At 41.2% G+C, this 120,336-nt stretch overlaps 3 protein-coding genes across 10 annotated transcripts in view; 1 reads left to right on the top strand and 2 right to left on the bottom strand.

The window, feature by feature from the left end:
- Positions 1-1,983: 1,983 nt before the first annotated feature.
- Positions 1,984-11,799, bottom strand: ZPBP2 (zona pellucida binding protein 2). 3 transcript variants are annotated; one of them, XM_061391664.1, is made up of 8 exons: positions 11,505-11,799; positions 11,290-11,355; positions 10,017-10,142; positions 9,207-9,368; positions 7,206-7,424; positions 6,309-6,391; positions 3,860-4,040; positions 1,984-3,145 (listed from the first exon to the last, which is right to left on the bottom strand). In XM_061391664.1, the coding sequence occupies exons 1-8, from the start codon at positions 11,551-11,553 to the stop codon at positions 3,051-3,053; spliced, it is 981 nt and encodes a 326-aa protein (XP_061247648.1). In that variant the 5' UTR covers positions 11,554-11,799; the 3' UTR covers positions 1,984-3,050. The 3 variants fall into 3 exon arrangements, with proteins under 3 accessions (XP_061247648.1, XP_061247649.1, XP_061247650.1); XM_061391665.1 differs by having other exon boundaries at positions 3,933-4,040; positions 11,505-11,779; XM_061391666.1 differs by having other exon boundaries at positions 11,614-11,772.
- A 3,249-nt stretch (positions 11,800-15,048) lies between these two features.
- On the top strand, positions 15,049-105,908 carry IKZF3 (IKAROS family zinc finger 3). 5 transcript variants are annotated; one of them, XM_061391647.1, is made up of 8 exons: positions 15,051-15,588; positions 37,620-37,673; positions 39,660-39,761; positions 76,360-76,620; positions 77,661-77,828; positions 79,853-79,969; positions 90,142-90,258; positions 99,642-105,908. In XM_061391647.1, exons 1-8 carry the CDS (start codon positions 15,582-15,584, stop codon positions 100,343-100,345), a joined length of 1,530 nt encoding a protein of 509 aa, XP_061247631.1. In that variant the 5' UTR covers positions 15,051-15,581; the 3' UTR covers positions 100,346-105,908. The 5 variants fall into 5 exon arrangements, with proteins under 5 accessions (XP_061247632.1, XP_061247631.1, XP_061247633.1 ...); XM_061391648.1 differs by lacking the exon at positions 79,853-79,969 and having other exon boundaries at positions 15,049-15,588; XM_061391649.1 differs by lacking the exon at positions 76,360-76,620 and having other exon boundaries at positions 15,057-15,588.
- Positions 105,909-116,584: 10,676 nt separating this feature from the next.
- The window catches only part of GRB7 (growth factor receptor bound protein 7), a 4,214-nt gene continuing 462 nt past the window's right edge, over positions 116,585-120,336 (bottom strand). The window contains exons 3-14 of one of the 2 annotated variants that reach the window (XM_061391645.1): positions 120,045-120,201; positions 119,829-119,950; positions 119,660-119,737; positions 119,260-119,397; positions 118,809-118,919; positions 118,567-118,665; positions 118,193-118,273; positions 117,969-118,085; positions 117,727-117,787; positions 117,512-117,599; positions 117,315-117,408; positions 116,585-117,122 (exon numbers count right to left, since the gene is read on the bottom strand). In XM_061391645.1, coding sequence (XP_061247629.1) covers positions 116,976-117,122; positions 117,315-117,408; positions 117,512-117,599; positions 117,727-117,787; positions 117,969-118,085; positions 118,193-118,273; positions 118,567-118,665; positions 118,809-118,919; positions 119,260-119,397; positions 119,660-119,737; positions 119,829-119,950; positions 120,045-120,201 — 1,293 coding nt within the window. In that variant the 3' untranslated portion in view covers positions 116,585-116,975. The remainder of the gene's footprint in view (positions 117,123-117,314; positions 117,409-117,511; positions 117,600-117,726; positions 117,788-117,968; positions 118,086-118,192; positions 118,274-118,566; positions 118,666-118,808; positions 118,920-119,259; positions 119,398-119,659; positions 119,738-119,828; positions 119,951-120,044; positions 120,202-120,336) is intronic. The other variant, XM_061391646.1, reaches the window with a different exon arrangement.

Here is a 120,336-nt window from a genome sequence, read left to right as displayed (position 1 = left end):
AAAGATCATAGGATGTAAGGTTAATATACAAAAGTTAATTGTCTTCCTAAATACCAGCAATAAACACTTGGAATTTGAAATTAAAAATACAAGACCATAGACTTCCCTGGTGGTCCAGTGGTTATGAATCCACCTGCCCAGGCAGGGGACATGGGTTCAATCCCTGGTCCAAGAAGATCCCACAAGCCACAGAGCAACTATGCCAGTGTGCCACAACTACTGAAGCCTGAGTGCCTGGAGCCTATGCTTTGCAACAAGAGAAGCCACTGCAGTGAGAAGCCCAAGCATCACAACTGGTGAGTAGCCCCCACTTGCTGCAACTAGAGAAAACCTGTGTGAAGCAATGAAGATCCAGCAGAGCCAAATAATGAATAAAAATTTTTAAAAAGTTTATATAAAAAGGCAAAAGACGATAACTAACCACCATACTGAGGAAGAACTAAGTCAGGGGACTGATACCAACCAAATGTAAGCCTTACTATACAGTAATCAAGGTAGATCAGTCCTGGGTGTTCTTTGGAAGGAATGATGCTGAAGCTGAAACTCCAGTACTTTGGCCACCTCATGTGAAGAGTTGACTCATCAGAAAAGACTCTGTTGCTGGGAGGGATTGGGGGCAGGAGGAGAAGGGGACAACAGAGGATGAGATGGCTGGATGGCATCACCGACTTGATGGACATGAGTTTGAGTGAACTCCGGGAGTTGGTGATGGACAGTGAGGCCTGGTGTGCTGCAATTCATGGGGTCGCAAAGAGTCGGACACAACTGAGCGACTGAACTGAACTGAACCATACTGAGGAAAGATTACATGAATAAATAGGGAACCCAGACATAGACCCACACAAATGTAGTCAACTGACCTTTGGCAAAGGAGCAAGGGCAATTCAATGGAGGAAGGACAGTCTTTTCAACAAATGGTGCTGGAACCATCCATAGGCAAAAAAAAAAATCTAAACATACAACTTACATTTTTCTCAAAAACTAATTCATCTTAGACTAAATGTAAGTCATGAAACTAAATAACTTCTTAAATACAACAGGAGCAAACTACATGACTTTGGGCTTGGTGATGAGTTTGTAGATATAACATAAAAAGCATGATCTATGGAAAAATATTGGTAAACTATACTTTTATTTATTTTTGGCTACACTGGGTCTTCCTGTTGCCCAGGCTTTTCTCTAGCTGGGGCGAGCGGGGGCTGCTCTCCAGTTGCAGTGTGTAGGCTTCTCGTTGCAGTGGCCTCTCCTGTTGCTGAACGTGGGCTCCAGGGCACACAGGCTTCCGTAGGTGCAGCGTGAGGGCTCGGCAGTTGTGGGTCCCTGGGCTCTAGAGCACAGGCTCAATAGTTGGGGTGCGTGGGCTTAGTTGCTCCACAGCATGTAGGATCTTCCCAGACCAGGGACTGAACCAGTGTCTCCTGCTTTGGCAGGGGGATTCTTTACCAGTGAGCTACCAGGGAAGCCCAAAATTGGTAAACTGGATTTTATTAAAATTAAAAACTTCTGCTCAGTAAAAGTCATTGTGAGAAGAAGAGACAAACCACAAAATTGGAGAAACACATATCTGATAAGAATCTGTATCTAAAATATACAAAGAACTCTTGGAACTCAACAATGTGAATGAAGAATTCAATAAAAACAAGGAGAAAGATTTAAATGATAGATACACAGATGACAAATAAACACATGAAATAATGCAGAGACCAGATGTCATTAGGGGATTTAAAATTAAAACAATAATGAACTATCACTAATACCTAATAGAATAGCCAAAATAAAAAAAACTTAAAATACCAAAAGCTGGTGAAGACAAGGAACAACAAGAAACACATCCATTGCGGTGGAAATGTAAAATGGTAAACCCATTTGGGACACAGTTTGGAAATTTCTTATAAAACTAGACATTATCTTCCCATACAACCCAGCAATCACGCTCCTAGGCATTTACGAATTGATTTGAAAACTCATGTCCATACAAACACCTGTACACAAAGATTTATAGCAATTTTATTCATAATCATCAAAAACGTGAAGCAATCAAGATGTCCTTTATACACCCATGATATGGAATATTAGTCAGCAATAAAAAATGATCTATCAAAGCCATACAGTGACATGGAGGAATCTTAAATGAATATTGGTAAGTGAGAGAAGCCAGTCTGGAAAGTTTACACACTGCATGGCCCTAAGTTTAATCTACTTTGGGAAAGGCAGAACTGTAGAGACAGGAACAAGACTGGTGGTTGGCAAGGGCTGTGGGGTAAGAGAGAGAGAAGAGTAGATAAAACAGGGGGCATTTTAAGGGTGGTGGAACTGTTCTGTGTGAAACTGTAGGGGTGGACACATGTCAGTATATACTTGTCAAAACCCACAGGACTGTACAACACGTAGAATAAACCTTAATATAAACTACTAACTATAGTTGATAATAATGTATTGACATTGGTTCATTAATCGTAACAAATGTATCACGCTAATGTGAGATGCTACTAATAGGGGAAACTGGGAGGGGTGAGGATGTGGGCTGAAGCGGGCATATGGAACTCTGTGTAATATCTGCTCAATTTTTCTGTAACCCTAACTCTATACTAAAAAATAAAATCTATTATTCTAAAATAAATAGACTAAAAGCAAAGGGAGTAGAAGAAATAACTTTTTTGGTTCTAATTATAAAGGTAATACATATGACTTTATATCATATGAGTGATATCAAACAAAATAATATATGGAAAGTACAAAATTTTATTATATTATACTCGCCTACTCTTCTTGACCTTAACATAGTTTTAGGTACAAAGAAACAAGATTGTTTGTAAGCAACAAAACATATTTCATTAAAAATCATCCACTGAGATTAAATGCCTTCTTAGAAATACCATGTTGACTATCTTTTTACGGTTTTTACAATGTACGTTTTCCAATGTTTTGGTCTTACTGCTCTTCCTTAATGAAAATACCTATGACACTTTGGGATGTGAACAAATCATCTTATGTCTTCCACCTCCACAAGCAAGTAATGATGCTTTCACCCCTAGTCTTCATGTTGAAATTTACTGGCATGATTTAGCTCCGTAGATTTGGACGGAAATGCAGGTCTGACATGTAACATCAACATCAGGACTAAAAGTCCCAGGACTACAAACCACTGCAGAGGAAAATACAATGGAGCAGATATTATAATTTCAGTTAAAGGTATTTTATACCAATAATACAAATTGCCATCAATGTCACACCACTGACATTCTATATCTATGTTCTACTACCAGTAATGTTCAACCAATTAAACTGTGGAAGATTATTTATGAGTTGTTTTTTTTTCTTGGCTCTGCTGAGCAGGTTGTAGGATCTTAGTTCCCCAACCACGGATTAAACTCGGAGCCATGGCAGTGAAAGTGGAGTCCTAACCACTGGACTGTCAGGGAACTCCCTGTTTATGAGTTTTAAATATTGTTATCTGGTGATCTTAGGTAACACTGTAAAAGAAAGTTAGAATCTTAGCTACTTTTTCCTTTAGTAGCATCTTCCAATAACTTGTGCATTGCTCCATTTATGAGTTCCTATTTCTTGTTTTCTAGTTCCTATTTCTAATTTCCCAGCAGGGCCATTTTGTTTCCTTTCATAGTACAGTACCTCAAGTCAGAATGCTATAGAGATATTTTGTAATACAAAAGATTATACTAGGCAGAATTAATATCCGTGAAGATAACTATGTTTAGAAATTTGGGCTTCGAATTTTTACTTCCCTTTAACTAAATACCTTTCTTTGGTAAGAAAATCACTATAAATATTCAATTCAATTATGCTAAGAGAATTCTGACTATATAACTTAAATAACTAGATATGTATATTTTATAATTACCACAACAGGTAGCGCAATTGCTGTGTAGACCTTCATTTTTTCCAAAGCCTGGACGACAGCTATCCATACGTACTATCTGAAAACTGTGATCCACAAAATGCATGGCTGGTAGAGTTTTATTTAGATCATGGTTGAAAATATATGCTTGGCTCCGGAAAAATTCTTCTATTCGATTTCTTGCCTAAGATTAACACCAGAGAGAAGTACAATTACTAAACTGTGAACCAAATTTCTTCTCCTATATCAGAGGCAATGAAACGTAATACAAGCATGGCACTGCTTTACACAACAGATGAATTCCTGAAAAGTTGCATGTTAATACCAAAATTAGTTTAGCCTGAACTTATCAATTATTGTCAGTTTTTATGTACAACAGTTAAGAAGAATTAAAATGAGGTTAAAAAGCACTTGTTTTGAATTATTTGCAGCATGTCTATCCCATATGTAGATAACTGGGAGTTGATTGTTTCTGACTCCAAAGAGCCAAACAAGATGGAAACCAAAACTTTAATTAGCATTACAGACTAATGGTGTAAATTTTATTTTTTGAGCACAGGGCTTAAATAGTAACTAATAATAACCCATAAACCATGCACAATGTTAAGGGTATGGGCTTAAGGACTAGAGGAGGAGAATGAAGGTATTTTTTTAGACTATGTCCTGAGCCTCAAATAAGGCAGAGGAGAGAGCAACTATCATGATCAATAAAGACACAGTTTTGGAAAAACCAATTGTTTTAACCTAGAATGACATGATTATAAGGCTGTTCACTATTTATTTATTTTTATAAGGCTGTTCATTTTTTTGAAATGATTTATTTTTGGCTGTGCTGGGTCCTCATTGCTGGGCAGTCTTTTCTCCAGCTGCAGAGAGTGGGGGCCACTCTCTAGTTGCAGTGCATGGGTTTCTCATTGTGGTGGCTTGTCTTGTTGCGGTGCTTGGGCTCAAGGGCGCAGGGCCTTCAGTAGTTGCAGCACGTGAGCTAAATAGTTGCGGCTCCTAAGCTCTAGAGCACAGGCTCAGTAATTGTGGTGCAGAGGCCTCAGTTCAGTTCAGTTCAGTTTGTCACTCAGTCATGTCCGACTCTTTGCGACCCCATGAATCGCAGCACGCCAGGCCTCCCTGTCCATCACCAACTCCCGGAGTTCACTCAAACTCACGTCCATCGAGTTGCTGATGCCATCCAGCCATCTCATCCTCTGTCGTCCCCTTCTCCTCCTGCCCTCAATCACTCCTAGCATCAGAGTCTTTTCCAATGAGTTAACTCTTCGCATGAGGTGGCCAAAGTACTGGAGTTTCAGCTTTAGCATCATTCCTTCCAAAGAACACCCAGGACTGATCTCCTTTAGAATGGACTGGTTGGATCTCCTTGAAGTCCATGGGACTCTCAAGAGTCTTCTCCAACACCACAGTTCAAAAGCATCAATTCTCCAGCGCTCAGCTTTCTTCACAGTCCAACTCTCACATCCATACATGACCACAGGAAAAACCATAGCCTTGACTAGATGAACCTTTGTTGGCAAAGTAATGTCTCTGCTTTTCAATATGCTATTTAGGTTGGTCACAACTTTCCTTCCAAGGAGTAAGCGTCTTTTAATTTCATGGCTGCAGTCACTATCTGCAGTGATTTTGGAGCCCCAAAAAATAAAGTCTCTGTTTCAATTGTTTGCCATTTACTTGCTATGAAGTGATGGGACCAGATGCCATGATCTTAGTTTTCTGAATGTTGAGTTTTAAGCCAACTTTTTCACTCTTCTCTTTCACTTTCATTAAGAGGCTCTTTAGTTCTTCTTTGCTTTCTGCCGTAAGGCTGGTGTCATCTGCATATCTGAGGTTATTGATATTTTTCCTGCAATCTTGATTCCAGCTTGTGCTTCTTCCAGCCCAGCGTTTCTCATGATGTACTCTGCATATAAGTTAAATAAGCAGCGTGACAATACACAGCCTTGACGTACTCCTTTTCCTATTTGGAACCAGTCTGTTGTTCCATGTCCAGTTCTAACTGTTGCTTCCTGACCTGCATACAGGTTTCTCAAGAGACAGGTCAGGTGGTCTGGTATGCCCATCTCTTTCAGAATCCATAGCATGTGGAGTCTTCCTGGATCAGGGATCAAACCTGTGTCTCCTGTATTGGCAGGTGAATTCTTTACCATTGAGCCACCAAGGAAGCCCTGTAAAGCTGTTTTTCAAGCTGCTGCTTGGTTACATTTGGAGAACAAAGACCAGTGATCCATCCTTCTTCTATCATAAGAAAAATACATTATATTAACCTGGGGAGTTATGTAATATTCCAAACATACTATTCCAAGACAAAACATTTTAAAATAGCTAAGACTCTCACAATCTCAGTTTATAAAACTGAAACTAATATCAGTAATATTTCATGCTTAAGTTTTTAAACAGCTTTGTTTACTATTCAGATACTTTCCCCCTACACTGAAATTCTCACCTGGAGGATATTATGATTAGTGGTATCTTCACAGTCAGTAGACTCATTGCATGTACCTTTCCACCCTGGTGCAAAAGGATTAACTGGAGGGGGGAAAAATGACATCTTCACAAAACAATTCCAAAAAGTTCCAAACATTCCAAGAACGTTCCAAATGCTGAATTCAGTATACATGTGTGCATGTGTTTAATCTATGTAATCCTAGAAAGGTGCACAATTTGAATACTTTATACATTATGATTTCACTCCATCTGGGGGCTAATGGAGGTAACTACAAGGCTTTAAAATGAATAGAAATAAATTTGGTTTGGTTTCCCCCTTTTGTCAAGTTCTCAATTTAAAATTCTATAAGAAGTTATAACTTAAATATTAGCTGCATAGTTAAAGGCCATATTTATAAAATGCTATTGACTTCTCAAAAATAGGCAACAATATATATCATGCTGCTAAGTCACTGCAGTCGTGACCGACTCTGCGAGACCCCATAGACGGCAGCCCACCAGGCTCCCCGTCGCTGGGATTCTCCAGGCAAGAACAGTGGAGTGGTCGCTATTTCCTTCTCCAATGCAGGAAAGTGAAAAGTGAAAGTGAAGTCACTCAGTTGTGTCCGACTCTTAGCGACTCAATGGACTACAGCCTACCAGGCTCCTCTGTCCATGGGATTTTTCCAGGCAAGAGTACTGGAGTGGGGTGCCATTGGCTTTTCCTAATATATCATAGTTGAAGGCAAATAATTAATGTGTTAATTTTTAAAACCACAATCAGGCTAAGGACAACAGTAGAATTTAGTGCTTAACAAGCATTTAAAGCCTACTACTTATTTCTCATACTAATATGGTAATTAATTCTGTAATAAGATTAAACTCATGAATTTAAAGAAATATTAAAATTTTTTACCTTGAAAGGCTATAAATAGCTCATGAATGAGGCCATGTTTTGGAACTTTAACAAAATGGCATTTATATGATGGTTCTATGATATGGCATGACAAATCAAAGATTAAATTATCCAAGATTTTCTTCAGGACTCGAAAAAGCAGATCATTATATTTTCCTACACAAGATTTTGTGGTAAAACGTACAGCCATCTGATATGAATAGTCAGGTTCCCGATAGGCTTTAAAAAAAAAAAAGATGAGAATAAAACAATTGTGCCTAGCATCAATTTCCAAATAACATGTAATATTAAATACCATCAATCTTACAAACCACCAAAGAAGCTTAATTTATCTAATCAAATGTTTTAAGGGCTTCTCAGGAGGCACAGCGCAGGAGTGGCCAATGTGGGAGACGCAAGTAGATGCAGGTTCGATCCCTGGGTAAGGAAGATTCCCCTGAAGAAGGAAATGGCAACCCACTCCAGTATTCTTGCCTGGAGAATCCCATGGACAGAGGAGCCTGGCAGGCTACAGTCGATGGGATCTCCAAGAGTCAGACATGACTGAGCAACTGAGCACAAAATGTTTTAACAATTTGTCCTCATGAAGAGATGTAAAACTAATGACTTTAATGAAAAAAGTTATTTTGTCTGATACATTATATACTCGGTACAAGAGAAGATATAGCTTCTGTGGGTGCCCTATATATGTAAGTTAAAAGTATCAAGAAAAAAATAAGATTTTGGTGGGGAGAGTCTTAGTTTACAGAAGTATCATTGGTGTCAGCAGTATCCAGGGAAAAGGATCATTAATTTGCTTTTATGGAATTAAACATCAATTTTTAAATTACCTAGCAAAACTGTGATAATGCTGATTGTGCCTGCATACCTAGACAGTGAGAAGTGGGAGGCTGAAAGAGGATTATTTAGGACACACTATTTTGATGTCAATTTGAGGTTCCTTGGTCAGACACATTTCAGTTCAGTTCAGTCACTCAGTTGTGTCCGACTCTTTGTGACCCTATGAATCGCAGCACACCAGGCCTCTTTGTCCATCACCAACTCCTGGAGTCTACCCAAACCCATGTCCATTGAGTCGGTGATACCATCCAAACATCTCATCCTCTGTTGTCCCCTTCTCCTTCTGCCCTCAATCTTTCCCAGCATCAGGGTCTTTTCAAATGAGTCAGCTCTTCACATCAGGTGGCCAAAGTATTGGAGTTTCAGCTTCAACATCAGTCCTTCCAATGAACACCCAGGACTGATCTGCTTTAGGATGGACTGGTTGGATCTCCTTGCAGTCCAAGGGACTCTCAAGAGTCTTCTCCAACACCACAGTTCAAAAGCATCAATTCTTCAGTGCTTAGCCTTCTTTATAGTGCAACTTTCATATCCATACATGACCAATGGGAAAACCATAGCCTTGACTAGACGGACCTTTGTTGACAAAGTAATGTCTCTGCTTTATAATATGTTGTCTAAGTTGGTCATAACTTTCCTTCCAAGGAGTAAGTGTCTTTTAATTTCATGGCTGCAATCACCAACTGCAGTGACTTTGGAGCCCTCAAAAATAAAGTCAGCCACTGTTTCCCCATCTATTTGCCATGAAGTGATGGGACTGGATGCCATGATCTTAGTTTTCTGAATGTTTGGCTTTAGCCAACTTTTTCACTCTCCTCTTTCATCAAGAGGCTCTTCAGTTCTTCTTCACTTTCTGCCATAAGGGTGGTGTCATCTGCATATGTGAGGTTATTGATATTTCTCCCGGCAACCTTGATTCCATCTTGTGCTTCCTCCAGCCCAGCGTTTCTCATGATGTACTCTGCATATAAGTTAAATAAGCAGGGTGACAATATACAGCCTTAACATACTCCTTTTCCTATTTGGAACCAGCCACATTTAAAATACTCTATAAGCCATACCGATTATATATAACAGACTCATTTACACTAAATGAAGAAACCATATACTTAATTCTGATCCAAACTAAATGTATAAGTTAAAATGTGCTTATATTCTTACCAAAGATCATAAAGTCATATCTCTGCTTTACTATCTTTTCTTCTTGAGTTTCTGCTTTGATAGTCTTATAAGAAAAACTGCATGTATAAAGTCCAGACAAAGGCTCCAGAAAGTCTTTCACCGTCAGCTTTCCTGTATTAGTTATATTTATTCTATTACTTCCTAAACAGAAAGAGTAAATGAGTTTGTTATCTAACATGTAACAATTCAAACACTATTTAGTAAACTTGGGGTTACTAATACATATGAAGACTTATAAATTAACGGACAATTTTAACTTCAAGAATTCAACAAAGTCTTAATTCTGCTGTATTACTCCATGGAAAACCACATGATAAGTACACTTTTGAAATATATTTTGGTTTTCTTTAATTCAATTCTTGGCATCTAATTTCAATTGATTTATACCAGTAATTCAGTAAATGAGATTATAGTACCTTATAGTATGATGCAATTTCACATAAGATAGAAATTAATAATCCTTACATTCTAAGACACCCTTCTAACATCATGAAAAATTACAAATTAGTTACCTCATTTCCTATCACAGATGCTGCAAAGATAAATTTTAGGTTCTATAAAAACTTCTGAACTAATAAGGCTTTGGGAGGAAAGGTACAAAAATTATTGCTTCAGTTTTATGAATAAGGAGAAAATAAGGCACAGACCAGGTTATGACTGTCTAAATACTGAGTAAGTGAAACGTCAGTATTTTAAGTTACAACTTTTTCATTCTCATAAATAATAGTGCTTTTCTAAAAAAAGGTTTGCATCATTAAAAAAAGAAGATATTAAAATCAAATAACTTACCTGATAATTGCTTTTCATTAGGCCCAACCCATAAATATGTGGGGTCCACTGTTTCTTTTTCGGCACGTTTAAAGTCCATACAGACAAGGACTGGGCTGTTGTGATGTAATTTTACATATACTTTCACTATGACAAATAAAACAGTATATAACTACATTATATAGCAAAATTTAAATTAATAAACACACTTCCTACCATTTTGTCCCAAAGTTACTTTGATTAGTTCTCTTTGGATTTCACGGTTTTAAAAATCAGCATATCATTATAACATGTGGAAAACTAAAGTCCTTTTTACTTCTCATAGACTTTTAAAACTCTAGACTGCCAGAGAGTCATTATTTTTTTTTCTGTGATAATATAGTGTTTATAAAAGTGTACATAATACATTTTAATGTACAGATTCAGAAGAACGAGAATCAAAAAATTTTGAAGCGTTGGTAGAATCAACTTAAAGATGAGAAAAGAATCTTTTTGCTTGTAAAACTATTTTAAAGATGATCATTATCATCCCCAAGGCAAATGTGATATTTAGCTCCTAACAAGGAACAATAATTCAGTCTATGTGGGACACATAAGGAAGATTTTCTGCAATTCCTACTCTATCTCGGATTTGATGGAAGCAGCAACAATGTGCTTTGAACAATACTGCCCCACAAGATACTAATTATAAAGCCTGCTGAACACCGGGCTCTGAACCTATAAAGAAGATACTGTACCACAATTCGGCGGTGGCACGGAGCGGGAGGGGCTCCAAAAACGGAGCGATTCCAAATCTAACCAATGCTACGAACCGGCCCAAAGTCATCTAAAGTTAGCTGTGTGACTAATTTTCCTTGGGGAGAGTGTGAAAGTTTTATCACAGTGACAAATGACATTTAAGCTGAGCCGGAAATGATGTGTAGGAGTTCTAGTTAATGAAGGGATAAGGACATTCCAAACAGAGGGACTTCCAGCCCTGGAAATCACTCCTCTGAGCTGGTCTCGCAGGTTGCAAAGCAGCAGGGACATTCTGAAGAGAGGTGGTATCAGAGAAAGAGCTATAAATTGAATCTTAGCTCCTCACGAGCCGTGCTTCTTTAGGCGAGATTCTTCTTTACGCAACTGAGGCGCAGTGGCGTTGCTGTAAGGATGAAACAACCTCCAGGAAGTGCAGAGCACACAGTAGACGTTCTATACATTTTTGCTCCATTTCCTTGCTCGGGAAAAACCTCAGCAGAGCCACGGGGCCCCCGGCTCTTCGGATGGACTCTGCGAGTGAAGAGGTCCTCATTACCTGGGTGTCCCGGCTTGCCATAAATGAAGCCTTTCTCAGTGCGTTCGGAATTACGCTGCCATCCAACTGCGGAGGAAAAAAAAAAAAAAAACAACCCACTGACCAAGTGGAAGCGGAGCCGGAGCTCAGACTGGGGCGGGGCGGGGCGGGGCGAAGCTGGGAGGCTGGACCGGGAAGCTGCGGGAAGCCTGGGGGCCGGGCGGGAGGAGCCCCACCTCCTGTGAGGTACCAGAGCACCGCGGAGAGTAGGACCCACGCTCGCATCACGACTCAGGGGCTAGCGTCGCGGGAGGGTTAGGCGTCGAGGGGCGGGCTCCTTCCTACCTCAGCCCCAGCGCCACGCCTCCCCATCTCTCCTCCACCGAGCGGAGCAAACCGCCAGGGTCCGCTCCCTCTACCGTGCGTAGCTACAAAGGGAGCGGACGCGGAGGAGAGCGCGAGAGTGCTCCGCGGCCTGTCGCGCGCGGATGGGGCTGGGGGCGGGGCGTGTGTAGAGGGCAGGGCCTTGGCAGGTGCACAGGAGACGAGCGCCCCGCCCCTCGCGCGCACGCGGTCGCTGTCATGCGGATGCTTCCGGTGCTTCGCGCCTCCAACCTGGCGCCATTTTCCCGCGCTCTTGTTCGCTTCGTTCTCTGGGCAATCGGTGAGAGAAGAAAAGCCTTGGCGTTTTAGTCATTTCCTTAGTCTAGAAGCTGAAGAAATCGATGAGAGGAACACGGTGGGCGCCATGGGATAGGGCGGATAGGGGATGAGATTACATTAGGATCTGAGGAAGGAGAAGCTTCCACTTCACAGGAAGCAGAGAGCCCCGCGTGCGAATTCCCTGTGCCTTTCTTATGAATTGTCTGGAACTGTGTGCACAATCCTTTTCAAATTCCTAACTCCCAGTTTTCACCCACCTGTGTTCTAACCCACAGAATGAAGAACCTGAAGAAGTAGTGCACCAACAAGGCGTCTCCAGGGCTTTGCACTCTAGAGGAACGTTTAACCTTCATTGTCAACTTCCAGCATCATACGATGTTGAGAGACTCCACTTGCAAATGTATCCGGGGTTGTGAAGTAAGCTTGCTTTAACAAAAACAAAAACACAAGCCCAGTTGAAAGGCAAGATCTCCAGATGCTTTTTTTGCAGGGTGGATGCTCAGTCAAGATCAGCGAGCTCCAAAAGAGACCAGGCCAGTGTCTTTCATGGTTCCTTCTTGGCTACTCATTTAGTGGCCTGGAAAGCCCTGTGTATTGTCTGTTTCTTAGCAGCGGGACACCCTCATTCGTGGTTTTGAGTAGGCTGGTGGGTAGAGAGCCCAAGGTTCAGACAGGGTGCAGAATGATTATTTGGGGTGAGATCAAGAGTTTTCAGTTTTATTTCCTTTGAGCCGAGTCAGTACTTGGACTATCTCAGATGGTCCAGGAGCAGCCTTTGTCAGTGATTTCAGTTTTAGTCACTGTTAATTTTACTACATAGCATAAGCCATGAAATGTGATTCGGTGAGTCAGATCCACCCTTGTCAGTTATCGTGTCTAGATTCATGGTTTAGTTTCAACTGTTCCCTTATTAAAGTAATGATAATGAAGACAAATTTAGGCATTATCTCTGATTCCCTGGAAGTTTATCATTAAACCCACAGCATTTTATTAGCTTCCCAATTATAGGTAATTGATCCTTGTAAACCCTTGGGTGATCAACTTTGAATACTGTAAGAAGAGACTTAACCAAATGAGTAGTGATTTGTTCAAAGAATCCGTCTACTGTTTTAAAACAAACTTTTAATTTTAGAATAGTTTTACATTTACAGAAAAATCGCGAAGATAGTACCGAGTTCTCATGTATGCCCACCTATTTCCTTATAATTAACATCTTACATTTGTTTTCTCACAAGTAATGACCAATATTGATACCTTATTAAATAGAGTCCATACTTGATTCAGATTTCCTTGGTTTTTACCTAATGGCCTTTTTCTGCTCCAGGATCCCAGTCAGGATCCCTTGTTACATTTAGTCATCAAGTCTCCTTAGCGGTGACAGTTTCTCAGACATTTCTTGGTTTTGATGACCTTGACAGTTAATGGGTTTTGAGATGACATTGACTTGATCTGAACTGGTCAGGCTCTTTGCAGAATGCCTCTAGGTTAGACTGGAGCTTAACCAGTCTAGGTTAACCCTCTAGGTTAGGGTTAATGGATGGAAGGCTATGGAGGTGAAGTACCATATTCAAATATATATCGAGGGCACATACTGTCACATGCCTTATATCACTGTTGTTGTTAACTTGATCACCTGCCTGAGGTAGTGTTTGTCTGGTTTCTGTCATATAAAGTTACTCTCTTTCCTGTACCTTTTCATACTGTAATCTTTGGAAGGATGTCACTATGTGAATACCATTCTTTAAAAAAAAAAACAACACCTTTTTTGGGGGGTGGGGTGCTTTGTGTGGCTTGTGGGATCTCAGTTCCCTGACCAGGGATCGAACCCAGGCCATGGCAGTGAAAGCTTGGAATCCTAATCACTAGGCCACTAGAAACACCCATAAGTGAATCTCACACTTAAGGAGTGGGGATTTATGCTCTACCTTCTTGAGGGTGAAATAGCTGCATGAATTATTTTACCCACTTACTTTTTATCTATCCCCTTAAGTATCACATTTTTGAGTCTGAAATACTCAATACTGAGCTAATTATTCACAGAGTAGTAACACATTCCATTGATAAGTATAAAGAACATTGTAATGGAAGCTAAACACCTTCTAAAACTTTTAATAACCAAATAACTATTCATCCTTACACCATCCCTGTGAAATTTTACAGTTCCTCTTCTGCTACTTTTGATGTGCTATTTTTGCCTTTAGAAACTAACAAACAACAAATTTCCCCTTTCGATACTAAAATTAGACCTAGTGTTTAGAGTATTTCTCTGAAATTGTTATTATCCTGTAGAACTCCATCCCATACAAGTTATAGAGATGCTGTCATGGTGCCATAATCGTAAAACAAAGCCATTACAAGTTATTAACTCATTTAAAAATTATATACTATATCTATATATATGTCTCCTATACCAAGGCGTATTTAAAATAAACTAAAATTCATAAAATTACAATATGTATTCTTTAACTGGATAAGAATGGGTTTACTCTGGTATGGCCTTCTGATGCATGAACGCCCAACCTTAAGTCTCAAATATACTTGTATATACCAACCACATACGTTTCTAACAAAGGCAAAATGGTCTTTTTGAGAATCATTTACATGTTTAACATACTGGGTAACTTTAAGAGGACTCACCTGAACAATGTCCCTTCAACCTTAGTGTGAAGAAAAATTCTGTTTTTTAAAAATTATGTGTTCACCTCCCCTTCCCTCTCCCTATAGTCAAATGTGTGCTTGATCTCTATAATGTGGGAAGGATGTTGGGAAAAGATGTTCACTCTGTGTACAACTAACATCTTTGAGTCAATTTTACTGTCTTTAGTGTATCTTCCCCTTACCACCGTAATCTCTTAGCACTGATACATTATATATGTATTTTTGTAAGCTGTCTCAGATCCTATTTGGAAGAAGGTAAGGTAGTAGAAAATAAACACACATAAATACAATGTGTAGTGTTTTGTGAGTGGTGGGAAATAAACCAAGCAGTTTCCAAAAGGGAAAATAAAGTGAGAATATTGCTTCCAAAATTGAAAAAGTTGAGTTGATGAAAGTGCCAACACTCTTTGGAACTGTCTTAGCACTTCCTGAAAACTTGAACCAAGAACTTTTATTATGTGAGATGAAAAGTTGAGGAAGAAAAACATATTACATTTAATAGAGTGCTCATTGATGGCATTCATGGCTATCATCCCTGAATCTAGACCAAAAGTTCCAGATTTTGCTCAAGACAAACCTCTTTGAACTTAGATTTGCAAGAAAGCAATCCAGATCCTCCCTCCCTCCATGTGATATTACTCTCTTATCCATTATCCTTCTAAAATAGACATTTGGAGACAATTTACTGCCTTGCCATTTCCTTCCTATTGGGGTTCTCGGCTTTGACATTCAAAAGGCGGCTGGAGGCGCGGTAGATACCTCGGCGGGGAACGTCCTTTAAAGCCGCCGCCAGCCAGCGCCGCTGTAACCCCGCGCACAGTCCGATCGCCGGCTCCTGCCCCTTTCAATCTGCGCCGACTCAGCGGCCGGATCCCGGGGACTCCCCGCGCTGGGAATCTCCCGCCAGCTGCGCGCTGAGTCCCGGCGACGGCAGGAGCACGTGGAGCGGCTGGGTAGCCAGAGCGGCAGCTCCAGCCCAGCCCGGCGGCGAGATGGAAGGTGAGCCTCCAGCCTGCTTCTTTTCTAAGGGGTCTTTGAAATGCTCAACCGGTGCACGCAGCAGAGAGAGTTCCTTCTGAATCTCGGTTTTGCTTCTATTTATTTCTTTTGTCAAAAGTAAATTTGAAAAAAGTAAATTTCAGAGGGCAAAGCGTGTCGGTTTTCATACATCTCTCATTTGCTACCTGCCCCCCAACCCCCAACCTAACTTTGGACAGTGATAATTTCTCCGCAGTTTTACCTCTTAGGGTTTGTCAGGGGTCAACTCTGATTCTGCAGAGGAGGAGTACTTATGGGGTGTCCCTGAAATGGCAGCAAACCTAAGGTGGAATAACTAATCCTTTTGCATGATTTTTTCGTCCATGGCTTCAATGTCCATTGGAATTGGGCTAACCTGAGTGACTTCTTTAGGATGAAAAGTGACTTTTTTTTACCCTCTAAGGGTAAATGCTGTCATATGGGAAGGTAAATTTTTAAGTAATGGCATTTGTGCTTCCCTTGGTACTCAATCTTCTAATGATAACTTATTTACTCAAAGCAAAAAATCAAGCTCACATGAAAAGTTTCATTTGAATTAGTTTTTAAAGTCATTAACCTATCCTCACTTCCCCTCAAATTTTCAGTGTTATTGGGATATATATACTTCCTTGGGATAACTAAAGTTTCACAGTATTATTTTAAACTTTTCAACAGTCTTCTCAACAAGTGTTTCTAAAACCTTGAAAATGGCAGGTGCATCTCAAGTTGGAGAAAATCAGAAAATAGAAAATCAGAATTTGTGAGAAATGTATTCATTCTATTAGTAAATGAGATACTGACACCTAATTAAAATGTTAACTTGATAAATAATTATCAATAGCCTGGATATTTTCTTCATAATGATTGAAGGCTCTCTTATTACCAGTATACCTTGATCTTTGGCCGCTTTAGGTCTAGGGTCTATGAAGTTATTAAAACTTGATTGAATATGTCAGGACACAAAATAAATTTTGTTTCATGTATAATTGAGCACAGTACTGTGATTGTAAATCTTTAATTTACACATGGGTATGTTTATAATTTTAAACTGACTTGGCACTTATACGTGTTTTTTTCCCTCTAAGTAGAGCGCCAAATGATGCACAGTACATATTTAGTATTCTGTAAAAAAAAATTTAATGATCATTATTGAAAAATATTTTAAGGGTTTTCTCTTATGAAAAACTTTTTGCTTTAAATCAAGGTTTAAAAGTAAATCTAAAAATTTACACTTTGAATATTTTTAAAATGGTTTATGATGTGTAATTTTTATCATGTAAAGATTTCATTGGCCAACAACAGAAAAAAATTAGGTTGTTGTACACTAGAAAAAATAATTTAAAAAACACTCAGGCTTTAATTATTTCATATGAATTCCTGAGTTTATTTTTGTGAAGTGATAGATCAATACTCCAACACTGTTTTTTCCTAGTCTTAATCATTATCATTTCATTCTCAAGAATAACATATGAATGAGTGTAAGACAGTGGAAACTGGGATGTTTCTCTATAAATGTTAATACTCCTGAATTCATTTATTTAATGTGAAATAAAGAAATTATTAACTAAATAGCATAATTCAGGATATTAAAGCCCTAACAGTGACTTTTTGATAAGCTGAATAAAAAGGGAATGAAAACTTGTGTAGAATTTTATTTGGAATGTACAGGCTATAAATGGAAAGAGAATACAGAATTGAATCACTAGGTGAGTTTAGATGAGTAGATTATATTCATAATCCGTGGAGATGGATGTTATATGGTATGCTTGATGCAAATATTTCACACTTAAATAAAAAACTAAGATTAACAGAAAGGTTAGTGATGTGAATTTGGCTATTCTAACATCACATCCTTGAAGATCAGAGTATTTGGTGTAATAAAATATCTGGTTTATTATAGCCACTCAAGATTGGCTAATCTGGCCCATGTGTTTGATATTTAAATAAAGTACTTTTATACTATTTTGATATTTTGGTCCCAGTTTAGAATTTGACCTATAGTGTATACCTGTCATGTCTTGGCACTGTAAGCATACTTGATGAAGTACTTTTATTTTCTGCCTAATTTGGGGGCCAGATTAATATGCTATGGTTTATTGTGAAATGTGAAACTATATAGTCGATATTTCTTCAAAATATAAAATCTTTTTAAAAAGTTATTCATTTTTCATTCATCACCAGACATTTATTGAGAATTTCTGTGTGTGAAGATGTCAGATGAAATAAGCTTTTGAAATAGAAAGTTTGTCATATAAAGATGAAGAGTTAATGCATGTAATAAATTGAGAACTAGAATTGTTTTCTTTTCTCCCAATTTGTGATCCTGAATATTTTCTACACAGAGATTCTTTATGTTACTGAATTTTGTTATTTGTGCTGTAATAATATCCCTTCTGTCTGATGGTTGAGAAATGGGTAGTTCACAAATTTTACAGGTATTGGCATATTTCTTATTTAATATAAAACCTTTGGGATTTCTCTGGTGGTCTGATGGTTAAGAATCCCACTTCCAATGCAGGTGATGCAGGTTCGATCCCAGGTCTGGGAATGAAGATCCCACATGCCATGAGAAAAGCTCATGTGCCACAACTGAGACCCAGTACAGCTAAATAAATAAATATTTTAAAAAACCTTTTTTATTTCAACATTATTGGGAAGAAATCTTTCTAAGAGTATTTGTTACACAGACCCCTTATAAGTGAGGTCCACAAGAGAAAACTTTATCTTAGGGACCCAGATTCAGTATTCAGACTATCAGGTAATATATTGTTCTGTAGTATATTCTCATGGGGTTTTTGAACTGTGCAAAGCTGAATGCCCCTACACTAAATATTCCTAGGTTATTGTGTAGTTTTTGTCTCCTTCTTGATGTCAGCTTCCCACCACATGGCTTTTGTGGTAGCCATTTTTTTTCATTTCTAGCTTCCTTTCTCTGTTCTGGATGGATGGTATTTACATAGATACAGCCTCCAGATGGTGGTTTACTAGCCCTCCGTTATGAACATGTGAAGGTTGAACTGATAAAATTCAAAGGAACAAAAGCCACAGAAAGGTCACGGGGTCCTGGTAGAACATAATTTTAGAAAATTTCTGGTTGTGTTTCCTGCAATCTAATATGCTGTTTCATACTTCCATGTCTTTGCTAAAATTTTCATCCCATTCTTTACCTTGTTATGCCTACTCATCTTTTCATGCATTATCACCATGAAGGACCTCCTTCTCATGACTTTTCCTGGTGCTTTCTGGTGGTCATTCTATTCAGTCCCTCACCTCCATCCACCTGGGCTAAGGGCCTTTCCTTACTATGCATACTTCTCCCAATTATATTGAAATTATTTACCGATTTAAGTGTTTATTCCCCCACTGGTCTTTAAGCTTCTGAAGGCAGAAACTATGTCTTATTTTTGTATACTCAGTGCAAAGAGCAGTTCCTGGTTCATAAAAGATCCTCAGAGTTTGTTGCATTAAAGTTTCAAAATGGTGCCCAAAAAGGACTTCCCTGGTGATGGTCCAGTGGTTAAGACTTTGCCTTTCAGTACAGGGGTGCAGGTTCGATCCCTGGTCAGGGAGCTAACATCCCATATGCCTCACAGTCAAAAAACCAAAACATGAATCAGAAGCATTATTGTAACAAATCTAATAAAGAATTTAAGAAAATGGTCCACATAAAAAAACTTTGAAAAAATGGTGCTAAAAGTCATTTTCAATATCTTTATTATGATGCCTTTTATTATTCTTTGTGAATAAGGGATTGGTGCTAGCAATTCCTTGTTAGAACTCAGAAAAATTTTTAAATATTTAAAATGGTATAACAGAAAGGAAAACTTAGAAAACAAAAATGTTATTGATTTTTTGACTAGCATATTACTTAATGCTAAACCTTACCTTTTTAACTTTACATGAGCAGATTTCAGGATGACATATTAGTCCATTAAAACATGGATCAAATATGAGGGGAAATTTACTTTCTCAGTCAGTAAGATGCATGAATGGTATCATAAAATTATCATACATTTTCCTGGTGATACCTTTTTAATACGTTGTTAAAAGTTTGTCATCAGTGTATGTATTTACACTTATGACTAAAAGATTATCGGTAGGTCTTTTATCAGATAACCAGTATGAATTGGCTCCTAACTCAAGCTGTGGTTCTAGACCATGTGTGAAAAAGGAGTGATTAACACAGAAGCTGCCTGTAGTAAATACCCAATAAATGCTTTTTGAATGTGTTAAACATACATTAGTTATTGCAGAAAAAGATTCTAAACATCACAAGAACATGGAGTAGGCTGCTATTAAGCCTTTTGAAAATACAACTCTCCCATTAACTGGCACATTCATAATAATTAGAAATCATAAGGATGACTCTAAGGCCTTTGAATTACTTTTTTAAAAAAGACGAAATGAAACAATGATTATATTTCTATTATAGGGGTATTATTTGAAAAGTGGTATATATATATATAAAACTATTAATTATTATTGCTGTAAAATCTGTCAAAATAATCCCTAATGATCCTGAATGAGATAATTTTTTCAGCCTTAATTGAAATCTACTTTTGCATCCAGAATTAAAGTTCTTAGAGTACAAAGTGATGTAGAGTAAATCAATATAATTTGGAGTCAATACCATATTATATTGGACATGTAGCCCATCTAGAAGACAGAAAAAACTAAATGTTTAATAATAGATATGAAACAGAATAAAAGCATTTATTAAGCAGTGCTTTTTATGCATCAAAAATTCAAAAGCGGCTTACCTCCTGACTTATTATATCAATGGAATTGGCAACATATCACAAATTGTATTTATTAGCAACTGTTCTTAGAGATAACATTTTTGGCACATCAGGTTATTTGTGGGTTTATAAAGAAAACTTTTTAAAATAAGAGAAATGGAAAACATTTCAATAGCATCACTGATTAAGCAGTGCAAAACTGTATTTTTTACTCTTAACTCTTAATTATTTAAAGATTATTTAACTAGATTTCTTGCATATTTTGGTCACTAGTACACCTGTTGCCCCGTCTAAACTGTCAGATTCCAAAGTGTAGGGATCTTTTTATCACCAGTGATAACGAGTACCCAGCCTAGTCCCTAGCACATAGTAGGACTGCAGTCATTTATTGAATAAAACAACTAATAAATTGCCTGTGTTTGGTCATTTGACTATTTGTTCAACTTTTATGGTAAAGATAGTAAAGAAAATAGTGACATGAAAGCTAGTTAATTTTGCTGGTTAATTTGTCAGAGGTGCTATTAAAAGTTTGATAGAAGAGCTTTGAATGTTGGCTGAATTCAACAGGATGAATACTGTTATTTTTTTCTGATCCAATACTGGCTTAACTTTGGGCAAAATAACATAGTGAAATCTAATCCTTGGCTTTGCTACATTTTTTTGCACTGTTTCAGAAAGCCACAATAAACTATTTCTTCACAACAAATGTTTTGCTTTTTAAAGTTGAGAATACCATATTTTACTTCATTTGATTTCTCTATCACACCACAATCAATTTTTTGCAAAGTATTATCTGTTTTAGAGACTGTTAACATAGCAGAATACTTAGAACATCAGAGCAATTTTATATGAGCAAATATGCACAGGAAAAAAATTCCAGTGTACAACCACGATCTTATGTCACATTTATAAATTTTTAATATTTTCAAAGAGCTGGTTAAAAAGTTTTATTTTGAGGTCCAAATATAAATTTTATAGGGATAATCTTCAATACATTAATATTTGGTAAATGATACACATGAAAGTCAAATCGAGCCTCTGATATACATTTGTGCTACTGTCTACACTATGCACAAGTGTATAACAAATGATCTTCAATTGCAGAGATAAAGGCAGATGATGGCAAAAATGATTAGTTGTTAAATATTACAAAAACCGTTTTTTCAGAGTGGAGCTATTATATTTTACATCAGCTATGATATAACTCCACATTCATAAAAAGTTGATTATTGAGCATGCTCATTTTTTATCCACAGAATATTTTTTCCTATGCATATGTGCTCATGTAGAGTTATTTAGGTGAGGACATCACTATAGGGACCACTGCTGGATCTACTTAGCTATTGACCCTTTGCCTCTACCACAGATCAGCAACTGGCAGTCTTTTAGGAAGCTGTTTCCTATTCTAGGTTGGAATCTCTTGCTTTTCTGAAACTTAGTAATATTTTATGTCCTCTAATGACTGCTAGAACCTAACTGTATTTTATGCATAAAGTATTCTTGCATGGTTTTAATGCAATCTAAATTGTTTAAGAATAAAACTGCTGTCTACTGGATTGGCCAAAAAGTTTGTCTGGGTTCCTTTTGACCAACCCAATAAATCAAAGGAAGATGATTTTTTCTTTAGTTTGGAGCCAAGACTTTTGCCATTATTGATGCAAGTTATATCTTGCGTATTTTGTCTCTTGCATTCATGATGATTCTATAAACACATCTGACTACCTTCTTACTATAATTTACTAGTATATTTACATATTAAAACATTTTTTTAATTTATTTCACATTTATGTTACAGTTAGGTTTTTATTTTTAGAAAACTTCAATGTGTGGATAGGTTATATTTAATTTATGATGGTGTGTGTGTATGTTAGTCATTCAGTTGCGTCCGACTCTTTGTTACCCTATGGACTGTAGCCTGCCAGGCTGCTGTGTCCATGGAATTCTCTAGGCAAGAATACTGGAGTGGGTTGTCGTTCCCTTCTTCAGGGGATCTTCTCAACTCAGGGGTCAACCTGGGGTAAAGAGGTATTATAAAATACTTTTTCTAAAAGAGGGGGGCACTTAGTCTTGATAAGGTTGAGAACTCCTCTAAGTTTATAATACTGCAAGAGACCAGCAAATCTGAATAAGATGGTGTGTACAAAAATCACCTTGCATTCTACTAGAAGTAAAGTTAGGATCCAGCACATGTTCAGTTTAATTCATAATTCATTTACAAAGATCCTTTAGACACCTGTTAATCTAAGTATGGTGTGTGGACCAGTACCACTAGCAACATCTGGGACATGTTACAGATGCAGAATCTCAGGCCAGACATGCTGAATCAAAATCTGCATTTTAATGAGATTTCTAGGGCATTCTTGTGCACACTAAAATGTGATAAACATGGCCCACAGTTTGAAAAGTATTAGTGAAACATCACTTTCATAGCATATACTGGGTTAGTGGTAGATCATCTTTATATCTTTCAGTTCAGTTCAGTTCAGTCGCTCAGTCGTGTCCGACTCTGCAACCCCATGAACCGCAGCACCCCAGGCCTCCCTGTCCATCGCCAACTCCCGGAGTTTACCCGAACTCATGTCCATTGAGTCGGTGATACCATCTCATCCTGAGCGACTGAACCATCTCATCCTCTGTCATCCACTTTTCCTCCTGCCCTCAATCTTTCCCAACATCAGGGCCTTTTCAAATGAGTCAGCTCTTCACATCAGGTGGCCAAAGTATTGGAGTTTCAGCTTCAACATCAGTCCTTCGAATGAATACCCAGGACTGATCTGCTTTAGGATGGACTGGTTGGATCTCCTTGCAGTCCAAGGGACTCTCAGGAATCTTCTCCAATAGCACAGTTCAAAAGCATCAATTCCTTCAGCTTTCTTTATAGTCCAACTCTCATATCCATACATGACCACTGGAAAAACCATAGCCTTTACTAGACAGACCTTTGTTGACAAAGTAATGTCTCTGCTTTTTAATATGCTGTCTAGGTTGGTCATAATTTTTGTTCCAAGGAGTAAGTGTCTTAATTTCATGACTGCAGACACCATCTTCAGTGACTTTGGAGCCCCCCTAAATAAAGTCAGCCACTGTTTCCCCATCTATTTCCCATGAAGTGATGGGACCAGATGCCATGTTCTTAGTTTTCTGAATGTTGAGCTTTAAGCCAACTTTTTCACTCTCCTCTTTCACTTTCATCAAGAGACTCTTTAGTTTTTCTTCACTTTCTGCCATAAGGGTGGTGTCATCTGCGTATCTGAGGTCATTGATATTTCTCCTGGCAATCTTGATTCCAGCTTGTGCTTCCTCCAGCCCAGTGTTTCTCATGATGTACTCTGCATATAAGTTAAATAAGCAGGGTAACAATATATAGCCCTGACGTACTCCTTTTCCTATTTGGAACCAGTCTGTTGTTCCATGTCCAGTTCTAACTGTTGCTTCCTGACCTGCATATAGGTTTCTCAAGAGGCAGGTCAGGCGGTCTGGTATTCCCATTGTTTTAGAATATATTTTTATTGTTTATATGCTGGTTTTAAAAGAGAGCTGAGCAATGAAAGTTTTTATAACATTTGATTTTGACTTACCTTGTAATATAACATTTATATTAATAGCAAGGTAATTCAAAAGTCAGAAATCTTGATTCATTCATTCTTCATTCAAAAACTGTTCACTGACTGTTATGTGTCTTGTATGCAAAATATTGGCAATACAATGGTGAAGAAGACAACAGTGCTTTTGCCCGCTTGGAATTTACAGTCCTGGGTGTTCTTTGGAAGGACTGATGCTAAAGCTGAAACGCGAATACTTTGGCCACCTCACGCGTTGACTCATTGGAAAAGACTCTGATGCTGGGAGGGATTGGGGGCAGGAGGAGAAAGGGACGACAGAGGATGAGATGTCTGGATGGCATCACCGACTCGATGGACGTGAGTTTGAGTGAACTCCAGGAGTTGGTGATGGACAGGGAGGCCTGGCGTGCTGCGATTTATGGGGCCACAAAGAGTCAGACACGACTGAGCGACTGAACTGATCTGAGGAAGGTAGGCTCCCAAACAATAAATCCCCATTGAAAAGATTTGAGTTATTTGAAGGGTTATAAAAGAACAGTGCTAAAAGGAAGAATAATGGTCAGGGCAGGGTTGGTGCACCTCTCCTCTGAATAAAAAGTCTGGCTAGAGATAGAAATTTGGTCATCCTCAGCACATAGATGATCTTTAGCGCCATGAGAATGATTGGGGCCACCTATTGTGAGAAGAGGGCTCGGGATCAAGCCCTGAGAAGCATTCTACTTAGGTGGTCATGTAGAGGGGGAGGGGCTCACATAAGAGAAACAGCATGGCGAGACAAGTAAAAAAACCAACAGAGTGTGGTGTAACGGAATTCAGGGGAGAGAGTGAACAGCTATGTTTACTGTTGCTGGAAAGTCAAGTAAAGTGAGGACAAATAGTGTGGGCTGGTTTTGGGCAACGTAAAACTTGCTAGTGACCTTAACAAAAGTGGTTTTTGTAGAGTGGGGATGGAAACCAGACCGAAATGATTAAAGCAGGAACGGGAATAGAAGTAGAATCACTGGGTACAGGTCATATTCTCCAGAAGTTTAGCTAGCAGAGAAATAAGTGGAGCTATTGCTGGAGAGAAGCATAGATGTGGATCAAGAGATTTTGTTTGTTTGTTTTTGTTTTCCAAAGATGAATGACACAAATTATCTGTAGCCTAAGCTTAGTGCAAAAAGAAAAAAAATCAAAGATCAAAATTGAAACAAATCTTGAAATCTCAATCCTCAGGAAAATTTGATTGGAGAATTAGCTATCACTGAAAATATCTCCATATTTAGGTGGTACATAACATGTAAATAAATTTCCTCACCATAAGAATTTTTACATGGTGCCCATTCAGAGGATGCTTGGCATGGATATAGTCCATAAAGACTATAGAAAACTTACGAAAATCCCCCCAAATTCAAATTTTTTTTAAAAGAGAGAAGATACTGCTATAATTGCGTTTTTAAGGTTTGGGCTTTTTTTTTTTTTTTGGCTGAACTGTGTGGCTTGCAAGATCTTAGTTCTCTGACCAGGGATTGAACCCAGAACCTCAACAGTGACAGTGCCAAGCCCTAACCACTGGACCTCCAGGAACTCCTTTGGTGTTTTAGATATTAATGGCACCCCACTCCAGTATTCTTGCCTAGAAAATCCCATGGACGGAGGAGCCTGGTAGGCTGCAGTCCATGGGGCCGCTAAGAATCGGGCACGACTGAGCGACTTCACTTTCACTTTTCACTTTCATGCATTGGAGAAGGAAATGGCAACCCACTCCAGTATTCTTGCCTGGAAAATCCCTTGGACGGAGGCGCCTGGTGGGCTGCCATCTATGGGGTCGTGCAGAGTCAGACACGACTGAAGCGACTTAGCAGCAGCAGCAGCAGCAGTGTTCAATAGATTTATTTTTAATTAAGGAATAGTTTATACAATGAGGTATATGTTTCTTACATATACAGGTTGATTAATTTTTATCTATATGCATTCCTTCAGAGTCAAGATAGGAAACATTTTATACCAGAAACGTAGCATTTAAATCAATTATACTTCAGTAAAATAAAATTTAGAAAAAGATACGGGACATTTGCATCACTCCAGAAGATTCCCTTTGTGCCCATTTACAAAACCTCCCTTTACACCAGGTAAAAAGGTGGCACTAGTGGTAAAGAACCCTCCCGCCAATGCGGGAGACATAAGTGAGATGGGTTTAATCTCTGGGTCAGAAAGATCCCCGGAAGGAGGGCATGGCAACCCAGTTCAGTATTCTTGCCTGGAGAATCCCCATGGATAGAGGAGCCTCATGGGCTACAGTCCGTAGGATTGCAAAAAATCAGACATGACTGAAGTGATGGAGCATGCACACCAAGTAAAGCACTATTCAGACTTCTGTAACCATAGGTCAGTTTTCTTGTTCTTGAATTCTGCATAAATCATACAGTAGGTACTTTTTAGGCATCTGGTTTCTTTTACTCAACATACCTTTGAGATTCATCCACATTGTTATATTTATTAATAGTTCATTCTTTTTTATTACTGAGTAGTATGAATATACAACTTGTTTATTCATTGTACTGTTGATGGACATTTGATTTGTTTCCATTGTTTATCTATATGATGAATATTCTTGTACATGTCTTTTGATGGACATATACATTAATTTCTCTTGGATATATATCCAGGACTAGTGTTTCTAGGTCATAGTGTGGGTGTGTTCTTAGGTCTGATGCATACTGCCAAACAGTTTCTGAAGTGGTTGGACTTTCACCCTCTCACTGGTGATCCCCAGTTGTTCCACATCTTGTCAACACTTACTGTTGTCAGTCTTTTAAATTTTAGCTATTCTGGTGGGTGTGTAGTGGTATTTCATTGTGGTTTTAATTTGTATTTTCCTGATGAATAATGATGTTGAGTACCTTTTTGTATGTTTATTGGCTATTTACATATTCTTCTTCTTGAAGTGCCATAAGTCTTCTGTACATTTTTAAAAAATTGGATTGTTTATATGTTTCTTATTGATTTTATAGGCATTTAAAATTTAGAAGCATGAACTTCATCAGATGTGTATTGCAAATATTTTCTCTGGATCTGTAACTTGCTTATTTATTTTCTTAATCTATTTGATAAACAGAATTCTTAATTTTAATGAAGACAAAGTTATCTTTTTTTTTTTCCTTTTGGGATTAAGTCTTTGCCTATCCAAGGCCATGAAAATACTCTCCTATAATTTCTTCTAGAAATTTGGTTGTTTTAGCTTCACATTTAAGTCTGTCACCCATCTTCAATTGATATTTTGTGTTTAACTTCAGTTATTTTATAACCAACTAGGCATTTTACAGGTACAAAATGAAAATCTTACTTGTAATATGTTGGATTCAGTCATTTTAGCACAGACAATTTTTAAAAGTATCAGTGGCATGAAATGCTCATTCTTCCTTTTCTCTCTGCATGTTTGTTGGCACGTGATACCCATGGTAAAATATAAGTATATTTTTCTACAACTTTATAGTAACTGACCTTTCAGGGAAAAAAACACTAGATATTGAATTTGCTGTTTAAGATCTGTGCCCTGCAGTCTATAATTTCTTCACATTTAATCCAGGGAAAATGGAATATTTTGTTTAAAAAAAAGAGGGTAACGTGGGCTGTATTGATCTGATGTTCTTGGAGAAGTATTCTTGATGTCTCTTAACCTTTACTTTGGTCCAAAGAGGAAGGAAAGGAAGGATTTCATGGTTGGAGAGACTATTCTCATTTTAAGGCATGCCCCCTCCTTTTTAATATCTTCCTTTCCTCTCACTTGAGGTATTTGAAATTAATTGGGTCTAAAATGTCTTCTAGTTCTGACCTTCTTCCAAGATTTATAATCTATGTAGGAAAACACCTTAAAACATTATTTAAATTCTTTGAGACAAAGGTTGAAACTCAAGAGAGGAATCCTGCTTCTCTTCATAATGTGCCACTGACATTGTACCTTTGAACAATTACATGACTTTATATTTTTTGTCATTCTTTTGTCTTAAATTTTTTTGTAAAATGAGAAGAATAATAAATGCCATTGTACCTGTTTATTTTCCAGAGATGCTATGAGATAATATGAAGTCTCATTTGCACTCATGGGCTAAGTGCTTGATGCCACATTTTTGGAGGACCATAGGCAAACAAAACCAGGTTCAGAAGAAAGCTCTCACCATGGTTAGGGAACTGAGTGGTAGCATTTGTGTAATAATTTATTCTGGATGTTCCCAGAAGGCTGAACTAGGACCTGAAATGGACAGTTCAGGAAATTTTGAGTTCCACTGTATTTAAGGAGGAACTTTTTAAACCATTAGAATTTTTCTGAAAAGGAAAAGTATAACTTCTGTATTCTTGGAAGTGTCTAAGCAGAGACTTCATAATCCAAATAGTTGGATATTGGAGAAAATTCAAATATCAAGTGGCAGGGAAAGAAGAGATAAGGTAGGTAAGATATCTACTTCAATTCCAACGTTTCTAATTTCATTGATTATAAGGATCGTTTTGTAGTCAGTGACTCAGTTTCCAAAGCTTTTTGTTAAAAAGTAAAAATGGACATTTTAAATTTAAGAAAGAGGTATGGGGATAGAGAAATCAGTTTATTGTTATGAAGGTAAAGGGAAATGCTGACGTTCAAAGACAACTCTCTGGCTGCTGTCAGGCACCAGTGCTGAGGACAGCTGCAAAGTCAGTGCAGGGCTCTTCTGAGATTGACATTTTGCTCTCCTTTAGCTTCTACGCTATGCTGGAAAGACAGACCAGCAAGTGGAAATCTCATCTCTGAAATGAAGAACAGAATTATATTAGCTGGTATTCTTTTTTTTTAACTTCTGTTTTGTAATGGAGCATAGCCAATTAACAGTGTTGTGATAGTTTCAAGTGAACATTGGAGGGACTCAGCCGTACATATACTTGTATCCATTCTCCCGCAAAGTCCCACCCCACCAGGTTGCCATGTAACATTGAGCAGAGTTCCATGTTTATTAGCGGATATCCTTTACTGAATGATAATTACTTAAAGTAACAAAATGAAAACGAGTTTGTAATCATTCGAATTAAAAATATGGTTGCATGTTTTGTTGCTAATGTAAATATTTGATTTTGTTCATAGATAGTATATTATTCACGTGTGATTTTTTATGAAATGTCAATTAACCAGATCCTTAACATTTTCAGCTTTAAATTTTATTTGTAATCTATCCCTTTTCATTTTGTAGCACATAAAATGCTAGAATCTCAGAGAAAAATCTTGGTATATTTAACAAAAATTCTAACTCATGAAATTTTTTAAACAGCATCTTTGTCAAAGAGAGAATCTGAAGGAGTAAAAACAAATTTGAAATTGTCATCTCTCAGCAAGCATATGATGAGACTTGTTTTCACTTCTGGTAGCAACCCACGCCAGTGTTCTTGCCTGGAGGATCCCAGGGATGGCGGAGCCTGGTGGGCTGCTATCTGTGGGGTCGCACAGAGTCGGACACGACTGAAGCGACTTAGCAGCAGCAGCAGCAGCAGAAAACAATTTGAGATTGCTAATAAAGCTTTGAATATGTAGAGTGCTTGGAAAACTACAAAAGAAATAACCTTTAACTTTAACAGTCCAATATATTTGTGAACTGTATCAGTTACAGAAGCTATGTATTTTTTATAAGATTTATTGTTTATGTTGTCTTTGTCTGGTTTTGGTATCAGGGTGATGGTGGCCTTGTACAATGAGTTTGGAAGTGTTCCTTTCTCTGCAATTTTTTAAAAGAGTTTTAGAAGGATAGGCATTAGCTCTTCTCTAAATGTTTGATAGAATTCTGCTATGAAGCCATCTGGTCCTGGGCTTTTGCTTTTGGGGAGATTTTTTATCACAGCTTCAATTTCAGTGCTTGCAATTGGGTTGTTCATAATTTCTATTTATTCTTCACCCAGTCTTGGAAGATTGAACTTTTCTAAGACTCTGTCCATAAGATTTATTGTTTAAGAGGTAAAATGTCATTGGAAAACATAGTACAACACCAGTGTCAATGGAAAACAGTAATTATTTAATTTAAAAATATATCAGGAGATTATTTAGTTATGGCAAGAGCAGGAGGGAAATTGATATACATAAGAGTGTTAAGTAAGGATTGTAATTTTGGCTTTTAAACGAGGTAAGAAAAATGATTTTATCTAATGATACAAAAATTCTAATGTACATGCTGAGTTTATTTTGTATACACATATATAAGTATTTTAATTTTGGTTGCACTGGGTCTCCATTGCTTTTGCTCAGCTATCTCTGCTATGGTGAGTGGGGGACTACTCTTGGTTGTGGTGCGTGGGCTTCTCATTGTGGTGGCTTCTCTTGTTGCGGAGCACAAGCTCAGTAGTTGTGGCTCATGGGCCCTAGAGTGTGGGTTCAGTAGTTGTGCCACATGGACTTAGTTGCTCCACACGACGTGGAATCTTCCCAGACCAGGGATTTAACCCATGTCCTCTGAATTGACAGGCAGATTGTTTTTCCAGTGTGCCACCCGGGAAGCCCCATATAGGTACATTTAGAAATATTTTATCTGGATGTTTGGCATCATGTGGGTTTTCTTTTTTAACCCTTCAAAGAGTCACGTTTATTTTTTAATCCGTGAAATTTATAAAGTTCTTTATATGAAGATGCTGTCTATATCCTTTACCTTTTTGATGACTGCATTAATAGAAAGTGCTTTCCCCTGAAATTCCAGTTGCAGGAGTTTAGAAAACACTGATAGAAGATGATCATTGTTAAGCTGTTTCCTAGTATAATTTCCTTAGAATTTTCACTGATTTAACTTTTATACGTGGTTTCTTTCCTGACCCAAAGTTTTAATGTTTGCTTTAAATAACTTTGCAGTTAGCAGTATCCCAAGCGGCAACAAGACATTCTAAAATCTAGAGCTGTGCTCTTCAGTAGAACTTTCTATGGGAATGGAAATATTCTTTATCTATGTTCTCCAATATGAAAGACCCTTAGCTACATGTTCTGTTGAATACTGGAAATGTGGTTGGGTAACTGAGAAACTAAATTTTTAACTTTAATTAAATTTAAACTCAAATTGGCACATGTGGCTAGTGGCTATTGTATTGGACAGTGCAGTATTAGTGTTAGTATTAATAATAGATTTGACCAGGTCTTGACAAACTTTTTCTAAAAGGTCACCAGATAGTGAATGTTTTTTGGCTTTGCAAGTCATATAGTCTCTTGCAAGTACTCAACTCTGCTCTTGGAATACAGAAGCAGCTGTAGACAACATGGATTTAGCTGTGCTCCATTAAAACTTTATTTATGAACACTGATGTTAGAATTCCACACAATTTTCAAGTTGCATGAAATGAATCTTTCTGATTTTTTTCAACCATTAAAAAATGTAAACTCATTCTTAGTTCACAAGTCATACAAGAACAGGTGAAAGCTGTAGTTTGTAGAACCTTGACTTAGAGTATTTATAAGTAGCAAAGATAGAGATGTAAAAGTTCATGTATTAATTCAACAAATACTTATTGAGTGGCTGTCACAATGGGTACTATTTTGAGAGCTGAAAATATAGCAAAAAGCAATAAAAATTACAGCCAACATCCATGTTTTCATTAAGTTTACATTCTGGTGGGGTGGGGAGGAGACATTTTAAAAGTGAACAAATAGGGACTTCCCTGGTGGTCCAGTGGCTAAGACTCTGTGCTCCCAATGCAAGGGGCCTGGGTTCCATCCCTGGTCAGGGAACGAGATCCCACCTGCCACAACTGTGAGTTCACATGTCATAACTAAAGAGCCTGCATGCTGCAATGAAGATCAAAGGTTCTGCATGTCACAGCTAAGAGCTGGCGCAGCCAAATCAATAAATACTTTTTAAAAAATGAATAAATATACGTCAGGTGGTGAAAATGAAGAAATTGTATGAAGAAAATTTTATAAAGTAAGAGAAAAAAGTGACAATGAAGGATGATATCTTATTATAGAGTAGTTAGGTAAAGCTGGTTTTATAAGGTTACTTTTGAGCACACACCTGAATGAAGAAAGGAGGTAGGGCAGGTGGCTATCTGAGGGAAGAGCATTTTGGTCAGAGGGACGAGTAAAAGCAAAAGTCCTGAGGCAGGAACATGCTTTACCCAGTTCAAGTAATAGGAGAGGTAGAAAACTGACAGGAATGCTATCTCAACAGAATTAATCCACTTTGGAATTTTCCATCATTTGCACCATATGTATTAATATCAGTAAAGGGAATTAATATTTTTGTCAAAAGAAGCATAGGGACCTTTCCTTCTTAGCTTCCTTTTTTTTTTTTTTTGGAAAATAGTTTAAAACTATGTTGACTGCCAACACATTAAAAATACCCAAATGGACCCCACCATGGAAATTTTTGAGTCTTTTTTGAACTGAAGTATGAAGGAATGACAAAATTATCCATTAAAAACTGTAAAACTTTTGCTGCACTTATAAATATTTAATAGGTTTCTGGTCTTCAGGTGGGAATTCCTTTATCATCTATTCACTACTAGACTTCACATTTTTATAAAGATGTTTACATTCAAGAGGGGAAAATACACTTCAGTCTCCTTTGTTCCTGTATTTTAAGTATTTTTTAGCACCTAAGAAGAGCATCCATATAGCCTGATTATAGATGGTTTTCTTTTCTTTTTGGCTGTGCCACAGCAGATGGGATCTTAGTTCCCTGATCAGGGATTGAACCTGTGTCCCCTGCAGTGGAAACGTGAGTCTTAACCACTGGACTTCCAGGGAAGTCATAGATGGTTTAAATGTCTCCTTCAAACTTTGAATACTCGGATAGTCAGATCTCCTTTTTTTCTTGGAAACTATACTCAGTTCCTTCTGGTGTTATACGCCGCCCAAAGGCTGCTTGAAAAAACATTGAGAGCTATTTAAATGTCATTGTCAGAGAGTTTAAGAGGCTCAGGGGACTAGGACCTTTTTTCTTTAGGTCACCAAATCAAAAGCCATCTTGCTCTGTAATAACTAAAATGTGTTTTCACATGAAGATTGTTCGTGTGAAACTTTTGAGCTACTTTTCTTTCTTTTTGTTTTTTGTTCAGAATCCCTTTAGTGTGCAGTTAAAAGTTTCACAGTTAGCTGAAAAAAAAAAAAAAAAAAGCTTTTAAAAAACTCCCACTATCAAACTTACAGAAAAGTTGCAATACAGTACAAAAAAACTTTTTTTTTTCCGGAAATTTTGAGAGTAAGTTGCTGACATAAAGCCCTATCCACCCTTGACTACTTTAGTGTGTGTTCTACCTTCTCCTACATAACCAGGAAACAACTATCAAAACCAGGAAATTAACACTGGGACATTACTACAATTTAATCCTCAGACCCCACTCAGATTTCTCCAGTAGCTTCTTTAATGCCCTTTACCTCAGGAGAATTCAGCTCAGAATCACGTATGCATTTAGTTGTCACGTCTCTTCCCTGTCCTTCAGTCTGGAATAGTTCTTCAGTTGGTCATGACTGTGACACTTTTGAGAATTACAAGCCAGTTATTTTGTAAATTATCCCTCAATTAGAGTTAGTTTTCTCATGGTTAGATTTAGATTGTGCATGTCTGGCAGGTATATTACAGAAGTGAAGCTGTGTTCTTTTCATTATCAGTGGACACATAATTTTCATTTGTCCCATTACTGATAATGATCACTTTACTCAGTACAGTGGTGTCTACAAGGTTCTTCACTATGTAGTTTCTCTTTTTATCTTTGTAATAATATTTTGAGAAGAAGCATTTTGCAACTATGTAAATTTTCCATTTGTTACTGGACTTTACATTTATCAACTACTTATTAATGTCAATATGGACTCATGAATTTATGCTTTTTAATAGGTTGTAATCCAATACTATCATTATAACTTTTATGCTCCCTTGTCTCAGATTTGGCCAGTGGGAACCCCTTCAAAATAATTTCCATATCCTTTTAATATATGCTCTTGTTTCTGTGAGCACTTCCTTGCTTTCTGGCACAACAAAATGTTCCAGACTCATCTGTACTTTCCCTCCCCCAGTGCTGGAGTCAGCCATTTCTCCAAGGAATATGGTTTCTATAAGTTGAGAATGATACTTAGAAGTTAATATCCGTATCCTGAAAGCTGTTGTGATGTCACTGCTCCCAGGGGCTCTCAGTGGACAGAGCTAGAGACCAGGTGTGTTATACCATACATATACACACATTTCCATCTATATTTTGTATCAGTTTATGTATAGTCAAAGCCATGTGTTCCTGCCAGTACTTCCATTTCCAATATAGGACCACAGGTTTCCATATTTATAACTCCCTTCTCTGACAGAGAAAAACCTGGGTCTCATTATCCTTATTATGTTTTTCTTACTTAATCAATCCTCCTTTGTATAAACAGTCATCCACTGCCACTGCCATTTCCTCTTCAGTGAAGATTCTTACCTTGCCTCATTTGGTTTCTGACATCCTGTACTGCAGGCACTCACCTACGTGGATACCCTTTTCTATTGGGGTCTGATGGGCTTCCCAGATAGCTCAACTGGTAAAAATATCTACCTGCAGTGCAGGAAACCTGGTTCAAATCCTGGGTCGGGAAGATCCCCTGATGAAGGGATAGGCTAACCGTTCCAGTATTCTTGGGCTTCTCTGGTGGCTCAGACGGTAAAGAATCCACCTACAATGCAGGAGACCTGGGTTGGAAAGATCCACTAGAGGAGGGCATGGCAATCCACTCCAGTATTCTTGCCTGGAGAATTCCCATGGACAGAAGAGCCTGGTGGGCTACAGTCCATGGGGTCGCAAAGAGTCAATTGAGCAACTAAGCACAGCACAGATCCCAGTGCAAAGCTGCCCTTAATATGTGGATGCCCTCTTCAACCCAATCAAGTTCTGACACTTTGCCTTGGATACTCCCAAACATAGAAACTCTCCTCACTCCATTTGGGCTCTTTGGTGCCCCCACTGTCCCTATGTGGGTGCCTTGCTAACCCTGTCTACTCCCTGAAATGAGAGCACCCCCAGGCATAAATGGCCTCTTCTCTATGCTCAGGCTCTGACTCCTCATGCTAGGCCATCTCTTACTTGGATACGTTCTTCATCACTCCAGCCCAGGTGATTCTCCTGCCCTTCTCATCCTGCTTAGGCTCTGACTTGCCAATCTGTCTGCCCTTCATGTAGAATCCCTCCTCATCTCATGCTAAATGTGCATCCCACACAGGCACACTTTTCATATTGGTTGGTCTCCAACAGCCTACCCTGGCCTGTCCCTATTCCTTGTATGGACGTTTCTTTCACCCATCTTGGGTTTTAACACTGCATATTAGGCTGCCCCTTTGCTTATTTTACAAAAGGCTTCCCTGGTGGCTCAGATGGTAAAGAATCTGTCTTCAGTGCAAGAAACCTGGGTTCAATCCCTGGCTAGAAAGATCCCCTGGAGTAGGAAATGGCAACCCAGTCCAGTATTCTTGCTTGAAGAATCCCATAGACACAGGAGCCTAGTGAGCTATAGTCCATGGGGTCGTAAAGAGTCGGCCATGACTGACTGACTGACTAATGCTTGTTTATTTTAAAAATATTTGTATTTTTCCTGCACTTAAGCTTTGTTGCTAACATCTAATGGGTGGTGTGTTAAACTTTTAATATTAGGATAGAATGTAAATGCAGTGACTGTATTTTTCAAAACAAAAATTAAAATATGTCTGAAATACAGATTATTTGAAATTAGTGGTATCTAGAGCAGTTATGGGTATATGATCACCATTGAAATAAAGAACAAATGGAGAGTTTCAATTTCTAGTAGTAGAGGAGGTTGGTCCCATTGAACCAACCTTCCAGCAGATAATAATTATAATTCTGGACAAAATATGAAAAATCTTTTACCTGCAGGCATTGGAAAATAACCAAAACCAACCTGTTTTTAAGGCTGTTTTGCTCAAAGGCAGGTCCCAGTTTTAGCATCTGGGTGACCAAAACTTGAATAGATAATCCACAGTTTTACTGGCTTAAAAAACCATAGCAATCACAAGCAATCATAGGAAGCAAAGGGGGAAATCCTAGAGTGGAGAGGGTAGAGAGGGCCTTCTGTGTATAAATGCTCTAGCTGGACCAAATCTTTAGCTACTCCTTGAACTATACTTGTATGAGTCACACCCTGAGCAGTCCATCTGAGGTGAAAGTAACTGAACAGAGATTTACGCTTCTGCAAGAGTACCAGTTTGTGCCAGTTTTCCTAAGGCTGTGAAAGTGCTGTAGTCTTGGAAAACCTTCAATCCCAGGTATACTGGGACAATTGATTACCCTAGATGCTTCCCACCACAAATGAAACAGAATATGAGTTTAACTACATGCTTTAAAAAGTAAAATAAACAAAGAAAATCTCCTATATCCTTCAAAGGAACATAACAAACTCCAGAAATTGTGTAACGTATCTTTATAATTTTCAGGGTACAATCCAGAATTATTAGGTTATTTGAATAAGCAGGAAAATGTGACCCATACTCAAGAGAAAAGGAAATCATAGGTGACTAACCCCAAAATGATATAGATATTAGAATTGGAGGACAAGCCTCTTAAACAAGTATAATAATTATACTCAGATGCAAAGGAAAATGTGCTTGTAATGAATTAACAAATAGGAAATCTAGCAGAGAGACTGTGTAGTGCACTCAGTCACGCAATCATGTCCGACTTTTTGTGACCCCACGGACTGTAGCCCACCAGGCTTCTCTGTCCATGGGATTCTCCAGGCAAGAATAATGGAGTGGGTTGCCATTTCCTACCCCAGAGAGAGACTATAAAAAAGATGAAAATAGAATTCTAGAACTAAAAATTACAGTATCTGAAATAGAAAACTCACTGAATAGGCTTGATAGTACATTAAGATGACAGAAGAAAGGATAATGAACTTGAAGATTGATTAATGAAAGTATTCAATCTGAGCAACAGAGAAAAGAACTTTAAGGGGAAAAGAACAGGACCTCAGGAAAATGTAGGAATATGAAAAATCTAATGTAGATGACGTCCTTGAAGAAAAAGGGCAAAAGAATGGAGGAGAAAAAGAATTTGAAGAAATAATAGCTGAAAAATTACCAGGTTTAGTGAAAAACACAATTTTACAGGTAAGGAGTTTGGTGGACCCATGTGAGATAAATGCAGATAAAATCACACCTAGGCATATAGTAGTTAAACTGCTAAAAACTAAGGAGAAAATCTTGAAAGCATTCAGAGAAAAAGAATATATAAAGGAAAACAGTGATAGAAAATATTCTTCTCATCAGAAACAATAGAGGATAAGGAGATAGTGGAATGCCATCTTTAAAGTGACAGAAGAAAACTGTCAGCCCATAATTCTATGTCAAGTAAAAATATCCTTTAAATTTTAAGGCAAAATAAAGATATTTCCAAATAAATGGAAAGTTGAGAAAAGCTGTCATTCATACAGTTGCACTAGTAGATATGCTGAAGAAAGATCTGTAGACTGAAACAAGACAATACCAGATAGGAACTCGGGTCTTTATGAAAAAATAAAAATACCAGAATAAATGCAGAATAGTAATTTTTTCCTCTTAATCACTTTAAAATATAATTTTTGCATGGATTCTTTTTATTCTCCTTGAGACACTTTTTAGGAAGGATGTAGAGAATAGTCCTGCTCTGGAGAGGAAATCGGCAACTAAATCTTCCAAAGTGGTATCCTTATTAAATTTAGAATGCTCAAATCTGAAAAAAATTTACTCTAAAAAGCTAATATTTATAATCCTTTTCGTTTCAGATATAAAACCAAATGTGGAACTGAAAAGCACTCAAGAGCAGTCTGTGCCCACAGGTAACAACATCATATCTTTCCTCTCTAAAAATATACCTTTACTGAATAGTTCAAATGAAGGGGAATATTCTGATTGCAATATACATGCTATGGAAATGGGTTGTGGAAAAAATGAAGTCGTGTCTTCCTGATACAAAAATAATGCATCCGTTTAGATCATATAAGTTATCTGACATCACAGAGCCAAACCACCCCACCCAATGTTTTTTTATTTTTTCACTGTTGTTTCTTTTTTTTTTTTCTTAAAAAAAAATTTTCAGCTGACTCATTTGAATTAAGACAGCTTTTGTTGAACAATATCATAGCTTATAAAACTTGTGCTTTTCACTCAGGAACAGTGGTCAGTAAACTTTATTTGTAAAGGGCCAGAGAGTAAATATTTTAGACTTTGTGGGCCGTATATGGTCTCTGTTGTATATTCTTCTTTATATTTTTTACAATCTTTAAAACTGTAAAACCATTCCTACTTCCTGGGTCTATATATTAATAAAAATAGGCCATGGCTAAATTTGGCCCTAGGCCATGGTTTGCTGACCCTTGCTCCAGAATAAACTATATACACTTAAAATAATCTATTTCCTAAAAATAAATTCTGTGTTTCTCTATTGATATACTCACTTTGTTTGAATCAAAGCTTTTGCTATATTACAAAATTTACCACACAGGTGTCTTTATTTTACTCTGAGTTGTAACCTTATGTTTTAATTGAACATGTACCTCATATCAGTTGTTCATATACAGGGCTCTGTGAATCTATCATTTCAGGCTTGAGAAAAGAAAACTATTGTTTAGAGCAGTGTCTTAGTGTCTAAGAGTATATGATATGCAGAAATGAGAAACTTCACCTGAATCCATGACGACTGCATTTTCAGGACCTCTTCGTCATGTATCTTGTGTGATACGTTTCCATTTTACTCCTATATTCCAGTAAAATGTCCTGTTCTCCGTGTTCAGTCATGCTTGCGGCAGAAAGGAAGCCACTGCAGTTTCCGTCACCTCTCCTGTTTCAGCTCCTTAGTGCTGCAGGGTTCAGTGTTTTTGACTATTTGTTGCATGTAATAGGTTCTCAGCAAATATTTTATTGACTCTTGGAAAGGAGTTTGATGGCAAGTGGGTCTTTTCTGTTCATATCTTTTGTTATCATTTTTTTTTATTAAGCTACCATGCTTATATGTGAAAAAATTCTAGCTATGTCATGCCTTCTTCCTTACTTCTAGTATTTTCGATATTTATTGTAAAAAATTGTGTCTTTGTTAAACTTAATTATTAGCAAGTTTGTTGTTTATTTAACCATGCTTTTTATCATATCTACTGCCTTTTACTTAGAAACTCCCATAGCACTTTGTATTTCCCTTAATCTCTTGTCCGAGTCTACATTTTAGACTTATCTCTTGTCTGAATCTTGCATTGTATTTGTGGGTTTGTTTTATCTACATCTGTAAATTATCAGCTCTTTGAATACAGAAATTATGACCTATTCATATCTGTAGCCTTGTCAACATTTAGTAAATGTTTGAAGAAATAAAAGAATTTGGGGGCTAGTATGCTTTCCACAAAATCATATTTATAATGTGAACAGAAAGGGAAAATAGAATTTGGTGTTCAGAAGCTTATAGGCTTCCTCTCGGGAAAGCATCTTTCCTAAACTGAATTTTGCCAGTAGTCTGAGGCTCAATATTTCTCATCACTATATGTTAATATTCTTGGTCTTAACATCTTACTGAATATCCTGAAATACACCAAAGGAGAGAGAATTTCTATCCAGAAGGAACTTGAGTGGAATTTAAGGTGAAAGAACTATTCAAGAAAATGATGTCTAATTGAAAGGCAAATAAACCTTGGACATATTTCTAAAATTTCACATATATCTTGCTTGGGTATATGTGAAAGGATATTGTCTATCACTTAGGGATTGGATAAAGCTGAAACAGGTTTATAAAAATCCTTTCAAATTACTTCATAGTTAAAATTCTTTTTATCTCCTAGAAGGTTCAGAGCTTTTGAATGACTACGATTTAACCAAAGCTCATGAAACAGAAAATGTGGATGGTACAGAAGGCCCAGCCAATGAGGATGAAGACATAGGAGGTGAGCCATAGTATACAGACCAGAACTAAAGAGACAGTTGGGGCTCAGTATGGAGAAGAAATCAGGAAAACTTATATATGTGGATTGAGTTGGGAGGAATTCAGTTTTATTCACTTTACAAATATTTGCATTTAATAATTTGCTGTAGGATATCAGCAGATTTTGAGAATTTAAGTGTTCAAGCTATAATAACTTCATAAAAATTTTTTTAAATTACTTTTATTGGGGTATAACAGCAAAAGAGACACAGATGTAAAAAACAGGCTTTTAGACTCTGTGGGAGAGGCGAAGGTGGGATGATTTGAGAGAATAGCATTGAAACATGTATATTATCATATGTGAAATAGATTGCCAGTCTAGGTTTGATGAATGAGACAGGGTGCTCAGGGCTGGTGCACTGGGATGACCTTGGGGGATGGGATGGGGAGGGAGGTGGGAGGGAGGGTCAGGATGGGGAACACATATACACCCATGGCTGACTCATGTGAATGTATGGCAAAAACCACCACAATATTGTAAAGTATTAGCCTCCAATTAAAATAAATTAAAAAAAAAAGAAAAAAAACCTTTTATTGGGGTATAGTTAATTTACAATGCTGTGTTAGTTTCTGCTGCTACTGCTGCTAAGTCGCTGCAGTCGTGTCCGACTCTGTGCTACCCCACAGACAGCAGCCCACCAGGCTCTCCCGTCCCTGGGATTCTCCAGGCAAGAACACTGGAGTGGGTTGCCATTTCCTTCTCCAGTGCATGAAAGTGAAAAGTGAAAATGAAGTCGCTCAGTCATGTCCGACTCTTAGTGACCCCATAGACTGCAGCCTACCAGGCTCCTCCGTCCAGGGGATTTTCCAGGCAAGAGTACAGGAGTGGGGTGCCAAGTGTTAGTTTCTACTGTACAGAAAAGTGAATCAGTTAAATATAAATATATATCTACTCTTTTAGATTCTTTTCCCATATAAGTCATTACAGAGTATTTAGTAGAGTTCCGTGTGCTAACAGTAGGTTCTTATTAGTCATCTATTTTATATATATAGTAGTATGCATATGTAAATCTCAATCTCCCGGTTTATCCCTCCCCTCCTTCCCCCTCAGTAACCATAAGTTTGTTTTCTATGTTTGTGACTCTATTTCTGATTTGTAAATAAATTCACTTGTAACATTTTTAAAGATTCTACAATACGTGATATCATATGGTATTTGTCTTTGTATCTGACTTATTTCACTCAGTATGACAATCTCTAGGTCCATCCATGTTGTTGCAAATGGCATTATTTCATTCCTTTTTATGGCTGAGTAATATTCCATTGTATATATGCACCATATCTTCTTTATTCATTCATCTGTGATGGTCATTTAGCTTGCTTCCATGTCCTGACTATTGTAAATAGTGCTGCAATGAACATTGGGTTTCGTGTATCTTTACAATTTATGGTTTTCTCTGAGTATATGCCCAGGAATGAGATTGCTATATCATATGGTAACTATATTTTTTGTTTTTTTGAGGAACTTTCATACTCTTTTCCGTAGTGACTGTACCAATTTATATTCCCACCAATAGCGTAAGAGGTATTCCTTTTTTCCACACTCTCTATAGCATTTATTGTTTGTAAGGTTTTTGATGATGGCCATTCTGACCAGTGTGAGGTGGTACCTTATTGTAGTTTTGATTTGTGTTTCTCTAATAATCAGTGATGTTGAGCATCTCTTCATGTGCTTTTTTGGTCATCTGTATGTCTTCTTTGGAGAAATGTCTGTTTAGATCTTTAGCTCTTATTTTGATTCAATTGATTGCTTTTTTGATATTGAGCTGCATGAGCTATTTGTATATTTTGGAGATTAATCTCTTGTTGGTCACTTTGCAAATATTTTTTCCCATTCTGTTGGTTGTCTTTTCATATTTCATTTTTTAAAATAACATGTTTATTTTACTCTTTTCTGTTATTAAAGTAATACATATTCATGATAGAAAGTTTGTTTAGGATGTTTTCCACCAGTTCTCTAGATACCAACTGAGCATCCAACAATTCAATTCAATTCTTATGCTAATTTCTAGAATTATTACAAAACTCATAGAACTCAGCCACAAGACTGCCCTCACTCAGACTTCAGTTGAAAGTTCCAGGTCCCCAGGTTACCTGCCCTTCTGTCCAACTTGACTACAGATTTAGGATTTCCCACACCACCTTCCCTTCAGGTTTGATCGTTTGCTAGAATGACTCACAGAACTTAGGAAAACCCTTTACATACTATTACTGGTTTATCATAAAGAACGCAACTCAGGAATAGCCAAATGGAAGAGGTACATAGGGCAAGCTGTGGGGTGGGGAGTGCAAAACTTCCATGACCTTTCTGGGCCAACCACACTCTCAGCAGCTTGATGTCATCACCAGACACTCTTTGAATCTTACGGTTCAAAAGTATTATAGAGCTCAATCTCCAGTTCCCCTCCTGGAGGTTGGTGCATGACGCTGAAAGTTCCAATCCTCTAATCACTTGGTATTTCAGGTGACCTAGGCTATTTAGGGGCTGCAACCTAAGTTACTTCAGTAGCATAAACTCAGGTATTATTGAAAGGGGCCTGTTATGAATAACAAAAGACATTCTTATCACTCAGGGAATTCCAAGGGTTTTAGGAACTTCAAATAGATGGGGAAACAATGGAAACAGTGAGAGAGAATTTATTTTCGGGGGCTCCAAAATCACTACAGATGGTGATTGCAGCCATGAAATTAAAAGACGCTTGCTCCTTGAAAGAAAAGTTATGACCAACCTAGACTGCCTATTAAAAAGCAGAGACGTTACTTTGCCAACAAAGGTCCATCTAGTCAAAGCTATGGTTTTCCAGTAGTCATGTACAGATGTGAGAGTTGGACTATAAAGAAAGTTGAGCACCGAAGAACTGATGCTTTTGAACTGTGGTGCTGGAGAAGACTCTTGAGAGTCCCTTGGACAGCTAGGAGATCCAACCAACCCATCCTAAAGGAAATCAGTCCTGAATATTTATTAGAAGGACTGATGCTGAAGCTGAAATTCCAATACTTAGGCCACCTGATGGGAAGAACTGACTCATTTGAAAAGACCCTGATGCTGGGAAAGATTGAAGCTGGGAGGAGAAGGGGATGACAGAGGATGAGATGGTTGGATGGCATCACCGACTCAATGGACATGAGTTTGAGTAAACTCTGGGAGTTGGTGATGGACAGGGAGGCCCGGTGTGCTGCAGTCCAGGGGTCGCAAAGAGACAGACACGACTGAGTGACTTACTGAACTAGGAACTTCATACCAGGAACCTGGGACAGAGACCAAATGTATATTTTGTCTCTGACCACTAATCTCTTATAGCAAAAGCATCATATAAGTCAAAAGATACTGGTACATCACTAGAGTCACATTCAGTCATTAATTACTCTAGTCCATCATCATATCATATGAAAATGTCTTCAAGGGTGAGACCACTCAGATTTGTGTGCTTCCGTTTGATCTTGTCAAGTTCCAAAGCCACAAGTAGTCTCAGCAATACATGGTTTCATCTTTTCAAGCATCTGGTGTAATTGAGCTAAAGTGAAAGTTGCTTAGTTGCGTCCGACTGTTTATGACCCCATGGTCTGTAGCCTGCCAGGCTCCTCTGTCCATGGAATTCTCCAGGCTAGAATACTGGAGTTACCTTCTCCAGGGGATCTTCCCAAACCAGGAGCTGAACCCTGCTGTCCCGCATTGCAGGTGGATTCTTTACTTTCTGAGCCACCAGGGAAGCCCATAATTGAGCTAAAAGATGGTATTATTCCCTTGCTCTGAGCCTCTGTTGAGATTGTAATATGATATTAGATTTCCTTCATTTGCATAGCCCATTGATTCATTCCTTTACCCTGAACTACTGTTCCTCCTTCTCTCCATTTATTTATACCTAAACTTTTCCACATTTGGAAGGAACTTTAGATTTAGCAACTGTGCTGTTCTAGATTTCAGGCAACATACTAGTGTAGTAAGTGCTTCCCCTTCAGTTCCTTTCTAGTCATATAGGGTAGAATTACTTAGCTACATAACCACTGGGCTATTTATTTTTACCACGGGGCAATAGCTACTTTCAAGTGTTAACCTTGATTTTGCCAAATAGAATGAAGGCACTACCTGCCCTGCCAGGCCTTTAGGAATCCTGACATAAAGGTGTAAAACTATAGTTACAATTTCTTGCCTGTTTCTGGCACTTGTAGTTGCATCCCTGGTCCTGTGACCACAGGGCATCAGATTGGAAAGGGAAAGTTGAGGTATATGGAGAAGAAAACAAAAAGTACGTTTATCATACCAGTGTCCTCTCTCCTTGGAAAGAATCATGTAGTCAGACCATTATTTTCCTCTCATGAAAAAAACTGCATAATCATACCAGCAGCCTCTCACCACCCTCTCTTCCCCAGAAAAACAGAGGAATCCATTTGTGGGAACAACGCTGCCTTAGCTCCTATTATGTTGTGTCTTTTTTTTTAATGTTTTAATTTATTAAAATTTTTTTGTTGTGGTAAAAGTCACATAATATAAAACATACTGTTTTAACCATATTTAATTATACAGTTGAGTGGCACCAAGTGCATTCACATTGTTGTGCAACTCTCACCATCATCCATCTCCTGAATTTTTTACCTTCCTAAATTGAGACTCTGTCCCCATTAAATACTAACTCCCCGTTCCCCATCCCCACTCTCTACCCCCAGCCTCTGACTCCATGAATTTGACTGTTCTAGGTGTCTTGTGTAGATGGAGTCAAACAGTATTTGTCTGCACCTGATATATATTGGAATGCATTTTAAGGTCAACTTAAAATTTAATATATATCCTACAAACAGATTGTATCTTTTTTTTTTTTTTTACTGTTGAAAACACGTTAACCAAACCCTCATGCCTCCATCTCCCCCTGTTTTAAACAAGGAGTATTTCAAATGCTTGTTCCAGTTTTCTATGAAACTTATTCCGAGAAGAATCTCTCTGACTATTCATTATTTGGCATTATGAGCTGTAAAGTGTGTTCCTTTCTCTGATAAAATGTGATTTGATGATCCAAATGTGTTCAATATCTTCTATTGCGATTCTTTTATAGTACTTGGACTCTGCTTCTATCACCAGGTAAGCAAAACTCAGTAGAGAGTCAATGTCTAGTCTGTCAAAACCCATTTGTAGCCCTGCTGGGGCTACTGACATTGGTTCAGTGTAATCCACCTACCAGCTATGTGTGGGGTCTTCCCCCTGAGGAATCCCCCCATAGCCATCTGCAGCCTCTGTTTCTCTTGTTGGCATACTGAACAGTTCTTGTTGGCATTTTGAGCCTCAAAGAGTGCAAAAGGAATATGTCCAAATTCAGCCCTCTGCACTACTTTGGTCCCCAAATGTCTACTCATTTCATGGACCCAGGTTGCCATCTCAAGCTAATATACCAGTATATAAACTGGATGACTGATCATCATCTAGTCTGGAAGGAGATTCTTCTGTTGAACGTCAACCTGTCCTGCTTTAATGTACTCTCCAGTTTCCATAGTGATTTCTGCAGGGTTCTACTCCATGTGGGCATCCCTTTAATAGGCCAGATTTCTATTGCCTTCTGCCTATCAATATGGCCAGGTCATTGACCATCACACATTAGTCAGGTAAAAACCAAAACATAGAGGCTTTCATTATTGTTCAATTCTTCCATCACTGCTAGGAAAGCAGCATGTAATTCATCCCACCAAACTGATTTGTTTTTACCTTCTTCAATCAGAAGATTGAAGAAGGTCTTTCAAATAGGATATTGGCCATTTACCTTAGACTGCCATCCATACATCAAGCAGACCTTTGTTGGTCAGTTAAGAGCTGTTTGGGCTTCCCAGGTGGTACCAGTGGTAAAGAATCTTATGATACAGGAGACATAAGAGACTTGGGTTCAGTCCCTGGGTCTGGAACATCTCCTGGAGTAGATATTGGCAACCCACTCCAGTATTCTTGCCTGGAAAATTCCTTGAACAGAAGAGCCTGGCGGGGGCCGCAAAGAGTCAGACACAACTGAGTGACTGAACACAAGAACTGTTTATAGGGGAAAGAGACTCACAGACATAGAGAATAAATTAATGGTTGCTGGGGTTGGGGCAGGGAGAGGATGCTGGGAAGGGATAGTTTGGGATGGACATGTATACTCTGCTATATTTAAAATGGATAACCAACAGGGACCTACTGTATAGCACATGGAACTCTGCTCAATGTTATGGGGCAGGTTGGATGGAAGGGGAGTTTGGGGGAGAATGGATACATGTATATGTATGACTGAGTCCCTTCACTGTCCACCTATCACAACATTGTTAATTGGCTATACTCCAATAAAAAATAAAAAGCTTTAAAAAAAAGAGAGAGCAGTTTATAGGGCACTGTCCAAGTGATGATAGAATCTGGCAGCTCCTTACACAGTTCCAAAGTCAGTCCTAATAGAAAAGAGGCTCCCTGCTTATATCTGCAGCTTGCATTCTCTTGTAGCATAATCCTTTGTAAGCCATTTCCATTTTCTTGTGGCACTCTTCTGGGCATTGCCCTCCTCATTAGAACATTTTTCTGATACCATCTAAGATACCATGGGTATTTCAGATACTGAGATTATTGTTTGTCCTGCAATCATTGGGGAAGTTTCAATTAATGTCTGATATAAGCCCACTACTTTCCCCTCAAGTAGAAATTCTCTATTCTGTCATCGCCATAGCTGTCACTAGGAAGCACTCCCAGGTTTTTGCCATAAGCCCCAGTCTGTGCTCCACATAGAACTATTGCATAGAGTTTGTCCACGCCAGTGCTCCAGCTTCTCTTCTACCCTGTGTGGACTTGGGCAATCTTATTCATCCTCATTTAGCATGTCCAATTAATATTACTTGAAGGATAGATTTTCATGCCTCCTGTTCTACAAAAGAGTTCCCTGGTCAGACACAGCAACCATTCCCATAATACATCCAGGTAAAAGAGTTGCAATCACTTAGGACATACCAGTTTTCCTCCAAACTTTCACCTTAATCCATTAACCCTTATATTCATTTTGTTTTTTTTTTTTAATTGAAGTATAGTTGATTTACAATGTTCTGTTAGTTGCTGGTATACAGCAGAGTGATTCAGGTGTACATGTTGTTCAGTCGCCCAGTCATGTCCGACTCTTTGCAACTCCATGGACTGCAGCACGTTAGGCCTCTCTGTCCCTCACCACCTCCTGCCTAAGTTCATGTGCATTGCATTGGTGATGCCATACAGCCATCTCATCCTCTGACGCCCTCTCCTCCTGCCCTGAATCTTTCCCAGCATCAGGGACTTTCCCAATGAGTCCGCTGTAAATCGCATCAGATGACCAAAATACTGCAGTTTCAGCTTCAGCATCAGTCCTTCCAATAAGTATTCAGGGTTGATTTCCCTTAAGCTTAACTGGTTTGATCTTGCTGTCCATGGGACTCTCAGGAGTCTTCTCTAGCACCACGGTTTGAAGGCATCAATTCTCTGGTACTCCACCTTCTTTATGGTCCAGCTCTTACAACCGTACATGACCACTGGGAAGACCATAGCCTTGACAATATGGACCTTAGTCAACAGAGTAATGACTGTCTAGGTTTGTCATAGCTTTTTGTCAAGAAGCTAATGTCTTCTGATTTCATGGCTGCAGTCACCATCCTCAGTGATTTTAGAGCCTAAGAAGAGGACATTTGTCACTACTTCCATCTTTTCCCCCTCTATTTGCATGAAGTAATGGGGCTGGATACCATGATTTTAGTTTTCTTAATATTTAGTTTTAAGCTGGCTCTTTCATACTCCTCCTTCACCCTCATCAAGAGGCTCTTTAGTTCCTCTTCACTTTCTGCCATTAGAGTGGTATCATCTGCATATCTGAGGTTGTTGATGTTGCTCCCACCCATCTTGATTCCAGCTTTTAACTCATCTAGCTTGGCATTTCTCATGATGTGCTCAGCGTATAGATTAAACAAATGGGTGACAGCAGACAGCCCTGTTGAACTCCTTTCTCAATCTTGAACCAATCAGTTATTCCATACAGGGTTCTAACTGTTGCTTCTTGACCCACATACAGGTTTCTCAGGAGACAGATAAGATGGACTGGTATTCAGTTTTGCATGTTTATCTATTTGATATATAGTAGTTTGTATCTGCTAATCCCAAATTCCTAATTTATTTCTCCCTCAGCTCCTTTCCCCTTTGGTAACCTATAAGTTTGTTTTCTAAGTCTATGAGTCTGTTTCCATTTCATAAATAAGTTCATTGTGTCATATGTTAGATTCCACATATAAGTGATATCATATGATATTTGTCTTTTCCTGTCTGACTTACTTCACTTAGTATGACAGTCTCTAGGTCTATCCATGTTACCTCAAATGGCATTATTTCATTCTGTTTTTTGTCTGAGGCTGGTGACTCAGTGGTAAAGAGTCTGCCTGTCCTTCGATTCCTGGGTGGGGAGGATTCCCTGGAGAAGGATATTTAGGTTGCTTCAGTATCTTGGGTGTTGTAGATAGTGCTGCAGTGAACACTGGGCCACACGTATCTTTTTGAACTATAGTTTTGTCTGGATATATGCCCAGGAGTGGGATTGCTGGATTATATGACAACTCTATTTTTAGTTTTTTGAGGAACCTCCTTACTGTTTTCCATAGTAACTGCACCAATTTACGTTCCCACCAACAGTGTTGGAGGGTTCTCTTTTCTCCACACCCTCCCCAGCATTTATTATTTATAGACTTTTTCATTAAGGCCATTCTGATCAGTGTGAAGTGGAACCTCATTGTAATTTTGATATGCATTTCTCTAATAATTAGTGGATCTTTGTCAGCAAAGAGATGTCTCTACTTTCTAGTATGCTGTCTAGGTTTGTCATAGCTTTCCTTTCAAGGAGCAAGTGTCTTTTAATTTCATGGCTGCAATCACCATCTACAATGATTTTGGAGCCCAAGAAAATAAAATCTGCCACTGCTTCCACTTTTTCCCCTTCTATTTGCCATGAAGTGATGGGACAAGATGCCTTCATCCTAGTTTTTTGAATGTTGAGTTTTAAGCCAACTTTTTCTGCTCTCCTCTTTCACCCTCATTGAGAGGCTCTCTAGTTCCTCTTCACTTTTGGCCATTGGAGTGCTATCATCTACATATCTGAGGTTGTTGATAGTTCTCTCAGCAATCTTGATTCCAACTTGTGCTTCATCCAGCCTGGCATTTCACATTATGTACTCTGCATATAAGTTAAATAAGCAAGGTGACAATATACAGCCTTGTCATACTCCTTTCCCAGTTTTGAACCAGTCAGTTCTCCCATATCTGATTCTGACTATTGCTTCATGACTCGCATACAGGTTTCTCAGGAGCCAGGTGAGGTGGTCTGGTATTCCCATCTCTTTAAGAATTTTCCACAGTTTTTTGTGATCCACACTGTCAGGGGCTTTAGTGTAGTCAATGAAGCAGAAGTAGATGTTTTTCTGTAATTCTTTTGCTTTTTCTATGATCCAACAGACGTTGGCAATTTAATCTCTGGTTCCTCTGCCTTTTCTAAATCCAGCTTGTACATTTGGAATTTCTTGGTTCATGAAGCCTAGCTTGAAGGATTTTGAGAATAACCTTGCTAGCATATGAAATGAGTGCAACTGTATGGTAGTTTGAACACTTTTTAGCATTGTTCTTCTTTGGGACTGGAATGAAAATTGACCTTTCCCAGTCCTGTGGCCACTGCTGAGTTTTCCAAATTTGCTGACATATTGAGTGTAGCACTTTAAGAGCATCATCTTTTAGGATTTGAAATAGCTCAGCTGGAGTTCCTAAGGCCCACTTGACTTCACACTCCACAATGTCTGGGTCTAGATGAGTGATCACACCATTGTAGTTATCCAAGTTATTAAGACACTTTCTGTATAACTTTTCTGTGTATTCTTGCCACCTCTTCTTAATCTCTTCTGTTTCTGTTAGAGATAGCAAAGGACTTGGCCAGGAGCATGTTTTTCATATACAAACCAACCAAATCCTGAGTCTGTACCCCCCAACTACTATCTCCTTATCTAAATCTCATGAACTCAACTAATATTTCCCTTGCCTGAAATCAATCCAAGGCCAAGTACCAGACAACTAGAGACCACTTGTCACAAAGCCTGCTGTAATTATTCAAACCAACCAGTCCTTAACTGTTTATCCTGCCTGCCTTGCCTTTTCTCTGAAAGTCCAATGAAGGCTCTTAGCCTAGGATTTTCCTTGCTCTTTTCTGTATTCTGACTGGCACCGGCGCTTTCCCCTGTGGCCCTGTTTGTTATGTGGTGACCCCTTCTATGGATCATATGAATGTAATAAACTTCTTCCTTTCAGGCCTCATTCTCATCTCCTTCTGTGGCTGCAGTAACTTTACCATGCTATATACAACATGTGCATGCTTATGAGTTAGGAGATACATGGGCTCCAGGTTAGACATTTACAACTGGCGTCCTGTTTGCATTTCATGGGGCAGGAAGAAGTGGGCTTCAGGCTGGATACTTACAATTAGCCTCCTGTTTGCATTTCCTGAGACAAGAGATAGGTGGGCATTTAAATTGTTAAGGCATTTACAATCAGCCTCCTGTTTGCCCTCCAAAATGCAAGTAACAGAAGAAACAGGGTAAATAGCCAGTCTTCGTCTCTTGTAAAAACCTTAAAATAATAGTCATGGCAAGGACAAAGAGGGGCAAAACCCTGTTTGGGTGAAAGAGTAAAGGATCTCAGACCCCCCTGCCGCCCCCACACTTTGGGACAACGAAGACACTATACATGCGCAGAAAGGCTCCTTGGGGTCAAAAATCAGGGGTTAATGCCAAGCCATAATCAGTCTTGCTTTTCCAAGAAGCCTTCACTTCAAGATTCTTCTTGGCTAAGGGTGTTTGCACACCTCAGGGGAGAGTCCTGAGACAAATTAACTGGTGGGCTGGTGGGAGGGGACAAAAAAAGATGATTGGCCTAAGGGAAGACAAAGACCTGAAAAACTGCCCCCTTATAAAGAATTTAAACTTCCCAAAGGTGTGATTCTCTCTCTGAGTTCACCTGTGTGCCTTTCTGCATATACTTTCCTTTTTAATAAACTTATTGCTTTACTCTTCACCTTCTACCTCCTCACCTGAATTTGTTCTTGACTAGGCAGACAAAGACTAGGGACTCAGACCCTAACTGCTGACCCCTGTGGTCCAGTGGTTAGGACTCCCAGTCTGGGAAACTAAGACCTTGCTTCTAGCTGCTGCTTACTGCTACTTGCTGCAAGCTGCCACTTACTGCTGTATATGTTTGAAATCAATCAGAACACCCCCTTAACCAATAGCATTTACTATGACCTCGGTAATAGGCATATTCAGTGAGTGACTATCTTGGTTGTCATAAAGTCAGTGTCATCTGGCTTACATATGAAACATATCAGCTGCTTCATCTGGGTTGTTCTACTTGGCACTTACAGAGGGAGTTGGATGGTCCTCTTTCTCAGCGTAAGCAGACCTTATGGTGGCTTTTATCCAGTCCATCAAGCTGACCATTTCCTCATGGAAAACATGCTGTGTGTCTGGCTGGGTCTTAACCATCTGCAGTTGTTTCATAGTGAGCAGTGGGTCCTTTATCAACCCAGACATGCTCTTCCACTCTATAGCATTCAAAACTAAAGACAGTGCCCCTAAATTAGTCACTCTCACAATCTGTTTTACTAAAAGTTCTCCAGGAAACTGATGGTACTGATTCACAAAATAAGACAACTCTTTCACATTCTACCCCCTGGTTTCAGTAGTTTCTTGGTTTTGCCTTCCTACCACATGAAGTACCTTCTTAGAGGTACTCTCTGCCATTTCTGCATAGTTTTTCTTTTTAGGGGAAACTTTGAGCCTTGTATCTGAAGCAGAATCCAACTGAAATCTGAGCTTGATCAGTCCTCAAGGTCTGATCCAGAACTCTCTTCCTTTCAGCTCTTGCCAATAACAGTGACCAAGGGATTATGCGTTTCACTTTTTTCTTATCAGTTTGCATTTCTGCACATATCCAGTGAATCAGCTTCCCAAGAGTTGGACCCATCTCTGAATACTCTGGGTAATTTTACTTCTCCATTGCCATTGGAGAAGGCAATGGCACCCCACTCCAGTACTTTTGCCTAGAAAATCCCATGGACAGAGGGGCCTTGTAGGCTGCAGTCCATGGGGTTGCTAGAGTCGGACACGACTGAGCGACTTCACTTTCGCTTTTCACTTTCATGCATTGGAGAAGGAAATGGCAACCCCCTCCAGTGTTCTTGCCTGGAGAATCCCAGGGATAGGGGAGCCTGGTGGGCTGCCATCTCTGGGGTCGCACAGCGTCAGACATGACTGAAGCAACTTAGCAGTAGCAGCAATTGTACTTTATAGTAACTGATCCTAGCATAACTGCTGCTCTGTAACATGGGTGACCATGTGGCCAAGAATCAGAGGTTCTTCATTCCCCTCTTTTTCTTCCCAAACTATATGTTCTATGAACAAGGACTGTTCTAGCAAATCCCACTCCTGACACCTATTCTAGGATGTTTTCCAACACCAACAACTGATTCTCCAGACATCAATTCAATTCTGATACTAACTTCTGGAGTTAGCACAGAACCCACAGGTTAAGGGCTCAGTCCCACAAGACTACCCTCACTTCAAACAGCAGTTGAAAGTACCAGGTCCCCAGGTTACCTGCACTTTTGTCCAGTTTGACTACAGATTTAGGATTTCCCACAACTCCGCCCCCCCCCCCACTCCCAGGTTTGATAATTTGCTAGAATGACTCAGAATTTAGGAAAGCACTTTACATATTATTACTGGTTTATCATAAAGGACACAACTCAGGAACAGCAAATGGAAGAGGTGCATAGGACAAGCTATGGGATGGGGGGTGGGGTGGGGTGCAAAGCTTCCATGCCCTCCCTGGGCATACCACCTTCTCAGCAGTTTGGTGTCCTCACCAGATGCTCTCTGAATCTTACCGTTCAAAAGTATTTATAGAGCTCAATCTCCAGTTCCCTTTCTGGAGGTTGGTTGGTGGCACTGAAAATTCCAGTCCTCTAATCACTTGGTGTTTCTGGTGACCAACCCATCCTGAGGCTATCTGGGGGCTGCACCCCAAGTTACCTCAGTAGCACAAGTTCAGGTATGATTGAAAGGAGCTTGTTATGAATAGCAAAAGATGCTCCTATCACTCAGGAAATTTCAAGGGTTTTAGGAACTCTGAGTAAGGAATTGGGGACAAAGACTAAATGTATTTTTGTGTTTTACCACAGTTCAGAAAGTTCATAGAAATAGAAAAAAGAAAAATCGACTTCTGATCTACCACTCAAATATAGTCTGTATTAGCATATGAAATACTTCCAGACTGTTTTTGTGACTTTTGAGCACTATATTTATGTTAGCATTGTAAGCATTTTGTATTAATATTTATGTTGATAAATATTATCAGTACTGCTTTGTGAATATCACTCAGATCTCATCTTAATGACATTTCTTCAGAGAGACTTTCCTTGACAACCCAGTTATTTTAACACAGTAGCCTATTTTAATTCTCTGCGTGGCACTTTGCAATGGATAGTTTTGGAGTTTTATTTGTTTATTGTGTCTCTTTTTCCACCCTTCATGAGCTAGGATCTTGAGTTTTCTTTTTTGCTCTAGGTATTTGCAGTACCTAGAATAGTACTTGGGAGTAGATGTGCAGTAAACACTTGTTCGGTTAAAAATACACACACACATACACACACACTTTTTCCTTAAAGGAAGAAAAGAAAAAGACAAAAATTGTTTCTCTGAATCATCTTCTTTTGTCTTAGCTTCTTAAGGCCCCAGAAATGAAGGTCTATATCTAAAACTTCTGAGACTCAAATCACAGCTTCAACTAACATTCCAGCTCTGCCTAACTATACATTAATTTGTACCAGTTCTTAACCACAGAGACTGAAAATTGCTGCCTGGCACAGGATGTGGTCATTTGTGCTGAGGAAAGGCATATGGTGTTCTACCAACTTTGTGCAACTTTCTGAAGGTGACAACCATGGAGTCACATTCAGAATAAGGCAAATGATAACCATGTCATTGGCTTGCATTTTTCCAAGTTAGGGTTTCTGAGGTCTGGTGGATAACACCATGAAGTCTAGGGTTGAAATGGCTATCCCTATACTACTTTCAGTCTGGGAATTTACAATTTATGTTAGAATATGCTCTGGGTTCAGAAGTAGCCTTTGAGTTTTATGTTTTCAGATAGTTGAGGGGAAAAGATTAAATATTGAAATGTAAAGAAGAAACCAAATAACTCTGTTCAACTACAGGAATTTAAAACAAATATTATTAAAAGCCATGTGGTGTAGCACTTCTCGAGGAGTCCATGCAACACTATTATGACCCTGATCAAGAAGTGCTTCTAAGGGTCATCTCCAACTGCTGTCATCTCCAGCTACATGTCAGTGGATTACTGGAATATCTGTCTATTTTTCTCACTTGTTAGGGGCCTGGGAGTGTCATGTGGTTCTTGGTAAAGACTAGAAGATATTATCAATCATTCTGAATAATTCGAGAAAGAGAAGAAACAGTTAAGTCCAATTTAGAAGTAAATAGGCTACCTTTAGCATTGAAAGATTAATTCATCATTTCATGATTAAGCAGACTACTGTACTGTAATGTAACATAATGCTGGCACTTGATCGGGGTCATATACCCTGGGAAAGATTGTTACCAGGTGTCTGCTTTTTGAAAAGATACCATATGATCAGTATATACAAATTATACATGCTAAAATATGAAATAACAGAATTGAAAAGTAACATTGCCTGAGAAAAGATATATAGTAATGAATCTTAATATATCGGTATATTAAGGCACTTCTGCCATATTCACCATGGGTTGAATACGCCCTCCTCCAGGGGATCTTCCTGACCCAGGGATTGAACCCAGGTGTCCCATATCACGGGCAAATTCTTTACTGTCTGAGCAACCAGGGAAGCCCCATATTTAGCGTCGAGAAACATTAAGACTAGAGTTAGGATTATATTTTTAAAGGGAATTAGGAGTACCTCCCTGATGGCCCAGTAGTTAAGACTCCAGACTTCCATTGCAGGAAGCATGGGTTCAATCAAGGAACTAAGATCCCGCATGGTAATAATGATTATTTTAAAAGTATGCTTTAGAGGATCTTAATTTATTTAAGTTTGTGGAAGTGTATTTTAATGTCCTCCGGAAAGTTTTAGACACTGAGACCAGACCAATCTTGGAATGTTTTAAATTCAGAATAATTGTAATCATGTTTAATGTACATATTTAAATGTGTCATGTGCCTCTTTCTAATTTTCCAACTCTTAGAAAATTATTTTATAGAAAAATTAGAAACACTTACTTTATTTTTCTCTTGTGGAAAGACCGACTAAATTTTTAGAGGGAAAAGGCTTTACCCAACTAGTATTGTTGTTTGAGAAACAAAATAAAATATTTGGGAAAAAAAACTTTTAAAAGGTGTAAACATTTAACTTATGTTTACTTGTTTCCCATACTTGTTTCCCTAGGCAATTTTTTTTTTCTGTAAAGGGCCAGGTAGTAAATATCTCAGACTTTGTGGGCAACACAGTTTTGCAGCTTCTCAACTCTGCTGTTGTAATGTAAAGCAACTGTAGCAGGTGCAGAATTGAATGTGCATGGCCTTCAAGAACTTTACTTATAAAGTCAGGCACTGAGTGGGTCAGATTTGGCCTGCAGGCCATAGTTTCTTGACTCTTGGCCTAGAGTATGCATGTATTGTGTGATAGCTTAAGAAAGCTATTGTTCTTGAAAGGAACAGGGTTCATGTAACCATACCAAAAAGGCATCAGTTGGGGTCTAATGGGATTATTTTTTGAATTTGAAAAATATACATCACTAACAGCTCTGTTTATCACACACATGTACTGTGGGTATAGCTTTATGCCACTACAGTTTATATAAGCCAGTTGGTCACAAATAAAACCATTTGTGGATTCAGTGTTGTGTCTACCACTCAGTTGGTTCCTCCTTTCTTCCTGAAAATGTAAATCTAGTAGACTGAAGCACTAGAGATATTTAAATCAATTCAAGTTTATTTCCTCCATGAGGCCTTCTTGTACTGTGCCAAGCCCCGCCTCCTCAAGTATGGTCTTAGAGTTGACGTTTGGGTGTGTGTTTAATTACTATTTATTTAAGCCTTATTGTACTCTATCTGGATTTGTTCGTGCATGACAAATTTTCACCCCATTACATTATAAACTTTTTGAGAAAAAAAAACAACCCTCGTGGCCCACATTTACATCTTTTCAAAAATACTCATCTAGGAAGTGATATCGGAGAAGGCAATGGCACCCCACTCCAGTACTCTTGCCTGGAAAATCCCATGGACCGAGGAGCCTGGAAGGCTGCAGTCCATGGGGTCACTGAGAGTTGGACGCGATTGAGCAACTTCACTTTCACATTTCACTTTGATGCATTGGAGAAGGAAATGGCAACCTACTCCAGTGTTCTTGCCTGGAGAATCCCAGGGATGAGGGAGCCTGGTGGGCTGCTGTCTATGCAGTCGCACAGAGTCGGACACGACTGAAGCGACTTAGCAGCAGCAGCAACAGCAGGAAGTAACATAATCCACCTGGATTTTTGAAAAGATTGAGAGTTTTCCAGCCTAGTCATTGACTCCTGTGAACAATTTTTTCTCTTCTTAGTGGTGACCAACTCCAACTGTTGTCAGACTGATTTTTTTTTTTTTTACTTTGGGGTATAGCTGATTAACAAATAATGGTTGTGATAGTTTCAGGTGAACAGTGAGGGGACTCAGCTATACATATACATGTATCCATTCTCCCCTGAACTCCCCTAAGTCAAACTGATCTTGAGCAGTAAGAAATAACCAAGGGTTCCCCAGGTCTTTATTTTTGTTTAGCACCGGATGATTGCTGGGAGTATCATAGGAACTTCACTGAATACAGAGGATATTGGGACTTTCCTATTGGATTGAAAATGTCATTGAGATATTATAATGTCAAAAGTAGAAATTAAAGCAATCATAATATATCACAAGAGAAAATATTCTTATTGTTTGTATCTGGCCTGTGATCACAGAAGAATAAAATAAAGCCTCTGGAGATCAGGGTTAGAGGTAAAATGTGTTTTAATGGTGGTGTACCTAGGATATAACTAGGTAGAGACGACACATCAAATGGTGGGATGTCATCCCAGCAGGGCCCTGTGAAAAAGAAATACAGTTAAAGGAAGAATGTCTGACATAGAACCTCATAGCTTTTTGTTTCAGTCCTTCTTCCTCTGAAATTGAATCCCTATCCCTTGCCATTTCCCACTTAGAATAGTGAAGGGAAAATTCCATCATCTGTATGTTTTGAGTTTTTGAATATGTGGATGGCATTGCTTTTCTTCTTTGAATAATTAGGGAATATAAATTTGGCTACCAGTACCCTGCATTTAATATACTACTGGCCTCCATTTTTCAGCATTCCCCTAACAACCACCATCTCTTTCTACTTAGGCTAGCAGTTTGTTCTTGAGCTGCTATTGGGCAAAAAGTACACAGTGTATCTCAATATCCATCAGCTTCGGCTGTTTACTCTGCTTAAGTGGCACATTTACCCTTCGTATTAGTTTCCTAGGGCTTCTATAACAAATTACCACAAACCGGGTGGCTTAAACAGCAGAAATTTACTCTCTAATAGTTCTGGAAGCTAGACGTTCCAAATGAAAGTGTTAGCACCACCATGGTCCCTCTAAAAGGCTCTAGAAAAGAATCCTTCCTTGCCTCTTTCTAGCTTCTGGTGACTCCCAGCAATCCTGGGTGTTGCTTGGCTTGTACCAGCACAACTCCAATTTAATCATCGCAGGGCCGTCTCTGAGTGTATTGGTGTGTGTCTTCCCTTCTACTTACAAGAACACTAGTCATTGGGTTAAAGGCCCATCCAGTGTGACCTCCTCTTAACTAATTACACCTATAATGACCCAGTTTCTAATAAAGTCACGTTCTGAAATTTCTGACAGACATGAACTTTGGGGGTACACTCTTCATCTTCAGAGTCTTTAGGACCAAATATTGGGTATACCTGGTTCTCGTTGTGAAATAGATTTCTTTTTAAATAATTATACAGTAATGATATGGCAGTCCACTCCAGTGTTCTTGCCTGGAGAATCCCAGAGACTGGGGAGCCTGTGGGCTGCCGTCTCTGGGCTCGCACAGAGTCGGACACGACTGATGCGACTTAGCAGCAGCAGCAATGATCAAGTAGTGTATTTATTTAATTATTCCTTTATGTAAGAGTTAGGATCGTGACTGATTCCATGAGAAAACTTGAATCTGATCATTTTTTGAAAGGCCTTAAATTTTCTCTGTGGTGATGCTATGCTTAGGTCAAAGATAAGAACTTAAGTTAGAAAGTTTGCTGAAAACAAATCATTCTCCTCCCCTTAGGAGCTAGAGCTCCCGTCCTCAGTAGTTTTCCATGTCAGAGTCTCAATATCTTTTGAGATGTACAACTTTTTCGCACTCATGAGAAATACAAACTATTTTGATGCTTCTGAAAGAGGGAAAAAAAAAGACAAGCCACATTTGTGGCCTATGGATGCTAATTACTGCTACATTTAGATGTGTGAAGGAGGGGTCTATGGCTGGAGGGAGCTGGGAGAGACCGAGTCAGTCTCGCCTAGGCGCTCACTGAGGTTCCAGCGGTACTGCTCAGCACACGCAAGTACATGCTTCAAAAGGAAGTGCCGTTTTTTATCAAAATATTACATCTCTCAAGCCCAGATCAAGACCTGCTGCTCATGGGATGCAGGGGTTATCTTACAAAATCAGCAGTGCTTTGCTGCAGAAGTTCACTCACAGGGGATTTCTGTAAGTGCTCACAATGGGCAGAGAGGCTTCACGGCTCGTACTGTGTCAAACGGGTAAGTTCTGTTGGTGATAAAACCCAGACACCCCTCCCTGACTTTTTTTAAAACAAAAAACACCCCAGGATTCTTTTTTTTTTTTTTTCTCACCAACCTCTGTGGCACAGTGAACCAAAAGGAAATTATAGGAAGATATTTGTCATTCACAGAAATGTACAGTTGTAATAATGGACAGAAAAATAGTCTGCCCACTGTCTTTAGTGGATTCTCCAAGACTCTTCCCCCTCCTTTGACTTCCCTTTAACTGTGGAACAATAATACTGGCGCCTCCTTGGAGTGGAGGCAAGAGGAGTGAAATGAAATGTAGATTCCAGTTCAGTTGGTTAGCAGTATGCATGAAACACCCATTTGTGCCCAGTAACTCGCCCAGCATCTGCTCTTGCCAAGGGAGTTCAGCTGCTCAGACTGAGTTTGGCACCAGGCGTGGTGACTGGGCCATTCTGTGCCCTGGTACATTGTGGTAACCACATGAATGCACCCTGCTGAGGGGTAAGAGGAGTCCCAGTGATGTGCCAGAGGCAGCTCATAACCGCTTGTTAAGTTTTTCAGTGAGCCGCTGACTTCATGTTGATGGCTTGAAATAGGCTATGATATTTATACCACTGACATCAGCAAATGCTATGAAGAAGCTCTGGCCCGCCCTGAGTGGGTTTTTAAGCATTTCCCAGCACACCACTGGACTAAGGACCGCATGAAACCCTGTGCTGGCTCACTAGGTCATCACTTTTCATAACTTGTCAAAGGGGCTTTTTTTTTTTTTTGTAATTTGCACAAAGGCGAATAGTGTTGGAGAAGAGTATGTGAAATATCTCCACAGCATAGTAGGCAGGATCCAGAAATTTTGTCTTTAAGATATGGGGGTCACATTTTTACAGAGTTAATGAAATAATAGATTTTTTGGTAGATAGTATTAATATTACAAAAAGCACAAAGCAACAACAGTGAAGTTTAGACTAGACACTACTGGCCATATATTAAACTTTAAAAGTCTCAAGTAATCATGAAGCAGTTGCTTCCCTACCTAATCTCATAACATAAGAATTTTAGCTTGCTCCTGTCAGAAAAAGGAAGAGTGGACAGCTGCAGGCAATCACTAGTCCTGTAATATTCAAATTGATGCATTGTGGCGGGATCTTACTGTACTTCATTGACCTCAAAGGGTTGATGACATGTCAAGGACAGTCTTTTTAGTCTCTTTCTCCTTTTATGCCAAGTGATCAATATTTATTGACAGTAAATGGTCAATATTTATCCATTTTTCTTTTTGCCTTTCCATCCAACTATTCATTTATCCATTCATCATCTGCACTGTCCCCTGCTGCTGCTGCTAAGTCGCTTTAGTCGTGTCCGATTCTGTGCGACCCCAGAGACGGCAGCCCACCAGGCTCCCCTGTCCCTGGGATTCTCCAGGCAAGAACACTGGAGTGGGTTGCCATTTCCTTCTCCAATGCGTGAAAGTGATGTCGCTTAGTCGTGTCCGACTCCCAGCGACCCCATGGACTGCAGCCCACCAGGCTCCTCCATCCATGGGATTTTCCAGGCAAGAGTACTGGAGTGGGGTGCCATTGCCTTGCCAGTGCTCACTAAATAATTGTCAGTTGATTAAGTGAAGAAGAGCATGTGAGTACATTTTGGCCTTGAGGTCTTTTTCAGCAGTGTTCCCCAAACCAGGATATAGGGAGACATTCCAAGGGTTACATGGATGTGGATAATTTTAAGAGAATCAGTTTCTATGTCTTCATCTTCATCATGTTCTCTTTCCTGGAACTGATCTCCCCTACTAGGCTGCTGTCATTGAGGTTCTTCTTTCCCACCTCCCCTTTCACAGTGATCCTTCCTCACTTTATAGAAGAAAGGCACATCTCTCACCCATCCCAAATCTTAATTCTTTGCCCTAAAGTGTAAATACTTCCAAGAAGTGGGGAGGATGTGGTGGGATGGATTGGGAGATTGGGATTGACATATTTACATTACTATGTATAAAATAGATAACTAATGAAAACAGACTGTATAGCTGAGGGAACTATACTCAGTGACCTAAACGGGAAGAAAATCCAAGGAAGAGGGGATATATGTATACATGTGATCGATTCACTTTGCTGTACAGCAGAAACTAACACAACATTGTAAAGCAACTATACTCCAATAAAATATATATATATATATATGTATGTGTATACATATATTTCCAAGATATCAAACAAAGGGTCAAGAGATAATTCCTCTACTCAAACTTTCATAAATGCATGCCCCCTTCATTTCATTTAGAGATGCATCCCCAACATTTTACTTTTTATGTTTAATAATTATTGATCAAGATTTTTAACATACCTATATTATTTTCATCAATTTTATGCTAATAACTTTAATGATAACTCAGTCTCAAAGAAATTTTATTAACACATAACACTTCATGGTAATAAAAATATTTTATTTTTGTATATAGTTGTTTTTTCTTTTCTTTTTATAGTTGTTTTTGTTATAGAGACATATGATAGAATGAGCAATAGAAGACTCAAGCATAAACGAATAGCATAAAGATAAAACTCTATGGAAAAGGAAAATGGAAATAGAAGTTCAAGGAGAAATTTTCTGATTTTTTAAAGATTATTTATGTATTTTTAAGTTTATAAGGGAGTAAATCAAATCACTAATATTTATATTCCATTACGCCCATTTGAAAGGGTGCAGTGAGTTTTAACCATCATTATTTACAATAAACAAACTGTGTTTTTGTTCTAAAAACTTTTAAATTATGATAAGTTATAGATGTCAACTTAATATCCACTTAATGTCCACTATATATCAAGGGTAAATATAATTTTTCAAAATTCTTTGAGACTATGCAAGCAAAAAATTGAAGACCAACTGCTATCATGTAAAACATATACAATGTAATATAAGGAGCCATCAATTTAAGACTGGACCTGATTAAAAGCCTAATATAGACTTGACACCTCAAGGTTTGAAAACCTCTTCAAAACTATATGAAATTTTGTTTATTGGTATGTGTGTATTTTTCTATGTACAATATAGTTCTCACAGGTAGATCCACAACCTAGAAAAGATGAAAAATCCCTGACCAACATGTGTAAGGTCTTAAGGCTTCTTAACTTTGCTATTTTTTAATAGTTTATATAATGGTCTCTATGCTTTCAACATAAACAATTTTGGTTTATTCCTGTGTGTATAAAATAATACTGATATATACTAATTATGAAAATCATGAAATAGGCACAGTCCTCTTTCTTTCTTCATCACCAGTTTGAACCCTGCCCTAGGGCAACCTTTTGATTATATTCCTTGCTGTTTCAAAAGCCTTTCCTTTTTTTTTTTTTTAAGTTTTGATAGAGAATGTTGGAAATGCTTCATCCACAAAAAATGCCGAGTGGCAACTTGGAAAACAGGTTTTTAGAAGAATAGACATCATCTGCCCCTGACAATTCTGTTATGTGGTTTCTCCTAGCACTTAATATTCAGCAGTCTGGCAGTAGGTTGACATAGTATTCAGGCTTAGAGTTAGGAAAATTACTTTTGGAAGTGACTGACAACAAAGTAGTTTTAAAGCTTTGAATTTTCAAGTGTCACACACAGAGCAGATGAATGAAGATGTCAGAGCCAGGCCTAAAGGAGGACCTTGGTAATCCAGCCCTTGGTGTATAACCTTCAAACACCAATAAACAAGATTATCTGGATTTAACATGCGACCTTTCTCATTCTGACTGGTAGGTCCAGATGTTTTCTCATTCAGCTGCCTGGTTGAAATCTGCTTTTTAACCGACTGCAGTTGGATCTAGATCTGAGGCTGCAGAAATGACAGTCTTGAAAACTGTATTCTGCAGTGAATGATGCTGTCGAAACATTACATGTGGAACTCCACGGTTTAATAATTAAAAATAATTTGTGGCCTTACCCTTAGTAGATTTGTTAATTATGTCAACTGAATAAGTAAAAACAGGATGGAGGTAGATGTTTCACTATATTAGTCAGTCTGGTGGCATTAAAAACGTTGAGAAGATTTGTTAGGACCAGGCTTTTCTGCACCTGCGTCTGCAGAAGCAGAAATCCCAGTCGTGCCTTTGTTACTCCTCAAGGAAGTTCATAGCAGCCCTGGAAAATATAGAAAGGGCTCTTTATTAACGTCTCTTAAGTCAGCCTAGGCTTCTGGCCATAACGCTCATCCACTTTAATGTACCTTTATTATCTTTCTTCGTTACTTGCAGTCCAGAACTGTTTCTGGCATTTTTATATGAACTCTTAACCCACCATGAACTTGATTTTCCGGTTCTTGTCCTTCAGGTTGTACTAGTTCTCTCTCTTAAGACTATATAGAAAAGATAGTTCTTTATTTTCTTCTTTTCTAATGGGAGAACTCAACTCTCACATTCCTGAGTGAATCCTCAAAGAGCTTCCCCATTTGCTTTATACCACTGCTAACTTGTAGGTCAGAGATAGCACTCATTAATCAAGTAATAGTCATAGCCTAGTAAAGCATACTCAACCATTAACAGAATAGAAAGTGAGACATAAAACCACATAAAAAGACATAAAAACACAAAATGTGACAAAGAACTAATATAGTTAGAAAGTCTGGATTTTTATGGATTTTAGTACAATTTAGAAAGCAAAAATCAATAGTTACTTAGGTATTATCTGAAGTAGTAGATAATAAAATAATTAAGTACTGTAGAAATGTCCTATGAGGCCAACTCTTACAGTTGCTTGTTTTAGCTTCTTTCCTACTACCAATTAGCAGATACGTCTTGTGTTTTTATACACAAGAATAAATACAGAATTTATTAAATTCTTTGAAAAGGGCATGAAATTAGTTGCACAAGAATAAAAGGAGTTAATGATAGTCTTATGAGGACTTCTCATGTTAGCTTAATCATTGCTCAAAAGCTACACTTGTCACGATGTTTCTTATAATAATTGGTGAATGAGCTGCTAAACTCTTCCCTCTTGAGAGAGTATTTATCAGTGTTGTTAGCTATTAGTTGTTGATTTTGTAAAAAATTCTTATAATTTTCTTTTAAAAAAAAAAAAACAGCTATAGTGTGGTTATAATTTCCATACCTTTAACTGTCCAATTCAGTGATTTTTAGTAAATTTACAGAGTTGGGCAACCATGTTTTAGAACATTTCTGTCACCCTAAGAAAATTCCTTGTACCTGTTGGCAGTCAATTCCCATTCTTACTCCCAGCCCTAGGCAACAGCTAATTTGATTTTTGTCTCTATAGACTTAGCATTTCTAGACCTCTCATATAAAAGGAATAATACAATATGTACTCTTCTGCTCTGCTGCTTTTACTTAACATAATGTTTTTAAGTGTATGTATGTTGTTGCATGTACCATTACTTTGTTTCTGTTTATTTCTGAATAGTATTCTATTGTATTGATAAAGTACATTTTGTTTATTAGTTCACCATTTGATGGATACTCTGTTTCCATTTTTGTTTTGGCTTTTATGAGTAATCTTGCTATGAACATTTGTGTGCAAGTCTTTGTGTAGACATAGGTTTTCATTTCTTTTGGGTAGATACCTAAGAGTGGGGTCGCTGGATTATATGGTAAATCTATGTTTAATTTTGTAAGAAAGTCTATATTAGTTATTGGTTGCAATATAACAAATTATCCCAAACCTTGGAAGCTTAACAGTACAGATTTATTATCTCAGGAACAGAGGCACAGCTTATCTTGTTCCTCTGCTTCATAATCTCAGATGCAGCAATTAAAGTGTTGACCTGGACTGCAGTCTCATCTGAAGGCTTGAGTAAGGAAGGATCAACTTCCAGATTCACTCGTGTGCTTGTCAGAATTCAGTTCCTTGAAGGTTTTTGGACTGAGGGCCTCCTTTTCCTCACTGTCGTTTGGCCAGAAACTACCCTCAGTTCCTTGCCATGTGAGATGTCTGGCTTACTTCATTAGAGAAGCTCGTGAGAAGCACCAGAGAGAGAAAGAGAGAGTAAGAGAATGAGAACAAGATGGAAGTCATATTCTTTTACAGTATAATAAAGGGAGTGGGGGCTTCCTTGGTGGCCCACTAGTTGGACTGCCTTCCAGTGCAGAGGGTGCAGGTTCGATCCCTGGTCAGGAAGCTAAGATCTCACCTGCCTTGCAGCCAAAAAACTAAAACATAAAACAGAAGGCATGTTGTAAATTCAATAAAGACTTTAAAAAATGGTCCACATCAAAAAAATCTAAAATAAACAGAAGTGATTTCCCATCACTTTTGCTGTGTTTTATTAATTAGAAGCACGTCACCTACATCCAACCCACGTGCAAGGCGAGATTACACAAGATATGCCTACTAGCAGTCAGGGATTATTGGGAACAGTTCCAGAAGGTTGCCTATTATACTGACAAACTTTTTTTTTCCCCAAATGACTGTACCATTTTTCATTTCCACCAACAGTGTACTAGGTAGGGTTCCATTTTCTCCATGCGTTTGCCAGCACTCACTATTATCTGTCTTTTTGATGCTAGCCATTCTTGTGAGTGTGAAGAGGTATCTTATTGTGGTTTTCATTTACATTTCCCTAATAACTAATGATGTTGAACATCTTTTCGTTTGCCTATTGTTCATTTGTGTAATTTCTTTGGTGAAATGTCAATTCAGATCTTTTCTACATTTTCAAATTGCGTTATTTGTCTCATTATTGAGTTGTAAGATATTTCCATTTATGAATCATGCTTTTGGTATCGAATGTAAGAAATCGATTCCAAGGTCACAAAGATATTATATGTCATCTAATATGCTTGGCCTTTATATACATTATTTTGCCTAATTTAATTACCGTAACTATCTTGTTAGGTGTAGATGTTATCTTCATTGCACAAATAAGAAAATTCACAGAAGTCAAGTGACTTGCTGAGATCACATGGCTACTTAGTACAACTTGAACCTAGATTCTGTGTTACTCTGAAGTTCATGCTCTTTCATCAGAACTTTGAAAAAAAAAAGACATTCAAATCTATTTTCAGTGGGCAGAATGAGAGTGAAATATGATATTGTCCTTTCTTTATGATTATTAGTACCCATTCTGGTGCTATTTGAATACTTTTATTAGAAACCTCTATTTGTGATCGTTGGAAGTTGCCTTTTGAAATAGAAAGGGGCTTGTACTCCAGTTTGTTGGCTGGATTCCGTCCTGGTTTTATTCTGCCAGGCAATATTCCGTCCACAGTTTGTGGTGGAGCTAGGATGCATTTCTTGCTTGCAGTCTTGAAGTGTGTCACTGGGCAGCTGTTAAGCAGTTATACTTTACCCTCAGGGACTAACATGTTCCAGTGACAAAATAGCTCATTCCCTTATGTGCTTGTAATGTACATTTACCTAGGACAAATCAGTACTGAGTTCCTTCCAATGTTTCTTAGTGCTTTAATTTCATCATTTGGAAAACAGAGAGAGGGGAATGGATGAAGCAGAGAGGAAGAAAAGTCCAAATAATGTGTAGCGGGTGGTAAATTTTATATTAATTTGTATATATTTTGTTTTAATTTAATGTTTAAAAAAGCAAGAATCTTCTCATTCTTAATCGTTATATTCATTTTTCTCTCTTTCAAGAATCCTCTATAACCTTTGTGTCTGGTTGGTATACCTTAAGTTAGAAATACAATTTATTGTTTTCCTCTGCCATGGCCTAAGATACTAGCCTTAAGCAAAATTACAATCTGTGCAGTATTTTGGAAACATCTCCAGCCTTAATTTTGTACTCTAAGCAAATGACAAATAATTTTTGCTCCTTCCTTCCTTCTTGCCTTCTTTCTTTCCTTCCTTCTGTTCGTTTGGTAAATGGTTGCTAAACTTTGTACCCAGCAGAGTGCTAAATGTTGAGGGTGTAGACATTGACATCAAGGAGCTGCTACACAGAGAAGAAAATGGGAACTAACATAGGGGAGCAGATGTGGAAAGAAAGTACAGAAGAAAGGAACAGTGCATTAGACTGAATATGAAACAAACATAAAAAATCCAAGAGGTGGTTGGCAGTGTCTGTTGGTTTCAGCAGGCAGGATTGGCTGAAAATATAGATTTGGGAGTCATTAGCAAAAAAAGTTGGGTCAGGAGAATATGTAAAGTGAAAAAACCAAAAAGTTCAAGAAACAGACCCCTGGAGATCGTTCACACCTAGGAGACAGAGAAAGACAAGTAAACATGGAAAATAAATGAGGTAGAAAGAGAAGAAGGAATGAATAGAGTTCAGGGAAGAGGTTCAAGGAGCTGGGGCTGGTCAGTGGCAGCCTGCTCCAAAGAAGCGAAATAGGAGTGCCTGAAGCCAGACCACACTTGGCAAAGAACTCAGCTAGAAAACCTATTATCACTGTGGGGCTTGGGGTTTTTCCTAATGTATCATGAGGAGAAACTTCATAGCACAGCTCATTTGCAGACTGTTGTAGACAAGCTAGGGGTGGTACAGCAAATGGACTGACTCCTTCCTTTCCATGTTGTGTGTAGTCGTTCAGTGGTGTCCAGCTCTTAGCGACACTGTGGACCATAGCCCGCCAGGCTCCTCTGTCTGTGGGATTCTCCAGGCAAGAATACCGGAGCGAGTTGCCATTTCCTTCTCCAGGGGATCTTCCTGACCCAGGGATAGAACCCTCTTCTCTTATGACTTCTTCCTTGGCTGGCCTTTTTATTATCATTAAATTGGTTCCGGCTGCCCAAGGAGTTCGTTCATTCATTCATTTTTTCATTCAATAAGTGAGTCCTCTGAAAGGTTCTAGGGACACGAATATTACTGAAACCTGGCTTCTGCCTTGATGATACTTCTAATCTGTATGGGAAATAAATAATAAATAAACATGTTAATGTTGTTCAGTTAACATAACACACATATGTACTATGTATAACAAGAACTGCTTATGCTCTGAATATATTTAGAAGACATTTTCATTCCTTCCGTCACCCATGATCCTGAGTTTGGTGTTATGACAGAATATTTTTAACCAATTTAATTGTATTTGGACAACAATTTTTTAATTTTTCTAAGAATTATGTTTCTTTTTAATATTTATTTATTTATTTGGCTCAGTAGTTGCAGCACACAGGCTTAGTAGCCCTGAGGCATATCCTTAGTTCCCCAACCAGGGATCAAACCTGTGTCCCTTACATTGGAAGGCAGATTCTTAACCACTGGACCACCAGGGAAGTCCCTAAGAATTATGTTTTAATATACTTTAAATTTTTAGGATTAAGCTCTGTTCAGTTTTTAAAAAGGTAGAAAGATAAAAAGTGAATATTCTATACACAAGAAAATTGTGAATGAAAAGAAAGCTTTTTCTTCTGGATTTATAAATGAAATATCTACCAGATCCATACTTTAGTCTATCTCTAGTATGTTTAGGCAACATCTAAAACCTTAACCTCTTTAAATATATTTTTTTTCAATCATTATTTTTCAGTGGATGGCAGTTCTTTCTCAGAAATATAAATATAAAATAATAAACGCACAGTAGAGAAAGTTCATAGCTATAATGGACAGACATGAAAAAATGTATACTTTTTTTATAGTTTAGAAGGAACTCCCACACATCATGTTTTTCAGCCCTCACAACAATTCAAGATAAAAAATTCACCTGGCTTGATGGTAGCTGAAGAACTTAGCCCAGCTGATCGGCTGTAAAACACCTATTTTAAAATTAGGAAAAAATTGGAGAATGTGAATCAGGCTAATAAGATAAAATACTGATATCAATAGTGTTGAGATAAGAGGTAGCAGTTTGGATGATATCTACTGCTGATATGTAGTGTGTTCTTGTTAAAAGTAATAAATCTCCTCTTGTTCTAATGGAGAAGCAAGAGTCGCACTGAAATTATTAAGCAAAATTATTTTTACTATTATGGCAATGAATGAGCTATTTGATAGTCAGATAATTAGACAAAGATTAATGTCTCTAGTAAAATCAAGGGTGGTTCCTTGCAACTGAAACTTTCTTCATGTTTTCATGCTAATGCTCTTGAATTTGAAGTGACATGATTTACTAATTACCAGTTTAGATTCTTTAAGGGCAAATTTAAAGTCTGATAAGAATATGTTTTAATGAGAACTTAAATCAAATATTATCCAAACTGCTACCTCTTATCTCATCACTATTGATATCAATATTTTATCTCTTCTTAGTCTGATTCATATTTACCAATTTTTTCCTAATTTTAAAATAGGTGTTTTAAAGTCATAAGATGCCTATCATTTTAAATTTTAAAGGAAGAGAAGGATAAAAACATAATGGATACTATATATCAATGACCAAAAGTTTTATTTTCATTGAAATTTTATTTTACTGGTTAGAAAATTCTCATATTCTCTACTTCTCAAAATATCATTGGTTTTTCTCCCTCCTCACTTTTCACATAAAAATGTAAATTAGAAAATGAAAATGACCCATAATTTCAGTGTTCTTGTTTGTACTACAAAGAAGCCATTGTGGGAAAGGAGTACAGACATTAATTTTATAAGGAAAACTGTTCTAGTTAATCTATTTTTGCTATATTGGGTGATAGCAACAAACTCTATAGACTAAATACCTACAGTACATGTATTTCCCATTTTGCTCTTTAGTGCTTCAAGCTTCTAAATCCTATTAACAGCTGTCAAAACCTGGTAAACTATTTAGATGCTTTCACAATTTGTTTAATTGGATAGTTAGAAAATGGCATGCTAGAAAAGCCCACCCCCCTTTTCTTTTAGCCTGGCTGAACATCTGTAGCATTAGGGCCTCATTATCTCTGAATTGGCATAGCAAATCAGTGGCATCATTAAAATGCCACATTAAGATGATTAAGCTTCTTTGTTATCCAGTTGACTTTTGCATGTGCCGAGGATTTCATGGTTATGACCCCCAATCCTTGTAAAACACTTAAACAACATCCCCTTTTGTGTCTTCCCTGTCTAAAGCTGCTATCTGGTTTTGTCCCTTCTCACAACATCTCTGGCAAACTAGAGGCTATTACTCCAAACTTTGTTGAGTTGGATTCTGAGATCTCGTAGTTCAGAGTGGAAATTCAGAACCCGCTTTTTACACTGGGAAGTTCATACTAAAAACATACTATCCAAGACATCCAAGTTGCCTCCTCTGTTTGCCATCTTTGATAGGTTCTTCTCTCCAACTGAGCATTTTACGTGCCTGTAAAAACAAACTGAGGCACAGTTGGCTGAGACTGCTATTGCCCCTGAAGGATTGAGATGTTGGATCCTTTCCAAGACCCATTGTTTTTGCAGTGTCTCAGGTGAAACCAAAAATGTCTGCTCTGGAGTGCAAGCCTTTCATGTGATAACCATCACCCCAGGAAATGAAACCATGTGCATCAGCCCCAGTGAGCCAAGCCTTTGTTCTCCTCAGCCTACAAAATTCTCTCTGGGGTGTGTGTGTGTGTGTGTGTGTGAGTGTGTGTCATCTTCCTAAGTGGCCTCCAGAACATAGACAAAGATGGGAGCAATTGCACCCCAGAGTAGCTCCTTTAGAAAGAAGTGCAACCTAATCTAATTTTCTATGGGTTAGATTCAATTTAGACATCTTTTTTCCCCCCTCTGGGAATGTTTAGCAATTACCTTTATCAGCAATTTGTGGTTTGGTGTGTTCTTTTCTCCACAAGCTCGATTATAAAAAATTTACTGAGGAGCCTTTAACATTTTTTATTGTGAAGTATATGATACATACAAAAAGGCAAATATATTTACATGTATAAAGAATAACAACAAGCATCCATGGACCCACCACCTGGCTTAAGAAATAAAATATTGCTAGTGCCTAAGAAGATTCTTGATAGTCTTTTAAGTGGCAATCGAAGTCATGTGTCTAAGAAACCTGATACATATAATAAGAGACTAGAATTTACAAAATTGAAATGGCAGATTATTCATATTACAAAAGGTCTGTTCACTGTACAAAAGACTTTGGGTTACTGTGGGGCTATTCCTCAAGTATATTCAAGTATTTCTTGCCAGATCTTTAAGATTTTCGGCCTTTATTAACAGTTCAGGTGTTGCTAGTCACTCTGACAATTGAAAAATCAAGGAAAAATGAAGATAAACATCTCTGAATGTATAATATAAATCTGTGGAACAGTATTATTCATTTTATGTGTAGTGCTGTATGAAAACAGAAACAGGAGGATTTTTTGCTAGTTTAAAGTATCAAGGAAAACTTCACAGAAGAAATGGCATTTAAACAGCATCTGCAAGTTTGAATAGAATATTGATGTGGGGAAGGGCATTTTAGGTAAAGAAAAGACTGGAGAAGAGGCTTGGAAAGCTGCATTTAGTAAGATGACTACTGTGCTTCTCAAACTTTGATGTGTATAAGAATCCTTGAGGATTTGTTGAAATGCACAATTGGATCCAATAGGTCTGGGGTGAAGCCTAAGAGTCTGCATTCCTAATAAGCTCCTGGGAGGCATGCTGGAACTGTGGATCCAAGGACCTCACTTTGAATAGGCAAGATTCTAGTCTAGAGAGAAGGGTGATTCAGGGAATCTAGTGAGATATGAGATGGTCAGATCAGCTCAGGGCAGGTTCTAGACAGGCCCCTGAATGTCTCACTAAGGAGTTTGGATCCTGTAAACAAAATGAAATCCTTGAAAGTTTCTGAACAAGGGTTTTAGTATACTACAGGCTGATTAATTCGATAATAGGATATAGTCTAAAAGAGAGGTCGTATCCGCTGTAGACCAGTTAGGAGGCTAACATAGTAGTAGATCCATGTTCTAAGTATTTACTTTGTATGTACTTTACACAGAGCGCTCTGTCATATTCTAGAGCAGCGGTTCTCAAACTCCATTGTGCGTAAGATTTGCCTGGAAAGCATATTTTTAATGCATGTTTCCAGTCCTCACACCCTGAAGTTTTGGGACCCCTAAAATTTGTATTTTAAAACCCCACAACCTTCAAGCAGTGTCATAGGGAATACTGAGTTTAAAAAAAAAAAAAAACCTGTGTAACTTCTGACCTCAGATAGCTTATATGTCCATATGGGAGGTGAAGTGACTTTATAAGTAACTCAGAAAAAGAAGAAACGGATTATTTTGCAGCTGGGGGAACAGGGAAGGCATAATAGAGGAAAATGGCAAATTAATTTAGCCTTAAAAGATGTGTTGGATTTGGACCTTTGGCAGTTTTGGAGAAAGATCTTTTTGGCAGTGCAAATAATAAAAGGAAGAATATTCATAAGTTGTTTAGTTTCATTAAAGATACCTGAGTATTCCAAATCAACATTACAAAGATAGCTGGGGCCACATATTGAAAGGTCTTTTAAATTCTTTGTTTCTGAGTTTGCATTTCATGTTGTTGGCAGCAGAGACTATTGGAGAATTTGGACAGGCTCATGATGTGACCAGAGCTATCGTTTACATAAACCATCTGGTGGCAGAGCATAGGATGTGCTGGAAAGGAGAGAGAAAGAAGGCAGAGAGCACCATGTGGAGGCTACCACAATAGATCGTAAGGAGAGCAATCAGCGTTTGAGATTTGGGATAATGAGCATGCAAAATAGTGGGGAGGAGAAGCAGATTGGAGAGAGGGTGCAGAAATAGAACCAATGAGTGATTAAATGTGGGGACGCAGAAGAACGGGAGGAAAGATGGCTGTAAAGATTCTGACCTGAGTAACTGTGGAGATATGGAGGAGGCCTTTGGGAAAGGGACAGAAGGAGGGGAGAGAAACTGTACCTCAAGATATATATTCGGGGTGCTAGTTGAAGTCTTAAATGTGGAGAAAATTGCCATAGGGAAGGAGGTCTAGCCGGGAAGAAGAAAGAAGGATAGAGACAGCATTTAGGAGGCAAAACGGGGAAAGGAGCTAAAAGGAAGTAATCAGAAGGTAGGCTTCCCTGATAGCTCAGTTGGTAAAGAATCCACCTGCAATGCAGGAGACCCCAGTTCAGTTCCTGGATTGGGAAGATCAGCTGGAGAAGGGATAGGCTACCCACTCCAGTGTTCTTGTCTTCCTTTGTGGCTCAGCTGGTAAAGAATCTGCCTGCAATACGGGAGACCTGGGTTCGATCCCTGGGTTGGGAAGATCCCCTGGAGAAGGGAAAGGCCACCCACTCCAGTATTCTGGCCTGGAGTATTCTGGCCATACAGAATCTGGACTGTATGGTCCATGGGATTGCAAAGAGTCAGATCCGACTAAGCGACTTTCACACTCACTCACAGAAGGGGAGGAAAGAAGTTTCACTGAAGAAGTAGGAATACAGAAGAAGAAGGAGTAGTGGTCAACAGTATCAAGGGCTGCAGAGAAGTTGGGGAGAATGGCACACAAAAAAACCACTGGATTTAAGAATCATGAGTTTATTGAAGATCTTTAGGGGAGCAGATTCAGTGAATTAAGAAGACAGAATCCAGATTACAGGCAATTTTATATCAGTTTTGAGATTGTAGAGACAGTAAGCACAGGTTACTTTTGTATTAAATCTATCTAGAAAGGGAATGTTGAGAGAGTTTGGGTGTGATGGGATGAGAGGCTAAACTAAATTTCAAAGAGAATAGAAAAGAGGTGTTGGCATCTAGAGATCTTGAGAACATAGAATCTATAGGTCTTGGAGCCTGACTTGATGTGGAGATTGGATGGAAAAGTCGTCCAGTTTCAAGATTTGGAGAATGGAAAAAGGAAGATGCCATGTGTGACTCTAAAGACGTCATAGGGACTACACTGGTGGTCCAGTGGTTAGGACTCCAAGCTCCCAATAAATGCAGGATGCCCAGGTTCGATCCCTGGTCGGGGAACTAAGATCCTGAATGCTGCAGGTACAGATGGGAAAAAAAAGACATCAAGCATTAGAAGCAGTTTGGGGTTCAAAATGGTAAGTTTGATTTTAGTGTGTGCATGTGTTAAGTCGCTTCAGTTGTGTTTGACTCCTTGCAACCCTATGGACTGGGGCCTACCAGGCTCCTCTGTCCATGGGATTCTCCAGGCAAGAATACTGGAGTGGGTTGCCATGCTATCCTCCAGGGCATCTTCCCAATCCAGGGATTGAACCTGCATCTCTTATGTCTCCTGCATTGGCAGGTGGGTTATTTACCACTAGATATATTTATTAATGTTTTCAAGGGACACTAAGTAGAATGTCCCTCCCACTCCCTTTCCTCTGCTCCTACAAATTTTCCTCCCAAGGGTTGGAATGAATCTCTTAGTCCTTAGAGCAGACTAGTTTCTTTTCTGGTAGTTTTGGTGGACTATATTTGGAGACTAGGTGCTAAGCCTAATAATCTCTCAGTAATCCATTTTGTGTCTTATATACTAATGTGAATTAGTATTCAGCTTTGTTTATCTTCACATGGTGAAAAATAATGAATTGTTGATCCTCAGTAACCATGCAGAGAGGCCATCCAGATCTTTTATCTAAAACTGATAAGACCCCAAGAGCAAATCAGGAACTCTCTTGGTCCAGTAAGTCCAAGGGACTGCCTCAATTTCCTGTTCATGTGCTTGGATTTGTTCCCTTAGAGTCCTGAGTCTCAAATACTGTCTTCCTTTTTCTACAGCTGAGTCCTCAAGAACAAAAGCCAAGGACTTGTTGTGAGCTAGGTCGGTGTAGTACTGAGTTCTAGGTCAAGCCCATTAAAACCAAAATCCTGAGAGAAGGAGCAACCTTCTTATGTCTTGTGTTTTCAGAAAGACTCAAAACATTGATCTTACCAGATTTTAATTATCATGGACCACAGAACAGCCTGAGTCTGTTCATATTAACATTTTATAACCCAAATGAAAAGGATCCATTTCTGCTGGCCTTTTCTATATGCTGTTTTTGGTTTTCAGTAGCTGAAGTTTTCCGTTGAGGTTGTTTTAAACGCCTACATGCAAACTGAAGAGCACTCAAGCTTTGGTGGGATATCACCCGCAGCTGGAGTGATGGAGGAGGAGGAGGGTACAAGCTTCAGGTGCATCCTTCTCTTTAAAAAAAATTTAAAAAGCAAAAACCACTTAAGGAAACTCATTCCATCTAAAAGCAGGCAAGATGTGTCCAAGGAAGAGGATGACTCGCTCTCCATGTAGGAAATAGATATCAATTCATATACAACCCAGATGCATAGGATGGGCCACTTTGAAACACACTGGATGTTTCCTGCAGCCCTCCATCTCTTCTAATCAAAGAGTAAAAGGTTATGAACCATGAACCGTGGTGAGAAGCAGTGGAACAGTGCCGCAGCAATGGCTCCTCTGTTGGTGGTTAGGCCCTGTCTTGCTCTGTTAAGCAAACACAGTTAATATAGATGAAAGGTAACCTTGATAGAAGTGAAAATTGAAACTTGAGTAGAAGGTAGCAAGCCAGGCACAGCTGCAGTTATACTTCCTCCTGTGTGGCAACAGGAGCAGCACTTACTGGTGTTGTTTGGAAGGGATGTCATTTTTTTAAATATCTTTTCTTCAGAGTGTTTTGGTCTTTAACATCTACACCACTAAAGAGGGAGTGTGCAATATGATATAAAGAGCAAATTAGACTCTATGTGTCAGAGTGCAAGGGCACATCCAAGTTCAGTGTTCTAATTCCAGTTCATCAGCTATTAACTGGCTGTGTAACTGTGGGCTAGTCCCCAAAACATCTCTGTTCCCGGATTTCCTCATCTGAAAAACAAGGGTTGGATCAGATGATCTGTAAATTCTCTTCCAGCCCTGAAATCCCATTGACCTGTGATTCCCATGGAGCATTACAATTTCCAGTTTTTAAGAATGAATTTTTGTAAAAGTGAGCATTTATGCAGCATGTTTTATATATGAAAAATCCCTTATAAGTACTTATTATATTAGGCAAATATTTTAGGTTTTCTTAGTATCAGTAGATAAATTTGCCTTCTTCATTTCTTATGTTCTTCAGCTTAAGAGTGTTGCAGCTCTTATTGAAATAGTACCTGATCAGCCAACTCACTTGGGCCAGCCACACCTCTCCTATCCAGCACTTTATTCTAGGGCTTTGAGTTTAGCCCTCCCTAACTTCGGTATTGGTTATTGGTGCTGTTCCCCTTGCTTAGGTTGAGCTTCATTTACCTGCGTCAATGAAAGTGACTCCTTAGAAGCTTATGTTAAAGGATAACTTCTCCTTTTATCTTTCTCAACAGTATTTCACTAGTACTGCCAGCTTCCTCTATGTTCAGCGTTGTCTCTTTATCAGTTCCAAGAGAGAGAGAGATAAGACTCATTTTAGCAGTTTGTATACATGGAAGGGGAAGAGGCAAGGCATGGCTTAAAATCAGGAAAAAAAAAACAGCTTGTTAATTCTCAGTCTTAGTGGCTTAAATTGAGTGCAGTTGAAGAATTAAAATAGTATTTTCTTCTTGAAACCAAAGAGCACATCACCTTGCCTTGCAACTGCAGCCACCAAAAAAGGTACTAAATCTGAGAACCTTTCTTCTCCCCCAGTACTGGAGAAAAAGTGCTCAAAATGTTTTTTTCATAGTTGCTCTGAGCAGTCATAGCTAAAATCTGTTATCTCTAATTTTCTGAATGGCCTAAAATGCTGTCATCTATTTTGTGTGTGTTTGTGTGTGTGTGCACGTGTGTCTGTGTTTTCCCCTGACTATGGCTCTGAATTCAAATAATCAGTGATCATCCTAATGGTGTTTTCTTGTTTTGTAGATGTACAATATTTTTAGCTTCATTTGGTATTTAATTATCAGTTGTGGGTCTCTGTTCTTTGAGCTGCTTTGATAGCTGCAAAAACAATCATTGTTCATTTCTTGCATTTTCCTCCCTGCAGATGATTCAATGAAAGTGAAAGATGAATACAGTGAAAGGGATGAGAATGTTTTAAAGCCAGAGCCCATGGGAAATGCAGAAGAGCCTGAAATTCCTTACAGCTATTCAAGAGAATATAATGAATATGAAAACATTAAGTTGGAGAGACACGTTGTCTCATATGATAGTAGCAGGCCAACCAGTGGCAAGATGAACTGTGATGTGTGTGGATTATCCTGCATTAGCTTCAATGTCTTAATGGTTCATAAGCGGAGCCATACTGGTAAATAGTCTATCCATTGTTCTGAAAACTGTCCTAATTCAACCACATAAGAAAAGGAGTGGTGTAATTTAGAACTTACTTTTGATTACTTTTCATTGATTTTTTATATGATTCTGATATCTCTCTCCCTCTCCGCATTTCCATTTACCTAGTGATTTTTATTCCTGCTTCACCATGCATTTGTCAAGCATATCACAAATGCTATGAATAAGACTGTAGAGATCACAGTGTTCTAGGTCAGCCAAATATTTTTCTTCAGTAACAAGTGGGAGTTAAATTGTGTGATATGCTTTTTGAGCATCTTGCATATATTTTGTGTAACTTTTAAAACAGCTGCTGCTAAGCTGCTAAGTCACTTCAGTTGTGTCCAACTCTGTGCGACCCCATAGACGGCAGCCCCCCAGGCTCCTCCGTCCCTCAGATTCTCCAGGCAAGAATTCTGGAGAAGGAAATGGCAACCCATTTAAAACAGCAGATCTCCTTATTGTATTGGGTTCAAATTTGGTAGATCAAAGGATTCAATTTTTATTAACAGTTTAAAAAATTTATTTTCAGACAACAAAAGGCACTCTATAGAGATGCATGCAAACTTAACACTCCCACCAAGCCCTATAGATTTCATCTAACATAGGATATGGAAACTTTAAAAAGCATTTCTTCAATTAAAAAAAAAGCATTTCTGGCTCTCTATACCTTATTAGGACTTCAGTCTGTGACTCTTTTTATAGATTGAGATTATTTAAAAGGAATGCTAAGTAATGCAAAAACTTAAGTCTAGAAAGCACTTCTAAAGCTACTCATTTTTTTTGCTCTGATCCAAGGCAAGGTGATACCTAGCCTTGCCAGATGAATGTTTTTTCTCTTCTAGAAGGAAGATTCCTTAAGTCAGTCCTAGGCTTCCCTTGAAATACAGCTCCCATCTGATCCCAGTATGAACAGAAACTATCTAAAAAATGAGCTTTTGCCATAGGCATCGAATCTGTGCATATGCTTCGCCAATTGCCGGGTGATCAGAAATCTCCTTTTTGTCCTTTTTAAAGGTGAACGCCCATTCCAGTGTAATCAGTGTGGGGCATCTTTTACTCAGAAAGGTAACCTCCTCCGCCACATTAAACTGCACACAGGGGAAAAACCTTTTAAGTGTCACCTCTGCAACTACGCATGCCAGAGAAGAGATGCACTCACAGGTCATCTTAGGACACATTCTGGTAAGTGAGAGCAATGAGCATTCCATATCTAGTAAATATGTCTTTCTCCGTGCCCATTGAGGAAACTAGAAAGAGTTAAGTATGGAGGTTTTAATCTGTCACTCCGGTTCTGAAGGGTTACAACAGCAGAGACCTCTAGGGCTAATTACACTTCCATTAAGACATTAATTGCTCTCCGTCTGGCTCAATGGGGATGAACATCTCCTTACCATCTTTGCACCCCTAGAGAACAAGACAGTCAGACAGGAGAAGCCTACACTGTAAAAATGCTTTTTTAATTTTTGCAAAAACATTATAGCCATCAGTATTTTTATGGCAAACTTTATTAAAAGATTATTTTCCTAAAAATATACACACATACTATTCATTCAAAAGTCTGGATAAAGTAAATGATGTACAGTTTGTAAGTTGTATAAAACTGTAAACTGGGTATGAATGTCTGTTGAGGGTAAATTTTGGCTAATTTGGGCTAATTTGGGGAGTTTGGGCCATTCTGGTCTAGATTTTCTTTTTTTTAATAGATATAATTAAAAATACAACATTATATTCGTTTTAGGTGTATATGAGCTAAATTTCTTAAACCTAACTTTCTTCTTGATCACCCAATTTATTTTTAATCTCTAAAAGATGAGCAGCAATAAGAATTCATAAAAAGCTATGTTCTCTCTTGATGTTTTCACTCCTTATTTTAACCACATTAAACTAACATTTAGAATTTCCCTCCTAGAAAAATAAAACTGGGTTTATTTTCAAATTTGGGACCTCATGTTCTTGATGTTATCTGACAAAATTTTAATTGAAGGGGGAAAAAAGGGCTTGTTTTTATGTTAATCCACATTCTGCTTTGACTAAAACCCAGCCCTAAACCCGCAACTGGTCACAATTCAGAGACTAAGGATTAAACAAATCAGCCCCAAGAAAACCCACTGTGAGAGATGGTAAAGGGTAAAAGAAGGGTTTCTTTTACAGCTCATTGTTCAAAGTAATGAGTTAAGGCTGAGTTTGGTCCAAAAAATTAGAGTAGTTCTTTTCTATTGCTTTTTCCAGGTAAGATCCAACAACAGCAGTCATTTTTAAGATTCTAGAGGACCTCAATTTATGTAGAAACTTAACATTCCTAGCCCCAGAAAACCTGCATTTATTTTAATTTGTGATTCCATAAGGATCTTTCAGTGCTTTAAGCCCCCAAAGCTCTATTTTAAACAGAGCAAGAGGACTTGAAAAAAAAAAAAAAAATCTCAGTCCCTAAAATTCTGAAAAATTTCTGGTGTACATTTTATTGACAAGTCAGAAAGGTGAGCCCTGCACACAGAGTTGAAGTTATTGTTTATAACAGTAAGGCATTTGGAGGAGTTAGGAGATTAAAGGTGGCCTGTACTGTATGGTTGAACTTTTGAGGAAATTTTTGCTTTATCTTAGAAATTAAGATGAAGTCATTTTTTGAAATTTCTTCTTATTTCTATTATTCAAAATGATCCTCAGTTGGTTAGGTCAGTTTTTATTAATTGAGCCCAGACTTTGCTATAGCCACTGGGCAAAGATAAGCTACATTTATTGAAATAGGTCAATGCTCTAAAAAGACTTTTAGTGGCTAATACCCACAAATTGCAGCATTCTTTACTTACAGGCAGCTGGATGTCACAGAATACAGGATCTCTTCCTGCTTCATTCTTAAACCACACGAATCTCCTTGAAAAATAAAATGTTCCTTTTTGTATTTTTTTCCTGAAAAAGCAAGATTGGATTTGGAGCCAAAACACTGTGCTCCAGGATAGTGATTAAGTCTAAATCCTTTCATTTGTGGAAGGAACCTATCCTTTCAAAGGGTACATGAGAATCAATCATAGGCCATAACCTTGTTTCAGTTTACTGAATTTAAAAGTAAAGTAGATGCACGAGTATCCAAGTACTCTGGCTTCGCTCAGCAGTCTCCTTCCTAGGGGACAGTTTTCACAGGGCCCCAATACACCGTTTGTTCTATAACCCCTGAGGGTCACTGAGTGCCCCTTGTGCTCTCCTTATAGTTGAGAAACCTTATAAATGTGAGTTTTGCGGAAGGAGTTACAAGCAGAGAAGTTCCCTTGAGGAGCACAAGGAGCGCTGCCGTACATTTCTTCAGAGCACTGACCTGGGTGAGACTGGTGAGTTCATGCAACACCTGTTCTGGACATATTTAGTGAGCACCTGCTGTTCTAGGTGGTAGGTTGCAATAGTAAACAAAATACAAAAAACCCTGCCCGCATGGAGTTTATATTCTCATTGGGAAAAACAGACTAGAAACAAAATGAAAAAGTAACATGCAGTTTTGTCTGATGTTTTGTAAGGGAGTAATTGCAATTGAGAAAAATAAAGCAGGTACTGGGGGCTGAAGGTGAGTTAGGAGAAACATCAGCTAACTGACCTTTTAACAGACTTAAAAGCATGAGGGGAGAGCCCTACAGATCACTAGGAAAAAGCAAGTGCAAAGGCCCTGGGGCTTGAATTCAAAGAAGTGTAAGTAGTCCTGTATGGCTGGAAGAAAGTGAGTAGTGGGACATGAGGCCAGAGAGGAAATAGGAAGCCAGATCTTATTAGGCCTTGTAGGCCATTGTAAAGATGTTGGCTTTTACTCTGCATAAAATTAAAAATCTTCAGAAGGTTTTGAACAGAGAGGTGACATGATTGGACTTCTCATTTGAAAAAAAAATCACTCTACTTGCTACCGAGAATAGGTTGTATTGGAGGCAAGGTTAGAAACTGGGGAGTCCAGTTAGGAGGCCATTGCAATAATTCAAGCAAAAGAAAATTGCCTTGGTAATTGTAGAGGTGGTGCAAAGTGTTCTAACTCTATATAGTATAAAGATAGAACCAGCAGGATTTCTTAACAGATTGATGTGCAGTGTGATGAAGAACGCAGTTGCCATTGACTGAAATGGCAAAGATTGAGGGTAGAGGCAGCTTGAGGGGTGGCTAGGGCAGAGTTCATTAAAACCACAAGGATTTTCTTTGCACAGGGCCCCCAAATCATGTACTTGTCCACTCATATGATTTATTGTGATGTTTATATTTGGCTCTGGGAATTTCATTTTTTATTCCATGTTTTGAATTACATGCCTGGTGGCAATTGGTTGAAACACCAGATGTCTTTCCGTGTATCAGTTGTGGTTTTATTTCCTTTCATTCATGAGTTGAAACGACCTGAAACCTTTTTGTGTAACATCCCTGCAGTTGTCCTTTGACCCATATAATTGACCATCAACCTGGTTGGGCTTCCTCACTGATAGCTCAGTTGGTAAAGAATCTGCCTGCAATGCAGAAGACCCCGGTTCAATTCCTGAGGCAGGAAGATCCCTTGGAGAAGGGATAGGCTACCCACTCCAGTATTCTTAGGCTTTCCTAGTGGTTCATACAGTAAAGAATCTGTCTGCAATGTGTGAGACCTGGGTTCGATCCCTGGATTGGGAAGATCCCTTGGAGAAGGGCATGGCAACCCACTCCAGTGGAGAATTCCATGGACTGTATAGTCCATAGGATTGCTGGATATGACTGAGCGACTTTCACTTCACTGGTTCTGCAGCTTGGATTGCCTGCTATTTTTATTTGGTTACTTGAACCAGTTGCTTAGAGTAGGTATAAATCTTCATGGGGTTTGGTGTTTGATGGTAGTGGTTGCAATTGAATAGTTTGAAAATTTTAAAACAGAAACATTACAAAAATATGACAGAAATAATGTGAAACTCAGGAAAAATGGAGTGGAAATCTTGAGTAGTTTAACTGTATCCGTTTTGAGTGAAAGGAAACTTTTGTTTTAGATAAAGCCTATGTTATGGTGTTAGGAGCTGGCCAACTGAATTCCGTTGGTGTGCACTGCTTCTGCTTTTTATCCTGATGGCATGTTCAGTTTTATCAAGGAGTTGGATTTCCTCCTTATTTCTAAAGAGAAATGTTTACTCTTAAAAACCTAAAACTTGGATTTTGACATCTTTAAGCAACATGCTTAAGCTTAGTCAGGTAATACCTAGGCATCGTTACTTGAAGTTCCATATTTCAGACAATAGACAAAGCTCTTACTATGAGAAATTCTCAAGTTATGAAATTCTTATATTCCAAGTAGAATCATTAATATTTAAAGCAAGACAAATTAAAGAGAGCATCTGATCCCACCTCTTCGTTTTAGAGTTGGGAATACTGAAACTCATCAGAAATTCAATGACTTGCTTAAAAATCAATAGAACTTTTGTTGTTTTCATGATTAGCTATTTTTTTATTTTCAAAGACATATTGGGACATAATTCACATATCATTAAATTCACCCTTTTAAAGTGTACAATTCAGTGGTTTTTAATGTATTCACAAAGTTATACAACCATCACCACTCTAATTTCATAATATTTTTGTCACTTCGAAAGAAACCCTGTACCCCTTATCAGTCACTCCTGTTCCCCTCTTCAGCCCCCATCAACCATTAATTTATTTTCTGTCTCTAAGAATTTGCCTATTCTGAACATGTCACATGAAGAGAATCATAAAATGTGTGGCCTTTTATATCTGCCTTCTTTCACTCAGCATAATGTTTTCAGGGTTCATCCATGTGGTAGCACTTCATTCCTTTTTATAGCTGAATAATATTCTATTACATGGATTCACTGCATTTTATCCATTCATTTATTAGTTAATGGGATTTAGTTTTTTTCTACTTTTGGAAAAATGGCTTAATTAGTTATGTATTTTTGAAGGTTATATATTATTTAGTTAGCAAAAGTAGAATAGCACACATACTAATTAATAGACACTTTCGTATGTATGTGTGTCTCGATTGTCCTGGAAGTAGGGGAAAACATGAGTAAAATATCCTCTATGAACAATAAGTTCAAAATTAGTGATTTTGAAGCGAGGTTACCACCTTACTTCCTATCCCCATGACCTTTTTAGGAATTTCAAATTAGAAAAGTGGCAGTAGAGGGGCTTCTGTGGTGGCTCAGTGGTAAAGAATCTGCCTGCCGATGCAGGAGACACGGGTTCAAACCCTGATCTGGGAAGCTCCCACATGCCTCAGAGCAATTAACCCCATGTGCCACAACTATTGAGCCTGTGCTCTAGAGCCTGGGAGCCACAACTACTGAGCCCATGTGCCACGACCGCTAAAGCCCGCACATCCTAGAGCCTGTGCTCAAGAGAAGTCACTGCAACGAGGAGCCCACACACCACAACTAAGGACGAGTCCCTGCTCACTGTAACTAGAGAAAAGCCCAGGCGGCAGTGAAGACCCAACACAGCCAAACAGAAATAAATTAAATTAATTTAAAAAGAAAAGTGTTCAAAGAATCTTTTTTTGTTATCTTCAGTGGTATAAAGTGATTCAGGAAATACTGAAATACAGAGGTTGAGTTAATTTGCATTTCATAGGTTGGTTTGATGAATGCATGCAAAACACTTAAAGTCTCAGCAAAAAAATAAAAGGCTAACTAAGTCAGCAAGTTTTGATTAAAAAAAAAAACAAATATATTGTTATGGTGGTTTCAGGTTAGAAAATGTATAAATTCATAGCTTAATCAAGAATGGTAAACACTGCATGCCATGTCTATCTTTGATATTTCAAATAGTTCTTATGATTTTTCCTAAAATCCAAAATATAAAGAATCTTTAATCGAACACAAGCCAATCCTTTGATTATTGTCACAGCTCCCTACATGGTTTCTATTGTTTCCTTCTTAGAATTGAGAGTCCAGGTCTGGACATAGTGTTCCATTTTGAACCTGACCAATATAGTATCACCAGTGGTACCTCTTATCCCTTCATCTCCAGGTTTTTTCCCTTTTTCTTTTCTTTTCTTTTTGGTTGCATTGAGTTTTCATTGCCACACTTGGGCTTTCTCTAGTTGCAGTGAGCCGGGGCTACTCTTCGTTGCAATGCACAGGCTTCTCATGGTGGTGGCTTCTCTTGCTGTGGAGCACAGGCTCTAGGGTGTGCGGGCTTCGTAGCTGCAGCTCATGGGCTCAGTAGTTATGGCTTGTGGGTCTAGAGTGCTGGCTCAGTAGTTGTGGTACACAGGCTTTAGTTGCTCCGCAGCATGTGAAATCTTCCCTGACCAGAGATCAAACCTGTGTCCCCTGCCTTGCCGGGTGGGTTCTCATCCACTGTACCATTGAGGAAATCCTACTACTAGCTTTTAAAGGGATGATGCTCTACTGTGGATGTGGCACTTATTCATCAAGTGTTGTTCAGTTGCTCTGCTGCTGCTAAGTCGCTTCAGTCGTATCCGACTCTGTGCGACCCCATAGGCAGCAGCCCACCAGGCTTCCCTGTCCCTGGGATTCTCCAGGTAAGAACACTGGAGTGGGTTGCCATTTCCTTCTCCAATGCATGAAAGCGAAGAGTGAAAGTTAAGTCGCTCAGTCGTGTCTGACTCTTAGCGACCCCATGGACTGTAGCCCACCAGGCTCCTCCATCCATGGGATTTTCCAGGCAAGAGGTTCAGTTGCTCAGTCGTGTTCAACTCTTTGCGACCCCATGGACTGCAGCACATCAGGCCTCCTTGTCCCTCACCATCTCCTGGAGTTCTCCCAAGTTCTTATCCATTGAATCAGTGATGCTGTCCAACCATTCATCAAGTAAGTTGAAGTGTAGCCTACTGTGAGAGCTGAGCCTTGGGACAAACCTGCCCCAGTCAGGAATCAGGCCTTTATGGAAGCAGGACAAATGATAAGACCTTGGATTGGAGACCAGTCTGCAAAAGAAGATCGTGTTGGACAACAAGACTCCTGCCTTTGCTGATCATTTTCATTTGTTCTGATAGCATTCATTGCATTCTCCTGGACCAGGCTCTGTGTCAGAGCTATTTGTAAAGATGAGTGGAGGTTAAGCCCCTACCCTCAAAGAATTCAGTCCAACAAGGGACTGAGCACTGGATCTATTAATATAATATAAAGGTCTAACAGACACATGTAATGGTATTACTTCAGCTCAAGTTTCTATACCAGACATCATCAAGATACTCCCAATTCTGCTGTCTTAATGGACTATATATATGAAAAGAAGAATGAATATAGACGACCACAGATTTCATTTTCTCATTAGCTTGATCCTTATTCCAGAAAGGGACTAACAGCTGGTAGATTCATTTAGCCTCATTTCACACAAATTATGAATACTTGGAGCGGGACATATTTTTGTATGACAATGAGTTCTAGCAATAACAAGATTTTTAAAGTAATTGAGTAATTATATTTATTTATGAATCTAGAAGTCAAAACCTTTTATCTTCATCCTCATTGTTGTGGTTGAGATAATACAAGCATGAGAATTTCAGGAAAAAAATCCATACTTTTACCAAATAGCAGTCCAAAGAAAGAGCTTAAAATGTTTTAAATGTCTATTTTCCCAACAGATTATTCTTTTTAGAAAGTCAGTACTAACTCACAAGTAGTATTCATTGTACATGCTCAACAAGGCAACGGTTTTATGCAACTTTTTTGTTAGAACCTGGCTTGCTCTTTGATAGCAATCTCTTGTTAGACAATTCTTATTGCATAATATCACCCCTTTGTACTCTCCATCAGCTACTGGCTGACCACAGTATAGAAGAGACAGGAAGCAATGTCTCTTATTTGAGCTCCATTTAACACTTCAAGATCTAATGAAGGATTTTGAACAAAAACACAGCAATTATATAGTTAAATCTACAATCACTTTGAAATAGAAATGACATCATGCAACCAGTTAACTAAAAAACAGACGAACTATTAACACTTGTACAGAGATTAAAGACAGTAACGTATTCTATAATTTTGATTTAGGATGAGTTTGATTATTTTTCCAATATGTCATTAAAACCATTTTGCTAATGAAAATAGTTATCTCCCCTGTATACTAGTAGGCAAGTAACATGAAGGGGAACTGACCCAGAATTAGTCCTACTCCTGCTATGCTCACTCATGAACCAAGTGTGCAAATTGTTCCTTGCCACCATCCCATATTCCCCACACCCACCCCTTGCAACATTAAACTGCCAAACACCACCCAGGAACGGATTTCCTATTTCGTCATTTAAACCCATTATCTTGTTCCCTCACTATCTTGCCAAACTGGTTTCCCTCTACTTAAATTCTGAGACATGATGTGGCAAGATAACACGTCTAGACTGTTTGTATAAATAGACAGTTGGGTCTTAAAGTTGAAGCAGAGGACCAGACTTCAAGTCCTTTTTTTTCCCTTTTCAGTCTACTGCTTGGACTCCTTGTAATCCCAAAGAGATTGTCTTGACTCAAAAGCAGTTCTTTGTGTTTTACAGGGTGCATCATTTAGTACAGCAGTTGTCCAATAACTGCAAGGCAGTAGACTGAAAGTTTGGGGGAAGAAAATGAGAGTATCAGTTCAGTCGCTCAGTCGTGTCCAACTCTTTGCGACCCCATGAATCGCAGCACACCAAGCCTCCCTGTCTATCACCAACTCCCGGAGTTCACTCAGACTCACGTCCATCGAGTCTGTGATGCCATCCAGCCATCTCATCCTCTTTCGTCCCCTTCTCCTCCTGCCCCCAATCCCTCCCAGCATCAGAATCTTTTCCAGTGAGTCAACTCTTCGCATGAGGTGGAAAAGTACTGGAGTTTCACTTCAGCATCATTCCTTCCAAAGTATACCCAGGACTGATCTCCTTCAGAATGGACAGGTTGGATCTCCTTGCAGTCCAAGGGACTCTCAAGAGTCTTCTCCAACACCACAGTTCAAAAGCATCAATTCTTCGGTGCTCAGCTTTCTTCACAGTCCAACTCTCACGTCCATACATGACCACTGGAAAAACCATAGCCTTGACTAGACGGACCTTTGTTGGCAAAGTAATGTCTCTGCTTTTGAATATGCTATCTAGGTTGGTCATAACTTTCCTTCCAAGCCATAATCAGTTGAAACTGTAGCCTTTGCCTAACTTGCCAATTGGAAAACACAGTTAACTTAGTGAAGATTAACTTAATCTCTAGAGTATATGCACATATACACTGAGGATTGGCATCATGAAGCTGATATTTTGAGTGAATGGCCCTGTAGGAGGGTGTTGGTAGATGGCAGCCCTGTGGATTAGGAGTTTCAGGGACTACCCTGGTGGTCCAGTGGTTAAGAATCTGCCTTCTAATGCAGGGGGTGGGGGTTCAGTCCCTGGTTGAGGAGCTAAGATCCCACAGGCCTCTTTGTATGGCAAAAGAAAAGAAGATTAGTAGTTTCAGAGGACTCCTTTCAATCGAATCAGAGTTGTAGAGTATGGGGAAGTCTCCCCGTTTGCCTCAAATTATCTGTGTATCCATCAACACTCCAGAATTTTATCTTTTTAAATGTCAGGCATTTGGTCACTGATTTCCAGAGTATGATTTACCTGGAAATGACTGTCAAGACAAGCTTGGTGAGTAACCAGGGATAAAAGAAGATGTTATCTCTAAAGGTTGCCATTTAGTGACAGGCCCCAGTTATGTTATTCAGGTCATTGTATACCCGCTTTTGCATCCTCCCAGATATAGAATGTATAGAATATGTGTCTTCAGAAAGATGCTTGTGGTGATTGATGGTGACTTTGGTAAAATGTAGACAGGGACTCCTGAGAGCCAAACGGGAAAACCAAACTGACAGCACAATGCTTGCAGGAAGTCCTGGGACTGACAGATCTCTGGGTGATAACGGGGCCGTTAGAGGAGTGACTGAAAGACTAAAAGAGAGTAGTGGTAAGATGGGGAGAGAGTTTAAAATTCCCAAAGTACTGGTTTTCATTCTTATTTTACTATGAATCTTTTTGATAATTAATCCATGGGGCAGGGGTGGGGTGGGGGAGGATCTTACCTAGATTTAATCCCCTCAAGGTTGCTGGAACCAAGTCAAAGCACAAACTGAGCTGCCTCTTCGACACTCCTAAGAAAAGCCTCCTTATAACAGCCTCAGGAGCTTACTTCAAATCCCAGGCCTTTGTCTTTCATCTCTCTGCTCTTGGGGCTCTGGGTAGTGCCACATCTGGTGGTGGTTTGTGTGAAAGGAAATAATATGTATAATAGTTTCCTGTTTGGTCATTTAAACCTATCCTTGTGCTGGACAGAATTTGACCCACTTCGCTCAGTAGCAGCGTCCTGTCACTAAAGAACCTGTTATTTACAGCGATCTGTCAGCTGAAGTCACAGTGCTTTACCACTAGCCCCAGAGCTGCCCAGCCCCCTTATTTTTATCCTTATCTTCATTTATACAAACAGTGTTATTATAGCTTAAACTGGAGGCTTGGATTTATTTCTTTAGACGACAGAATTATTTTTGATAAGAAACAAAGTCTAGTAAATATGGTCATTGTTATGAATCTCTTCTCTTATTCATTTTTGGAGCCAGATTTCATTTTATTCTTGAACTTTATTCTTGAATTGAGTTTTATAATTTATCGTGTAATGACTGGCAAGGAGTTTTTAAAAAGCAAAGCCAAAAAGGTGCTAATAATAAAATGAAAACTATTTAATACTTTGAATTCTTTTTTTCTGATTTGGCTCTAAACTCTCACCCTGGCCATTCTTGACAGTCTTACCCTTGAGGTCTTTCTTTGTCTTTCATTTACTGCAGAGATGACCAGTTTTCTTCTCTCTGAGTGTGTCCATTTGTGGTTCTGAATGTCCCAGAGATCATGAAACAATTTCTGTATATTGTCGTTGTTCAGTCGCTCAGTCATGTCCGACTCTGTGACCCCAGCACACCAGACTTCCCTGTCCTTCACCATCTCCCTAGAATCTCTTCATACAATAAACTCTTTTAACTGCAGAATGAATACTGACAATTCCTAAATCTGTGTATATATTTGTGGGGGTGGGAAATTCCATTGTGCACTCATCACTTGCTTTTTACTCTGGTCCCTTAAACTGATTTCAGTTTCTTCTTCCTTAGAGACATTGGGAATGTATGGATACTTCATTTAGTTTGGACCTCCAGAAATGCTTATGATAAAACAGAGAGAAATGTTTGTAGCATCACACCGTGTTTGCTTAGGGCAGGGGTGTGCGTAACTATGACCCTCAGGCCAAATGCAGTCAGCAACCTCCTTGTGCACTTTAGGGCTGAACATTTGTAAAGTGTAAGGAGAACCAAAGAGTATGGAACAGAGACTGCATGTGTCCCACAAAGTTTAAAATACTCTCTGACCCTTTATAGAAAAAGTTTACTGACCCCTACCTTGGACTAGCATCAAGTGTTAAAATGTAAAGCCTTGTGTTTAGAGCAGCTGGTGTCTCTTTGAACTTCAGATGTAAACTCTTATTGGGTACTGTGTGCTGTACCAGACTAAATTATACTACATTTATTCCAGTTTGATTCTATGTTGGCACTATTTATATATTATTTCAGTGCTTCTCAATTCTTGCTGCATCTTAAAAATCATCTGGAAAGCTTTAAAAATACTGTTGCCTAGGCCCCTACACCAGAGGTCCTGATTTAACTGATCTGAAAGGGGACTGGGCATAAGTGTGTCTTATATGCTCTTCAGGTGATTCTAATATTCAGGCAGGTCTGAGAACTACAGACCTATACCACTTGAAGGTCTGTTTGTGGATTGACAATCAGACCATATTGTTAGTCAGTTTTTATTCATATTTTTCATTAGAAATATAATAAAGATCCATTATACAAATTGCTCTATAATTTCAAGACAGAAGTGTTGCTCAGGGAAATTTTAACTGAGACGGTTTTGAAATGTGAAGAGCATAAGAAACAGACAATGCCGCGACCAGAAAAATAGAATTTAAAAGATAGGAACTGAAAGGAGCATGCTGGAAAAAAAAGAAAAAGAAAAAGAAAAAACCACTCAGAATTTCAATACACAAATCACTGAGTAGATTTCTTGCTGTCTGGGTAAGTGTATCTATTTTCAAAAGTGCTATTAACATAAACAGAGCAGTAAATCTGGGGCACCATCCTTTTTTTTTTTTTTTTTTCAAAGTTGTTAAGAAGAATTATATCAGTCTGCAGGTGTCACACGCAGTTACTCAGAATCAGAAAGAAGGCTGATCGGGGGTTAGAAGATCTCCATCTATCTATCTTTTTGCAACCAACCACGTCCAGGCTGTTTATTTAATACTTCCTCTTGCTAATGAAGGTACTGGTTGGGGATGGGTCGGGCTTTCCCATGTCAGCATAAGACTGCAAGATTTGAATGTGCCCTGGTGTTGGCTTCACTGACCACAGCAGGTACCCCAAGCAAGAATCTGAGCAGTAATAACAGGTAACAACAGCATCAGACCTCTGACAGTTTTCCTTCCAGTGTGTTTCTTTTTCTCTCCATTTATCATCGTGTTCTTTTCCCTCTTCTTTTTTCATTTTTCCAAACCAGCAAGTGTGGAGGCAAGACACATCAAAGCAGAGATGGGAAGTGAAAGAGCTCTCGTTCTGGACAGATTAGCAAGCAATGTGGCAAAGCGAAAAAGCTCAATGCCTCAGAAATTCATTGGTAAGAATACAACCCTTTTTCCTGCTGTTGTTAGCAGATAGTTTGAATGAGATAACATAGGATGCTTGCTACCCAGGCCTTTCCTAGTTTAATCTCTGTTAAGATAATTGATTTTTCCATTTACAAGTTTTATTCTTCGGTATTCACTTTGATAACTAGAGCAAATAAAATAAAATATTTTTAACTAAAAAATCCTAACTACTAAAGAGAGGAGTATTTGGTATCCAGTATCTTAAATGAAGTTGGTGTTAGAAATGCTGTTCCTTCCTCTTTATTTTGAATGACATATGTTGCATGAGAGAGTTTGTGCAATTTACACCAGTAAGATGTTCAAGATAGCATTTTTGTAATCTTTTGTAATTATATTTTACAAGTTGGTTCCCTTATCATGCTCAAACTTTTTTCAGGCTCTAAAATATATTGCTATATTTTCTTGAATTTGATTGAGAATTGGTTTTAAAAGAATGTGGTTGAGAATGCATAGATTTAAATAACAAGGTTTGATTTAGTCACTTGTCTTACTGGAGTTAATTTTTATACCATTGGTTTTCACATTGTCAAAAAACACAGCAAGAATGAGATGGCTAAGAAATAATTATGTCCGTTAAAGTGTTAGGACTGCCAAATGGCAGAAATATTTTGTTGAACTCTCCCAGATGTTTACATAAATGTGACTATGATATTTAAAATAGATTTGTATTTGTGGAGTAGGCAGCTGAATTGAATGTATCGGTTTTGCTATAAATTGAAAGTCAGTGATATTGAACAAAAATAGTTATCACACAAAAATAGACCTTTTTCAACACCAGTAATATTTTAGAAACCTGTCAGTTTGTTTTTCTAAAGCTGTTGCTACTATTGATTTTTTACTTCAGTTCTTTTGTGTTTATTCTTTTCAATAGCTTTTACAGATATCAAGCGCCTGCCTGGTTTTTTAATCTGATTAAATTTTATTCTGGTCTAGATAATTTTAAATTCTGGTCTAATTAGTTTTTTAATTTTATGTGAATTATAGAGATATATTGAAGGAACCCATATATTCCAAAGCTATCCAGTTTGGTATTTATGCTTTTTTATTTTATGTTGATTGGCTGAGAAGTTTTTGTATCCTTTTAGTTACTGTAAGAATAAATCGTGTCAGACTAAAGTTGGTGCATTTCAGTTTAGAGAGACTCTTTCCTCATTACCAACTTCCCTCTCCTGGAGGGAAGTGTCAGGGGACATGCAGTGACTTCCATATGGAGTTTAGGCACAGTGGACCAATCATGACACCAAGATATTATATTAAAATATTGCTCATACATCTTTTGAGCTGTACTTATGTAAAGAGGTTCTGGCTGGAGTACAAAAGGAAGCTTGAATTATTATTCTGTGCCATGAGTATAATGTAATTTGGGGGATGTTTTGACTGTAGAAATGGCTGCAGCTGATGTAGGTGGAGGAATATGGGGACAAATGGGCAATAAAAAAATGTAAAATGACAATTTCAATCCACTTATGGTCAAGGCATGTTGGTCTAAGAGAATTAAAATATGAGAGAAGGTACTTAGTTCATATAATTTCCTTAAACCTGTCCTTGAACTAAACCCCTACTTAATAAGTTGCTTTGGTATTTTCATGGGTTTAAAAACACATGTTTCATATGTCCAAGTCCATGCCATTCTGCTTATTGCATCAGGGATCCATTCCATTTGTTTAAGACCATTATGACCAGAGGGTTTTCACTCTTCCATTTCCAGACTCAGGAGGGATGCTGATCTGGTAGGTACTGATTTCTCTCATCTTCTGAACCATCATGTTCTCTCTGCTGGCATCAGGAAACCCAGTCTAGTTAGCTCTTGATTTGAGCTGAGGTAGCAACTTCAGGACTTTGGGGCCCTGAATAGCTGGGGGAATTTTTTTGTTTCTTTTTGTAAATTGTGGTAATGTACAATAGGAAGAACACTGGATTAGGAGCCAGAAGACCAGGTTCTGATTCCAGTTCAGTCATTTCTTAACTGTGTGTGTTTAGACAAATCACATAACCTTTCTGGGCCTCTGTTTACTCATCTGTGAAATGAATAGACTGAACAGGTGATGAAGTGATCCAGAAGGTCCCTCTCAGCTCCATCATTCTGTAAGTCTGTAAGATGAAGTATAAAAGCCAGCAATTATGAGCACCACTTTAAGTCAATATGTATAACTTAAGATAACTTTTTTCTCAAGATTGTATAGATATGATATGTTATTATATGTTTGTTGTATGTTATAAACCATATCATATAATTTAGGGTGTTTTTTTCAGAAAGGTGTCATTTAACCTGAGTATCTATAAGACATCTACACTAGTTCAACATTTACATACTTTACTTAGTATATTACTACCGATTCATCCACTCTTTTTGTCCATTCATTTATCATGCAAATGTCTATAGAGCTCCTGCCATGTGTGTGATAGTCTGGTTCCTAGCACTGTTCTCATCTTCTAGCATTAGCTTATACCCTGAACCTTAAGAGATTTTTTTTTAAATAAAACTCTCTGAATCACTTAACTTAATCAACTTTTTTGATAGAAAAGAATAATTTCAAAGGGGAACTAAAGGAACATTATGACACCATGCAGTATTCAGGATGTAGTGATGTAAGACTAGTGGAGCTAATATCTTCCCTCCCTCTTTTCTCTCCTCCATTTCCTCTCCAAGGCACCATTTTCTGAAAGGATTCAGCTGCCAGGGAAATGGCAATGGGTTAAATGTGAAGGAAGAATGAGTCACTCCCTTTAATCCTGGCTGATGGTTGCACAGCTCCCAGACCAGCCTTGACTTCTCTGACCTCTTGAACTGTGAGGGTAAAGGTGAAGATTATACCATCAGGTCAGCCTGTTACTTTCCTAACAGGCTTGAGATAATTACCCATAGAAAACATTTTCACCCATTAGAGGTGAACGGAGGAAGCAGGATGGATTGTATTGTCTAAATGCATTTAGAAACACAAAAACATGCCTCTGTTGAAGAGTAAGGACGAGAAAATCACCCAAAGAGGAGAAAAATGAATCACCTTTTTTTAAATTCCCCAAGAAATGTTGTATCACTTTCTATAAAATGGGAAATAAATTGACGCACATTCATTAGAAATCAGCATCTTTACATCATCAAAATAATTCTTCTTAGTTGTTCTTTCCAAAGGACAAGAGACCTTGCTTTTAGCACCTAACCCCCTTAGGGAGTGTCTTTTCTCTGAATCTTATTCAAGACTTGCTTGACTATACTTCTAACTAGGCCATCTTCAAATACTTGGCTCAAAATAGAGGCCAGATTTCTCTCCTGGAGGGAGGAGGAAAATGACTACATTTCTGCATATTTCTTTTTCTGATATTCATTCTTTCTCCAAAAACAGATGTGTTATTCAGACCAAAGTGGTTACCATAGCATCTCCCTATTTTTTTAAATTTCATGTATTACTTTATTAAAGGAAGTTTTCACGTTGAAAAGAACATGAAAAAAGGTCTCACTCACCCCCGGTAAACATGTCGTGAGGTTTTGACACTTCAGCAAACACTGTCGGTTCTCCCTGTGAAGTAACTAATGAGAAATTGTCTGCTTTGGTTAACAGAGTGACAGGAAGCAGTTTTAATGCCTATTTCTAAAAGCAAAAAGTATCTTCTCCTGTCCCTTCCCAAAGGGCCAAAATCCCTAATCCTATAAGCCTCCAAAAGTCATGGCCTTTTTGAACTTGAAGGAATATTAGGATCCAGTAGGTGAAGTTTGTTCATTAAGGGAGGAAGGGGGATGGGAAAGATGGAGAGACGCAGCTCGTGGGTGACAGAGCAGGGCCAGAGCCTGGGTCTAGAATGTGCTGCAGTCCAAGGCCTTCCTTCCGCAGAAAGTCACCCAGAGCCGTACATGTCGTGTGTGCTACATGGGGGCTTTGAAAAGGGGAGGATCTCGTCACTGAAAGCTGGTGGAAGAAAAATTCTTGAAGGCCAGTCATTCTCTCTTAAGGGTGTGTTTTCTTGAGAAAAGAGCTGTGGTGACTCCATCAGGGCAGATGACAACCAAATAGCACTTCATGGTGACTCACAGAGGACAAAGGCTTCTGCAGCAACCGAACGTGGTCTCCAGCTCAGTTTTCCTCACTGCCACCCCCACAACTCTCTCTTTTCTCTCTCCTCCTTCCTGCTTCTTGTTCTGTGGCTTCCTACCCTCTGTTCTCCTCCTCCTGGAAGAGGTGTTAGCCACTTCAGTCTCACTTAGAGTGAGATCAGAGCCATCACCATCATCAGATATTCCATTTACCCTACTTACCTGCCCTTTTTTAGGGGGAGGATATGTGCTTGGAGTAAGAGTAAGTGATGATACACGTGGGAAATGGTATGAAGTATCAGCAGATACAGTTAAGTGATTTGAAGAAGCTTAAAGACTTAATGAAAACCCTGGTGTTTCACATTACCCTGTTGTGATGACTATCACATCGGAATTGTTATTTTTCTAATGTCAAAATCATTTCTCCTCCTCGTCAAAAAAAAAAAATCTTTCAATGGCTTCTCATCAGAATAAAATCTAAACCACCCAGGCGTTCTGAGGCTTTCACAATCTGTCTCTAAGTTGTCTTTTCTAAATGTATCATTTCAGCCAACTAATCTTTTAATTCAGCCATAATGAACTACTCCCACTTCTGTGTTATCATTCTTTCCATGCTCACTGTCTGGAATGCCCTCCCTCCCATCTTCCCTAAACCTCCACGTGGTCTACATTCCCATACTGTCCTGAGTCCTCTCTCTGTCCTCCCCCTGCAATCCAGGCGGGTTTAACAGTCTGCTTTTCATGATATAACTGTCTCCACCACCATCACTTCCACCACCTCAGATTTCAAGCAGACTTTAGAGGAAGAATAAATTAATATTTGTCCCTTGTTATTTGGTATATTTGAGGTGTGGTATGTATTTTCCTCTCTCTGCTATCTTGGCTACTCTAAACTTTGTTCCACCACATAGTATTAAGGATACTAGTGTGTAATGAAATTGTGTACATGCTACATCTCCTGTTGGATTGCAACTAAGTTTGTATTCTTCAAAGCACCTAACATGGTATGAAGCTAACAACAATAATAATAATAGATCTACCACTTATTGAGTGCTCACATGTGCCAGTACTCTGTTAAGCACTTATGGACATCATGACAACTCTACGCATCTAGATCTTTATTGAGTGCATGATACTGGTCCATATAGAACAAAGCTTAGTTGCTTTTCTATGCTTATGGGAACCATCCCAGCAGAGAATCCAGAGTCATTGCTGGTGGTGAGATTGAGACACGGGTAAGGTAGCAGCCAGGAAACAGTTAATGCTCAAACACTTACTGAAATACATGGGCCCTTGGATCACATCTCCATTTACCAGCTGAGCAACCTGTGCGAATTAGTCAACTTGTTTGTGCCTTAGGTCCTTCATCTGACTAAGAGATGATAATTCATCTTAGGTTAAATGAGACAATATGCTAAGTACCTGGGACGGCACTGGGTATATAGTAGGACTCAATAAATAGTAGCTATTCTTCTTAGTATTTACACATAAGGCCCAGTGCTTGGTACTGTGAAGTAGAGAAGTAAACAGGTTGGAGGGGTGGATCTTGTCCCTGGATGCCCAGGGCAGAAGTCTGAACCCACGTGCCCAGCTAAGGTCCCTTTTAGCTCTAGGCTGTGATTCTGTACTTTCAGGTTGGCACTTAGCAGCCAAAAACCATATGCCCTCACCACATTGCCACAACTCAGGATGGGCAGATGCTCAGTTCAGGGTTACCAAAAGCCTAGGCAGTAGGGATTGACACCTTTAAAAGGAATCACAGGTAGGGAACAGCCCCATGAGGCAGCCTGGGTTTCTAAACTTAGCACTTGTTGTTGCCATTTGTATTCTCATTGGAAGAAAACCTCCACTTCAGCCCGAAGCTGCTCTCATTAATCACGCAGAGGTGTGGTTTGATTTTGACTAGAAGCTGGACTGGAGGCTCTGAGCAGGTTTGGGAGCAGTTACACTCTTGTGGTTTGACTAACCTTTTTTATGAGTGTGTTACTAAAGAAACGTGAGCTGCTGGCTTTTCAATTACTGTAGCTTACCCCTCCTGAGTTTCATACACATTGAGTCATCGTGTCTACAGGTGACTGATAATCATCTGCACTATTCAAGTTACCGTAACTCGGAGATGAGGGGATCTGATGAGGGCAGGTTGCGTGCACGTGAAGATCTGAGGCTCTCCCATCTTCTTAAAAATGAACAATGGTCTGCGTTAACCACAGAACTCAGTCACATATTTCCACATCCAGAGCTGATTTTCCTCTTGCTGTTTTGCCTTTTACAACCTTAGCACTCAGCTGTTTTCTGACATGTGCTGCAGGTGGTAGAGACTGTGAAATCGTTGGCCTAAGTAGGCAAAACAAACTCTTGGGAGAAAGAATAAAAGTAGAGTTTGGGATGTGCCTGCCCCATCTCGGAAACTTTTTGGAGCCTCTCTGATAGGCAAAAAGAAGACTTCCAGAGAGTCCTGGTATTTGGAGGAACTGAGTAGAGTTAGCTCCACTGAAAAATCATCAGTAACGTTGAAAAGGCCAGGAAACCAAAGTTCATCATTTCTGTGTCACTTTCAGGGGAATGAATATTTGTGACTTAAGCCAGCTTTTGTATTCCAGTCTCATTCTTCCAAACAGCTCTGATCAGAGACACAGCCAGTCTGGCACTTGAAAGAAGAACTATTGATTACTTTGGCAAAGGTCTTCCTACTACTTATTGAGTAGTTAAGGCATGGTGATTTTCTTAACATATTTTTTCTCTGAGGTATTTGTCTGGAAGCTGTCAAGTTGGCCTTAAGGTAGTGGGGATGCAGGACAAATCGGTCTGATTAGGTCTTTTAGCAAGTCTTTCTGTCTCCAACTTCTCACTGTTCTGGTCTACCCTACACATTGCTGTTACATTAATATCCTTAAAATAACATTCTGACCGCAAGCCTCTCTTGTTCCAAAGCATTAGAGGTTTGCCGTTGTCCAGATCTAAGCCCGACTGTTGATTGTTCAGAGTGGGTATCGTTTGGTCCCACCATGTGTTACCTTTTTTCAACGTTCCCCAAAATGGAGGCAAAAGGCTGGGAGGCTCACAGGGCATTTGAAAACCTTGATCTACATGGCTAGAAAATGATTTTCTTTTTAGTTCTCTTTGAATCTTCCCGATTATACCAAGAAGAAAGATTTTGACTTTATGTTAGTTGTCTTCAGCACTAATCGCACACTCGTAAACTCTATTTTTAGCAAAGAAAGAGGGGATCTTTGTCTACAGGTACTTACAGTATCTGATCAAACTTTAATAAATTGCTGTGTTTCATTGTCTTTATTTTTCATAGTTACCTTCTATTTGTGGCAAGTGACTCTGGTTTTCCATTTATGTTGGTGATATAAAGTTTCCTTAAAAAAACAAATTTCTTTTAGCAAAAAAGGAAAGAAAGAAAACACAAGCCGATTCAAACCAAAAAAAAAAACCCTAATGTCTACCAAGTGCTTTCAGTGTGCCAGGTACTGTTCTAAGCTCTTATTAATTAAAGTAGATACAATTATTATCCCCATTTTACATGAGGACACGGAGCCATAGACAGGTTAAGGAACTTACCCAAGCTCACACCACTAGTAATGAGGAGGCAACATCAAATCCATCCATCTGACTCTAGAGCTCTTGCTCGCAGCCTCTGCACTGCCCAGGGCTGTTGCTGCTGCACAGTGTGGAGGGATAAGTGGAGTCTGAGAAATCCTTTATTCCATACTTCCTGATACTGCTGTATCCAGACTCTCTCATTCCTTCCTGCTCATAGCTTGGATGGTCCCTCGTGTCTGTCTTGATTCATGCTCCTGTCTCAATTAGGATTTCTCTTCTGCGTCTCTGAACATCTAAATCCAACCAGTTCATCAAGACCCTTCTCAAAATTTAGATTTTCCAAGAATACTTTCCCTTCCGAAAGTACTCCTGAAGTTTTTGTATTCCCTTAACATTTAAATAGATAGTTTGTACCAGACTGCCCTGCCTTTGCCTTATAATCCTTTATACAGAAGACATGTTCCCCGACCCCCGCTTAAATGCCTCAAACATGGCATTTAGAATATAAGCTTCTGTAGAGCAAGGCAGCCCTTTCTAAACTTTTAGCATTTATTTTTCCCCAGTTCCAACTATTCTCTCTCCCTAGGTTGGAGAGTCCTCAAGAACAGAAACTGGTTCTTTCAATCCTTTTTGTGTTTTTTCCTCCCTGAAGCCCTTACTGTGTGGCAGTGACAAGTTTTGGAACAAGCATAACATGCTTCGGAAATGTTAGGGAAGAGAGGTTTTCGTTTGCCAAATCTCTCAGAATCCAGTGTCTACAGAATGAAAAAGCATCAGGAGTGACCTCACTCCCAGCCCTTGACACGTCTTCCCCACTTTCTCGTGCCTCCACCAGCCACTCACCATCGAGCACGCCTGCCATCACTGCAGACCCAGCTTGTGCCTTCCCTGTGGCCAAAGAGCCTGTTTTCTAACAGAACACCCACACGCCCTGAAGGTGGCTAAACTCTGTTTTCAAAATTTCTCAGCAGTTTGACATGAGAAGTAGGAGAGGGTGACCACAAATAAATTTTTCAGTTAAGTGTGAGATAAGTCCTAATGATCACATATGTATCAATGACACATCTTTTCAAACAAAAGAAGAATAACACACTTTATGAGGAGAAACATCACGATCTTTCATCAAGAGAGCCTTTCTAAAACTCCCTGCCTTTGAAGGGCTTTTATTTAAATCTCAGTCCATCTAATAACCGATGTGTTTCAGGAGTGGTAAGTTGGAGTTTTGGGGGCTGTTTTTTCTGCCTCTGCAGCTATTTAAAAAACTGCCGAAGTCAGAGCATCCCCACTTTTTGCAGCACATCCGGCCCCCTGGCTCCCTACTATTACAAGCAGAAAAGAACAAGCAAACTAAGAGTTCAGGAATGGACTGCATCTTCAGAGTTCACGAACAGTAGAGAGACAGAAGCCCCCACGCTCCTGACACTGGCAACTCCCCACCCCCTCCTAAGCCCCCTCCTGATGTTCTCCTGCTTCTTTTCTCCAGGGTTCCCCTCTGACATGAGCAGTGGAAACAACTCACATTGTAGCCTCAACTTAGTGACATCTCTGACTCCCTCTTGCCTGCTGGTTTCAGTTATTTTGACTGTCCAAACATGTGCTGTCAACCACTGTCCCTTGAGACTTCAGCACCGTGCAGGACCATTTCGCCTGGGCTGAGTGTTCTTAAGCAGGCAACTTGTCCTTCCTCATTTCTCAAGGACTCCAGAAAATCATTTTAAAAACTCTGTGCCTCTGTGCTGTTCCTTTTGTCACCGCTTCTTTCCCTTGTTGTAGGTGAGAAGCGCCACTGCTTTGATGTCAGCTATAATCCTAGCTACATGTACGAGAAGGAGAGTGAGATGATCCAGACCCGGATGATGGACCAGGCCATCAATAACGCCATCAGCTATCTCGGGGCCGAAGCCCTGCGCCCCTTGGTCCAGACGCCACCTGCTCCCACCTCAGAAATGGTCCCGGTTATCAGCAGCATGTACCCCATAGCCCTCACCCGCGCTGAGATGCCAAATGGTGCCCCCCAGGAGCTGGAAAAGAAGAACATCCACCTGCCAGAGAAGAGCCTGCCTTCTGAAAGAGGTCTATCCCCCACCAACAGTGGCCACGACTCCACGGACACTGACAGCAACCACGAGGAACGCCAGAATCACATCTATCAGCAAAACCCCATGGTCCCTCCTCGGGCCCGCAATGGGATGCCACTTCTGAAGGAGGGCCCCCGCTCTTATGAACTCCTCAAGCCCCCACCCATCTGCCCAAGAGACTCCATCAAAGTGATCAACAAAGAAGGGGAGGTGACGGATGTGTACCGGTGTGACCACTGCCGAGTCCTCTTCCTGGATTATGTGATGTTCACTATTCACATGGGTTGCCATGGCTTTCGTGACCCTTTTGAGTGTAACATGTGTGGATATCGAAGCCATGATCGTTATGAGTTCTCGTCTCATATAGCCAGAGGAGAACACAGAGCCATGCTGAAGTGAACACCCAGGCCCAGAGATGAGTGTCACCTGATCATTCCATATCATTTTTAAAAACTGATAATGCCTAACAAATCACTCTCAAACTCAGTTCCAAACCCCTTTCCACAACATTTTAGTGTCCAAAGGATCACGTTCACGTGGGCAGCAGAGAAATGCTGTCCCCATTCAGAAATCGTTTGCAGATATATCATGTTACTACTTTTGTGAAACCTGTGTTTTCCCATCAGGGAAATTTAAAAGCCAATGAATTTTATATTTAAAAGCCAATGAAATATTTGGTCATAATCTTTTGTAGCAATAGACAGGCGTTCTTTGGAGTCTATTGCCAATCAGAAGAGTCCCCTGGTTGTGCTGTGTGAGACATTGTTTTCTAAATACATTGCCCATTTGTGGAAAAGCCTCATAGTCCTATGCTCGGGTCCACAGAGAAGAACTGTTGACCAGCTAACCTTGCTGGGAAACCAGCCCATGTGCACTTCACACAAGTTTGAAGGGTTAGAATGTGAACTCTCCATCCCAAATTACAGTCTAACAGTAAGGAAAAGAACAGCCATAAAATAAGTTACCAAAAGCCCCTACTCTCCAAGCATCAGATCCACCTCTTATCACACAAGCAAAAAAACCAAAGTTTTCCGATGATACTTCCACTTCTACTTTTTATCCTCCCCTGTCCCATTAAAGCTGCTTTGGGTTAAACCATGCACAGAAGAAACTCTGTATCAGAAGAACCAGTGGTTTAAACATAGACTGTCTGTCATTGGAACTCCAGGAGGTTGTCTGCTTGGATGATGGCATCCTTTTCCTACGATGGAGATTGGCAGGCGTGGTTCTGAAGGGGGAGTGATTCAGCAGCATCACCAGGGATGGAGGGAGGGAGGAACAACCCACCCGGAAGTTTTTTATCTCCTTCGTGGAGTATTGGTGTACAAACCCAAAGCAAACTTGCCAATGACTTTTGAAAAAAAAAAAAAAAAAAACACAAAAAAACAAAAACCAAAGAATCATACCAAAAGTATGACTTAGTCTCCCCCACCCCACAGGAAGGAATCAAGGCTAGACACCATGATCAGAGCTGAGCTTCAGAATGGGTGAGGAGAGAGCAGCTCTGCTGGCGGCTGTCCTCCATCAGGCAGGTTGGGGGCTCCAGCCCCCCCCACACATTTTAAATGGAGCTGTTGTATTCCACAGTTTCCTAAAAATTTGCTCTTGGTTCTGCAGATGTGTTGGCCGTCTTTCTCATTAATTATGGGAGACATGCTGTCAAGGAAAAGTGTTGTGATAATTGTAAAATTAGCAGTGGAATAGGGGTCACACAATCTGTTAGCTGAATTCCATGTTTGCCACTAATTAGCGGAATGACTTTGGGCAAATCACTTAACTCTTAAAACTAAGTTTCCTCAACCATAGAGTTAGGGGTTGGATTGGATTTTGATGTTCTCTGAAGGTCTTTTCCAGCTTTACATTTATGTGATTGTGTAGTAACCACAATTATTTCTTTTTGAGCCTCTTGGTGTATGGGTATTGAGCAGAAGAGTAAGTGTATGTGAATATATGTTCCACATTTCTTTGGTGTGAAAATGGTAGTGTTGTTAAGTTTTTCCTGTAACCACTGAGTTGTGAGTGTGAAGGGGAGGAACAAAAAACAGGAAGGCATCTTGATCTTGCCCCCGAGTGTGCGCACAGACTGGCGCCTGCGGCTGCTTACAGAGCCTTATTTTTCTCTCCTTTGAAAGTAACCGTGTTAGGAAAAATCAATGCTGCTTCCGGGGACCACTTCATGGAGCCTCTTTACAAATTAAGAGTCAATTGTGTGAACATTTCTAGCAGAGGCAAGAATCCCCAGTTCCTGGTAGAACAGTGTTTTATGTATCTGCCTTGATATTTCGAAAGGGCTTTATGCATTAGGCTCAAACTCAATGCGTCTGTGTGCTGCCAGTAATTTAAATGTTCCACCTCAGACTGCACAAATGGCTTATCCTTCTTTGTAGCATGGCGTCTGTCTCAGGAAAAAAAGATTTTGTGAAATTCCATGGCAACAGTCCCAACATGTTTGGGATTTCAGCCAGAAGACTAGCTGGATTTCAGTGTGCGGGATCCTGAACATCCCTGTGTCTCTGTGATCCTAGACCCCAAGCCACACCAGGTTGCTTACACCCATTGTGAAAGAGGACCTGCTTGTTATATTTTTGAAATACCACACATCCTGTTGACTCTTCAGGGGACAAAAGGAAGAGAATTCGGAAGCAAGGATTAGCAGAAGAGAAAGCTAGGGAAGGCGAGTATTTCCACCAGATTAGTGGGAGAGTCTTTAGAGAAGACATCGTCTTCTGCACCTTAGGATAGTGAAACTAAAGCCCTTCCCACCAAGATGGGGACTCTGCAGCTATGACCCTGGTTGTCTCTGTGACTAATGGATTTTCTGAATGATTTCCATCGTTCTGAGGTCAGTTTTATGAGTGAGATGACCCCTCACACAGGCTGCACATTCATTGTTGCATTTTGAGCCTTGGATTGGGACATGTCAAGTCCAGAGAAAATGTGTATGTGGAAACTCCACATTCTTAAATCTTGAAATGGAACAGGGTGGAATGTAGCAGTTGCCACAACACAGGTAAACACTTCTGCAGACACTCCTTATCCTACTTACCCCTCTCCCTCGCTTGGGGTTGGGAAGGAGGTGAAGAACCTTAGCAAGATGCCTAGAGAGGAGGGCAGGTTAAGATTTACATCTGACCCTGCCTTACAGTGAGGTCTTCGTCAGCTTCTGACAACACAGTTCTTTTCTCAGCCAGAGTCCCTGTGACTGTGAGCTGTGTAGGTTTTCTCTCTCCTTCACTTTCCCCAATCCTCTTGTTAGCCAGGCCCCCCCGGCACACCCAGGAGGCCGAAATCTGAGGAGCAACCAAACCTGTGAAAAATTCCCTTACAGCCAAGGTGGTAAGAGTGGAAAAGGAAGAGAGCTGTTCCCCAAACGTTCTTGATTGTTATTGGAAGTGTTGCCTGTGTTCCCTCCTTCAGTTCCCTGGTAGAAGTGTCTCCCCCATTACACTCCACACCACCACCAGGAAAAAAATGTTAATAAATCCACCAGTCTTTAGATTCCTTAAGTCAGTCTTCCAAGAAGATATTAACCTTGACACAGATAAGCTAGCTAATGTTATGCTTTGTTATCCATTCTAAGCTGTTCCTGACTCAGCTTCCAACTTTATCAGTGACAAAATGTCTCACCTTTTAAAGGCAAGGTTTATTTAACATTTTGCCAGACCCAGAAGTAAAATAACCTCAGATTTCTTTTGCAAAGAGAGATGTTTAAAAACACAACATTTTATTCAGTTGAAACACTGTGTTAGTAACAAATCTAGCATCAGCATAATGCTTTTTCCAAGGAGCTTCTGTATCACTTTTTATTCCCCTCCTCTGCTTTTTTTTCCCTCAGCTAAATGTGAGGTTTAGAATGTTTTTAGGGGGAAAAAGCAATACTTCTGATATATAATCCTAGGACCAGCAGTAAGACTGCAGTGTAAATGTTAAATGTTTAGTGTTTGAAGTCCTGACTTTAAAGTGTACCCCACTATGAGTAGGTACGTTGGCCTCTAGTGGAGATTTGGAAACACTCAAGATTTGAGTCCTCGGAGTGTCCAGGCTCTTTGACAAAGAGAATTAGAAGTTTGAGCTCAAGAAGAGAAAAGAAAGGGGAGTGATGAAAAGTTTGCCCTAGAAAATGGACTCAGGCTGTGCAGGAGATAAGAGATACGCAGTGATCTTCCTCATCTTTTAAAAGAATTTTAAAGCTATTTTTGTGCTCAGACAGTACAGTTCAGAGACTCTCTATAGGCAGAGTTCAGGAAGCAGAATGATTGGGGATTTAAGTGCCTGTGAAAAGGACAATTTTGACCTAAAACCAAAAGCCAAACCTGGGCCATCCCAGGGAAAGGACTCGTCTCTAAGCCTAACCAACTGAAAAGGTCTGAGAATGATCAGTGACTGTGGACTTGGAAGAGCCTAGAAGAGAGGTCTAGACTTTCGACTTGTGTAGCTCCTAGCACAAGACTGTGCCTTTGTTGACCCAAGCTGTATATAGCCTGTCCCACACCGTGTCGTCAACATGAGAAACAGGTCTTTGCACTTTGAAGAAGCTGGATGCAAGTTTCCTCTGAATATTACAATAGTGAACTGTCATATGCTGATATTGAATTGTTATTTGAAACTGGAATGTTAATGTTTTGATTTTTAAAAATGTAAGGACATAACAATATCTACCTCCCAAGGATGTTGTGAGGTTTTATGTAATTTTGTCTATTAGGTAACATTACTTTGTTTTTTGGGGGGAAGGGGGTGGATTATGTTGGGTGGCTGTAGATTTTCCACGTATTTCTGTATCTGGATTTAAAGACATGGAAAATATTCAAAAATCATACTAAGACCATGATAGAAATTCACTTGCTGTTAGAGGCAATTGATCCCGAACACACAGTTTGCATCATATTGTTTTAATGCCTAAGAGTAAAGAATATGCTGAACCTTAGAACCAATGGGTATGAACCACACGGTACAGAAACTTCATGATTTTGCTGTCAGATAAGTAGACTGGCTTTGCTCCCTCACCATCTTATGAGCCCTCCACCATTAATTCTCCCAGCGATTTAGTTCCCTCAAGTGGCCCTCACCATCCATCTCTCCATCAATCCCACTCTAGAAAGCCCAAGAGCAGTCCCATGATGTCACCCACCTTCTCCCAAGCCCAAGTCACACATCTGTGGGGCCTACTTCATTTTCTGTATGTGGGGGCAGCTTTGCTTCTTCCTCTCCTAAGAAGACTGAGAAGAGACCTTTTGACATGTTAGGAAAATGGGGCAGCCTTAAAAATGACTGATCCCATTGCCAGTGACTCATTTACACAAGGACTTTTCCAGGTTAGCAGACAAGGCCCTTTTCAGTGAGCCTGCTTCTGTGGGTTCACAGAAACCAAATTACTGTGGGTTGCAAAGAATTAGCAGGTCATTTGAAAAGCAGACATCCCTTTACCCAGACTGTGGTTTTGCATGCTCAAGTTCTCAGTCTGTAAGCTTTGGTGAGGGATCATTTTGGCTACTGGAAAAACCGTAGCTTATTTTTAATTTCTGGCTGCCAAAGCCACCACACGTGTGGTCTGTGGATGACCCTTGTCTGCAGAATGACGGGGTGGGGGAGGGGGCGGAGAAGGGAACGTGGTTTGGGGCTCAGGGCTGCCTTCCCACCAGGAGTGAGGGAGGGAGACCTTGCCGAGTGGTTTTGACACAGCCTGTGCTCACAGCACTCTCGTCTGGGTTTCTCAGAAATGCCCTCCCTGCCCAGCAGTGACCTTCCCTCTTGACCCTGGAGTCCGACCCGTTGGAGCACTGTAGCGCCCTACTCCTCTGTAAAGACTGTACAGGTTCAGCTTCTGAAATGTAGCAATGCTCACCTTGCCAGAACCCTAATGAGTGCATTCCCGCGTTGAAAACAACCCTGCTGATAGTTTTCAAAGTTTCTTATGTTTGATTTTTACATTGAAAAATGAAATAAAAAATACTGGTGTGTTTAATCCTCGCGCATGCCTGTCACTTGTTGTTGCTGTTGTCGGAAAATGGAATTCCTTCTGCCCCTAGGTATATTTTCTTAATCTAGCCCCTCTGGCTCTTTCTTAAAGTTCAGATACTTAGATAAGCAGAATTATCATTGAACTAAAACATCTTGCCTGATGTCTTGCTCAACCTGCCGCTGGTGTCCTGCTGCTGGCCCCGTGTGCCCATGGTGGGACTCTGGGTCCACTGGCCCTTAGTTCACTAAAGGGACCTGAGGAGGTTGGGGGCCTGGGCATGGCAAACAGACACACTGGGCATGGTGTCTCCCAGTTCCAAGACACGACCCCGCCCTCCCTTCCCAGCAGGGATCCTTCCTAAAGGATAGGCAACTCCTGATTTTTCCATCTCTGGGGTCTCAGAAACATCCACTCTGGGAAACTCAACTTGCAGTTGAACTCAGCCACCACATTGAGATGTAGTCTGTAGGTACTTGGAGGCCCAAGCTGGGTGCCGGTGGGGCTAACTCCTAGGAGAATGGTGCTGGGATCATGTGGCTCTCTTCCTGTCTTGATATCCTCTATTCTGTCTCAGAAAAGAGTCTGAGAGCTGGTCTGGCCTTCTGCTCAGCCTCACCCAGAGCACTGTTCCCTTCCTCTGGGGAAGAGGTGGGAGGAAGACGCTGCTGAAGGTCAGGACTAGCTAACATGGGGCCAGGTTGGTGGCAGCTTTCATGGCTCTGTGTTCAGCACCATCTCCCTCCCTTCAGCATCACCAGGCTGTCCTGAGGCTCTCCACCTGGTTTTCCAATCTGAACACTAAGGCCAGGGAGGGAAGAACAGCTTTGCAGCCTGCTCGTGTTTGGGAGCATTGAATACATTTAAAAATGGCCGCTCGGTAGCCTTGGAGAGGATGGTCTGCGGCCTTCCCCATCCTCACTCCCTTCCCAAAGCCGAAGCAGCTCAGAGAGAAAAGGAGGAGAAGGAGGCAGGGAGACTCCCCTTTGGCTGAGGAGCCAGCTGAGCAGTTGACTGGTGCTGGGGTTGGGGCTCCTTTCTTCCAGCCTGTGGATAGCTTCCTTTACTAATTCTTAGGAACTGAGTGGATGCTTTAGAGGCGGCGGGGTGGGCCTGGCCTTGGAGGCCACCCAACACCTGCACCCTCCCCCTCCCCCATCTCTCCACACAACCAGGCCATTCACCCTGGCTGCTGGCTGCTGCGGTGCAAGCCTCCACCTGCAGGCAACTGCCACCCCAGGGCAGGCAGAGGGCCAAGGACCTGGCTTCCTGGCCTCCCTCCCATCCCCTGGAATCCAGAGTCTGAGGAAGAGTTGGGGGCAAAGGGTGAGAGTCCTGGGAAGGCCAGGCCTGCTGAGGGCTGGCAGAGGAGCTCCTGCGGCAGGGCACACAAGGTCAGGCTGCAGAGCATTCCCAGTCAGACAGTTGTTTGCATAAAAGCCAAAAGCCACTGCACCTGGGGTGGGGAGGCCCTCTGGGGAGGTACTCCCTGGCTTGAGGGGAGAGGGGGAAGGAAGGTGTCATGGAAAGTCCCTGAAGGACACGGGGTGTTGAATTTGCTGCGGTTTTGTTTTTAACTCTGTCTTGACCTGTGAAGTAGGCAGCTGCCTCCCTTCCCCCCAAATAACAGACCTTCCCCCAGAATAACTGAACATACCCAAGGAAAGAGCCTGCAGTGGAAAGAATGGGGTTAGAGGGCCTGCGGGTGATGTCAAGCATCCCCCTTCCCCAGGACTAAGGGGGCAGGGAGCCCCAGAGCAGCCTTTTCCCATCACCTCGCCTTTCCCCTCAACCCCCCAGCGCCCCCCACCCCCGGGCCCAGAAGGGCTGCCTAGTCAAATAAACCACAGCTCTGGGGGTGGCTGGTGGATGGGAAGTAGGGGGGCAGATGCCGCCTCCTCCCCCAGGCTCATCCTTCCAGGGGTTCCATCCCCATGCCACCCCCACTGGAATCACATCCTCAGCACCTCCACCTCCCTCTCCTCACACACTGTGTGTGTGTGCCCACGATGGGGGAAAGCGGGAGAAAGCAGACCAAATCACTGAATCCAGCAGAGCCCTGAAGTCTCCAAAAAACAAACGCCGGCCTCATTAACTCCAGCTGAGTGTCCAGACTCCTGGGTTCCAACCTCAGCCCTGCTGCTCTCTGGGTCACCCTGGGCACTTTGGTTTCTCTCTCTGCGCCTAGATTCCACCCCCACCCTACCCCGCCCGGAGTCAGGGGTTTCTGAAGTTCTTTTCCAACAGACTCAGCCTGGCCTCAACCCCACTGCTCTAGCCAGGGCTTTCCCATTGTCCAGAAACAAGAATAGGAGAGAAACAGGGTTTTGTCCGCTCTTCCTTCTCTCCCCCAAAACTCAGGCACTGGGAGGGAGGTGGGGCGCTGGAGCCAGGAGACTGGAGGCCTAAGATTTTCCCAAGTGGTCACAGGAACCCGTTCTATAAAATTCCAACCCTGGCCCACAAGCTGGGGGTGGGGTGGGGACAGAGCAGTGGCATGGTGGGAGGCTCGGAATATGAGCAGAGAGGTTGGGTCTGAACCTCGGCCCTGCCCGCGCCGTCCTCTCTCAGGACCTTCTCTTAAATCTTCGTGGACCCAGACACCAGATTCCCGGGTTGGGGTTTCCTGGGAGAGGACAGCGAAGGCCGGGGTGGGGGCAGGGGGAAGGGGTGCGGTGCGAGGTGGGAGCTGAGGGGGGTGTGAGGGGAGGGGCAACTGCACTTCTGAGAAACAGCTCGGCGTCTCAGCAGCCCGCAGCCTAACCCCCTGCCTGCGGCTTCACAGCTCGCTCCTCCTGCCGCCCACGCCGCTCGGGGCCTCTCCGGGGGTCGGCAGCCCCCGCGGAGGCGGCGGCTGCTGGGGAGGAGCCGTAGCTCCGGGGACAGCGGAGTGGAACCCGTGGGGCGGGGTGGAAAATGGAGGAAGGCGTGGGTCGCGTGACACCCCAGAAGTAAAAACCCATCCTTTACTCGGGGTCCTGAGCGCTGGACCTCGGCGAGCCGTGTGTCCCCCGCCTCCTCCCCCAGCCCAGGTACTCTCCCATCACACCCCAAGCAGGATCCAGAAGTGAAACTGCTCAGGGTCACAGCCCAGCGCCGCCGCTGCGCCCCGCCCCGCCCTTCCGGGCACTGCAGCCTTGCAGGATCTCCCAGTGCTCGGGCGACTGCAGGGGAGGAAACTGGGGGAGGGGAAAGGGAAGTGCCCCACGGGGCAGTCTGCAAAGCGAGGCCTTCTCTCCTGGGGGTGCCCGCTCGTAACCACGAGTGGGAACCTCGAGAGGCGCGGACCTTAACTGCAGCCGAGGGACAGGCGCCTGCACTTCCCGCCACCGCCACTGGGTGTCACTGCAGCCGCGCGGCTGAGCCGGCTCGGAGCCGTCGGGACGACCCGATGCGGGTCCCAGGGAGCCGGCAGACCCGAGCCTGCCGCGCCCGCGGGGTCCTGCCTGGGCTTCGCCCCTAGAGGCCCCGTGGTGCTTGGATGCGGTGTTCAGACCTCCCTCCACCCACCCGATCTCTCAAGGCCTTCACCCAGCCCACCGACTCTCCATGAAGAGCAAACTAATAATCCCCTTGCTCCGCGACGGATGGGTTCATTGCTGGGGCGCCGCGCGAGCCTCCTGCTGCTGGCCCGGGAATAAAAGGCGCATCTTCGATGGCTTCGGCGGGGCCCGGTGAGCTGAAAGTCAGCCCTCCCCAACCCAGCGCGCCCCCTGGCAAGGCGGGCCGGCCTTTCCGCCGCAGAGGCGGAGGTGGCTCTCTGGAGCCAGACGCCCGCATTTCCGCGAGGGTTCGGCCCGTCGGGCGCCAGAGATCTAGAGGAGGCAGGGGAGAAGGGAGAAGGAAGGGCGGGCGGTGGGTGCAGATCACGTGTTGCGGAGCCAGAGCTACTGCTGGATGAGTCCCCGGATGACTCCTACTCACCCAGGCGCCCCTTCCCACCCCTAGCTCATCCCTTGGATGTTTGGGACAGACCAGCTTGGGAGAAGGTAACCAAAAGGTGGGAACCTGTATGGGACTGATCTGATCCATGTAAGAGGGCTGTGGGTGGTCCAAGGCTGGGAGAGAGGAGATACGCTGGAATCTTTTGGAAAACCGAGATAGGAATGCCCACTTCTACTCTGCTGTGGATCTAACTCAGGGCACCAGTTGGGCACTAGATGCAGAGGAACATGCCCATTGGCTGCAGGTTTGTGGGGTGTCGGTGGCCCATTCTGTCCCTGCCTACAGCTTCCCCTCAAACTCAAAGGTCACAGGGCCCAGCTCCACTACAGGGATCCCTAGAGGGACCCATGGGGTGGAAGGAGTAGCATTGACCTCCCACTCTTCCTCAGTCTCCCCCAAACCACCTCGAGGTAAACCCAATCCAAGTAAAAACAAACTGCTTACCATGAAAACAGTTTTTGATAAACGGCCCTCCAGATGCCCAGCAAAGAAAAACTGGCCCCTTCAGTGGAACAGACCTGGGCTTGTAAGAGGACGCTAGAGGCCATCACAGCTCAACCCATATGCAGTTGAGTTTCAGGCCTCATTAGGGCCTGGTACAGCACAACACTTCTCAGCCCAAGTGGTACCCCCACTTCCCAACACCCCTTCCTGTATAAAGATCAGGGGGGACCCCTGGGGGCCAGCCTCAGCCCCCAGGATCACCCACTCCCCTGAGGCCCTAGATTCCAGTCTTCAACACCCAACTTCCCTAAGATCCAGTTCCTCCTTCTCCCCACCCGCCCCCAACTCCCCACCCCAGCTGGAAGCTCTGTGGGAAGAGACTACTGCACACCTCATACCCCAGCCCCAAAGCTGAGGTTCTGCCACTGACCCCTCACCCCACCCCACTGCTGGGCAAGCTGGACCAATCCCTGACCTCTCTGGGTCATCTTTTCTGCCTGCCAGACCAGATCAATGGTTCAATCTTGAAAACTTTTTCTAAATACGCCATGACGCCAAACTCCCAGATAGAAAGACAGTGCTCCCCCCAAAGCTCCCCAGCCTGCCCTAAAACCCCTACTGGAAACCTTGGACTCCCAGACACTGTTAGAAAAGTGCTCATGTAGCTGGTTCAGAAGAAAGGATCCTTCCCAGTGGCCTTGGACTCCCCTGCCGCTCTCTTTTCCTCCCTCCCTCCCTCCTCAATGTGCCTGGCACTGGAGCAAGAGGAAGGAGCCAGGCAGGGCCACTGAGCCGAAGCTGACCCCTTAGGCCTGCACTGGGAGGTCCTCCACCCATGAACTTGGAGGCTGCCTACGTTTCATTGACCAGGGTGTCTGGGGAGCAGGGAGAGAATGAACTGGCCAGAGCTTTGTCTGTCTGGACGACCTTCCCAGAACATCCCAAGAGAGGTGGGCTCCCCTAGAATCCTGGGCATCTGTTCCCAGAGTCCAGAAAGTTGGCACCAGCCCTCTCTGACCTCCATACGTGAGCAGGCAGGGAGGCCCACCCTGTGGCCACACCTTCCCACAGGTCCAGGTGTACCCAGGACAGCTCTAGACCTTGGTGCCCAGCTCACAGCAGCCACACTAGCCCCAGGAGCTGGTGTCTATGATGTGTCCATGATGTGCAGCAGGCCTTTCAGGGCCAACCCGCTGCATAGGCCCCACATCACCCTCTCTCAGGGCCTGCGTCCTCTTCAGCAGGGGGAAATATGGAGAATTTCCTTTCCTTTCCCACAGCTTTTTTCTGATTTCTGAAATGTTCTTTAAAAAGCACGTTTTTAAAGATAATCAAACCCAATAACTTAAAATTGAAAAGACATTATCTGAGGCTCTAGCCTGTACTTCCTCTACCTTCTTCCACCAGCCCAGATTTCCTTATAACCACAGGCCTCCGCTATCCGGCACGGCAGCTCTCCTTGGCAGTCCCTTCTGCTGTCTGGCCTCTGCGGGTCATGCTGCATCCTTGGAGCTGGGGAATCTTGCCCTGAGTCCCTCTGTGACCTGAGGGTCCCTCGTCCCCCACACTGTCAACTGCTGGCTCTCCTCCAGCAAGCCAGCGATCTCAGCCAGTCACCAAGGACGTCCGGCTGCTGATTTCCAGTATCCAGCTCAAGGCTGAGCCAGCTACCTCCAAAGGCCCCCAGCAGCCCAGGTTCGTCAGAGGGGCCAGTACTGAGAAGAATAGGGACAGAGAACAAAGGACAAGGCAGGGAAGGACTGTGTTCACCACTCGTGAGATGGGCTGAGCCTGACCTCTGTCCCTAATTGTATCTATGACCTCAGGGGGCAGGGGGGGACTCTCCTTGAACCTCAGTTTCCCATTTGCAAAATGGGAATGATATCTACCTCACATATCCCAACTACTGCCTGACATAGAAAGGCTTGGTCTCCTGCCCTGCGCCTCAGGCGATGAGAGGTCACTGTGTGCTATCTTTATGCAGCCTGAATACCTGGACATGCTTAAGAGGGGACTCGGGGACTTCTCCGGTGGTCCAGGGTGAAGAATCCACCTTGCAATGCAGGGGACACAGGTTTGCTCCCTGGTTGGGGAACTAAGATCCCACGAGCTGTGAAGCAACTAAGCCTGCGCACCACTAGAAAGTCCATGCACTACAAGGAAAGATCTTGCGTGCTGCAACCCAGCCAAATAAATAAACTAAAAAAAAAAAAAAAAGTGACTCATTCTAACCCTGTAACTCACCCCAGCCTGGACCCCTCGCACCCATACTTTGGAAGTTGGTGCTGGGCATCCATGGCCAGCACATAAGCCAGTACCAGCCAGCTCGAGCCCAAGGAGCAGCCACTGATGAGATGGTTCTGGGAACCATGGCAGGTGGCAGGTTGCACTGGTCCCTGGCTCCTCAGATCTTGCTAAAAAGAAACAAAATCTTCACCCCTCTCATTTCTGGACTGCAGTACTTTCTTCAGGGTAAATCCCCAGCAGGTTCCAGGCTGAGCATGGATGAAGCCTGTCTGCCCATCTCTGTCCGAAAGGCCTGACTCCCCAGCCTCTCCTCTCCTCAGGATTAGCCAAGGTTGGGGTGCTTCGGTCACAAGTGGCCGCGCTGGGCCTGCCAAGTCTGGCCTGATGGCTGGCTGTGGTGGCTGGTCCTTCTCAAAGTCCCCCTAGGACAACACCACTTGCCAGCAGGAGGGCTGCAGAGAAGGAGGGGCTCTCCAGGGAGGATCCCCTACCGGCGGTTTAGGAATTCCACCTGGCAGTCAGGCAGTCGTGGGGGAAAAGAACAGCCAGGACCTGGCTCTCCCACTGTGATTTGGGGCCATTCTGAGGAGTCCGTTTCCTCACCTGCAAAATGGGATACCACGTCGTGCCCAACCAATTGAAAAGACAAAGCTTATACAAAATTAAAGAATGAATCGCACGTACTGATTCATTGTACCAATTCATTCATGTACCGAATCACATGTATGCTCAGTCATGTCCGACTCTTTTCGACCCCATGGACTGTAGCCTAACAGGCTCCTCTGTCCATGGGATTTTCCAGGCAAGAGTACTAAAGTGGGTTGCCATTTCCTTCTCCAGGGGTTCTTCCTGACCCAGGGATCAAACCCGGGTCTCCCGCATTGCAGGCAGACACTTTACCCTCTTAAGCCACCAGGGAAGCGACCCCATGGACTATACAGTTCATGGAATTCTCCAGGCCAGGCTACTGGAGTGGGTAGCCTTTGCTTTCTCCAGGGGATCTTCCCAACCCAGGAATCGAACTGGGGTCTCCCACATTACAGGCGGATTCTTTACCAGCTGAGCCACAAGGGAAGCCCAAGAATACTGGAGTGGGTAGCCTATCCCTTCTCCAGCGGATCTTCCCAACCCAGAAATTGAACCGGGGTCTCCTGCATTGCAGGTGGATTCTTTACCAACTGAGCTATGAGGGAAGCCCATCACCAAGTACCAATTACCCAGCTTCAAATAGTCATGACTATGCTCACACTCTCTCCCCTAACCTCTAGGTTATTTTAAAAACAAAGTTGAGAAGAGAACTTAGGCCAAGGGGTCCCTTCCAGGACTGGTGCTGCCAGTGCCGACCCACACCTCCACAGGAGACCCTCCAACACTAGTAGAATGCACTTTCTTAGAATCCGAAAGCTATAATGTGAGGAGCTCAAAGACCCTAGGAGGAGATTCAAATGCTGCTGCTGCTGCTGCTAAGTCACTTCAGTCGTGTCTGACTGTGTGACCCCATAGATGGCAGCCCACCAGGCTTCCCCGTCCCTGGGATTCTCCAGGCAAGAACACTGGAGTGGGTTGCCATATCCTTCTCCAATGCATGAAAGTGAAAAGTGAAAGTGAAGTCGCTCAGTCATGTCTGACTCTTAGCGACCCCATGGACTGCAGCCTACCAGGCTCCTCCATCCAGGGATTTTCCAGGCAGGACTGTTGGAGTGGGGTGCCATTGCCTTCTCCAAGATTCAGATGAAGGAGCATCAAAGACCTTTGGTGAAAAACCTCAGCTGCACGTCTAGGCAGCATGAGTACCAACTACCAGCCATAGTAAATGAGACTCTTTTGGGTCTCCCAGTCTTTTCCAGTGGCCCAGTCAAGATCATACAAAGCAGAACTATCCAGTTAAGCCAGAAAATCATGAGAAATAATTTTTAAGCCCCCCAAAACAAAGCTGAGGACCTCTTGGTGGTCCAATGTTTAAGAATCTGCCTGCCAATGCAGGAGAATCGAGTTTGACTCCTGGTTCAGAAAGGTCCTACATGCCATGGGGTAATTGAGCCTGGGCGCCATAACTACTGAAGCCCATGAACCCTGGAGCCTGTGCTCTGCAAGCAGAGGAGCCACCACAGTAAGAAGTCCACGCGCCAAACTAGAGCAGCCCCCACTCTCTGCAACTAGGGAAAGCCCATGCACAGCAATGAAGACCCAGTGCAGCCAAAACTAAAAATAAATAAGACATTTTTTAAAACTCTTTTTAAAAAGCTGAGACATCGTTTCACTCATAAGTACTTCAGAATGAATCTCTTAAACGTGAAGACTTAAAAAAAAAACCCATAACCACAATACCACTATCACTCTTTAAAAAGTTAACCATAATTCCTTAATATTATCAAATATCTCATCAGAGTTCAAAGTTTCCCCAATTGCTCATAAATGCTTCTTATAGTTCACTAGTTTGGATTTGAATCAAATAGGTCAACACATTACATCTGCTTGATAAGTGTCTAAATTTCTTGAAACCTAGAGATTTCCCATCTTTTCTTTTCTTGTAATTTTTTGTTGTTGAAGAAACCGGGTTATCTGTTCTGTAGTTTCCCAGTCTGGATTTTGGTCATCGTATCCCCGCATGTCATTTCACATGTTCCTCTGATTTTTTATAAAACTCGTCATTGGATGCAGGGAGCTTGATTTCTTGGCAAAAATAATGCCTCAGTGAGTTTCATGTGTCTGGAGGGAGGTTCTCTCTCTTTGTGATCTGAAGATTGAGCAGCATTTCAGGGGTTGCCAATCTGATATCTTTCTTATAAAGTTTTCCCATCATGTAGGAGCTGAAACTATAAAGCTCTTAGACAAAAAGATAGACTGGCATGGGCAGAGGCCAGACCCTGCAGGGTCTATCTGGGCTGAAGTGGAGGCATGGTGCAGGGAGGGGCAGGGAGCAAGCAGAGTGCTATTTTGGAAATACCACTCTGGATGTTGAAGGACAGATTGGAGAGGAAGCCAGACTCAGGGGGCTGAGTGCTGTGGGATTCCACCATGGCTTTCTGGAGAAAACAGAACAACAAACAGTACAGAAAACAGTGGAACCAACTGTAAGGACAGAAAGCAGATCTTCGGTTGGGGAGGGAGGAGTTGAACACAGGGACCCACTGGAGGTAAGGCAATGGAGCCATTGTGTGACTTGGTGATGATGGACTGTGTGTTTGTCAGGACTCATTACCCTACCAGGTAGCCCAGGACTTGCCGAGGACATGGATGCTGTCTGACCCATCTCCGGCTCCCAGGCCCTGTTAGAGTGACCTCCGGGCTTTAGGTCCCGTCAGGAAGCCTCACCTGGATGACAGTCCCCTGTTTGTTCATTCATTTAACAAGCCATCCTTGGGCACCTACTATGAGCCAGTAGGTGGTACCAAGACTCTACTGAGTACCGAGACTCTCTGATGACCAAGAGCTCCTCAAGAAACATCGGGCTTGGGGACTTCCCTAGTGGTCCAGTGGCTAATGTCGGGGACCCAGGTTCGATCCCTGGTCAGGGAACTAGATCCACATATTACAACTAAAGAGGTCACATGCCACAACTAAGACCTGGTGCAGCCAAATAACTACTTTAAAGAAAGAAAGAAACATCCAGGTTTGGCTTCACACGGCCTGGATCCATCTGACACATTTTCAAGAGTTTGACTGGTGCCCATCTCTCTTGGTGGGCTTCCCTGATAACTCAGTTGGTAAAGCATCCGCCTGCAAAGCAGGAGACCCCAGTTCAGTCCCTGGGTCAGGAAGATCCACTGGAGAAGCAATAGGCTTATTCTTGGGCTTCCCTTCTGGCTCAGCTGGTAAAGAATCCTCCTGCAAAGCGGGAGAGCTGGGTTCGATCCCTGGGTTGGGAAGATCCCCTGGACAAGGGAAAGGCTACCCACTCCAGTATTCTGGCCTGGAGAATTCCATGGACTGTAGAGTCCATGGGGTCGCAAAGAGTCAAACACGACTAGCAACTTCCACTTTCACCTCTCCTGATCACCCCCAGCCCCAGCTAGCTGGGCCTTGCCAGACAGAACTCACAGGTGTACCAAAAAATAATCTTTATTGTCACTAGTATAAAACAGAGATCAACTGGCCTCTCAGTCTGTACAAAATGTGGGTGTAAAGACCACCTGGGCTGCCCCCATTTCTCCCATAATGTCCTGTCCCAGAGCAGCACCCTGGAGCTCCGTGAAGGGGAGAGGGCCACACAAGTGCCTTCCCTGAAGGAGAAGTTGAGGGTGGACTGGGTGGGGAGCACCTTCTGCTTGAGGGAGGCAAGGAGCAGAGGAGAAAACTGGAGTAGGGGAGCTCCCAGCCATTCATGATGATCCTGGCCTCACCTTCTACCCACTCTGAGTCTGCTCCAGGGCGGGCAGCTCCGGAGGAGGGGGGGCAGCCTGGGGTGGGCCGAGATGTGACCGGCCCGTGCAGTGGTCAGAGGGCCACGCGGGTGCAGCAGTAGCGCAGCAGGCAGGGCAGGATGCCGCGGTTCAGCTGGTGGAACTCCACGAGCTGCAGCAGGTCGGTGAAGCGAGTCTGGCCATCGTCCATGCTGAAGTACAGGCGCCCCTCCTCCTCGCTCTGGGGTGTGGCCACAGTGGGTGGGAAGTCAGGGAGGGGTAAGGGCCTGGAGGAGTGCCCTCCTGGGCCAAGGCTGAGGTCCCCATTGCTTGTGCAGCAGCAAGGAAAGAGGGGAGACCCCAGGCACCCTGGGGGCGGGGTAGGGAGGACGGGCTGCTGGGCGTTTCTGCGGCAGGAAGCAGGGATACTCACCGGCAGGATAAGGTAATGTTTGACTTTCTGCACGTGGCACAGAGAAAGCACAAAGCCCTGTGGGTTCCGCTGACTCTCTCGGACCAGGAACAGGCTGCCAGGAGACAAGGCAACGTGACCGGAGGACACGAGGCCACCACCCGGACCCAGGTCTGTTTCCTCCCTGGTCTGCTGCCCTGCCCAGCCCAGTCCCTTACCCATCAACCAGGCCCTGCTGCCTGATGAGCCGCTGGCTCTCCTCGCGAGAAATGCGTCCATGGAACCAGGGTTGTGTGCGGTGGATGGCTGGGGTGAGAGGAGGCAGATGGGTGGTCACTCCGGGGCGGGGACCCTCCTTCTCACCACCCGCAACAGGAATGCTCAGAGAAGCCATACCAGCCCCTGCCCCTGAGGACAGCGGGCCCTCACCCACCTGCACTGAGGCTCGTGCCCGAGCTGGGGGTGGGCAGGCTGAGACGGTGGTTCGTTTTCTTCTGCAGAACAGTGGGGGACACGGGGGATCAGGGCACGGCTGGAGCATTACTAGCCCCTCAAGAATATAGAGCCTCTTTCTGCAGCTGGGTGCCTCCCCTCGCCCCTCGCTATCCTCTTCCCGCTCCATGGAAGCCCAGATGGAGAGCAGTACAGACAAGCAGCTGAGTGTAGCCCCCTCACCCGCCAGGCCTGGGCCTCCTCCAGGGCGGCGCTCAGAGCTTCCCGGGGGTTCTCAATGACACGCCCAGCATGGCCGGAGAAGTCCATGGCCACCAGGGTGTTGTCTGAGACACTCCTCTGCAGGTTGGACAGGACGGGAGAGGGGTCAGATGGGACCTCAGTATCCCTGGCATGGGGCCTGGGTGCCTCCCCTCCCCCTCCCACAACACCCTATGAACACTCACCGAAGGTGGGGAACCCCCACAGGGTGGGCACATGTGGCGGCACAGTGTCTGCTGGTAATTCTTATACAGCTGTACCCCAAACTGCGAGGTGGAGAGAGAAAGAGGCCAGAGGTCACACAGATGCTGGGGGCTCCGCTGTGGTGCCCCGCCCAGACCAGGACTCCCCAAGAATCGGGCAACATCCCTGCCCCTGGTTGAGGGGCTTCCTGAAGCCAGAGCCGCAACTCCAGTCTTGGACGAAGGATTCTGAGAGAGCAGAGCTATGATGATGCCCTCTCATTCCAGAGACTTCCTGGGGGCAGAACTATGACTCCTCCCTCACGCCAGGGATCCCGAGAGCTGGGTCAGCCCCCCAGCCAGTGCCAGGACCTCACCTTGAAGAGGCGGAAGGCGGCTAACCAGCAGGAGCGGCTCCGCTCATCCTCAGTGCAGAAGAGGCGAAGCCCCTTGTGGCCATTTCGAAGCTTGTTTGGCTGCAGGGAGAGGAAACTGCCTGGTCCCACATCTGCCTTTAGAACCAGATACCGTCTCCCGTCTCCGTAGGGCAGGGCAGGGTGCAAGGAGAGGAGGCTGAGGGTCCCAGAAGCAGCTCAGAAGCCCCAGGTAGGATCCTCACCTTGATACAGAAGCCGAAGTCTGTGGGCATCCCATAGAGCTTGCGGCCCTGGGTCACCACGTACACATTGGACTCGTTCACATCTGCTACGTACTGCAGGTGCCTCGGATCCTGCGCAGCACGAGTGAGCAAGACTTCGTACAGGCAGACCCTATGCTCCTCTCACCATCCCCCCTCAACCAGCTGGGGAGAGTCCAGGCCCAGAGAGGAGCAGAGAAGTGCCCCAGGTCACACAGCACATAGAAGCAGAGCCAGGACTTGAACTCAGTTCGCCTGCCTCTCCCACTGCTACCTTCTGGGGCAGGTGAGCTGGGAGGGGAAGAGGGGTAGCTGAGGGTCTCAGGGCCTAGAGGGTGAAAGGTCTAGGAGTTCCCACAGAGAAGGGGCAGCTTCTAGAAGCACCAGGGATGGGGTCTCCCAGGGGCCGGGGCTGTCACCTTTAAGACCTCACCTTGGAAGTGCCCTTGGTGGAGTAATACAGGCCAGAGCGGCGCAGGAAGCAAAAAAACCGTTTCCAAAGCTTGCGCCCTGACCCCCGGAGCTGCAGGAAGCCCTGGATCTCTGGGAAGCTGCCTGCATTCAGGAAGTTCTGAGGACAGGAGAGCAGGGTGAGAGCCTAGAGGTGGCCACACACACACACACACACACACACACACACACACACACACGCCTTCCTAGCACCTGCCTTGGTGGCAGGGGTTTACATTTACTGTCATGTAACAGAGGAAGAAACTGATGCTTAGGGCGGTGCTGGGCTTTCCACCCCATAGAGGGACGGCACGAGCTTCCCGGCCAAGAAGCCCCGGGCGATCCTGGGGAGTCACGGCCATGAAATGGGAGTGGGCCCTCACCTGGATGACGTCCTCATGGGACATGCCTGTGTGTGCATCCAGACAGCTAGAGACCATCTTTTCTGGGAACAGGGAGTGCTGGGGGCAAAAGGAGCCAGGAGTCAGGGACTGAGGATCCGGGTAGAGGTTGAGGTTTCTGGGCCCAGAACCCCCTCTTACACACACTCACTGGAGTGCTCTTGAACAGCTCGTATTTGGCAAAGTTCTTCCGGAAGACGATGCGGCTGTCTCCACCAATAGGCCAGGCAGCCTGCACTTCTGCCACTGACTCATGGTCCTCCAAGGCCCGCTCTGGGGTCAAGGGCAAAAAGCAGGGGTCAGTGGAGGCCAGTCAAGTGTGAAGCACTGCCTCCCAGGCCAGGCAGCCCCCTGTGCCCCAACTTACCCAGTGCTAGGTAGGGGTGGCACTCCACCAGCCCCCAGTTCTCGTCACTCAGGGCGTGAGATCGCTGCACCAGCATCTCGCACACATAGCGAGCCGTGGCACCTGTCGCCACCTCCACCGAGCGGCAGGTCCCATCTTCACTGTACACCTTTATGACCTGCACCCCAGGAATGGCAGGTGACGCAGGGAAGGGCAAAGGGTGGTTCTCTCCCATCCCCCTCTGCTCTACCCTCTGGGATCCTTGACCAAATCCCCTCCACCCAGCCAAGGTGGCACTGTATCTGCCCCATCC

Source organism: Bos javanicus, chromosome 19 (assembly GCF_032452875.1).
Source record: "Bos javanicus breed banteng chromosome 19, ARS-OSU_banteng_1.0, whole genome shotgun sequence".
In the NCBI taxonomy this organism is placed as follows: Eukaryota; Metazoa; Chordata; class Mammalia; order Artiodactyla; family Bovidae; genus Bos; species Bos javanicus.
Note: the sequence above shows the minus strand (reverse complement) of the source record. Positions and strands in the feature narration are given on the sequence as shown.

Excerpts from the sequence above, each read along its gene's own strand:
- IKZF3 (XM_061391647.1), top strand. Across the intron at positions 37,674-39,659 it reads AGAGCAGTCTGTGCCCACAG|AAGGTTCAGAGCTTTTGAAT; the intron begins GTAACAACATCA and ends TTTATCTCCTAG. Across the intron at positions 77,829-79,852 it reads TCATCTTAGGACACATTCTG|TTGAGAAACCTTATAAATGT; the intron begins GTAAGTGAGAGC and ends CTCTCCTTATAG.
- ZPBP2 (XM_061391664.1), bottom strand. The coding sequence starts at position 11,553 with ATGCGAGCGTGGGTCCTACTCTCCGCGGTGCTCTGGTACCTCACAGGA. Across the intron at positions 9,369-10,016 it reads TAATGAAAAGCAATTATCAG|GAAGTAATAGAATAAATATA; the intron begins GTAAGTTATTTG and ends CTTTCTGTTTAG. Across the intron at positions 4,041-6,308 it reads CTAATCATAATATCCTCCAG|GCAAGAAATCGAATAGAAGA; the intron begins GTGAGAATTTCA and ends TGTTAATCTTAG.